The sequence below is a fragment of the Micropterus salmoides genome, unplaced genomic scaffold (genome assembly GCF_014851395.1).
Source record: "Micropterus salmoides isolate LMB-PRFRI ecotype aquatic unplaced genomic scaffold, ASM1485139v1 Ms_hic_scaffold_11, whole genome shotgun sequence".
In the NCBI taxonomy this organism is placed as follows: domain Eukaryota; kingdom Metazoa; phylum Chordata; class Actinopteri; order Centrarchiformes; family Centrarchidae; genus Micropterus; species Micropterus salmoides.
Window position 1 is genome coordinate 28,196,482 of NW_024040152.1, and position 144,179 is coordinate 28,340,660.

The 144,179-nt window shown below is 41.6% G+C and overlaps 5 protein-coding genes across 10 annotated transcripts; 3 read left to right on the forward strand and 2 right to left on the reverse strand.

Annotated features, from left to right (window-relative positions):
• Window positions 1-10,037: 10,037 nt before the first annotated feature.
• On the reverse strand, window positions 10,038-17,402 carry gdf6a (growth differentiation factor 6a). The gene is made up of 2 exons (XM_038712100.1): window positions 16,667-17,402; window positions 10,038-12,372 (listed from the first exon to the last, which is right to left on the reverse strand). The coding sequence occupies exons 1-2, from the start codon at window positions 17,025-17,027 to the stop codon at window positions 11,411-11,413; spliced, it is 1,323 nt and encodes a 440-aa protein (XP_038568028.1). The 5' UTR covers window positions 17,028-17,402; the 3' UTR covers window positions 10,038-11,410.
• A 2,439-nt stretch (window positions 17,403-19,841) lies between these two features.
• On the forward strand, window positions 19,842-32,233 carry sybu (syntabulin (syntaxin-interacting)). 3 transcript variants are annotated; one of them, XM_038712101.1, is made up of 8 exons: window positions 19,842-19,951; window positions 24,375-24,421; window positions 24,680-24,866; window positions 25,861-26,061; window positions 27,612-27,711; window positions 27,824-27,976; window positions 29,317-29,472; window positions 30,359-32,233. In XM_038712101.1, the coding sequence occupies exons 2-8, from the start codon at window positions 24,398-24,400 to the stop codon at window positions 31,557-31,559; spliced, it is 2,022 nt and encodes a 673-aa protein (XP_038568029.1). In that variant the 5' UTR covers window positions 19,842-19,951; window positions 24,375-24,397; the 3' UTR covers window positions 31,560-32,233. The 3 variants fall into 3 exon arrangements, with proteins under 3 accessions (XP_038568029.1, XP_038568030.1, XP_038568031.1); XM_038712102.1 differs by having other exon boundaries at window positions 25,915-26,061; XM_038712103.1 differs by lacking the exons at window positions 19,842-19,951; window positions 24,375-24,421; window positions 24,680-24,866; window positions 25,861-26,061 and adding an exon at window positions 26,586-26,736.
• A 1,291-nt stretch (window positions 32,234-33,524) lies between these two features.
• ebag9 (estrogen receptor binding site associated antigen 9) lies at window positions 33,525-41,388 on the reverse strand. 2 transcript variants are annotated; one of them, XM_038712105.1, is made up of 7 exons: window positions 41,080-41,388; window positions 40,465-40,554; window positions 39,883-39,964; window positions 39,558-39,713; window positions 37,755-37,865; window positions 37,215-37,306; window positions 33,525-35,402 (listed from the first exon to the last, which is right to left on the reverse strand). In XM_038712105.1, the coding sequence occupies exons 2-7, from the start codon at window positions 40,545-40,547 to the stop codon at window positions 35,285-35,287; spliced, it is 642 nt and encodes a 213-aa protein (XP_038568033.1). In that variant the 5' UTR covers window positions 40,548-40,554; window positions 41,080-41,388; the 3' UTR covers window positions 33,525-35,284. The 2 variants fall into 2 exon arrangements, with proteins under 2 accessions (XP_038568033.1, XP_038568032.1); XM_038712104.1 differs by having other exon boundaries at window positions 40,465-40,559; window positions 41,080-41,387.
• A 1,666-nt stretch (window positions 41,389-43,054) lies between these two features.
• ttk (ttk protein kinase) lies at window positions 43,055-52,959 on the forward strand. The gene is made up of 25 exons (XM_038712106.1): window positions 43,055-43,137; window positions 43,659-43,746; window positions 43,825-44,047; window positions 44,221-44,327; window positions 44,414-44,557; window positions 44,702-44,816; window positions 44,908-44,989; window positions 45,115-45,230; window positions 45,638-45,716; window positions 45,843-45,951; window positions 46,070-46,292; window positions 47,240-47,346; window positions 47,491-47,634; window positions 47,716-47,888; window positions 48,441-48,574; window positions 48,708-48,834; window positions 49,166-49,258; window positions 49,352-49,509; window positions 49,716-49,867; window positions 49,973-50,097; window positions 50,449-50,523; window positions 50,615-50,791; window positions 52,300-52,396; window positions 52,489-52,574; window positions 52,651-52,959. The coding sequence occupies exons 2-25, from the start codon at window positions 43,659-43,661 to the stop codon at window positions 52,717-52,719; spliced, it is 3,003 nt and encodes a 1,000-aa protein (XP_038568034.1). The 5' UTR covers window positions 43,055-43,137; the 3' UTR covers window positions 52,720-52,959.
• Window positions 52,960-56,508: 3,549 nt separating this feature from the next.
• bckdhb (branched chain keto acid dehydrogenase E1 subunit beta) lies at window positions 56,509-115,581 on the forward strand. Of its 3 annotated transcripts, XM_038712107.1 has the most exons (11): window positions 56,512-56,738; window positions 58,084-58,161; window positions 60,011-60,079; window positions 62,949-63,082; window positions 65,121-65,276; window positions 67,963-68,071; window positions 72,007-72,104; window positions 73,661-73,771; window positions 99,994-100,080; window positions 114,066-114,218; window positions 115,118-115,581. In XM_038712107.1, exons 1-10 carry the CDS (start codon window positions 56,543-56,545, stop codon window positions 114,204-114,206), a joined length of 1,179 nt encoding a protein of 392 aa, XP_038568035.1. In that variant the 5' UTR covers window positions 56,512-56,542; the 3' UTR covers window positions 114,207-114,218; window positions 115,118-115,581. The 3 variants fall into 3 exon arrangements, 2 of the variants coding, with proteins under 2 accessions (XP_038568036.1, XP_038568035.1); XR_005443471.1 differs by lacking the exons at window positions 99,994-100,080; window positions 114,066-114,218; window positions 115,118-115,581 and adding exons at window positions 77,947-78,143; window positions 78,319-80,659 and having other exon boundaries at window positions 56,509-56,738; XM_038712108.1 differs by lacking the exons at window positions 99,994-100,080; window positions 114,066-114,218; window positions 115,118-115,581 and adding an exon at window positions 77,947-78,185 and having other exon boundaries at window positions 56,509-56,738.
• The last annotated feature ends 28,598 nt before the right edge of the window (window positions 115,582-144,179 follow it).

Sequence of the window (144,179 nt, forward strand, 5' to 3'; positions counted from 1 at the left end):
CGCCTCCTTTTTTCCCTTCCTAATGGCTCATACCAAACTCACCAGGAGATCTGTGACCGCACCATCCTTAGACCATGAGAAGACTGCCACCAACTTCCCCAGGGGTGGAGGATTATGAGCGCACATGCTTTGCATCTGTGTGCTTCCTATCTGTGCATGCCAGAGTGCTATTTCTACATAAGCTAAATGTAATGTGAGGTGGTCTCATGTCCCCAGAGGGAGAAGTTTCATGTAGATGATACTTATAGATGTTATTCACATTTGAAATTACTTCTGGAGTTTTCATTCATAAACTATTGATTATAGACTGTAGGGAGACATTGTTGCAATTTAAATGCAGTCATAAGTGAATTGCTCTCTGTAATGAAACTGTATCCATCAATGCACATGCTTGTTAAGAGGTTTTATTAAAAAAATGCTGAAAAGATGTTTCACTACTGTGCTGGTATTTTTATTATTTTCTTTTTATGGGAACATATTTTTTTCCCTCCCTTTCCGTTTAGTTTCTTTGCCTCAGTTTACATTCTCTTTACTGCCTCTTCTCCAGAGTTCAGCTGGAAGTGGTCTGTTTTCTCCACAAGAATTTTATGACTCTCTAACAGAGTGTTGAGACACAAAACACTTAAGCAGCGCTGGAAGAGACGGTGGGACGGGACTGACAAACAGGGACACAAAGCCTTGGAGGAATGAGGAGGGAGATGGAGACAGACAGGAAGACAGAGAGAGAGAGAGTGTGTGTGTGTGTGTGTGTGTGTGTGTGTGTAGCCAACATATTTCAGCGTGATGACCAAGCAGTTTTACTTCTAATAGTAACTTCCAAATCTCACAGGAAGTGTGTATTTGGCTTCCAGAGGACATGTGGTGTTAAATATACCTGCTCTGTCCAGTTGTGCTCCGATTTGACGTTGATGAGCTACATCTCACATGCTTAATGGTTCACAGCAGCCCTGCAGCATCTGTTCAGTGTCTGTCTGAGGGTGGATATGCATTTTTAGGGCCAATAAGTGCACAAGTGACAGGGGTGGATGGAATAGTTCGCCCCAGATTAATCAGATTCAGTGCAATAACCCTGCAATCCTAGAAGTCTGAAGAGAAACCCCGGATCTTAATTCAGACTTGCATTTCAAACTCCTCTGAAGTAGACAAAGAGGTAATTTGCAAAAGCATCTGGATCCGGTGGCAAAGCAGGCTGAGCAGCGGAGTACATTCCCATCCAAAGCCCCTCTCCCAAAAACCCCCTCCACCCAACCCCCCTTTCCCCTCCAACCACCACCCTCGTCTGTTTATCATAGGATCTCCAACACACAATCAAACATGAAAGGATGAGTGCTTGCAAGAGCCTTTTTAGATTTTGTGGAAATGTGACATCTCTGGAAACATTTAGCCTGTCATAGCTGCTGCTGCTCTTCAAAGAGCGCCGAGAGGAATAGATTAATGTCGCTTCTGTAACAAACCTTCTTCCTGTCTGTCATCCTTTCCTACTAAACATGCCGGCTCCCTATATCTACTGTAACCATTCACAGAGATTACTGACTGTATGGTAATAAGGCAGCAAATCATTTTAATGTGTGTGTGTGTATGGGTGTAATAGTAAACTGCCATGATTTTAAACTGATTAGTTTTGGGCTATATCACAAAATATTTGCTTCTGTATCCCATTATTTAATCTAGATTTAAAGAATCTTTATATGTCTTTGAGTTATGCCAACTAAATATGAAAGGCATGTGAACACATACCAAGTCATAATACCAAGGCAAGGTACTTTGGGTGTTATACTATTTTCTGCATCAGCACAGGTCAATGGGAATTCTACAGAAATGAATGTGACTGCGTCAGTGTATCTCCTGAAACTAGGTAACTCACTGAACATACAAACTACAGGCCACACAAACGTTTCTCTAATCGTTAACTTTCATGTCAGGGTGTTGGAGTTATACTGGAGACACCATGCCAAATCCCGTGACAAGGTTTTCTTCATGTCCTATCTACAATGTAGCCTAAAAAGGGGTAGGGGAGACTGGGGATGGTTGTAACACGTCCAATTTCTCAAATCAGGAACAAGTTACGAATCACCTGATTCATGCTGCACACAGTTTAGTCCTTATTCCACATGGGAAAAGGCACAGCCCATTTTAGAGGGTAAAAAAACGTTTTGAGGTAAGAAAGGTTTTTATTAACTTAATTTATTTTTTTATAGCATTGCCTGCTTTGTAGTTAAACTCATCAAACTCAAATTGTGTTTTATTGTGTGTCTATGTAGATATCTTTCATGCATGTTGTTAGAGTTAATGTTTTAGAGGTAAGCTGTGTGGCAAGCTAGTTCATGGCCACAAGAGTAGGGGTTAGTTTTAACACATGACAATTAAAATGCTACAACTTACACCAAGAAAATATTTAGTATATTTAGTATTTATATGTTTTCTTTGAATTTCCTTATGTGTCTGACACACACATACACACTCACACAGTAATGTTTAATGGATTTATTATTATTATGTTCAAATGTTGTAACCTGTAGGTTTCTCTGAGAGCCCAAGAGGCCTGCACTCCTGGAGTGCCATATGTCTGTCGCCACTGTGATGGTGAAAGACAAACAAGCACAAACATTAGTACATTTTGGTAAATTGTATTGTTATGTTCACTACTATGCCACTACTATGACTGGCAGTATCTAAGATACTTGGATCACCCCAACCAAACACACGCACACACACTCACTCCAGTGGATGTCACAACTAACCCAGACTATGGAGTGAATTGTAGAGTTTTTCTCCATGTGTTTGATATTGAACCATGCATTTTCCGTCAGTGTTGCAGAGATGACAGCTACACCATTTAATAGCAGACACATATGATTAGTTTGTATCAAATTGAAATGCAGCAGCTTAAAAGAAGATCCAGATAGGAATGTCAAAAATGTTACAACCATCCCTGGTCTCCCCTACTTCAGCCATTTAGTGTTAAACTCCCATAAATTTTGGGGAAACACAGATTCAAAAGAACTGAACTGTCAAAGTCAATGTAGTAGAGATATTCTAAATTTTAAGGCGTGCTCAGACCGAATTTTAGACATGGCATAATTGCATACAATGAAAAGTAAATAAATAAACACATGCTGCACAAAGATCTGTGGAGAGACCATTTAAGTGCAGTGAAAGCTGAAGATGAACCCGTCAGATCTTAGCAGTTCAACTCCCTGCATCTGCAAAACTATCATCTAATTCTAATGTGTGACAGGTGCTGAAGTGTCTTTAAGCAAGACATTGAGTCCCTATCAGCTCCAGATCTGCTCTTCTGTAGCTGACCTTTGACCTCTAGAGAGGGTTACAATTAAGAGACGTCCTTATAGTAATCAAAGAAATTAAGGTATCACAATATTATTACTATGAATGGTGTTTTATACAGTTTTGGTAAGCACAGTGTTGGGGTTTCGGTGTACCTACCACTTTTCTCTTTGGTTTAATGATGTATTTCAAATGCATGGACAGAGATCACATCATGGACTGTATGTCATTGGCATTACTACTCTTTCACGAGGTTTGAGACTGCACAAGGTAACTCTGAATGTTGCAGACTCTAAATGGTAGCAGGAGGGAACTGATTCAAATGCTAATTCAACACAAATATTATGAGGTGTTTTATACTAAAGGATACAAGGCAGGCAGAACATATCTCGCTGAATCTAGCTAAGAGTGGCTCTAGTGGACACCAGACAGCAAATACAAACTGGGAGGTGAAGTGCTTTTGCTAATATAGACAGACTTTAAGAAAGATGAGAAAGAGGGACAAAAATAGGAGGCAGAGAGGGTCAGACAGAGAGAAAGGAATGTTGTTTGCTCATTGCACTCATCCATAAGAGGGCTCCATCTCAACAGTCAGTCAGCCGGACATTGCCTTGAGTTCAACACTACATTCAGCCAATATCCCCCCTTTCTTCTCCCCCAAACCCCCCAAAAACTAAACCGCCACCACTTTACCAACACAAAAAGATGCAGCACGGCACTTCACTTTCACCCTAGCATGCAACCCCCCCATCCCACCCCACCCAACACACACACACACACACACACACACACCCTGGCCTCCCCCTTTCCCACCTTTGTATCAGTTGAAAGGCATATGGTTACTGCCACCCGATTCCCCTCGGCTGAAAGTGCCTTTCACTTTACCGCAGTTCACAAAGAGGTCAGACTACAGCAAACAGAAATATTGTGTGAGAGCTCACTTTTTTGTGCCTGAGCTAAGAGATAGAGAGACACAAGAATAGCAGGAGAAAGAGAGTCCCTGATAAAGTTACATCTGGCCAAACAAACCTCACTCCATTCCTCATGCCAGAGCGGGAGAATTTATGCTGTAGTGAATAAAAGCGGTATTTGAGAGAATTGACAGAATCTAACCTCGTACATGGTCAGCCATACATCATTCATTCAACTCCACATCCATGCACTGAGATTTCCACCCAATTCGGATTTCCTGATGTAGTTCAAACAGCTGTAGTAGAAATGCACTGCCTGGAGCCACAACAGTGTGATTTCAAGTAAAGTCAAATGGAGACTGAGAAGACAAGGGCGTCTTACCATCACAATGAGAAAGTCAATCATCAATGAGCAGGTAGGGCCGATAGGAGTGAGGTGTCAGAAATATCACAGTGGCCAGTGTTTATAACGTGATGAGGCAGTGTTCCAGTCACAAACCCCTGGGTCTTCTGGGCTATCTAGTCTCTCCAACTCTCTTTGTGCTACTCTGGTGAATGATTAATAATGAGTGCTCCTCTGCTGACCTTGTTTGTTAAAAGACTTGTACCTGACAGATTTCCACAGTTTGTTCACGAAAGGAAAACTATTTCTGACTCAGACAGGGACCCACTCCTATTTCAGAATGTCTCTCTGTGCCGTTTAAACGAGTCACAGAAAAAGTTAAGCTCTTTGAAGCTTTGCGATCTCTACCCCAGTGTCCCTATTGTTAACCTTAATAATTGTAGCCATGAGTTGCAGGGTAAATTTTCAGACCACAGCCCTGTAATTAGACTGCCTATTCAGGCACCAATTTATGACCAATATTTTTCTTGGCATAAAAGCTACTGAGCTAAAGATTTGATTTCCAAACGGGAACTCTGGGGAACCACACCAAAACAGCCTCTGGAAAGAAACCACGCAACCAAAGAGTCTTCAGCACTTCAAAAACTTCACTGCAAGCTAAAAGAGATTAATTCTGAAAAGCTAACTGGTGTTTACTTTGCCCTTTTTGATGGTTCCTTTTAGTAGGCTAACATTTGGTGAGAAAGTGTCAGACTTGGTTTTATTTCGAGGCCTGCTGCTTCCCCACAGACCGGGGACTCTTCGAGGAGACCCCCCCCTTGCTGAACAGACTGATGACTGACCTGGAAGTGTGCCTTGTTCCATGGGGCCATCAAACATTTATTCATCTCATAAGCTGCTGCCAACAGCCTCACTCACAGCCGTGGGCACTGCAGTGAAGGGCGGCCAGGCTTACAGTTATGACTGTATGGTAATAAGTCATATAAAAGATAATTCTGTGAATTTATGTGCATTTCTGTTTCATTGTGTCAACAACACAAGCAAGCATGAAAGTGTGTGTGTGTGTGTGTGTGTGTGTGTGTGTGTGTGTGTGTGTGTGTGTGTGTGTGTGTGTGTGTGTACGTATTATGGAATGCAGTGGTGAGGAGTTTTTACTCCTGGATGGAAGACTGTCTTGCACCATAAATCTGCCACTCATTGGGAAGACAAAATGAGAATGGCCCCGTCATAAAACATCTGTAATAGCTCCATCCACCACCAACACATAATGGGGCAATTACCAAGAAGGGGGCTGGGACAGCATGAAGCCTTTAGCTCTCTTTGCTGCTCCACACAATGCTTTGGTGTATGTGTTTGTGTCTCATATGCTTATGTCTGTGTATTTGCATATGTTGTTGCTTCATTCCAGCTTAGGACCTCTATGCGAGGATCATAAAGAAGGCACAGAGCCAATCACATTGCAAAAACCTCTTCTTTTACCTGTTCATTGACCCCGGACCCTGTTCCCAGAGAAACCACTCTGTCCATTCTGCACAGTGACAAACAGGCACATCTAATCTGATATTGCATTATTGATGCCTGATCTTTCACGCGGCCCGGGCCGGGCCCTGTGTCTTCCACACCTCGTAATCAAGCATAATTGAGGTTAACTGTACGGCACGGCTGAAACGCTAGACAGGTAAGCCGCAGCCTCTCATGATTAATGTAGTGTGTTAGTGTTCTGGGCTCTGACCTTTTGAGATAGGCCAGGCACCATTTTTAAGTGAAAGCTCTGCCTCTGCCGAGTTGTGGAGTTGTCCATCAAGTCCTCCTCCACCCTCCACCCCGCCATCATCCCCCCTTCCAAAGTCAGATCCTTGTCTTGCTGCCTCATTGCCCCTGACCCATGTTTGTTTGCCTACATGTCTCGTTTTACAATGCAGAACCAAAACCTCTTTTTACCGGCCAGGTCCCTCTTTAGATTGGGATATGTTTTGGAGAGAAATTGTTAATGGGTATTGATCGAGCATGGCTCAGGAGAGAAAGAAGAGATTCCTGGTTTTTACTTGTTTTTGACCAATAAAGTGCTACTCTTTAGCTGCTTTGCTATATAATTCCTGTCTCCTGCTTAGACATTGCAAGTCAAACAATTTTTTTAAGGTCTAATTTGTCCATCCATGGGCTGTGTTCAGACCAGTGAAGGCCATTGTCCAGCCCCTGTTGGTCAACAACCTTGCCTCTCCTCTCCACAAGCCTCTGAGGATGGGAATTGGCAGCGAGGTCATGTCCTCGCCTTGCTCCCAAACATAAGCATTGTCAGAGTTAACTGAGCAAATTTACTTTTGACTCAAGCTCATTCAGACCCTCACACAAACACACAGAGGAAGAAAAAAAGATGAACTGTGAGCGTACAGAAAGACAGTCTTCCTTTCTGTAGGGTTTTGCAGGAGAATCAGAAGGTGTACTTCTTAATCAGGGATGGTGAGGACCCAGGTCACCGTCTGTAACATAGACCAGGGGCAGTAAATGGATGAGGAGGGGTGAAAGGGCACCCTCAGACATTCCTTTAGAAAATAAACAGAACAAAAGCAGGCTTCTCAGGTATTCCAATCTATCAAGTTGACTTTAGTTGTTGCTGTTTTCAGAGCTGATAAATGCATTTAATGCTAAGATTTGTCAAAGATACAGATACCATGAATACACATTAAAGTTTCTACTGCAGTTGAAATAATCGACAGGACAATGGTATCATTCTCACATTTCAAAAGCCCAGTTGAGAGTGAATTTAATGCAATTAGCAGGTTATCTGTGGTGAAGTGGAGGTGTCTCTCTTCCTGTTACCTTATGGTCTGACAGGAGGGAGGGATGACTTTCTGTAGGACCACAGAGGAGGAGACAGACAGATGCCCCGTTAGAGGGAGCATCCTGGTCTTTTGTTACACTATGGCTGGTTTGTTATCTGTCTCTGCTTAAACAGCAGCTGCTAAGTGCAACCAACCAAAAGACACATTTTTATTTATTTTCTTTACAGATTTAGTTCTTGTGTGCCAACTGATTTCAAACATTGTTACAAAACACAAAATTTTGTTTTTCCAAAATAAGTTTAATAAAACAGATCGCAGGACAAAAAAAAGCGGTGACCTCTAGCATTAAGGCACAAGCAAGTGTATTTAATGTTTGGGGCCTCCCCTGCCTTTGTGTTGAAGCCAGTGGTTCAATGAAAGGCGGCAGTAGGGGTCACTTCAGGCATCTGCTGCTCTCCTGCACCACTCATCTGTCCATCTGTGTACACCGCTGCCCTTCTGTCCACTCATGCACACTCACAGACACACAAATACATATAGAAAGAGACACTCCTTCACGTTGCGTGTAAATGCACATATATTGTAGACATGTTAGTCTGTCAAAGTGTTTTTATTCTACATCTGCTAAGTACAGAGAAGCGCCACCTTGCACTGGCCTATGTTCTTGGCTGGAGAAATGTGTCAAGCTTTATTATTGAGGGAACTACACTATCAGCAAACCATAGTCGTGGGAACTAGAAGAAACCAGAGAAGGAGAGACCCCTCTAGAGGCAAAAAAAGAGATTATGCTGTGAGGAGAGAAACAGTCACTGAAAAATAAATAAATTCTTGCTGGATTTCATCAGTAGCAGTTTAACAGTCTAGCAATGGCAACGTCCAATCTCCTCTTTTCTCTTCCTCTCTCTACATTAAAGTTGCATCCATTCAACAAATCAAAGCACAAGATCTGAGTCCTCACGATGAATTTTCTAATGCTCCTTAATGCCCGTTAAACAAATTTCTGCTTGCTGAGAGGTCCTCGCTCCTCGAAAGATCAGAGTGATTTATACCTTTCCTGTCGCTGATGAGGACATCACTGATAACGGAGAGGTTAAGTATGAGGAACATTTATGTCTCTATATGAGCCAAGATGTTTTTTTACATCTTGGAGAGGCTCCCGGGCTTTCCACTCAGAGCAACACCTAGTAGATCTTCACTTATGCAGCCTTACAGATCCCTAAAGAGGAGCCTGCACGCACAGATGTGGGGTGTCAAGACTATTTGTGTTTCTGATGAAAAGGACCCGTCTCTTTGCCGATTTCTTTTTGCTTAGACGAATATATTAGGACCGACTTTCAAATAAACACAACTCTCTCTGCCTCGGCGTGGAGTGGGGGGACAATAAGGCGGTTGTGATGAAGAACTTTATAGGAACATTTAACTTGAGAGTGAGGGATTGAAGCGGGTAAACAAAGCATTCCTTTCCCTTTCATCACCATTTAACTGTTCCCTTAACATTCAGCCTCACGTCCAGGCCAGTGCCCACCACACCGGGGAAGTTGTCAAATAAATATAAATCAAAAAGTTAAGGTTTATCCCAAAAGTTACCACGGCATTGCTTCAAATTGTGGACATTACAGTATCTAATCAGGAATCAGCTGCAAAGTCTCGTGGTGGTGCACATTACCTCCCATAGTGCACTTGTGAGCAGCAGGAATAGCATGGCTCCTAGCAGCACCCCGGCAATGGTGTACCAGACTTCTAGCCTGAAGGGCCATTTGGTTATACTCAGGGGAATGGTTGTTGTGTCAGTCATTTGCCGCGGCCACTAAAGAGTGCACTTAGCATCCTCTGTTTCCCCCTAGCAAACATGTGGGGAGTGACATGATACTGTACAAGAGCCTGGACAACATATAACATTTCAAAGCAATTTCCTAATTGTTTCCAGGCCAAGGTCGATAGCTTATATGGAAGCAATCCCTTCTTTCAAACTTTTTCATCCGCAGATTTCGAAACATTAAAGTGTTAAGTAAACTTGACCCAGGCAGGCTAATTCATTGGGAAATAGCTTGGGTTCCTACATTCTGTGCCATATCAGTGACAGTCAGTGAGTGGATTTCTGATGACTTGGATGGTCACCATATGTTTATATGGTTTTTGTGGCGCAATCCTGAGCCAGCCAGCCAGTGAATAATGACATTTGTTGTCTATAATGAGAGACTGTTTACAAAGGGGAGGAATTAGCTGGCATACCTGAAGGCAAAGGTAGATGTGCTCCATATGCACTGTGCACACTTATTGTGGGATTTCAGTGTTGATTGTTGCAAAAACCTAAGCTTAGAAAGTCTCTATATATGGAATAGTCTACAATTGCCATAATATTTGATCTTTTTTCTACTTTAAAGGTAATTTAGTATGATCTTAAACCAGGTGTAATTTGAGCATATTTAATCATCCAGGAAGAACAAAATATAATGATGCATGAGGAGACTATAGAAAGTAATTCAGGCCATCATCATTTAAAAAATACTATTAATGTAATGACTTTTTTCATGTAATGAATCCATTAATAAAAAGACAACATCTTGGCAATCTTATGCCCTCATAAGGAAATGCCCCACAATGGTCTTATTGGATTTCTGTGTTTTGGGGGGAAGTCAGACTCTCTTTAAAAACACATAAAATGAATGAAATGAATGCAAAAAAGGGTTGCATTAATCATCAGAAGTACCAGACTTTGTTTGGAATTTTATTTGTACAGTAATGGTGTGGAATATTATCCAGTAATATATGTATATAAATGATCTTATATATCATTGTAAAAGTTCTTTACACTCTAACTGAATGCACCTCAAAACTCAGATCCTATATGTAATTATGAGGTAGACATTAATAATGGTATTTTCCACCCTCTGCAAAAAAAATATTGAATACACCTTAAATTAATCTTATCAATGTAAGAAATATATGATTATCATGAAACTCTGTACATCACAAATAATAAAATAATTAGAATAGAAATTATACCGATTTGAGTGCATTTTGTATATTTACAAAGAAATGCCGTTTTGTCATTTCTTCATTCGTTGCACTTTGTAAAGTTTTCAACTGTACAAATATTTACAGCTCAAAAAAAATGAACAGCAGTGCATTCAAAGCTAATGTGCATTTAAATATCGTCTCCTTTGCGAGTCTTATTTTCATATATTTTCGTCATCAGAGAAGACAACTCTCTCGCTGACCGCATGTCCTTTGCGCATGTCAGTGGTGGAAGTGCATTTCGTAAAGATGCAGACTTTGAGCAAAAAGTTCGTGTGTGCTTTTTTTCTTTCTTTCTTTTTTTTTTTTTACAACAGGGCCCCAGTCTGGTTTTGTCTCCTTACTGTCCACATCTTCCAGTGCCTCTCAACTGGTCTCCAGTAAGGCAAAAATCTCTTGAAGGCATTGCCACCACCAAACTCCCTCTCCTCAGACCAGTCTGTGTGTGCGTGTGTGTGTGCGTGTGTGTGCGTGCGTGCGCGCGCGCGCGTGTGTGTCTGTGTGTGTGTGTCTGTGTTTGTTTGGTAGATTAGACATTCACCCCCTTTTTTGGAAAACAGGCACTTGCTCGGGCCTGTAATGACTCCAGCTGGACAGTGGCAATTACGGCCTGGATGCACATACCCAAAAGAGTCCGGCCTGGCTGGCAGGATCACACGGCAGAGCTGCAACAAAGCACTGACAGGCAAAGCCCACTGTCCTATGGTCTCGGCACGAACAGGTGCACAGTCGGACTCAATAGGCTCCCATCTCGCCTTGTACTCATTCCTTGTGCCATATGGACACTTCTCCCTCTCTGGGAAACAGAAGCCGGTTTGATGTGTGGTGACCTCTTGCATGGATGGGCATGAAGGCATAACACTTTAAGGCATAGAGTGTGAATAACTGTGACTGTACTGAGTCTGAATAAATAGCAGATTCTGCCTTTGTGTGCATCCCTTTTGAATAAAGACAAGGCGCGTCATGCGTCAAAGCATTCAGACCTGTGAGGACTTCAACCTGGGACCCATCAAGACTTATCTTTGATTTTTCTGTCTTTTAAAGTTTATTTTTTGTATGCATAAGGGCCGCTACCTGCACCCACACTGCTCCACCACCATGTCCTCGTACTGTTTGTACACCACGTTATTGCCTGAGTCTATGTACAGGATGCTGATGGGGCTGAGTTTGGTGGGGACGCAGCAGCTAGGCGGGGTGCTGTTTGGGTCCATAGAGTTCATGAGAGTCTGTATGATGGCGTGGTTGGTCGGCTCGAGGTGCGACCTCAGGGGGAAGTCACACACACCCTCGCAGTGGTACGCCTCGTAATCCAGGGGCGCGATGATCCAGTCGTCCCAACCCAGCTCTTTGAAATTCACATGCAGCGCCTTTTTGCTGCATCTGGATTTTGATTTCTTCCCGTGCCTCTTCCCGTGCCGGTTGCTCAGCGCGGTCCTCCGCCGCCGCCGAGGCCCCTCGCCTTTTACCCCCCTCAGCGAAACCCCCTCCTCCGTGGCTGCCTTCACCACCGCCTCCTCCTTCTCGCCAACCGACCTCCGCGACTTGATCTTCTCCTTCATCTCGTTGAACAGGTTCTCCCTTTTCTTGGAGCGGGTGTACGCCACCAGGATGGCCTTCTCCCGCTGGGACCGGCTGCTCCTGTCCAGCCCCAGCTGCCTCAGGTCCACTTCGGTGTCTGATTTGCCGAGAGTGACGCGGAGCTGGAGGCAGAGCTGGTTCCCCTGCTGATGGTGATGGTGGGGGTGATGGTAATGACGCTGGTGTGCTTTGAACATTTCCCACACGTCCAAAACCTCCCAGCCGCTCTTGGTGGAGTCCAGCGGGTCCAGAGACCTGGAGTCCAGCAGTTTGTCCGAGCGGCAGGGGTAGAGCTGGATATCGTACAGACCCGTCGTCTGCAGGGAAGTCTGCAAATCCCCGGGCGCTCTCCTAAATATCCTTAATTCTGCCCCGACCAGCTCCTCTTTGTCTGAAAGGGTTGAGACATCAAACAGATACCTTTGTCTTCGCAGAGGAGAGTGCAAAAGATCGTCTGCAAGGATAAAAGAAGAAAATAATTGCAGTCAGATTCACTTAGGGTGTACAGTGTTCAGAAGGATTGAGGGAGCGGGGGGGGGGGTTCACATTCTCCCACAGAGGCCCTCTCTCTCTCTCTCTCTCTCTCTCTCTCTCTCTCTCTCTCTCTCTCCCCCTTTCTTGTTTTTCAAATGTCCACCCTGAACCTGCCTGAAACAAAGTACAGCTGACAAGTCCTCAGTTTGGGTGAGAGTATATAAACTTACAGTTTATTATCGGTAAAAAAAAAACCCAAAAAAACAACTATGGTGGACTATGACTATGTCATATGTATAAAACCTCTAAGTTATTTTGATTTGATTCCATCCAAACACAGCTCTCCTGATAATAAAATCTGGTGTATCTTTCATAATGATAAAGACTGAATGGGGGTTAAGTTTGCAAACCCTGCTTTATGACTGCCTCCCTAAAATTGCGGTTCCTCGAGTTTCTTAATTTCATTTCATGCACATGAACAATTTGAAATGATATTGGGATGAAAAGCACACAAACTCCATTGCATATCCAGGAAGAAGCATCTAATCTCGCTTGCACCCCTCAAAACAAAATTGTTTTATGTATTAATTACTAATCACCCATCATCATAGGGCCAAATTTCGTTTCAGACATTGCAGTGACAATAATCCAATAAAAATCTGGCGAAAATGTAATGTCAGTCCACTTATAATCAAAGCCAGCATGTTTTTTAATGAAAATAGCTGCTGCTTTCATTTCACTTGATGACAGATTATTAATTTCCAGCTCCTTGACAGAGTGGAAGTAAACTTTTCCTTCTTTACAGTCTTAAAATTTCTTAAGTCTAAGCAGCAGTCAGAACATCAGAAGTGTGGTTAGTTTTCTTTTTTTCTGAACTCTTGCAGAGTTGTAAAGCAAAGACAGGAAGAAAAAAAACAACAACAAGGGGCCTAGTGATGTGAAGGCCCCTGGGTGCTGCCAGACACAACGGACCAAAGGCGACATACTGTACACTCAACTGAACAATGCACAATTAATGCATTATTCCCTGCTGGAGACCCAGGAGGCCTGCAAATATTCCATCTAGGCGAACCAATGAGACTGGAATACAACAATGCATGAAAAGCGTTAGAGTTTTTTTAAATGGTAAAAATATCTGCATTTAACAAAAAGGAATTCAGCCTGAGTGTTTTTTTTAATACATTTAGGATCGGAATTATTTCTGTTTAGCATAATTATCAGTTATTATCACGCACATACTTACAATTAAATCTTTCTTGGTTTTATTCTTTTTTTGTACCATTTTCCGTTTATATCTTTTGTTCTTATAAAAAGAGAAAACATTCCGCAAATAGGGGTGAACACGACATTACCACATTGACATTTTCCCTGCAGCCAAATGCAGAATACGGGCAGAAATGAGCAAGAAAATTACATTAAATCGAGAGAAGTCTTTAAACACATTGATTTACCATGGGGTGGGTGAGCAATGACTTTCTTTTTAAATGTCAAATGTGTCCACTTGTTTAGAAACTTTTGGTTTTAAACCTCAAAGCAGAATTAAATTTCTTGTTGAGATGGCTGATTTGTTGTCTCTTTAAAAAAAAAAAGAAAGAAATTAAAGCGTGTTGCGTCGGCTCCATTTCTGCCTGAGCGTGTTCTTTAAAAATAAAATTGACATGCCCACATCTAAACACTCCTGGGGTGTGATTTGTAAAACTCGTTCTAAAGAGATATTTGAATCTAGCTGTCACTCTTCCTCCGTGAACCCTGCCGAGTCAAACAATAAAAGCAGATTGAAACCTTGTGCTCCTTTCAGTGACTTTGCGCGTATGGTCTGCATTAGGATTCTTTTTTTTATAAGACCTCAAACAAATCGAATACAAGCTCACCAAATAATTAACAGTTCTGAATTCCCAACTTCCTCATTAAAGCACTTCCCCTCTTATATTTCATCCCATCCTGCCAACGACAACATTCCCCTTAAAACGTGCCTGCACGGGCTGACTGACTGACTGAACACACTGTTGGAATTATTGAGATATTCGTGTTGACAGTTAAAAAACGTAGAGACTTTTCTTAATTTCATTGTTATGTCAAAAGCCATTTTTTCCATTATGCGTAAGATGCTTGACGGTAGATAATTGGGGGAGAATGGGGCGGATTTTATTGCTTGGTTAAAACGGCATCCTGTGCACTTTTGTTTGACCTTGCTGCTTGTATTTGAACAAATGCAAAACATGTTTTTGTCATCTATGCCTCTGTTTAGAGAGAGAGATTGAGAGAGAGAGAGAGAGAGAGAGAGAGAGAGAGAGAGAGCTGCACCATCTGCGCTTTAATGAGTTACCCCAAGTGCCAAAAGTAATTTTCAGATTCGGGTTATTCTTTTCTGATCTTGCCTTTTCTGACCTCCAGGAAACACCCCGCCTGGTTTTATAAGCACATTTCATCTACCTACAAACGTGTGAACGCCAAAGAAGCCGTGGATCATAGGTGCACTCAGTAAAACCTGTCTCTGCATGGATGAATAATGCGTAAAAGACGCAAAACCTGTTAACTTTACGCGTCAAAAGCAAGCTGCCTCAGTGTGTATTTATTTCCTGACGGAGACGATTTGAATAACGAAAACTCCCAGCTGAGGTTCACTCTGCAGGTTAATGCAATGCAACACTTTGGAGATGCTGGGAGGAATCCCAAAAGAAACCAAAGGCGCTTGAGCTGAAAGAACGGGAAGAAAAATAATTTTCCGTAATTAAAGTGGCGGTCGCTAAGGGAGGTTCCGCAGTAAAAGAAATACGAACCACTTCACAGCCGAGGAAGTGCTCTTTCATTTTTTTTTTCCCTTCGTCGTTTTTTGGTGATGTGCCCATCGTGGCCGAGCTGGGTCATTATGGGAGAATAGACAGTGTTTGATATGTTATGACATGAACACTCAATTAGATCACCGAGTTCAAATACTCGAATCAGCCGTTCGATGCCAAGCAGCTCTCAGAGGGTCCAGCTCGGGGTCAGAGCCAGTGACACATCACATCAAAATCAAAGGAGAAACTGAGGCGGTTTTATATCAAATCAGTTCACACTGCAAGAAATTGCCACACGGACGAGCCTTTTAGCTTCAGATTCATCCTCTTTTGTCTAAAAGAGAGCAGTTGTGTGAGATAGCACCACGCATGTTCAATGCAGTTATTTTATTTTTTTTAGTAAAATTAACAAATACGTTTTTTTATTTACATTTTATTGAACATAAGTCTTTAAAAAGTTGATTTGCACTAGAAATACTTGAGGCTCAACAAGTAGGTAGATAATACTTTGATTTAAGCAGCCGACTCTGGACTAAATAACTCGTAATGATTGATATTTTTTGCAGCGCGCAGATGAGGCTCAGAGTGTTTCAGACAGGAGGGGAGCGCAAACAAAGATAGCTTTTATTTCTCCTGCAAAGATTAACTCGGCTTATGTCCCCTTGTGTGCGTTGGATGTGTTTGTGTTTATCAGAGTCTGTTTGTCCTCTCAGGCTGGTCAAATCACTTGGTTACACATGTTAACTGACCCAAACACCTGCTTCTCACACAGAGCCGCTCTGCCATGGCCCCCAGCTTCCTTTGTCAGCACAAGTTGGCCGAACTGGGCACGATAATGGCAACACATTTTTTATAACATGTGCCGGATTTCGCGGTTTAAACTTAGTTTGTGGTTTAAATCGTCAGTCTCTGCTTTAAATCGTCGGGCTTATTTAATATTGTTTGCGTTTGGAGATTAATAGGGAAAATCGAAAATGAACAACCGAGTGCTCTCATATAACTGAAAGAAAAGTTTCCTCTGTATTGAGAACTTTTTTTTGCTGCAACCTGCACTGCAGTGATTTACAGCCTTCATTTAGAGTGTTTTACTGTCCTGTTACCCAGAGGTTAATTTAAGTGTAATATAACTTAATACTCGAAAAAAGCACATGTTTCAGCGACTTTCCAGCAACTAGATCCGAATACAATCACTAAACTGTTCCTGAATAACATACAATCATGCAGCTTTCAACACTTATTCTTGTGATTCATTGATATTTTAAAATTTGCATTTGCACATATTTTTCCCCTGGTCTAAACTGTGCGTAAAAGTTGCTGCTGCGAGCTTGTTTTTCTGTAGTTTTCTTGATTTACTGTAGTCTTTAGCCACATTTCATTCAGATCTATACAAGAGGAGAATATTAGACCCGTCAGTTGAGGAAAAGCTGTGCCACAGAATTATGCAAGACTGAGCTGGAACTGAACTGGTGGAGCTGGCAGCGGACGTCAACCAACCTGTTCCCCTGTCCACAAAACTTGTTATTGTGTTGGCAGATTTAGAGGAGCGGAAAAAGCTAGCGTTTAGTCCGAGCTTCTCTGCAGTCGAGTATGTCCTGTATATAGAGAGCATGTAGTCATGCGGCACAATTGCGTCCTTTGGGTCTTCTTTATGATGGCCCACCATAGGATGCGAAGACGCAAAGATGTCTTTTAGGAATTTAGACGACCTTTGTCCGTCCTGATGAGAGACCCTGGCTCCCTTGTTTCTCCTCGGCGCAGAGGGAGAGATGATAGCAGCAGACTGGAAACACGGTATATTCCCAAGGAAAACAAGGAGCAGGCCCACATATAGCGTAACGAGTCGAGATGCGTCCATGGCTGGAAGAGTCACCGGGAGATGTTAAGAAGCTCTTTATTTCCCGCGCAGTGAAGTTGGATTCTGGGGGCCGCCGGGAGTCAGAGATGGTGTGCGCGTCAGGGTCGGAGGACTGCTACTTTTGCGCTCTCCGGTCGCACCAGAAGAAGTGCGTTTTGCGCTCTGGACTCGACACAAGAGCGGAGACTGTTGGGCCGAGAGAAACACGCCCACATGGTCGCTCAGTGCAGGGCTTCCCAAACAATTTTAATGTCACAGACCTCCAAACAGACGCGCAGTAGAGCCAACGGACCGCCACAAGATACAAACACGAGAGCCCATGTGTGGAAGCTTTTGTTGATGGTGATCCACAGTCCACAATGTCCATAGAGAATACTGGTTTACTTTATTAAGGAGGTCAATGACTTAAATTATGATATTAATGTGTTACTCAAATTGCAATAAATAACACTATTTTCTTTTTTGTCTATTTTGATCCTTTCTCAATGACTTATTTTAGACACAGGTTTAGACTCAAAGCACACATGTCTGAGCAGCAAAGATATGTCCGTCACCACCAAGTTTATAAAGGTGAAGAAAGTAGATGTAGGTCCACACAGTTTTCAGAGAAAAAAAAAAACTAAAACAGAGTTTTAGGGCTCTTTATCACAAAGTCTTTGGAGCTTCCAAGGACACGTCAGATCAGATCAGATTAGATTAGATTAGATTAAATTAGATTAGATTTTACGCACAGAGAGGCTAAAGACTGTGTGCACTGTGTGCACAAGGGGATCATAAAGCAGTGTCTTTTTTAAAAGAAACATCATGAATTTTGCAACTGTGTTTCACACGTTATTTACTGGAAGATGTTCTTAAATTATACGAAATGAATAATAAAACAAGGAAGGCGGAGTTTCAGTATTTGATTTTGTGTTGAGTGGGTGACATTTGAAGAGTAGCGAATCAACTCCCCAGAAACAGGCAAATGGTTAAATACGCTGAGGGCAGAGGTCTCGTGCATTTAAATGTAACCTAGAGGTGTGTGATCACAGTAAACCCAAAATATTCAGCCTTGGTGTGGAGTCGTTCAAACGCTTCAGACACATTTTAAACAACACCAGTGACCTCTAGTGGTCATTCCATTTTATTACAACCCGACGCTTCCCACATATAAAGAAACGAGGGCAAATGCTGCATTCACGTCATCTAGGAAACTCTGCTTGTATAACTTTGTGCTGCACATTGTAGGGCAGTGACCTACCGTTCAAGTGGTTTTTAAAATCTTAAAATCGTATATTAGTCCTGATCAGCTTTCACACATGGACTTAAACATCAGTTTTTTTGTTTGACGCCATCAGGGTTCATCGCAGAATTCAAAGGTTCAAATGCAGTAGCCAAAGACAGAATATTGTGTCTCCACGTTACCTGGATCACCAGAAAGATACAAATGCCACCATCAGAGCCAAACACGAGTTCACAGTTTACAGATGTGTAATTTATGTGTGCATCTAACCTCATTTAGTATTGGAGTCAGGAGGGATGTGTTTCCACATAGAAATACTGACTCTTTAAAGTAACTACACCTTCCTTGCCACATTAAATAATATTGTGCTGCCTACAGTCCTTTGCCATGTGTGCACATTATTTTGTCGGTTATTTTTTTTACATGGACAGCTTTTTGTCTGATCTCCTATTAACCTCAGGGCCAACATGTCAAACGGAATTGTCATGTTGTTGTGCACATTGAAATGTTTCAAGTTTGACTTATTATTGACTGCAAATGATAATACTCTCATGAACCTGAGAATTGTGTGATTGGTAGTGATTCAGGTCGTAGTGACGAGGAGTTAGGTTAACATGCAGCCCACTGTGTGGCATCATCTTGTTCCAGCAGAGGGCCTCATTGATAAGAAGACAGACTGCTGCTCATGGGTCACATGCTAACATTTGACTCAGCACCACTCAGTTGACACCGTCGTAATGATGAACACCTGTGTGTGTGTGTGTGTGTGTGTGTGCGTGTGTGCGTGCGTGTTGCCTGTGCACACCAGCATTACCGCATGGCCAACACGTTATTTCATAGAGATACGTGACACCGTTTGATTCATCTGGGCTACAACGAGTGTCAGCCGGGTTTCTGCACTAATTCCCCCACTTGATTCAGTGGCGCAGTTGCTCGGGCAAACATTATGGTGTTTTACATCACAGAATCTGCATATGAATGGATATAATTAGGAACAGGAGCCGCGCCTACCTCCCTCATTTCAGCACCATGGAGAGCAAACTCGCTCTTACTCTGACTGTATTGGGCATAATGCGCATAGTGCACAGAGACCTCCTGCGCGTGTTGAACATATGCAAGGCCTATATGTAATATAACGTGAGTCACTCAGACAGCAACATAGCCTTGAGGGAATATTACATTCCAAAACCATGTAAGAGCCTTCAAGCCTCATCAAAGGAGCAAATGTTTTAGATTCAGACAAATATTCTAAAATATTAAATTAACTTTATACTAGAATGTGCATTTATGAATAATGAATCGAGGCATGTGTCAGATGTAAAAAAAATAAATAAATAAAAAACTGCACTCTTAAAGGAAACATGGCAACAGACATCAAACGTCAGCACGCATAGCCTACATATTATACAGCAGTCTGCCAGAAGCTTATGGCTCTTTGTGATGGAGGGGAGTCAGTGGTTAAGTAATGCCTCACGCATTATGTAACTCACTTGGGATGGTAGTCATATTGTGCGTGCACCGTCAGTGGTTTCGCTTCTTGTCCAATCGTGTGTGTCCTCAGTCTGCACACAGCTCTCCTCCACCCGACACACGAACAGCAGAGCGGAGGCTGGCACCGCCGGAGCACCAGTAGCGGAACGACCCTTTGTGCTTCACCGCCTGACGCGCATCCTTCTGAGAGGAACCACCATCAGACATCCAGGCAAGCCTTTCATTTTATTTAATTTCACGAAACATCCATTTTAGACCAGCCCATTACTGCCATCAGCTTATAAAAAACAACAACAAATGAAAGTATTCACAGGATGGGGGCAGGTGGTGCTGAAGAGGAGCTGTTTACAAGTTCGGTGATGAGTCTTTTGTCAAGTCATCCAAATGTGCGTACACGTCATGCGTGTTTTGGGTGGTGCTGGGTGAAATGTGGACACGTTAGGTCCGAAGTTGGATGTTTACATCACTATTGCTTACACTCTATGTCGTACTTGGCGTATCTTTATTCTAGAGGCATCGAAAGAAGAAAAACAAAACATTCCCAGCAACTGAAGGGGCGCCAGATGAAACTAAATAAAATATAAATCAAGCCATTTGGAGGCGGTGCGAGAGAAAATGCTGTCATTATTAAGGGATATCAGGACACACAAAATCTCCTAAGCCTTTAGAAACAATGGAAATGGCTTTGAAGTGTGGTGTGGAAAACAAAGGGGGCATGTAAACATGAAAACACATGGGGGGGCATTTTCAAGGGCCACTTGGTTACAGCAGTTGTTCTGTTTGATGACTGATATTCTTAAAAATTGTTACATTTAGTTTATTATGAAAATTGTATGTATTTTTTGAAAGGGTACCATAAAGTCCTATGTGGAACCATATGGTGCAACAAAACAGAATGATTATTTTAGCAGGGCTTAACAGCCAGCTGTGATTTTCTACATGATACATGCCTAATAAACATCTTCTGTACCATCAACATTTTGTGAATTCTGGATTCATTACTGCTTGGCATAATAATAGTAAACTCCAGCGTTTGGACATAGATGTTCAGTTAAGCTCACACCTTTCAAAACTGTACAAAGGCTCATCAGTGTGCATCAAATGTCATCACTAATATTAAGTCCACACCTCATTAATATTCACATCAACAGAACAAATGGACAGAGTGCATCATGGGATAAATATGAAAATGGAATAAACAGCTTGACATTAGTCTAGGTGCACCATTAAAATCAGAACCATATAGACTTGGAGGGATTAAGGGAATTTATTATTCACGCCCATTCCATGCTGTTTTTCAAGTAGACCATCTGGATAAGGGAAATAGCTTCAGTGGAAGCTTAAAGACTTGTTTACCAGTCTTGTACACATTATCTCAGCATCCCACTGACAGCTTCCTGTAAGTCTTCCTTTCCCATCCACTTCATACATCCACTTCATAAATTAGGGCACTCTTTTGTTTGGATGAGTTTTTGGAATGATTGTGTGTCGCTTACGCAGGCAGTTTGGTTGTTCGCCACGCTTAAGAGGGCTGAAAATCCTGTGTTTGCATCTTAGATAATGCTTAGCCTGTCGCTCAGTAGGTAACCAATCAACATTGTCTGGAGTCAAGCAGCGGATCCGGGTGGAGGGACCGAATGTATAATCCTACAGGCAGCTATAGCTCAGGACAGGAACAAGAGAAAGCACTATGGACACAGGCAAAATGTCGACACAGTTGAGATCTAAAATCTAACTATGGCAGCAGAGCATCCATGGACAGGCGTCTGTGTCCATACACCTCGCAGGGTTTCAGGTTACAAGCTCTTGAGTGGTCATTAGTAAAGGAACAGAGTGCTGGAAAAAATAATATGATATGATTCTAAAACGGTTTAATGGTTTGTCTTCAGGATGCAAAAATCAGCTTATTTCTGACTCTTTATCGTTCATACCCTCCTGCATAATTCCTTCATATGGCTGCTTGTAGTTTGCATGAATTTATAAATGTCACTTCCTAAGCCAAAGACCTACGCACCTCTCTGCTCTCAACCATGTCCTGTTTATTGAATTATTTCCTATTCATTCGCTTCAGTGCTTATTTCTTTTCTAGCACTTTATTATTGTGCACAAGGAGGATTTTTTAAACATTCATAATCATGGCTTTATGGCTTATGCTCTTTTTGTCTATACCTTTACTTTGTTTTCTTTGTTTTAGATTGTAAACATTTGATCTATTGCACTCCTCATGAGCGGCAAGGTATATGTACACACGCACACGCTGGCTCCAGGACAGCATGTCCATTCAGTCTGAAGAGAACACAGCTGAATGGTGAACACCCCTACACACCACCTCGGCACACTCTAGATATTTTCTCTCAGTGAATGGCAGCATATCAGGATGAGCGGCAGAAGGCTACACTTTGTGAGATTTACACATAATTGGCCCCATCTAAGCTGGAGTCGTTCGAGCAGCTCTTTTCCCGTGGTTGCTAAGACTGTTGCTAGGGCACGGCTCTGGTCGCTCTGCCCTGCTCGGTGCCTATAATCCGATTTTGCTTTGCCAGTGTGCCAGGCAGCTGTGCATTGCTACAGTTGGATGATACTGTGGATGCCTGAAAATACAAGTGAGACTGTAGGTAAGGTTGCACTAGGCCACCCAGAACGCAATTCTATTTTTGAGTCTAATAAAAGGAGGTGGAGTTTGATTCCCTCGACTCTCTGCTCTATTTTTTAAATCCTCTTTGGGCCTCAGTGGTTCAAAGAAAGAGGTTTTTGCACACGTCTAAGCTGCTCATACAGGGAGGGTGGCTTATATTAGATCTAGCAAGATGTTTGAGGCAAGACTGACATCTCCTCCAGCCAAAGCTTTAAAAATAGTACCATCTGGATGAAGCGAGGAAAGACAGGTTCAGATTCACTGATGTGACAGCAGCACACATGCTTTGGGGTCAGTTATATCATTACCAGTGCAACAAAAAAGGGAAGGGAATAAAAAACATGTAGGCACTTACGCAACTGGCCTTGCAAAGATGCTGAGAGGAAATCAACAGGCGAGAAGGAGTGAAGTGATTGTATGAAGTTTATTCGAGCATGAGAGAAATTTTGCATTATTTAGCTTTAAAGCATCAATAAAATATGTGTCTTCCTTGTTTAAATTTGCATGTACAAAAGAAAAGTTCAGCATGACACAAGAGTTCATATCTACTTATATAAAAAGAGGATTTAATATCACTCCATCATCTATTATACCTCAACGATAGAAGCACTTTGGAGCCTTTGGCAGGCAGCCTCATCATTTTGGCTCAGAAGGCTGATAAGGAGAGTTGGTGTATTTTTGCTTAGCAGAGTGACTTACTGAAGTTGGACACATTTCATCTATTACTGTGCTTCGTCTGATCATCTTAATCTGGGATGACTTTGATGAAAAACCTGAATATGAATATAGTAGTACCAGTCTTTCTTCGTTATAGGTGTATCTGTGTAGACTCTGAACTCTGTACTCTTTTGAAACCACAAGCAGATGAGTAAATTGAGTTCTTTTAAATCTAAATTCATATATTTGTTTTTACTGTTTTTAGCCATGCCAGCTCTCTATGGGAACGTTGATCTGTTGGTTGGCCCGCCAATTTGGCCCTGACTGAAAAAATGTTGTATAGACATACATGTTCCCACGAGGATAAATCCTAATGACTGTGGTGACTTTTCCTCTAGCACAACTATCAGATTGACATTTGTGATTCAGAACCAAGTAGCTCGTCAACTCTTTTATAGACTGCTATAAAATTTGGTACAGATATTTCGGGTCCCTTGAGGATAAAATCTACTGACTTTGGTGATCCCCGGACTTTCCCTCCAGTGCCACCATAAAGTCAAAATTCTTGTTTTTAATTGAAATATCTCAACAACTATTGAATCTAGGGACAGCTTCAAGTAAAAATTTCTGTTGATCCAAAACTTAGGTTTATGACCAAATACTATCAGCCTCAGCTGTACTTGCTGATTCCCAGCTATGTATTAAACATAAACATGCTAAACATCAACATGCTAGCATTTACAATCTGTTGACTTATTGTAAAAAGCAATTAGACAAGGGTTTTATGGCTGTCTTGATTTATGTATTTCTATGCTTTTATGTATTTTTTGTCACTTAAATGTTAAACATTTTGCAATTTTTATGTGTGAAAGGTGCTATATAAATAAACTTTACTTACATTTTCACTGTGAGCATGCTGAAATTAACATTTAGCTGTGCTTAAGCCACTAGTAATGCCATAGACTCTTCTCTCATATTTTTAACTTTATTATTTGTTTCTGCTCTTAAATCCGTATTGCCTCGTTTTGATTGTTAAAGAACTTTACAAACTAAATTTAAAAAGGTACGTGGCTGTTTATTTTTAGAATTTGTTTCATAAGGTCATGCATTCAGTGTGTGTTGGTCACGGCTTGCTCTGGGATTGTTGTGCCATCTGTACCAGACAGGATGTGTATGTGTGTGTGTGTGTGTGTGTGTGTGTGGTGGGGGGGGGATTTAGTGGCGTAACAGAGTTCAGACAGAGGGCCCTTGTTTTAAAGGATTTGAGTGCCACGTCAAAATGCTGCCACATACACAGAAAGAACTGACTGACCTGATGTTTCCTCTCTTTTTTATTCATCAGGGGAAAACGCTACGTGAAGCACAATGGGACCATTCCAGGAATATGAGGTGAGTCTCATCACTGATGGTCTCTGGTGACAGATTTCTGCATGTTGGATTTGTTTTTTCAAAGCAATGTGATAAAGAAAAAGATGGGTAAGATGTGACCTTACAGTTACCAACATAAGGCAATCAACCAACAATATGAACAAAATAAAATCTTTTTATGAATTTAAAAACAATGTCATCCTGAAAAAGAAGGTACACTAAGTTAAGGTGCGTGGCTACATCCCTGCCTGCAGCTCTGACAGATGTTACTTTGAACAGGAAAAGAAGTCACCGGAGAAAGGAAGCCCCCGCAGCCGCATCCCACGCTTGGTCCTCCACCCCTTCCGACCAAAGGACAAAGGCTCACCTCTTTCTGATTCACCTTTCTCAGAGGAGGAGGGGAAGGAGTGTGACATCAGCTCACACCGCTCCAAAAGGACCATCAGCACCAACAGCTTTTGCTCTGGTAAGAAGTTCAGCTCCAGTCTGAGGACAGCTGAGTTCATACCTGAAAAAGACCTCAGATCACCATCTACAGGCTGTCAGGTGCAAGATTGTGTTGCAATGCAATGCTCTTGGTTGGTTGGGTTCATATAAAATCCTTACTGTATCCAAACCACAGTGTGAAAATACACCATTACAAGTAAACGTCCTGTATTAAAAATCCTACCAAGTAAAAGTGCAGAAGTATTATCAGAAAATGTAATTAAAGTATCAAAAGTACTCATTATGCTGAACAGCACTTCTGCACAATAAGTAATATTTACTAATAATCGTTAGTATGTTAGCTGATCAAGGTGAAGCTGATATAAGTATTTTACATGATGATCATATTGTGTTTGTTTCCTAAAATAAGTCTAAGACAGAATTTTTTAGAAATGAGAGTGAGAATCTTGAAAGAAGGGTTAGAATCAAAAAAATGCATTAAACTCTGTATTATCTACTTATCAAAGATTTTTACACTATGCTAAATATTTATCTACAACGAAACGCAAGCAATTAGATAAAAGTAGTGAATAACAAAGTACATTTCAGAGGGAAATATGGAGTGGAGTAGAAATATAAAGTAGCAGACAATATAAATACTCAAGTAAAGCAAAACAACCTCAAAAAAAGTACAGTGCTTGAGTAAATTTAGCCTACTTTGTACCTTTGAGTACAGCATGCTGGATTACACAACCTCAAACAAAAACATTCAGTTATTTTTATTTCATGTTTACCCAAATTAACAAATGAAAGACACAAATTACATTGCAAAAGGTGCCTGTGTATGGACAATAAGTGTGCAACAACCACTTGATAACTGCTTTATGAAAGTGAGGAGCCATTGTGAAAGGTGTCATGCTATCTGTCAGATAAAACCCAGGCTGAACCTTGAGCTTTGACTGACTGCCTTCTTCGCTGCCTGCCCTGCGCGGCCTGTTCTTGGCTATTACTGTCTGTGTGCCTGTTTACAATAGATGACACCGGCTGCCCCACTAGTCAGTCTGTGTCCCCCTCCAAAACCCCGTCAGGCTCAGAGCAGAGTGCCGACGGCTCGCCGATACTCCCCGAGCGCAAGACCAAAGTCAAGAGGGTGAGGGTGATGGCCGAGTGGAGCGGTGAACCACGGAGCGCGCAGAGGCACAAGAGGGAGCTGAGGTCGGCCATGAAAGCCAGAGGTAAAGAAGAATACAGAGATAAAGATAAAAAGATTTGTTTTAATGTGTTTTTTTCCAGACAAAGCAATATGAGGATCAACAATATTTGTAATCTTCAACTAAGGCCTGCATTACTATGAGCTGATCCTGCTGCATGAAAAGAATCTGATTTGTGTGTTGACTCTACCTTAAAAATGTACAGACTTATATACAGCACACTGCATATACAGTACATTTGTACATGCCAGTGGTTCCCCAAAGACCAAAGTACAATAATTGTATTTGTCACATGTCAGCAGCTAGCAGATTCCATGTTGACTTAAACAAACACTGGCTGGGAAGCAGCTGCTTGCCTAAAATGAGAATAATAATGAGGTGGACTGTCTTCTGTGTGTTGGTGCTCATATATTTTAGAAACACTGCAGTCCAGTCTTTATCCTGAAATTAAATGCCCTCTCTTTTAATATGGGGAAGTGAGAAATAAGGAAGAAAGCTGATTGGTTGAGGAAAAAGTTCAGGAGCTTACCCAATTAGGCTGATTAGCAGGAGGTTACTACACTCATTGAATGTGCACAGACCTTCAGTTGACTCACCAAGTGGTGGAGGATCACTAAAGTTTTGAAACAGTTTTATTTGTCACAGTCATCACTGGACACGTTAATATGGTTTTGTGTGATGGCAAACGATCCTATTCAGGTATGGCTTTGACATTTAATCCTTTATAATTTCAACACAATATTTAGTTTTTCTCTGCTTAAATAATAAATACATGATGTTCTAGGCTTCAGTATTATGCTGAGGCGTTAACTAAATACTGTGTCTGTCATTCAGTATTTGAGCAGAACAGATAGTGTTGCATTTATTGACCGGATGTTATTGGCTAATTCTGGAGTGTTAACTGCATTTGTAATCACAAAGTGGCTTATCTGTATGTCCAGCTCTTCAAACTTGCATTAATCTAACAAAGTGTATAGATTATGGTGAGAAGCTCATAGAAAAGCTTCTAAATGAGAGAACGTGTATTAAGCTGTGTTATCTGTTTGGTCCCTCTGTTAGGGAGACTTGATGCAATTCCTGCTTAAAGAAACTGTACCATAATAGTCCTGTTTAATTCTGCACTTGATCCTGAGTAGACAAGATGCTGGTATTTACAGACAGGGAAACCTGTGTATTGTGTTCATCTTAGGCTAAATGTTGAGCTTTGAAGTTTTAAAGGGATCATGTAGCTTTTTCTGAACAGCAACCACTGAGTGTGAGTGGAATGGGACCACAAGCAGGGAAACAACAAATGTGATTGCTGGTGAGGTAAAATGTGTTTACTTCTGGTTTTACACTTGGTGCAGAAACAGTGAAAGTGTGTGTGTGTGTGTGTGTGTTAGTGTCTGCTTAACTATACTGTGACATTACAACCAAGTATGTTAAAGTCAACAAACTCTCTCAACATCTGTCTCAGGTTGCAGCAAAAACCCTGAGTGTTGAATTGAACAAGAGTGTTTTCTGTTACATCTCCTCTTAAAATGTCTCGCTCTGAGTCTGCTGGCATGCTAATGCATTGATGCTCCTCCCTGCAGGTAGTGAGGCAGACTTCAGCTCTTCCAGCAGCACAGGCAGCCTGAAGACCAGGGGGAGCCTCACTTTCAGTTCAGCTGGAAAGAAAGCTCCATCACGCAGGTATGCGGTTCATATGTTTGTATCATCAGTATGGTCTGCTGATTAACAGGGCTGTTTAATCATGCATTAAAAGTGTCATTTATTCTACCCCCTTATGCTTGCTTTTATCAAGTCGCAGCAGCCACATCAGACCGCTCCCAGTGTTCAAACCAGCCGGGAGCCCTACAGCCAACCGCGACGCAGAGCTCTATGCTCCCTACAGGACTCCGCCCAGAGCTGCCTCCTCAACCAACAGCAGCAGCTGCAACTCCAGCCCCACCTCCAGGTACCAAGCGTGGCTTTAAAACCTTGCATTATTGATTATCACAGAACAAAGATTCTGGTTTTAAAATTGAGGGAGAAAAGGTTGGTAATCAGTTGTGTGGCCTCCTGGTCACGTTTAATGTTTCCACATTTCTCCATCTGGATTCATTACAAAACCAACCTTCCCTGCTTGAGGGAGAAGCAAGTAGAATTTTGAGAAGAGAGATTTTTGGATTGCAGCTCAGGCAATGTGCAGCATAACGATGAGTGAGTGGGTGGCTGGATTAAGCTCAGACTGTTAGATAGATCTTTTTATATCATTTCCTCTCTTGCACCCGTCTGGGATTATATCGGTCATGATTTGGCTATGGTTGGAATTGAGGATTTTAATATAGCAAATGTCTGAATATGGTACCCACGCAGTGACCCTTCTGACTGCAGCCAACTCGTAACTGGATTAGAGTGGATGCACCTTGGTTTGGAGGAGAGATCAGGGTCATGCATAGTTCAGAATGGCTGAATTGATTTTGTAAACTATAGCCTGAAGCTCTAAAGTGTTTGGGACTACCATGAATTTCTGACATGGTGCTCCAGGCTCTGAATTACTTGGAAGGTTTACTATTTTGGCTTATGTTTATGGTTGAACCAAAAAAAATCCTCACTTTTTATACAGTAGCAGAATCTGCCCTCTATCTCACGTTTAGAGCTTCCATAAATGCATTACAACTCTCCACTCTTGTCACTTTAAGACATTTGCTTTGCCTGGCTAAGTGTCATGTGACACTTTTCCTCTCTCATGCTACCTTCTCCTAGGCTGTTTTCTATTTCTGGCAGGGATGCAGAGCACTGGCATCAAAGTCTCCACTATCCTAGGTTGCTAGGATATTGTGCTAGTGGGAGAGAGGGGCTTGCACGCTTCTTTGCATATTATCCAAATCCACCCACTCATCCTCTACAGGGGAAAAATACATGAATCCTTTTTCAGTTCTCTTTTGAACAAGATAAAACACTGATAATGGGACATGCAAAGGGCATTTGAATGCTAATGCAATTAACTTCTAGATCAAGTTGTTTTTTTTTGTTTTTTTTTCTTCCAGTAAATTCCTTGCTGTATTTAGATAAACCAGCATTTTAGGGTATTTTGCCTCAAGTCTACATGCCAGTAATCCTGTGTCAGACAGTAATTCCAGGCTTCAGAGAGCATCTGCCCTGACAGCACTCTCTCAGACAAATTACCGTCTACATTTAAGCGGCAAATTGGTTTGTTTTCTGCTGTTGACTCAAAATGTCTAGTTGGGAACTGAAGGATATTCAAAGGGGTAAACATGGCATTTAACCAACATACCCCTCTCTGGCCAACAGAAGAGCGAGCCTGGGCCGCTACCACTCCTGTGGAGACAACCATGGCATCAGACCCCCGAACCCTGAGCAGTATCTTACCCCTCTACAGCAGAAGGAAGTGGCCATCAGACACCTGAAGACCAAACTGATGGAGTCTGAGAACAGAGTCCATGACAGGTTAGTTAAGAGTAGCACCTGTACTTGTATTTATAGCTTTTTATGGTTTTAAGGCAGAATGACAGTGGTTGTATCGGGGGGTGCACGCGGTGCGGCAAGTGACTGCAGCTATACTGTTAAAATCCTGTAGGTGTGAACCCACTGGGAAATTCCAAAAAAACCCTGCATGATGCTGCTAGTTATATCTTGCCTGAAATATGCACTATATGTAACATGAACAAGGCAACTTATTTAAATGAATGCTTTATGATTCATCTGCTCTTTGCATAGGCTATTTAAAGTAATAGAATATAAATAGTTTAAGCTTTTATATTTATACAATTATTTGCTTCTTGCAGAGTTAGATTGGAAGATTTGATACCACACACAAATGCCATGCTCGGGGTGCAAAATTGACCTTTTTCTCCGCCGGCCTAATGGCTAGTCAATGTCTTTTGCTAACCACCACACACAAATCCAAAATCTGCCTGCAGACACAACATGCTGTGTTTTAACCTTCACTGTTGGTACGCATTTAACTAATAACTTGAGCTTTGGAGGCACAGTTGGACAGGATTATTTGTGGCAAGGGTTGTAAGCATGCAGTGCAGGAGCTACCATGGTTAGCCGGCTAACAGCATCCCACAAGTTGTAAAAGGGGGGGGGGAGCTTCATATCTAACCTTTCTTGTCATATCCTTGCATTCACTACAGCCAAGGAGCATCACTGCTCCCCTGCAACTTGTATTATTATGCTATGTTAATTGGCAGCTGGCTGTAGTTTCATGTTTAGCACGGGGAAATGAGGGTGCCAATCGATTTTTCTCATCTCTCTGCAAAAAAGGGAATTAACACATTTTCCAAAATGTCAAACTTAAGTAACTCTGGATGTTTTCATCCCTTATCAGAGAAACTGAGATTGAGGAGCTTAAGGCCCAGCTCAGCAGAATGAGGGAAGACTGGATTGAAGAGGAGTGTCACCGGGTGGAGGCTCAGCTGTCCCTCAAAGAGGCTCGCAAAGAGATCAAGCAGCTGCGTCAGGTGGTGGAAACAATGAAGAGCAGCCTGATGGAGAAGGATAAGGGAATACAGAAGTATTTCATCGACATAAACATCCAAAACAGGAAGTTGGAGTCCCTGCTGCAAAGCATGGAGCTTGCCCAGAGTGGCGCCAACCTCCAGGATGAAAACACCTTGGATTTCATCTGTGACAGCCCCGATAGAGGTGGGAAGAAGACTGTGGGGGAGGAAGAGGTTGGGATGGAGCTGGGAGACCAAGGGGCGGAGGCGATGGCAGACAGCGGGCTGCTGGTAAATGATGAGATGGCTAACAGAGCGGACATTTTGGAGCAGGTCTTGATGTCCACTGCGATGGACTTCAGTCAGGACTCTAGCGGTAAGCTAAGGGCAGCGACCGAGTGTGAGCCTGGGTTGTCGGCGCTGTCAGAAGAGGGACAGCTGACTGATGAATCTACTGCACCCCCACCAGCTCTACCAAATGCATTTTCCAACACGGTCACAATCTCCTCAAGCACGACTTCCCAGCAGAACATAGAAGATAAAGAAATCCAGACCGACACAATGCCCATGTCTCCAGACCTGCAGGCTCTGCTCCTCCAGCTGCTAAAGATCCATGGGGCAACAGCAGGGGACACGGCTCTGTCAGCCACTGGCAGCCTTCTGGGCTTCTCAAACCTACCCACCTCTACTTCCACAACTGCCAGTGTCCCTGACTGGACACCTCCCCTACCCAGCATACCCAGTCCTGCTCCCGCTGAGAGCCCAGACATCTCCACTGATTCCGGCATGAGCTGCTCGGAACATGCAGAGAGTCGCCGGTTCATGGAGGAGCTGGACTTTGTTGTCGGTGAGGAAGAACCTTGTCTGTCCCCGGGGCTGGATGTGGTCGGCAAGCGTTACTGGAGCAACAGCTTCCTGGTGGATCTGGTCGCAGTGGCAGCCCCTGTGCTTCCCACGGTGGCCTGGCTGTACTCACGGCACGGTGTGGACGGAAGCGCTCCGGTGTACAATATTGCTGCTCTTATCAGGGGCTGTTGCATCATGGGATTGCACTCTCTTCGTCACGTTGCTCACAGGCCGGATGCATAAAAGCTTCCACCCTGCATGCACACACCTAACCTTGAACTAAAAAGCACTTAAGCATCTTTTCAAGAGTATTTGTGGGGTTTGTTGCATTTTTGGTAAACACTTTATATCAATGCAGTTATTTTGGTTCCTTACACTGTTACTTTGCACTGTGCAGTTACCATGAGTGGAAGCAATGAAAGGGATGGTGACATGAAAGGGATTTATTTTTAACGAGGATTATTTATATATTTATTTATCATTTACATGTATAAGCTGATCATCTGGGTAGATGGTTATGTTATCATTGTCCGGTGGTGTCCCCAGCTGTCCTTGTGTTTTGAAAAAAGTTCTTTATGTTGGGATGAGACTTTTAGGAGGTGAAATATTGAATGTTTCTGTTTGATGGGTTCTGGAAACTGTTACTGTTCAAAAAATAACCTTAAACTTTAAACCTTCAGCCAAAGCTTTATTGTGAGTTCACTGTTATTGTTTTATGAAGTGTTTTTGGTTTTGTTTTTTTTTCCCCCTCCTCCTGGGAGTAGAGCTTTATTCGGTACAGCCTGTGTATTGTTCATAGAAATAAGTTGACGCTTCAAAGCAACTGACACTTGTTATGTGCCTGAGCTATGTGCAATACTAGTGGTTTACATCAAATGTCCTTGTATCTTTATTATTAAAGCATGATAAATTCAGGCCATGTGTTTAACGCGTGACTTTATTAAATCTGGTTCGTTGTGACGGAGGAAATGACTGAACAGGAACAATTAAGTGTTAAAGTTTGGCTTATGTAAGACTTGTTAACAATTCAAGCAAACACAAGGGGAGCCCACGTTTCCTCATTTGCACAAGATGTTCACATAAATGAATAAAAGGGAAAATGAGTTTGAACCCAAGTGCAACCAAGCGGCGTTCTCATGACACTATATCTTACGTAAAGGCTTTGCCAGCCTGTATTTTCAGACATCCCTTGGGTTACTGAGCTGACAATGTAAACTGCATTAGATACACTTTAGTGCAATCTCTCAGAAGCTATAAAATGTCTGTGCCCTTGTACCAGTAAAAACTGGGTCATTGCTAGAGCACATGCAAAAAAACTACCAATGCTTTCTTTAGTCATTACATAACATCTATTACAAATGAAAGGAAAAAGCTGATTAAGTCTAAATGAACTAACACTTTGCCATGATTACTCCATTTCCCCTTCTGCCATATAGTGATTTATCTTATATTACATAACAATGACCCCTCAGTTCATAAGGCATCAGACAAATGAGTCATCAAATGCTGTAATTCCCACACTAGTCTGGATGCTAGATTAAAAATGAGTGGGCTGCAATGGTTAAGTGAAACCAGCTGAGAACACACCAGTCTTGTAAAAATGTAGTGTATTTGATTTTCAAGCCTTTTGGGACAATTGTTCCAAATTCATCCAAATAGCCTGTTACTTTTCTGAAGACTGATGACGTGCATATTCCCATTTTTGAAAGTGGGTCAATCTCTGAGAGGCTTTGACAGACAGGCGCTGTCCCCAGACAGATGGGACTGACATCACTGTGATGGCGGGGGTGTCAGATGAGTGATCACAACAGTCTGTCAAGCCAGATTAAATTAACATTATAATGTTGTGAGATATATGTTGTGAAATATTTACTAATTACCACTAAACATTATAGCTGAGGTTAATGGGAATGTCATAGGTTTGCAGGTGGTTGGTCGTGAAGTTTTAAATATTACCCAATGATGACGCTAGAGGAAAAGTCAGGATCCCAAAGTAATTACAATTCATTCTGAGGGAACCACAAATGTGTGTACCAATTCAGTGGCCTTTGCCCTCTCTAGAAGCACACCGCTAGCACAGCTAACAAACAGTCCAAACCCATCTGTTGTGCCCATAGAAAGACTTAGTAATCATTATGTCATCTATTTGTAATGATGTCACTTCAGATAATGTTTCCCAAGTTACACATCAGGCAGCAGACTCATGAGTGAAGTTATTCACCTCTAGAAGTATGAATCAAATCATTTTATTAAAAACCTGTATAGGACTAATACAGCAGGAATACAACCTGCCAAACCCTCCGGACTGATTGAACTTGTGGACTCGTTTGTGCTCAGCCATAACAGCTATAATATTGTGAAGTCGTACACATCAATGAGAAGAAGAAAGAAAAATGGGTGACAGACAAGGAGTTCTCGGTGATTCATTTTTGGAAAACTTAAATGTGCAAAATGACAAAACAGAACAACATGCAGCTTTTTCTGAATGAAAAGGAAAGGTGGGCAAAGAGCATTTCCAAAGAAAGCACAAATCCACAGTTTGCTGCATTCCCTTAAAATAAACACCTGCTTTGAATTAAACTCTTCAACCTGATCATGCACTAATTAGTCATTTTATCATTTAAGTTTGAACAGAATCACCACCACAGAGTGTTGATAAATCATATTGACCTGGTATTTCTTTAGAAGCATCACATAGCTTACAAAGCTTTTCCAAATGTAACATTCAGTATAGAAATTTGCTGCACTCACCTCCACCCAAGTCATTGACCAGAAACATATTGTATCATGTCTGAACATTTTGACTTATAAAAGGGCTTTTTTCCTCCACCTGCCAATGTTTCCATGACAACCGCTTGCCTATTGGCACAGGCACCAATTTTTCCAACACTGACTGGTAATTTCATTATGACGACGCATAACAGGATGTTCAGAAGTCAAACAGTTTCTTTCAACTGTGAAGCCTTACATTTTCATATGAGAAAAGAAGCAAGAATGTATTTTTAATTTTCTTATAAGGTAACCGGCCTGAGATTACACTGACGGTGATCCATGTTTTACAGCGTCTGTGCAGTGAGCGTATCAACTATTTAAGAGCAAAATTAAAATAAACTAAAATATCAAGGCCGTGATCACTGGATATTTTTCTTCAATATCAAACTCTGGGGAGGAGAATGAATGGCAGATCAGTAGCCATGAGATTACCATAGGAACCCACAGCTAACATTTATAGTTGGCTACAGTAGGCTAGATTCTAGTCTATGGTCATTTATCCATACTCGTATTGAAAATCTTCAGCCTTCACTTTAATGCAGATTTCCAGTGTAGTAAGGGCTGCACAGCACAGGGAGATAATGTGAAATATCGAGAAATATTCATTAGAAAACAAATCTGTTTTCAGACAATGAAAGACATAAATATAAAAACACTAATCAAGCAAACCAAGGGATGTCTCTGGTGCACACTTAAAATTAATTACACTCTTTTGTCCATCGAGGTTATAAATAAGACAAAGAAAAGGAACTGTACTCCCTATTTGAGTTTCAAAAGGTAGCACAGGTACCTGTTTATTTACAAATGTTCCTGGGAAAAAACAAAATTGAACATTTTTCTACGCTAGCTGACAGAGTTGATCTGAATCTAAATGGCGCCTTCTGATGCAGACTCTAACCTTTAACCTATGATGAACTGGATCGTATAAGCTTTCCCTTGAAGACCAGAATGACTTGAGCACACCAGGTGAGTTTTCTGCCCTCAAGAATGATGCATTTTACACTGCTGCAACTGGAAAACAGACTAAAATGGCTGCTGGTGGAAACACAGTGGAGAGGGAGGACAGTTTGCTAACAGATAAATAGTGCAGGGCGATAATCCTCGTCCATTTGATGACTTTAAAGACCGTAACGAATGATTTAGTGTCTTTGCCCCCCCCCAATCCCTTTGGCTCAAAATTGAGCATTTCTAAAATGTTACGAGAGCTTGACGGCAATCTTCTGCTCCTTCTTCATCATCCTCTGAGCCTCTTTCTCCATCTTCTTCCTCTGCTGCTCCATGGACCGCTTTTCTCTCTCAGCCATCTTCTGTTGTCTGTTAAAGGCAAAAACAAACATAGGATTTTTTCAAGCAATGTCATTACAGCACACAAGCTAGCTGGGACTGGGAAAAACAAAATCTTGTTTCTTGTTCTTATGTGTTGTAATGATGGCATACACTGTCACCTGCTGGCCATCGTGAGAATATACACCCCTCAGGTAGCAAAAAATGAAAGTGAGCTTATGTCATTGTCATCATTAGTAAGGTGACCTGGAAGTCTATTTTAAACGTTCTTTGCATCTTCCTTTCAACAAAATCTTTCCATGAGGAGAAGTCCTGGGTGTTACAATCATCTTACACCGATACTAATACAGTATGTCTGCAGACAGATGAGAGAATCCTCTACAGTTAAAAGGCATCTTTAAGCTTAATAGGTTTCATTTCCTGCTTTGTCTTACATACAAAACACACAACTCACTGTTCCTGTAACTGTTTTATAACTGGCTGGTGCACCTGTGAAGGAATTTAGGGGTACTATGACACAGGTTTCCCTACTTAGAGTCAATTGCTGGACTAAAGTATGCCAAAGGTGACAGCCAGTGACTCTCCAAAACACTAGGTCCAACTCTGTCTCTGCTCTCTGCCCGCTTGATCGACTGAATGACGCAGCTATCGGGACAATGATGCACCGTTATCCGTTTGTTCCGTGACCCAAGGTCGAGATTATCTTTATTTTGTTTCATTACAGCCAGAATGACTGGCTCTATGTAGGAAGTGTTGCATGTGACTTGAACGATGAACAACGGGACTTTAGGTTAACTTAGGTAAGCATAGTGTCTTGATTTGAACTAATATCTAACAGACTCTTTACACATGTACAGAGGGGTAAATAATAACCTTATTTGGACACTTAGTGAATCTTTGTCGGTCTATAAAGGATAAACATCCCCAGAGAGGAAGTATTCTTCAGATTTGGTGTTGGCATTCAATGTGTTCACAAGCTGTACGCTAGCAATCGGCAGGGCTCAATAAACGATGCTGTGTAAGTCTTCATCAGTCTCTGAAACGTCTTCATTACCCCTGAACCTGGCTCAGTTTATTTTCATAACAGCAATTTATGATGAAATGAAAAATCCTGACAAGTGGGTAATAAGGGCACATGTATCTATACCGCTTATAGTGGGGCCCTATGAAATCCCTTTTTTTACCCCTTCAAAAATAAAATGTAATCAATAATAATTAATTTAATGTATAATGCAAATATGCACATAGAAATATTCAAATGTACGTGCAATTATTTATTGGGACAATCAGAAGATAGTACACTGTGGTCATAAAGGGATGGACATGGTCAGCAACAATACTCAGGTAGGCTGACGTTTCTTGGCCCAAAGTGTAGCAAGAAAATATCCCCCACACCATTACACCACCACTAGAAGCCTGAACCGTGGATACAAGGCAGGCTGGAGCCATCCTTTCATGTTTTTTTACACCAAATTCTGACCCTACCATCTGAATGTCGCAGCTAAAATCAAGACTCATCAGACCAGGCAATGTTTTTCCAATCTTCTATTGTCCAGTTTTGGTGAGCCTGTGGGAATTGTAGCCTCAGTTTCCTGTTCTTAGCTGACAGGAGTGGCACCCGGTGTGGTCTTCTGCTGCTGTAGCCCATCTGCTTCAAGGTAATCAAGGTAAAACCCTGATTTTCATAAAATGTATCCACATTTTTGCAGATTCCATGATATTCCGCATTTTACAGTTGACTAGATTTTTATTATCCAATTCCGCGATTCCGACTGTGTTTTTTCTGCATCGTGGAAATGAGAGGGCCCTAATATAGGCGCAGAAGCATTCTTGAAAGATTACCTGAGCACCTCCTCTGCCTCCCAGGCAGCTTCAGACTCGTCCTCCCAGGCATTTGCATCTCCCTGCCAGTTGTCCATTTCACCCAATTCACCCTGTATAAAAAGGAGTTTACAATTATATCCATGCGGATGCTAACTGTGATTACAGCATTGTAAGAGCTATTATTTCTTAGGCCACAACATATTTTACATTATGCTACCTCTTCGCTAGATAATTGTTTTGAATGTTTAGCTTTACCAGAGTTGAACTCTACGAAGGACAATTCATATTTCTTGCATCCCTACTGGTCTCAATTCAATGTCGTGAATTACCCCTTAACTGCAATGGTTGCAATGACAACACAATCTAACGTGCTAGTTAGTGATTCACATTCTACTGTTAAACTGTGTCTATCAACTTCCAAAAAAAGGCTTGATTTACCTGTAAAAACAGTAAAAACTCTGCTTAGTCCTACAATTTTTTTTAAATAACAAAGCTCCTAGATGCGTGAACAACAGAAAATCTGCCAGACGCTTCAGATGATATAAAACTGTAACTCACCGACGGTGGACTGAAGGTCATCATATCCTGAGAGGCTGCCAGTCTGCTGGAGAAACCAGCTGAGCCATCAGGCACCGGGTAGTTCAAAGGCTCCCTTTTCTTCAGCAATATCTGCAACATAGAAACCAGACAGACAGGAGCTGAAGCAACATTACAGGCATAGATTTACTAGTTTTTATATTAAAGTTTGACTACATTCAAGCAAATTTTAATGACATTAAAATTATTACGTTATTAACTATTCAGATGATTTTTCATGTATTGGTTTAACCTGATATTTCAATCAAGGTCTGCAAGTTAATTGTATTATGGTCACACCCATATATTATATAGCAGTGTTTCCCACACATAGGCTTTACTTGGGCGGGCCACCCTGGTAGATTAACAGCCGCCCAAGTAAATTTGCCGACCCATATTAAAATCGTTTTTGATTGCAGCACAGCAAAGCGCCTATTCGCTCCGCACATCTCTCTCTCTCTCGCAAACACAGACAACAGACCCGTCTGTTAATTGAATGGTTGGTATCATAAACACCCTGCACAAATCTGTCCAACACAACGCTGTCAATGTCAGAGACCCATCTTCAAAACGGTTATTAGCAAACATGTAAGCCATTGTGCCGAATTCTGCATGCCTGCCATGAATTGCATACACCTCGCGGAGGTAACGCTCTGTTATACTGAGAAAAGAGGTGGATGCAAATTTCGGCAGGTAGCCTACAACATCCATTTTGCCGAATTATGCATCCACTTATTAAGGTCCTTTTCAGACACTTTGACACACATCTCAAGTAGCCTACTTTTACTAAGTGTAAGAATATGTTAACGATTCTTAACGTTCATAAAATATATGCTGATCATTTATCACTATTGATGAACCCCACAAATAATAGTATAGCATTTAAAAGCATAACTTTAATGCATTTTCATGCAATTCTCAGCAGGCATACAAAATTCGGCATCCCCCCCCCCCTTTTTTAAAGTATGACCATCATTTTAAGAAACTCAGTTTATTCACCTGCTATCAAGTGGTGCATGTGTGGTTTGAAAATTTTTTTATCTTTGTGTTTCCACAGCAGAGATAGAGCAGAGGTGTGCTTTGTCCAGTTTTCCACAAATGCTGAAAGCATGAGGACATTGCTGCTCAAAGTCAGTCAAGACGCTTTCCACCAACTTATTTACACATTGCTGTGTGTGTGTGTGTGTGCGTGTGTATTTAGTGTTACATGTCCCGAAATAGAGCACACGACGCTGCAGTATCTCAGAGGTTATGTCCTCTGGGTTAACTTCCTGGCTTTGAACACTTTCTTAATCCTACAGAAAGCCTATCTGACTCTTTGATTTGCTGGTGAGCTAACAAGATACAAAGATTGCATTAGAGTCGCAGTGTTTTAAAAGATGAGGCAGGTGAATTAACCTGAAACAAAGACCAACTCCGCTAAGATAATATAGGATATAACTTTATTAATCCCCTGTAGGGGACATTTCGTATAACAAATGCATATTTAATGTGGCTATTGTTTGTGCTCTCACCTAAATTGATCACAAGATGTGTCAAAATCTGGGTGGCTTACCCCCTTGGCTAAAGAATTTCCTGGGAGAAACCCTGCATTCCTACAAAGAATAACCCTATTTCTGGTCTTTGTGATAAACTAGGGTAAACACATGAAGAAGTAGTGTCTCTACTGAATATGCAGAAATGAAACAAATACATTTCCCAAAATCTCAGCGCAGTCCTTTATTAAACAAACAACTTTAGACCAGCTTGGTAACACTGGATCAGCTGCAATGTCTGTGGACATACCTTCTGCGTTTTCCTGATGGTGGGAGCCATGTCTTTGAAGTAGTCGGGCTCTTCGTCTAACTCATTGGGTGTAGGGGAAACGTTTCCATTGCCACCTTCAATCTTAATACTCGTAGGGGCCTCTTCATCCCAAGAGCTCCATTCTTCAATCTCTGGCTGTGCAGACAAGACAATAAAATACTATTTGAAGTCAAATTTATGTGTGGAATTCAAGAGCTTAGGTTTGTCAGTTTATTGGTAGAAAATTTTGTGCAATGATTAGTTCTGTAATTTGCTTTGCCAAGCGCTGAACGCCAGGCGTGCAGTTAATGGACGCAATACTGACCTGTTTTGGTACTGATGATGAAAAATCCACTGTTGTCGGGAGCGTTATTTGATCACCACTGAGCTTGCGGCCCCTTCCACTCCTACAGAGCAATACGAGAAAATAACCAGTCAAAGGGAATTCATTAAATGTTGTGAATAGCTGAAACTGATAGAACATCGCTATCAAACACAAATGTCAGATATATTTGGTGTAGAGAGATTGACGTGCTGACAGGGAGTTAAACTCTATCAATGTATTTTACCTCTGGCATAGATGCACATGCCTTAGAACAAGAACAGAAGCACTTCCTGAATCGCTGGATTCCAGTGGTAAATCAGCTAGTTTGTCTTTCACCAAAATATACCACAGTGGGTGGAAGTGGGTATGATGAACAAGCAGTAGAAATCAAATTAATTTAAAAGAAACTGCTATTCAAGTTGTGGACCAGATATGTACAAAAACTAGTATATTCTGTCAATTTCTCCAAGATATGGAGGATTGGCAATAAGGTAAGTAGTGTTGCACTGACAAGCTCTTCATGCAAGAGAATAGTTTGTATATTGGACACTGCATTTGTCTCAAGTGTTCACTTGTGCTCACCTGCATATCAACTTTTTAAAGAAAGAAAGTAAGCTGGCTAGACATGTGCAGATCTTGAAAAGGCGGAACTGAGTGATGGCCATGATGAATCTGAGCTGGTGGGAAAGAAAAGAGAAAATATTAGCATTTACAATGATGGACATGTGTCTTGTTTTGCTCAATAGCACGGGGATGTATAGTGAAGTCTCCAGTAGTCCAATATTTATGCATGAAATTGAGAATAGCTGGCCAAGAGTCAGTCCTCAACAAGAAAAGTGCCATTACTTGCCATCAACTACTCGCATTATTCATAATCTGGAGAGCCATGACACTAGCCTCTTATTTAAATGCTAACGTTAATCTGCTTGTGGGTAAACAGATACACTAGCTAATAGATTGTATGCACATTTTAACAATAAATGCTTTTATAATAATACAATATATTATATAATAATAATGCTTTTGTTAAATGCGCAATTTTCACTACAGAGCATAAAGGATCGAGCTAACTTTAACGATAGATATAAATATTATTACAATTCATGTTCAATCAATATTTATGGTAAATTAACGCTACTAAATTGTTTTCAAGTTAGAATTTTGGACGTCTTAGCTATCATACAAATAGTAACTCACCTTGCAAGTTGTCAATAGACCGTCTGCAGAGCAGCTGCTTTCTTCTCGTATGGCAGAAGGGACAAGTTCATTTATTTGCTAACCGTTGCTTGCTAGCTTAGCCCACAGGAAAACATGATCTTTCTGAATCATTTAATTGTCTTCGTGAGACCACGCGCTGGCAGTGACAAATTATATCGCTGTCATGTCAGAAACACGCATGTAACACTTGTACAGCCCAATGCAGTTTCATGACAAAACTCCTAAATTTGTGTCGTCTCTCATCTCTGTCCCATGGCTGCCATCTTTGAGCTGGGAGGAGCAGGAACAGGGAAGTAACTTACAGCGTGGCCCTGCTGCCTTCAGGTACTGTCGGAATTTGTGGAAACAGCAAAACAGTTTATGGTTATTCCCATAGTAGAGTAATTCCTTGTTGTAAACGTTTGTACATTTTTTATACATATGTATTTATATACCATGTATGGTCTGAGGTAACCTTTCCAACAGGTGAGAAGGTGCGTCAAAACAACCGAGGAACAGATTTGCATTTGCATGGTCACCTCCATGGATGTATTTTCTCCCAGCATTATTCTTTTTTTCAGCAGTACTAATTTTTCTATTGGCGGAATTGACTTCCCCTAAAACATATTGCCATGTCATCACACACATCTGTCAACTGACTGAACAGATGGTAAATTTACTTCTTGGATATAAGAGGTGCAGTGAGGAGAGGACGGGGTGTTGTGTCTGGAGGATGAGATAAGAATAGCTCTAATAAATTAAGAAACACTGGCACCAGTATTTTTTTTTTTTAAGATTGACAAAGCATATATGTTTTCAGTTTATCAGAAGAAGCACTATTCAGGTTCAAATAGGGTCAGAATGATCAAATAATGTTGTAGAATAGGGGAGTGTGGTAGGCCTACTTTACTTTCTTTTATGATAAATTATATATTTGTAAATGGATAGGGAAGATCACTGCAGATGATGGGGCTTTGTGGAAAAGAGAATCATTTTGATTATTTGAATGTACATACTGTTGAACTGTTTGCAAGGCTAACGGCGTTAGAATGGGCTGAATAGGGGAGTTCAACCAAAATACTCATACGCATAGTGACTAGTCAGTACTCACAATTAAAGCAGGTACAGACAGTAATCATCAGGATCTTGTTTACCAATTCAAGAATAGTAAGTCAAAGGGATAAATATCACCTTCTTGTGAGTCCCAGCCCATTCAGGTAGCCCTGGCAACAAAAAAGCAGACATATTGGCAAAGAAGCATTCAAAAAAGAAATTGTTGAAATTAAAAAGCAGAGGGTAAAAGCTACTGATCCCATGGGATAACTCAACAAAAGGACAGAACAAGTAATAAGCTGAGACACAACAACCTTAACAATAGGCTACACTTTTCATTATGGGAACATATTCATCAGGCCAGATGGAAGAAGATTTACTTTGCTGATTTTAGTAGATTTTTTTTATTATTGCAAAACTGCGAAGTTACAAACAATAATAGGCATATACCAGTGGTTAAGGAGTAGGCCTACATACAAGAAAATAAATAAATTAAAGGTTCAGCAGTTCATGCAGTTATACATTGTTTTACCTGTTGCATTTCATTTATATAAAATAAGATAATAAAAATGTGTTATAATATAATCCAAAAGCTAACCGGACAGGACAGCTGCAAAACAAGTGTAAGGTTGTGGAGCTGTTTTCGCATTCATGTCCTTCATGCGAATCATGGCTCCTAGCTATCATCTGTCCATGGAAAATGAATTGTGGTGATACATAATGTCACGCTTAATATCAAAAATGCATAATGGTGAATTTCACTGTAAACGATTTTTGCACATTTCATTGACATGTCTGTGTCGGGCTTTAAGGAGCTACGCAGGGCCGTTAAAATAAGATAATATGGGTTGTCTGGTTTGTAAACCCACCTAACTCTGTCGTCACCACAAACTATCCAATCAACACACGACTTGAACGGAAGTGGCATATTTGAAAACTGGCAGTTGAAGTCGAGCCTTTATTCTGGCCCATAAGTGAAAGGGGATTAATAACAACACAAACACGGTGAGATATATTTGAATTGCAATATTTACTTTTAATGTTATTGAAGATACGTGTTTTAACTTCAACTTAGTTTGCGTGAACTGCGGTGGAAGCAGTTCGCTAACCTAGTATCGTTAACAACACCGTTAAGAATATGTTAGCTAACGTTAGCTGCTAAGTTAGCTAACTGAGCCAACCCATGTCGTAAACACGAAAGAGTAAATTATTTTTAGAAAGAAAGAACAGTGTTCAATAATCTGACCCGAGTATGTCTAAAACTCTTTCTTGCTTCGCATCATGTACACATACAAGGAAGTTTAATATTTTATTTCGTTAACATTTCATCGTCGAAAGGCGAACGAACGCAGGACGCAAATGTGGTAAATTAACGTTAACAGTTGTTGGAGTTGTCTTAACGTTATTTCTTTCATCATGTCCTTGTTAGTATTTTACATGTCACTTTTACATGTCACTTATAACGTTACCGGTTATACCGGTAACCATATCTGGGCTAGTGTAATTGATCTACCCCTCAATTACAGATGGAGGAAGAGGAGCATACAGACAGAAAGCAGCAGCTTGCCATGCTTTATCAAAAACTCAACAACATCAAGAAGTATCTCAATGAAGGTAATGGAATGCCCAGTAGTCCTGTCACTGTAACATCTATATTCATATAGTCATCATCACATCTTGCTCTTGTTACAGATGACACGGACAATATTAACCAGGTTATTGGTTCAAACTCACCTGAATCATGCCTCTCATATTTAACGGACCTGGAGAAAAAAGGGGACCCTCACCTGGATCGTAACCACCTCACCAGACTTGTTGACTTTTACACCAGAGTATTCTCCAATATGCCACTGGGGAAACACTGTCAGAATGAGAGCTATGCCAGGATGTTGGTCAGATTTGCAGAGCTAAAAGCGTGAGTAACCAACGTTATTACAGCTATTGCAGAGGCCTTTGCCCTTATTCTAGTTTTAATTCATTGCTCATAATAAGATTGAGTAGGCCAGATTAAAAACACCATTTTCACATGCTTTTCAAAAAACAGTATGCTGGGCATTAAGTCTCTTTGTCATGTTTTTCTTTTATTAGAATTCAAGACGTCAATGAGGCAGAAGCCAACTTCAATGTGGCGAGATCTCACTGCCAGAACTTTGCATTTGTCCATATTGCACATGCGCATTTTGAGCATTCTCATGGTAGAGAGATTTTCAGTATGTTCTTGTCCATACATACACATGAATTGTTATCTGTGGTAATTCAGTGTCTGCTCATCTTCCACCAGGCAACACAAAGAAAAGCCTTAACATACTGCAGAATGCGTTTGAACTTGGCGCCAAACCAAAGGAGCTGCTGGAGGCTGCCTTGCAAAGCATGCAGATTGGGAAAACACTACACATCTGTCCAGAGGATAAGGAAAATTTACCACGTGAGTATTTATTCATATTATGTGCCATGGTATTTTTTTGATAGATTACTGTTGTTCACCTGTTAACTGTTACAATGCAATACTATTACATGATGGGCTTTCATTGTCTGATTTCCACATTTTGCTGTGTTTTCCTTCTGCCAGTATTGTCGAACAATGACGTACATGATTCTGTCAAAAAAGGCTCAGTATTCCAGAAAGTAAGCAGAATATCAGACGGGACAGGAGAATTGCAGCTCTCCAGTATTTTTGGCCCAGGGTAAGAATAAAATGACCTTGCCGTCAATGTTTAATAAGGCAGTTGTTTGATTCAGGGAATGTAACATATCAAGTTGATCTCTGGCCCGCAGGGCAGAGCCCCTCAGTGGCTCATCAGATGACCAGCTATCAGGCTGGAGATCTGGATCCCAACGCAAGAGAGTAGTTGGCATTGTGAGTTACATTTATTCTTGTGTTGTGCATTTTTTTACAAATCACTTTCGCATGCTTTTTTTTTTTTTCTTTCCAGAGATTGCATAACAAGAATGACCAAATTGTTCTGACCGTTTCTGTTCCAGCCAGGGAGAGTTCCCATAGTACCTTTCTCTATCCCAGAGAAGGAGGATGACAATGATCATTCCATTAATTGGAAGCTGTCAAAGAGAAGTGATTCAGTTCACACCAATTTGTCCAGGTATTTTTTGTTTTTTTTGTTTTTTCCAGATGTGTTTAATTTTGATTATGTCTTGAGGAATGCTATATGAAAAGAGTTTTGTTGCCAAAATAAATGACATTGCACATAGTATTGAAAATAGTGTCTTGTATTAATGATAGGTTACCTTGGGTGTTCCAAGCAGGATGTAATGTGAACACCCAAGGTCCCTTGCAAGGACAGCAGGGGTTCTCTAAATGTCACTTTAGAAAACAGTGATGGAGACACAAATGGTTAGCATTATTTTTTATAAGCTCACACATTCCACAGAAAAATGTATTGAATCATGACACCAGTGTAATGTAAGAATTATTACAAATTCTTGTATATTTCATTAAAATATGTAATAATTTACTTCAAGTGTTGTTAACACTTTACTTTTGTCTCAGGCAAACATCTTGTTCAAACATGTACCCAGTTTCTGGGCTCTCATCCGCAAAGAAAAATGCTGTTAATGGAGTCGTTCAAGTGAGTATAAACATGATACAGTAGTCTGGGTCTAGCAATGGCCGGATCAGTGCTCTGCTAAGTAAAGATGTTCAGCATTGGCTGAAAAAAGTGTTATATCTTTCTCTTACATTGCTGTGTTCTCAGCCACCAGCTGTCAGCCCAGAGCATTGCCCTTGGTTAGACCAGGCAGCTGCAGACTCCACCACCACACTCCTTCACACACATGACACAAGGGACACCTCGAGAATGGAAGGTACTATATAACCTTGACAACATGCTACACTGCCCTGTTGTTAGTTGAGTAGTCAATAAGCCTTTTAAAGCTGTGTGAACAATGTTTTCACTGTTTCGATGATGTTTTCCCCTGGCAGATGTAACATACAACTTCGACCAGGTCATCAATACAAATTCCCCTGAGTCGTGTTGGACGTATCTGATGAACCTGGAGAAAAGAGGAAATCCTCACACAGACGTCAACCTTCTTAATAAGCTCAAGGACTGTTATTCTAAAATCTTTTCCAGGCTGCCAATTAGACAGTTCAGCAAAAACATCAGCTATGCCAGAATACTGGTCAGATATGCAGAACTCAAGGGGTGAGTGTGGATGAGAATACTGTATTTGAATTACAGTCTTGGGAATTTATGGTGTGTATTAGGTCAAGGTCAAAGGTTTTTTTTTTTTATATAGCACATTTACAAACAGTCACTACTGCCCCAAAGTGCTGTACAGATACAGAGAACAGCATAAGATAAAAAGCATAATAAATAGCCGAATAAAACCCTTCTAAAACAGAATATGCCAAAACAATAAAAACAGGAAACAGATAAAAACTATACTTAAAACACTAACAACAATAAAATGTCACAGCTCAGCATGTGTCAGCTCTCAATAGAGGTAGCTGCTCTAATGTTGAGAGGAAGAGAGTTCCAGAGCTTAAGACCTGTTACTGAAAAAGTTCTGTCCCCTCTGGTTTTCAGTCTGGACCTTGGACAGTCTAAAAGCAGCTAAGTGCTCTGACTGGAGTGTGCAAAATCAGCATATCAGAGTAATATGATGGGGGGGGGGGTATTAGGGAGTATTTAACTGCAGGTGTGATTACTGTTGACCTTGGCAGGAAGAAATTAACGGTAAAATGTTTATCCTATAAAGTTGAATGATTTTTGCAGGGTTTTTTGTAGTGGACGCTCAGCTTATAATTCTTATGTATGTAAAATGGCACACCGTGAAAGATTTTTAACCTTTTTATTTTTATAATTCAGACATTACACTATGTGAACTCGTATATTTTGATTGGAATTTTGTCACTAAATTATATTGAGAGCAGCAATACAGTATTATGGAATTATTGCCCAGCCCAAGGCATGGTGTGGTGTTTGTGATATAGAGTGACCGAGTTGGTGCCTCTGTATGATAAATGTTAAGGCAAAGGCAATTGTTGTCTGAATGTTGAGTCTTAATCTTTGAATTTTAACTTCAAAGCTTTGTAAGGTGCTTTTCAAGCGTATCCTAATTTATTTATTTTTTCTTCTTTCTTTTGAAGGATTGAAGACCCAGATGAAGGCAAAGACCACTTTATAGTTGCAAGATCCAACTGTAAAGGCTTTGCCTTTGTCCACATAGCACATGCCCAGTTTGAGGTTTCTCAAGGTACAGTGGTTAGTCTCTAAAAGTCTGATACATGGAATCTGTGGACAAACAGCAAGATGTTATTACAGATGTGCCAGTGTTCTTATACTCTTACAACATTATACTTTGTTTAGTCTAATCAGCCTGTCTCTGTCTTCTTTTAAGGTAATGTCATGAAAGCATCTTCCATTCTGCAAAAAGCCCAGGCGTTAAATGCCAGGCCAGCAGAGCTCCTGGAGATGGCAATACGTAACCTGAAAGCTGGGGAGAAACAGCTTGTGCCCACCAGAGAGGAGGAACACCCCACAGGTAGGGATTCATTGTTCAGGTTAAAGCGTTAAGTTGGACATGGTTTATAATAAATGTTTCTAATCTGTTTTTTTCTTGTAGATTTGCAAACAGGTGTTGAAGTAAGTGTGTCTACTTCAGGGATAAACCAGGAACTTCAGGTTCCTGCTCGGGTCCCTGTGAACCGGTCAGTGGAAAAGCCTAAACCTGCCAGCAGAGAGACCTTATCCGAGTGGAAGATGCCATCTCTCGTCAACTGGCATGTTTCTCCAGAGGTCTGATGTCATTCTTTATCTTCTTTTCTTTTACTACCACTATTATCTGTGCAAATGTTTAAAATGTTTCATTAAAAAATATTTTAAAGTTCTTATACTCTCAATTTAGCACTTTGGTCAGCTTTTGTAGAGTATCTGCTATGGTCTGTCATCCTGTTAAGTTTTTTTGTTTGCCCTTCCTTGCTGGCAGATTTAGGCACTAATAACTATAGCCTGACCGATAAATCTAATATCAGCTAACTGCAGATAAATCTGTATCTGTGTTTATAATAGTCAGTAAATGACAATTAAAAAAGAAACCGAGAGATGGATCCTTCAATCATGTTATGAGTGTTGTCGTTGCATAGTTTGTCCACCAGAGGGCACTCTGCAACTCCCCTGTTTTGTTCTGTTCCCCTGCCATGTGAAGAAATCAAATTTCCGCTGGTTCCATTTTGCTTCAATAGCACAATATTGATGTTGTTTATGACCACTTCAAATCATTTATTACCTGACTCTTTTAGTCTTAAAAACATATTCTGATCAAATCATTCCAAATAATTTTCTTCCTAGGATAAACGCACAACACCTCCTGACCCCAGACCTGTTCCTCATGTGTTTGAGTCACGCCCTACTCCGTCCCTCCAATCTCTGTCCAGACTGAACCCACCAACACCAGACATCTTCAGAAACCCCCCTGCCAACAGGTATTATCTTTACTTTGGTGCCTTCTGGTCTGCAACAAAACCTGTACCCCTTAATTTGCTTTTAAGGAAGATGAAATATTCTTCCATCATAAAACTTGCCCAGTCACTCCTGCTCCATCTCTCTCCCTCTCAGCTTTATTACTCCTGTTGTAAAGAGAGGCCCTGAAGTGTCTTCCTCTGCCATGGCAGCACACAGAGCTGGTCCTGTTCAGCAGCCATGCACACCAGTAAACAAAGCTGCCTGTTTCCAGACTCCACAGGTACAGCATGCTCCTCCCCTGCCTTTACTTTTATCTGACGTACTACATACATTTTTTAAAAACGCCGATGATATGTGTCCATAAACACATCTTTACATAACACCAAACACCTGTCTGATGTCACATGATATGATATCTGGACTACAGCATGGATGAATAAAATGATTAAGCAGAGATGTTATGAGTTATATATCTGGACATGTAGAGAGCAATGCAGCTTGTCTTGCAGTATAAAATACAGAAAGGCCCTTTCCTGTTTTGAAATGACCTACACAAGGACTTATCTTAAACTGTAATGACATGAGATACTTTTGTTTGAATCTCATTTTAGGCTTCCTTCACTACCTTGTCAAATGAATCCATTACCATTAAGGGCAAGCAATTCTTTGTACTCAAGGTTATTGGACGTGGTGGATCCAGCAAGGTAAAACATTAATAAGGAATTCGTATCATGTTCTAGCATTCATACACTGTTGTTTGCAAGTATAGTTAATGAACATTGATTTGTTTCTTTCAGGTGTACCAGGTCCTCGATCACAAAAGGCAGCTGTTTGCTGTGAAATACGTCGACCTTGAGGAGGCTGATGCTCAGACAGTTGAAAGTTACAAAAATGAGATTGAACATCTGAACCACTTGCAGCAGTATAGCGATCAAATCATCAAACTCTATGACTAGTGAGTACATGGCCCGTCCAAAAACAATATATCAATGCATTGCATGGGTATCACCTTAAAACATTTTTGTCCTTTAAAAAAAACATTTTAAAGTGAAATTTGTACATTAAAAAGAAATACAATAGTTCATTTAAAAGCTCTTGAAGTCTGCTTGTAAATAATGATTTTTGTGACAAATGCCATGATGGTTGTATATGTGTTTGCAGTGAAATTACCAGCAGCTACATCTACATGCTGATGGAGTGTGGAAACTTGGATCTGAACACTTGGTTGCGAAACCGCAAAGCTGTGAATCCGCTGGAGAGGAAGTTCTACTGGAAGAACATGCTGGAGGCCGTCCACACCATCCACAAACATGGTTCTCTTTCTTTATAGCCCTCACTACTGTTCCCTCATCGATTCTCAGTGTTGTTTACTAAAATAGTCTTTATTTCTAACCATTCCAAATATGTCTTCTATACAGGAATTGTCCACAGTGACTTGAAGCCAGCTAATTTTGTCATAGTGAATGCTTCGCTGAAGTTGATTGACTTTGGCATCGCAAACAGAATCCAGCCAGATGTAACAAGCATTATGAAGGATTCACAAGTAAGATTTATGTTTTTCACAAACACACGGTCTCTTTCATGTAGTGTTGACATGCATCCCTGGTGCTTGGATTTTAACTGAAGTACAAATGAAATCCAGGCACTCAAGATACACTGGTAACCCAATCATCTACACTAACTGCAACAATGTAAGTTGTTAAAGCTGTATACTGTGCCTGCAACGTTTATTATCATGGAAGTACAACAGCTAAAATAGATATTGTTAAATATATCAAATTCTGTAAAAAAGTAAAAACAGATTTTACTGTAAACATAATTAAGCTGCATCAGAGCTGCACTCCAGGTGGAAAGGGCTCCACCCATTTAATACATGGTTGTTTGTCAAACACAGGTTGGGACCTTGAACTATATGCCCCCCGAAGCCATCAAAGACACTTCATCCCAGCCAGGAAAAGCCCGCTCAAAGGTACTCCTACTAAGTCAATTAAAAAATCTAAGCAATGCTTTTTGATTGCAGCGGTGAAAAACATTTTCTTTATTTATTGGTTCCCCTAAAGATCAGCCCCAAAGGTGATGTGTGGTCCCTTGGATGTATCCTGTACTGCATGACTTATGGGAAAACTCCATTCCAAAGCATCACCAATCAGATTGCCAAACTGCACGCCATCATCGATCCTTCCCATAAGATTGAATTTCCTGACATCTCTGAGAAGGATTTACTGGATGTGTTGAAGGTGAGGGGCCACAGCTAAACTATGTCAGTGTGCTGTGAACACACAACATACATGCCAGTCTTACAATTTTTGATGGTTAACTAGTTCCTTCTGACCATTAAACTTTAGTGGTGGGCAGTATAGTGCACAGACGCTGTATACAATACAGGGAATTGAATTGTTTCTTGATTTTAGATTTTATTAAATAAAATTTCAAATACTTTTTCTGTTGATCAGTGCCAAAAAATCCCAGTTACACGCTCTGTGTTTGAGTGTTGTAAAACTATTAAAAAAAAAAAGGGTGCGGTAAATACTTTTTAGACGCTTTATACAGTACATATACTTAAATAATTATCATTTTAAATGGGGATCGTTAATTTTTACCATTATTGAGACTGCTCAACAATCAGATTCTTTAGCAATACCGCTATCGATACTTTACTATTATTTGGTGACGGTTATTTGTTAAGACCAAACCCAACGGGCATCAAGTAGGCCTGCACAGTATGAGGTAAATATTCAATGTGCGATAACATTGTTATATTTTGAGATGACCTATCACTTGCAAAAAATAAACAAATATTGAAGTGTGCATATTAACTGTTTTTTCTTAAAGTAATTATAGATGTAATTAGAATTTAATATTTTAAATACAGCTAAATGTTGTTTCTAGAGCAGCAACATTAATGTTTACAACAGTAACCTCACTATATAAAGAGGAGCGGCTGGTTTGTCTCGGCCAGCAGCTGAGTTTTTAACTATGTGCCAAATTTTAAGACTACAGACAAGTCTATGCTCCAGACAGCTAGCTTTCAATTTAGGTTGTTTGTAACATTTGGCTAACTGCCAAGCTAACGGTAGCTGTGCATACAGGATGAGAGACTGAGGACAGAGCAGTTTAAATGAACCCTTTCTACATGTTTACCTTAAAGACAGGTGTATTGCTAAAGTGTTGTGTTTTTACTTGCGAAGGTTTTATTGCACGTACTTACAGTAACGAGCAAGGCTGTCGGCAACTCGAGTAGTTTGGAACTAACTTAACTTCACCGTCTCCACCACGAGCGGCCTCTTGCTCGGCTGGCTGGCGTGCGTGCGTGCGTGTGTGTTTATGTAGGAGCCGACAGAGCAGAGAGGCGGCAGCCTGATGATAAACCGTCCCGGGCCCATTTAATACGGCGTTTCGGTGCCCTCAATAAATAAACATTAGTTTTCTTATTCATCGTTTCAAGTTAAACCAGATTTTAACGCTCCAGACATGACTGGAAACTGGAATACGCTGCCACTTTTGGCACCCAGCTGTAAACGGATAAAGAAAAGTACTTCCAATAATTTTTGTATCCGTGTTTACATTTAAATTAAACATACCCTGAGACCTTTTTCTGTTCTACAGATGAATCCTCTATGTTACGGGTTTAACTAAAATATTGATGCTTATTTTAACCATGATTCCGAAGATTAAAATGTTAGCTAACTCAGAAGTGTTGTTGAAGTGACAAATAAGCTGGGGTTTTTTTGTCTGGTCGTTCCAGAGGTGCTTGGTACGAAACCCTAGAGAGCGAATCTCGATTGCAGAGCTGCTGGAGCATCCATACCTGCAGCTGAAGCCACAAGCATCACCTGAACCAGGTACACACGTGCGCACGCGCACACAAGCACACTGTACAAGTCTGTGTACTGGGAAGCCAACTGTGTGACTGACTTCTGCTCACCTGTTTCAGAACGTCCATGTAACAGTGAGCTCAGGAAGATCCTAACGGACCTTGCAGCCCTCCAGTCTCCAAACAGCATCATCCGAGCGGCTAACGTAAGACTTATTTTGTAAAACTTTTAACTTTCTCACCAACGTTGTGTTTCTTAAATATGAACTCTGCTTTTCACAGAATCTGGCCAAAATGTGCAGCAGCGGCAGGAAGTTGGATGTTGCAGAGTGTGCAAAGTCATCAACCTAACTCTCCTGGAAAATGTGACGTGGATATTTCTTCTTTTTTAAACTTTTTTGTACCCCACTAAACCACTTCAGTACCGAAACAATATCTTCTGTTGTAAGATGTAGAACTAACAAATCTATATTTGATATTTGTATGTTTTGTTTCCTTGAAACAATCATCATATTGCTTCATTTTTACATATGTCTTCTGATAATAAATGTAGGCATACAGTAGTCAAATAAAACATACTGTATCATTGTATCCAGTTGTTGGATTATTTGTCTCAGCTGATATTAAGGATGAGGAACTGACATGGTACACCTTTTTTAAGACGTTTCTTCGTGAGAGGAGAAATATTATATTAATATAATTATTGGGAACCTGTGATGACTTGCATTCGCGGGTTCCCAGCCCACTCGGGCTTGGACCCATAATAATAATAATAATAATAATACTATCTGCATCTGAAATGTTCAGATGCAGACATGATTGTTCAAAATCACAGCTGTACTTCTTGCTGCACTTCAACAAGGTGTCTGGAGACAGTCTAACAGTGTTTAAGTAGTAGAGTCATTAATTAGAGGAACATTTACAGTGACTTTTAATTAGCAAGCAACATGTGAGTATTGCTTTGAGACAGACTTGACAGAATTATTATATAAAATTTCATCCAGTCTCTGGTTTTTCCAGAGCTGAAGGGGGGAACAACCATAGTGACCTAGCAACTGAGTGTGAGCATGTGTAGACAGTGTTTGTGTAATTAGTCTCACTGCCAGAAGGAGGTGACAAAAGTAGCACTGCAGGTTGAACTTTGACACAGGCCCACAACATAAGGTAATAAATAAAACTACGCTAAAAGAATGAACATTTGCCCACATTGCTCCACTGGTCATCCAGCCGTTATATGAAATTTTTTATCTAAGTTTATCTAAAAATACAGTGATCGCCCTGCCTATAATTTGTGAAATAATAGTCTTATCAATAATAAATCTGTCACTACTCTAATAAATGACATTGTCGGGATCAATAAAGCAGGTGTGTGTTGTACATGTTTCATGTAATGAAACCTGTAACACAGGAAATCAGAGACTGTTGTGCCCACATCTTTACAGAGACCTGCTCCATCAACATGCTGGATGAAGCGCTTGCCAGGCAGCCTTTGTTCACAGCTGACAGAGCACAAGACTCCAGCCAAGTGTGAGAAGGTTTAAACACAGTCAAAGTGGATGGACACTGTTTCCCAAAATGTCAGACTTTCTAAGTGAAGATAAAAACCATATAATCTTCACTATGTTTTTATCTGTTTCAACTGTTTTTCTTGTATGTATGTGTAGTATGACGTTAATGCAGCCAGTAATAGAAAACTATATTCTGTACAGGTCATGTGGTGACACTAAGAGAAACACATTGACCATGTTTCTTTTCATATTACAACTGGAACATATAGTTAAACCACTGTCAACACAAGACTGCCTGCAATAACACTGAAAGCAATACATGCTTTTCCTATTTATATTTTTTTCTAATGCTAATATTTAGATGTATTATTGTGCATATATCCTAATTTTTACTTTGAATTGAGTATTATTTTATTGTGGTTCTGATCATTGAAATATAGTTTTCCCCCCATTATTGTTCTGAGATGAGGTGAAGTACAGCTCAAGAATGAGAAGCGAGATGAGACAGAAACAAAAGAACAGGTCCAGGAAACAACCCACAGCAGGGTGGGGAAAAAAGATAAGGGAGCAGCACTACGAAGAGGAAAAAAAGATGAACAATACCAGGATGAGAACAGAGATGAGTGAAGCAATTTCTTTATACTGGATGTGGAAGAGAGTGGTAAGGCACAACTGTAATCTAATTGGATTTCAGTGTTTTGTGGGTAAATTGAGTCAGAGAAAATGCAATTATTTATCTCAGAATCAATTTATCTTTAATAGACCCCAAAAGACCTCAGGAGGCCAAGGATGAGAAATGAGCAGAGCAGAGTAGGGGAGTTGAGAGAAATATTTGAGAAGTAGTACAGGAATGGAAAAATAAAATAAGAACAGCATCAGAACTCCAAAGTAAACGAATGACAGAAGAGAAATAAGATAAGGAAAGCAACACTTCCATTGTGAACATGGAAGAGAAAGATTATTTATTATTATAGAAATGTCTACAGTATAACCACAAATTGTAAAAATGGCACTGTGGATGTATCTTTGAATATATTATTGTCTGAGGCAAAATTCATTCACTGACATCAAAACAAAATGTTCCTGTTATCTGATGACACTTTCAGGTACTTTATTACACACAGAGAGCTGCAAAGAAGATGCTCTCATCCTGATACGTTTTCCAACATCAGATCTGATCATGAAATGCTCTGAACGACTGGTTCTGGCCCACATAAAGGACACTGTGTCAGCTGTCATACACTCTGCTCTCTCCCACCTAGAGAGCAGGGATTCCTACGTCAGGCTGCTTTTCCTGGACTTTTCATCTGCCTTTAACACCATCATTCAACAAACTGCTGCTGCTGCTGGGACTAAGACCATCTCTCTGGGCTGAGGTGGCGTGGTCTATTGCAGAGCAAACAACCTCTGCATCAGTGTGGGAAAAACTAAGGAGATGGTTGTGGACTTTAGGAGGAGAGGTCATACCTCCTCCCCTCTTCATTGATGGAGTAACTGTGGAGACGGTGTCCACCTTTAAAATCTGGGCCTGTACATCTCCATTGACCTCACATGGGCCACCAACACAGCCAGCATTATTAAGAAGGCCCACCAACGCCTGGACTTTTTGAGGAGGCACAAATTGTTTATCACCCTCCCCTCTCCCAGAAGGTTGCGCAGTCTAAAAGCAAGAACAATAAGGCTAACGTGCTAAGAGGCTGTGAGGTTTATGAACTCCTTGGCTTGGAGCTCCTCCTGCCCTTTGCTCTCACATTGCTGCTACTGCACTAGGCACTTTAATGATGCCATATGGTTTTAACTATGGTTGTAAATATTGTGTTTATTAAGGTAAGGATTATCTAAATGGTTTTATATAAGTATATCTTAATTTGTTGAAAATAAAGAACTGAATCTGAATGTAGTGCAGGCAACACCATGCTGTGCACCAAGTAAGCAGAAGGTCAAATGTAGGTGTAGGTCATGTCTAAGTTGATGTTTTTCTCATCTTCGGAAACTTTAAACACCTTTTGATTTTGGCCAAGCTTGTTAAAGGTAACTGTTAAATTGTGGCACTTTGATATACACGTGTACATATATCAGGTAGGCCTAGCTCCATATCTATCACTGATTTTTAAACACAATTAGTGTGCGCATTGACCATATCCAAAATCTCCACCACGCACACCGCCCTCCTGTTTGTCCAATCACAACCTTTATCTGATCGTGGAGGCTGGCACGGAGAAGAAAGAACACGAGCTCTCACTCCGCCGCTATTCCGGCGTACCACAGAGAGCCGACGTCCCCTTTCCCTTTCTTATAACGTTACTACTCTAAAATAAAGGGCCTTTTCTCGCCATATTCTGAACTAATTGGCTATCTACTGTAACAACTCTTAAATATTTAACACAAAGATATAAGCGAATATATTGTTCGTAACCCGGCGGGATATTACTGTTGCTAGATCATTTTGACCCGGCCTGAATTATAATTAGCCCATACAGTAGTGAATTTAATTTAGGGTACTGATAGAAACCCTCAGTATCAGCTTAAAGTAGTAACGTTAGTAGTAGTAGACCAATAGTATCAACATCCAGTTTCTCTCCACTGAGTGATGCGTTCTTCGCTTTATTAGACGATCTTCACACTTTGAGTCATCTTGCCCTTCCTGGTCGGCCATAACAACAACGATGGCGGCTGCTGCACGGTTCTTCATCCGAGGTGCACACTCGAGGCTTTCCATCTCCGGTGTTGGCACCGGGGTGCAGAGCTGCTTTGGCGCCACTCTGCTGAAACTGTCGCCGAGCTGCAGCTCCCGGACAAAAGCACAACGAAGACATGCCACGCACTTTACCTTCCAGCCTGACCCCGTCTCGACACAATATGGTGAGTGGCTGGCTAGCCGGCTAACGTTAGCCGTGTTGACACTGACAGGAGAGACTTGAATGGCAGTGGACTGTGTCCATAATTCAGCCCCTGAGCTAAAATGACAAGCGACTTACCAGCATTGACACTTTCTGGTTAAGAGATGTGGAAGCGTTGTATTTGCGCTATATTTGCCCAATGTCATTGAACCGCACAGTCTGTTACAGGTTGACAGGTGTAACTTTACTTAAATATTTAAAGAGCCCCTTAAAGACACAGCATAAGTGTCTGATAGGCAATTAAACTATTAGTGGAAAAAAACATAACGTTAGTTGAACATTCATTAATTTACATCTAACGTTACTCCTTCTCCCTCACTGAAAACCAGATTTTAAACATGCACAATGTGGTTCATTTCAAAATTTTTACTATGACACAAGATCTTATCTACTTCACTGAAAGACAGTTGTAAGTGCTTGTCCATTGGAAGTTTCAGGTTTCCACATCACTCTTGTGTATAGTTGCATAGTGGACCATGATTGGCGCCAAACTAGAAAATCATCTTGTGCATAAGTGGGTCAAACTGAGGTTTAAGGTGAGCTCAGAGAAACTTCCACCCTTCAACAGCCTTCTGGTGTCAAAGTCTGCACGTACATCACTCTTCACAAACAGCCAGGTCAAGTAAGAATAAGCGAAACACATTTTTGACTGGAGGGGGACTTATCACACGAGAGCGGAGTCTAGATCTATAGTAGGATCGAGTGGGATCTCATAGCGTGAGCCAGTCCCAAACAGTGCATGAGCTCACTGGACCAGGATGTTGGTATGCAAAAATACATGAACATATACTCAATATTTGTACTGGATCCTGAAAGACAACCTATTGTCATTTGTTCCTTTTCTGTAACAAAGATGTTTGTGTCCCAAAGTGAATCATTTCTTTCCTGCAATAACTGGTTTGATTATTTATAGTTGTGGTCAGCAGTGTAAATGGTCTGATCGCCATTCTAGTCTTTTCAACCGCTCAAAGCGCTTTACATTACATTCACCCGATTCACACACTGATGAGCAGAGGCTAAAGTGCCAACTACCCACCAGAAACAGAAGTGAACTCAATCATACACATTCACACACCGGTGGTAGAGCCATCGGGAGCGATTTGGCAATTTCAGTGTCTTGCCCAAGGAAAAGTCGACATGCAGACTGGGGCAGCTGGGGATAAAACCACTGACCTTCTCATAAGTGGACAACCGCTCTACCCCCTGAGCCACAGTCACCAGTGTACTGTTTGTCAAATCCAAATGCACAACAATTAATTGTTTATTTAAAATCTTTATTTATTTATTTATTTTTTTAAATCTTACAGGACCCACCCAGAAGATGAACTTGTTCCAGTCAATTACAAGTGCCTTGGACAACACTCTCGCCAGTGATCCAACAGCAGGTGATGCCAAAACAGGAAATGGAATTTTATATCTGTTTAGATTAGATAACAATCTGTTAAAAGTCTACCCTTTTACATCATTTATCATCAAACACTGGCTTTTAAATCATTTTCATAACCTTGTAAGACTAGGTGTGAGCTGTGCAAAATGTTGGACAATTGGATGATGTCCAGGAACATCATGATGTAGAATTGGAAATCTTGTGTTAGTTTGTTACTGCATTTCAACAACGACAAGGTGAATATATCGTAAGATTACAGTATAATGGAAATTGATTTAGCCGGTGGTGGGGTCATGTTCTTTAACAAAGTGTTCAAATCTTAAGTTGCATCCTCAGTCCTTGGTGTGCTTGTTAAGTTTCTAATAAAGCGTAGAAATGTTGCTTGATCAGTGATCTCTGAGCCAAAAACTATCAAGCCCCAAACAGGGAGCTGTAGGTGGTGCTAATGTTAATAGATTATATTTATCAATGAACAAAATGCGAAGTGAGTGGACAGAAGAAAAATCTAAATCAGAATTTGCTTTGATCTTCCTTTGCCTTTAAAACAGCATCACTTATTCTAGGTACACTTGCACATATTTTTTTAAGGAACTCGGCAGGACGGCTACCCAAAGGTCTTCTGTGGATTTAATTAGCCTCAGTTGCTTCTCTCACTTCATGTAATCCCAGACCGACTCGATGATGTTGATATCAGGGCTCTGTGGGGGCCATACCATCACTTCTAGGACTCCTTGTTCTTCTTTATCCTGACGATAGTTCTTAATTACTTTCACTATTTGTTTGGGGTCGTTATCATGCTGCAGAATAAATTTGGGACCAATCCGATGCCTCCCTGATAGTATAGCATGTATCTCCCTGTACTTCTCAGCATTAAGAAGACCGTTCATTTTGACCAAATCTGCAACTCCATTTCCAGAAATGCAGCCCCAAACTTGCAAGGAACCCCCCCCCCCATGCTTCACTGTTTCCTGCAGACACTCATTCTTGTAGGGCTCTTTGGCGAACAAACCGCCTTCTGCTACAGCCAAATATTTCATATTTTGACTCTTCAGTCCACAGCACCTGCTGCCCTTTTTCTGCCCCCCAGTTCCTGTGTTTTTGTGCACAGTTGTGTCACTTGGCCTTCTTGGCCAAGTCTTTCACTAAGGCCATTTTTGACCAGACTTCTCCAGACAATGGATGGGTGTACCAGGGTCCCACTGTTTTCTGCTAGCTCTGAGCTGACGACACTGCTGGACATTTTCAGATTGTGAAGGGAAGTAAGCATGATGTATCTTTCATCTGCTGCAGTAAATTTCTTTGGCCGACCACTGAGTCTACGGTCCTCAACATTGCCTGTTTATTTGTGCTTCTTCAAAAAAGCTTGGACAGCGCATCTGGAAACCCCTGTCTGCCTTGAAATGTCTGTGTGGGAGAGACCTTGCTGATGCATTATAACTACCTTGTGTCTAGTTGTTGTGCTCAGTGTTGCCATGCTGTATGACTTTTGACAGTAAACTGTATTCAGCAGCCTCACCTTGTTTGCTGAGTCTGGCTTTTCCTCACCCAGTTGTATTCCTCTTACACAGCTGTTTCTGTTTCAGTTAATGATTGTGTTTGAATCTACATATTGATTTGGTGGTCATTAGCACCTGTTTGGTGTAATTGTTTTTATCATACCCAGAAAAACTGATGCTGTGTGGAAGGCAAAGGGAGGTCACACCAAATTTTGATTTAGATTTTTCTTCTGTTCACTCACTTTGCATTTTGTTAATTGCTAAACATAATCTATTAACATGTATAATTTTGAAAGCATTCTTACTTTACAGCATTCTTTTTTCCACTGACTGTTTTGTGTTTATCTGCAGTCATCTTTGGGGAAGATGTTGCCTTTGGTGGAGTATTCCGATGCACAGTGGGTCTGAGAGACAAATATGGTGAGATGCTTCATTCCCATTCTCCCAATTCAAAAGCTTCCACTACTGAGTTTGTGAGATCTGCCTGCAACCTGTTCTTTTGTCTGCTATACGCGATTATACCACTAGGTGGCAGCAGAAGACTGTCTCATGGTTCACTTATAAGAGGACCAGAAGGACCTGTTTGCATTTATGCGTCCATTGTAGCAGGGTAGCCTTACAAACCTGAGACAGTGAACTGATGTAGCATGTCAGTGTTCACTGCTGTGAGTACATTCACATTTATTTTATTAATTCAGTCTTCAGGTTGATCGTATAGCTACAGTAACAGCAGGCAGACAGACATTTTGTCACGTCATAGCAGGAGAATCACAGGTGTAATTAATAACATAATAAGAGTCTGCATTAGCTTGACCTTTTTTCCCTCTTTTGTATTGTGCAAACACACATGTCTTACTGGGCCACTTAAATATAGAAGAGCCATTGTTAATGTAATTAGTAACACGTGTGCTTTCCCTGCAATGACCAGTAGAAATGTGTGCTGTGATAAAGGCATATAGCCTTCTTCGTGATGTTTATGTTCACTTGTTGTTGAATGTGTGAGAGAGATGAGGAACCAACATTTTGTTGTAAATAGTATTTTAGGGCCATTGAATTGGTTTGCATTATTATGTTAGGTTCATGGCAGATATCACAGCTAGATATTCAGCTGTGTTAAGATGTGGTGACTGTAAAAGCAAGTAGCATTTTATTCACATCCTTTTCATACTCACTAACCATTCAGTGAGCCCTGGCGGGCCTGGTAAGCTGTAGTCACAGCAGATTTTTTCTGTCATTTGATATTACTGAGACCTTCTTCACTGCAGACATTTTGACATGTCAAAGTGGGAAAAGCACAGGTGTTACTAATAACTATAATGATTGCTCAGTTTTATTCAAGCATCCCAGTAAGCCATGACAGTGTGACAGCGAGCCAGCATGCACAATAGCAGGACCCTTAAACTGAATCAGCTAAATGGGATTCAGCCATCATTCATTTTGTTATTAAAACATCTGCATCATTTCCTACTGTAACGTGTAAAAATGCCTTCTGTGAAAAGGGTCTAATGGGATGTAGCTTCTACTGCAACTTGCTCTGAAGTTTGAACCCACAGACAGAACTTCATCTGCAGTTTATTACGTTAGTAATTTATGTTTTTACCCAGTATTATTCAGTGAGGATTTGTCCTTCAAAAGAAGCTGGCAGTTCCAGATTGATTCTGTTGTTGACAGACAATAAACATAAATCTCAATGGGGACAGAAATAACCAAAGACATGGCAATAGCATTAAGCTATTTTCTATCTCTCTGTTCTAGAATAGGCTATAGGCACGGCCAAGATGGATGCTGAGTAGAGGAACATTTAGTGGTTGTAACCAATCCCCCCTAGATTTACTGAAAAATAAACAACAATTTGATCAAATGTTAGTTTTTTTTCCCCAGTAATTTCTGGGAACAACCAATTTGCAAGCTCCCCCCCCCCTTTGAATTAAGCATCCTGATATGTCTTCAGCTAAATCCAGGTCCACTGAAAGTGCTTGACTAAACAGAGTACAGAAACTATGCAATGACAGTAATTGTTTTTCCTGTTCATCATGGTATAAAAGCAGTATGAAATAATTAAATGTCAGTAGATTGCCTTTCTTGTTTTGAGTTCATTTTCAGTTTATTTTATACGTTTGTTTTTAATAGCGAGGAGACTCAAATCCACCCTACAGTAGCTGGCTTTGCCTTTTTGTTTTCATTGACGTCAGAAGTGTTGACCTTTTGGACAGGGATCATTTTTTTCCATCTCATCCTTGTGTACAATGATGAGCACAAAGCTGTTTTTATCCCTCTCACTACTGAAAGGGATGGTGCACACCTCCGCCGCTCACAACCATTATACAGAACAGAGGTTAATGCAGGGCAGACTCTATATGAATGGCTTTTTACAAGGCAGATGCGTTCACCTCGGTGATCCAGCTCTCCCGCCGATGGCTACTGGCTACTCCTGGGGTTGTTTCTCTGAAAACAGCACATATTGACCCTCTGACTAGCTCTTCCTCTCACTGATGTGTAGCCTTTTTCACTAAAAGCAGCATTGGTGACAGACAGCAGCACTGATGATGTTACCCAGACACTTTGTATATTTATTCTGGACTCGTGTGAACAATCTTTGCACACATTGTGTTATTGTAATGTCACTTGGTTGTTCTTTGCCTTGATGACACACAGGAGCACACGCACATGTGTTTGTTTGTCACATATGTCACTTTCACATGAAGCTGCATATGAGGTTGGCTTCAGTCAGTGGCAAGGCAGTACATTTTGATCGCTTAATTGTTCATTCCTCTAAGGGGTTGCGGTGCCGTGGTTGCTAAATGAACTTTGAATTGAACTAGCACAGAGCAAGGCACACAAGAGTTTCACTGCTGAGATTCCAAGCAAAACAAGAAAAGTCTGAATTGGCAAATACACAAAGATGAGAGCAAAAATAACACCCTTGACCCAAATTTAGATTTATTATTTTTTTCTTCAGATTATAGGGTGCAGAATGGAAAATGGTTTGTTTTCTTCTGTTTTTACTCCATGGGGGTTATGTGTGTATCACAGGCTTGGTTAGCTACAGCTGAGGAGACAACCGTAGACACAATCTACAATTGTGGTCCCAAATAAATAATGAAATACAATGGGCTGTTCAGTGATCCATGCGTCGATAGTGGCCTCCATACTTTCAACCTAAAACCTCCTTCGGTGGAAGTTGATATAACCGTTAGCTCCCTTACCCAGTAGCCACTTAGTGCGGTCCTCTGCTTGTACTTTAGCATCATTCCCCCCTCCCTTCTCCCCTCTTCTTCTGTCTCCCCAGGTAAGGACAGAGTTTTTAACACTCCCCTTTGTGAGCAGGGGATTGTGGGATTTGGTATTGGTGTAGCTGTTGCTGGTGCCACAGCCATTGCTGAGATCCAGTTTGCTGACTACATCTTTCCTGCTTTTGACCAGGTAAGTAAGGCTGCAAGCAATGACTACTGTCGTTATGAATTCAGGGTAAAAGGTTTTTTTTGGACAATATCAGAAAACTTATTTCTTAGAGCTCAAGGTTACTTCTTAAAATGTCTCATTTTGTCCAATCAACATGTAAAATCCAAAGATATTCAGTTTAGTTTTAAGCATTACAGAAGATTTTCTTCATTTGGGAAGCTAGATGCAGCTATGACAGACTAACACAGTGTTTATAGTTATAGAGACAAGAAGTCCTTAAATAATTTTACGCTTTGCAAAGTAACACTTGAAAATCAAAATGCCATTTGCAGGCATTTTATGCTTGATCCAGGACGAACCTCTCTCTCAGCAGCCGACAACATTCCCTGGCACTTTGCAGGTGTCTGGAATGAGGGAAAGTATGTTGATGTAACTCCTCAAACCTGCCTTTTGCATCAAAAATCCAGTGTCATATCTCTCCGTCTTAACTCATGAAAACCAGAATGCGCAGGCGTCATACAGTTAATGCTGGAAACAGCAAAGCAAACTCCTTCCAGGGATAGAAATTTTTCTGATATCTTCCTGGCAGCTCAAAGAAGAAATTCTATTTAAAGGAGCTCCCAATAACTTCAGATTCGGCCTCGCTGTTGTTTCTTCTGTATCAATAGAGATGCTCGGATGAGTCCTCGGGCTATCTCGCTGACTCTCTGACAAAAAGTACAAGGAATGAGAAAAATTGTATTTTTATGCTAATGTATTTTATGTCAATGCTGAAATATATCCCATCTCCATGGTTTTTAGATGTAGTACCACTCACATGCTAAATGAGGGCATGTCTGAGTGGCCTAACTATTCCTGAAAATAACAGTGTATGGCTAGCCAAGACACTGAGTGACTACGCCATAGGCCTGAGCAAATACAGCCTTTAATCTATGTGAACTCGTGTGTGAACTTAGTGACCATAGTTTGAAACCACTATGCTACTTGCTACTTTGCTGTGAGAATGTAAAGATTGTAGGTTGTACTGTTTTACCAGCGCACACCATGTTTCACTTTTGCAGGGCTCTGGCTTGTAGTCAGCTGGGAGTGCATCCCACCATTGCTGCACACAAACAAACAAACAAACGTATAATCAGTGAACCGGGACATCATGATCCAAGTCAGAAAAATGATTAATCAGTCTTATCAGAAGAGACTATCATTAAGTAATATCTTTGGTTTGCATCCCTGTGACCTTCCTAGTTCTATAAATCTGGTAACCTTCTATGCATATACAGTTTTATTTGCGCAGAAGTGATGAGGCCTCTGAGCAAAATATCCAAAATCTTCGTCTTGTATAGCTTATTCTTTGTTGCATGCAGATGTTTGATAAACGGACCTCATACGTGTATTGTTTCATATTCCATAATCAAGCTTGGAAAAAAGAAGCCCTTTTCAATTTTTCCCTGGAAGATTAATGTAGCACTAACAAGCTGAGCAGGACAGCGGACAGCGCTGCTGTTTTACCATGCATACATGTCGACACTGGTGTATTCTCACCCTCTACAAGATGAATGTGACTCCCTGCTGTGCCAAGGCAACTTAAACCAGAGTACGTGATAGTGGCTCCAGCAGCGGTGCAGAGTAACAGTAGATTAAATCTGGTGTGTCAGATGTTGAGTGGGCTCCTTCTTTCCTTCTGCACTCTCACTTAAAATGGTGCAGTCCAGACTGACCTTAGAGAGACATAAAAGCTGAATTAACAGCCCACCTGAGTTTCAGGAAAGAAAACTTGGGACACCTTTTTGGAGGAAGCTCAGGATCAGAAACTGTAGTAGGTAAAAGAAACCAGACACTTTAGGTGATTTTGCTCGTTAAAAATAAAATAGGGTTTTTAAAAGCTTTAAGAGGAATAGCAGAGAGACTGGCTCGGCACATGAAGCCTAAATCAAGTGTCCACTGGTGTGGTCCTTATTCATAAAAACAAAAGAGAGCGCGCTCTTTTCTACGGTGCTTTTTGCTAAATGTTATCATCTTAAGTCAACTAATGTGTGGTTGTGTCATATTGGTCTCTTTCCAGATAGTCAATGAAGCAGCCAAGTATCGCTACCGCTCTGGCAACTTGTTCGACTGCGGCAACCTCACCATTCGGGCTCCGTGGGGGTGTGTCGGCCACGGATCACTTTACCACTCTCAAAGCCCTGAGTCCTTCTTCGCCCACTGCCCTGGCATCAAGGTCAGCCATGTAGTTTATTACAGATTCTGGCTTGTATTTGTTTCTCTGTCATGTCTTACCCCAAAACATATTCAAAAGTGTTCTGGCAGAACATCAGGGTGTGTAGACTGGTCTGTTACGATTACATTAGTGATCACAACAGTCCACATTTTAGTCATTAGTTACAATCATAATACTGAAAGTAAATCTAGAAAGAGAAAATACAGAATGGGTGAAATAAGTACCATAAATATAAATGATTTTGAAGGTCAAGTATAGAATGTCTTCAGGATGAAACAACAAAATCCTGGTTCCTCATATCTTTTAAGTATCATATAGTTGGCACACAAAGTTGGGGAACCGTGCTGAAAAGTAGTCAACTGGCTATTTCAACTTTTTGTCATGGTTTTATTCATTCACAGCTGGCCTAGGCATATTTTTAAAGCTATTTTTATTCCCCTGCAACGTTATCCACAAAACCATGTAGGTTAATAAGCTTTACAAGTCTGTTGTTTCAAGAAAGGACAACAGTAAAACCAGGGCTACTTAAAGCCTCTTAAATAGAACCTGCATAAACCATAAAATAGAAAGATACCACAGGTTGGAGAAATTTGCAACTTACTCGGCGAGGAATTGTGTACCGCTGGAGGAGAAGAGAAACGGTGGGGGGGATAAAAAGGGAGTTAGTTAGAGGGGAAACCAAGAAACTACGTTCTAATCTTGCCTCACATCGAGTTCTCTTGTTCTGTGTGAACAGAAAACCAGCATTTCTGACTTTGTTGGCTGACATTGTTGTGGCTCTTCTCTACCCCACAGAACACCCTGGTGTGTATACAGTACCCTGGTTTATATACTTCAAAAAGAAAGGCTTCATCAGCTTTTGCTGAGGGATCTGAACTGTAGACTAGAGCCCAACCGATAAATCGGCATGCCGATATTAAGTGCAGATATGAGCTGATTGCAGATAACTTGGTATCTGGCTTGATAACAGCCGATAAATGGGGGGGAGAAAAAAAAGAGGCCACTCTGCAACTCCCCTGTTGGCAACACACGTGTTTGTAGGCCACATATCTATAGCAACAGTGTGGGGCAAGGAAACTGTACGGTTTCCTTGCCCCATACAACCGCTGGACGGTTGTTACTGAAGACTGTAACAACCGTCTGTGACATTAGTTTGGCTGTTGTTTGTGCAGAAATTACTAGTACAGAAACGTGTTCCTCGTGTTGATAATCCTAATATATTGTGCGAACAGACAAGAACATTGTTGGTTCTCTGACTAAAATACTCCCATACCTGAGATGGTTGTACTTAAGTGTGGACGGTATTAAGGTGTTACGGAATACCAGTATATTTAGAAACCCCGACAGACCTTCAATACCATCAAAAATACAGCTGCTCCACTTTCTATTAAACTGAGGGAGATTCTATATTGAGGTGATGTTGATGTATTGTAGTGGATGCCCTCAACTAAGGCAGGTGATTGCACATGTAACCGCCTGACGTCATAACTCTGTTCACTTTTCCAGCAGTTGGTGAACACACAACAGGAGCTTTAGCTGCAGCTGTTATTTGCTGACAAACTGTAACCGACAGTGTACATTTACTGCTAAACTTCAGTTTTCCTCTGCTCCGCTGTATTCACCTGCCGCTCGCTCGCTCTCAACCACACACACACACACTCACTGGCTTCATTCTCCGTTCAGTATGATAGAACTTTAACAAGCTGTGGGTACTTGATTAAGAAAACGGATGTGTAGAAACGGATCACTCAGGGAAATGTATGACTCTGTTGTGCGCGAGTGTAGTGGCAAGTGGAGAAAATAACTGTCCAGTCATATAAACATTAAACAATATACACACTATGAACTTCATTCTCAAAGCTAAACACGCCTGCTTGCTTCAGGCTTGTAAAAAGGCAAGTATGAGCCTGCTAAGTTTGTATGTGTGAACAGGGCCTGAGGAGGAAAGTGATTCTCTCCGACAGTGTCACTGTGATGGAATTAGCAGCATGTGCTCAAAGTAAAGACGTCTTTGTGAAAATGTCAAGATACAACACCCCTCCCTGCTTTTTTCTTTTTTACTGAATATATATATATATATCTCATCATCAAAGTTCCTCATACACCACAGACAGGGAATGACTCTGGTTTACAGCTACACTACATCCACTGTGAGCAACCATGGCTGGGAGCATTAAACATGTTTTCTCCCAGCAAAGGTCAGGCTGATAAATGTTAATCTTTGTACGTACTATCAGCACTGTTGGCTCGATCTGAGGGTCAGTCCCACCGTACAGCCTGACAGCCTTGATTCAGCTTTGTTCCAGGGTTGTTATGAGACTCCAATCCATTTAATATCTGACACAAATACAATGCCAGAGAGAAGACGCAAAGAGAAATATCAATACAGTAGAATTAACAGGTTGAAATAAAGAGTTTCTAATAATTGTTGTGGGTTTTGTGTCAGTCTTAGTCCACTCTGTAGATTGAATAGTTCTGTATCGTAGTCCTAACAGTGGATGCAGTTCAAAGCATGTTGGCCTGTTTTCTCTGGAGCCATTCTACATTACACACCTTGAAAAAAGAGGTGAGCCAAAGTTAAAATATAAAACTTTGAATTGGATATTTTCCAGTACTAACGTACTAGTGAAAGTTCTGTTGTCTTAACATCATTACCGGGCCTAATAAAGTGTCATGTGTTCCTCAGGTTGTGATACCTCGTGGTCCAGTGCAGGCCAAAGGGCTGCTCCTCTCCTGCATTGCTGACCAGAACCCCTGCATATTCTTTGAGCCCAAGATTCTGTACAGAGCAGCAGGTAAGCTGGATTGTATGTAAATATATAACTTGTTAGTTTTGCCCCCCCCCCCCCCTATTTTTTATTTTTTTTAGAAAACAGTTCTCCCTTTTTAGAGGTTTGAGGCGAGACAAACAAACAATATGCCATATTGCAAACAATGTGACATCATTAGGACCACAAGTGTGAAGCAGACCGACTAAATGGGTGGTGAAGTGTTTACAGTGCCGAGCTGAATCCCTCGCTCCATCCTCTCCCTGTGAGGAGGGAAACTGTAGTGTGCAGGGAATCATGGTGAAACTAAAGGCCAGCATGGCTTTGGGCAGGCAGCCGTGCGAAAAGGTGTCCAGAAAAGTTGTGATAATCTGTTAACAGTTGTTGGCAGCTGTTACGAAACAGTGCTGTCTTGGCTACATGATGAGAATTTGATATCCATGATTAAGACGGCACTGGAGGCTTGAAGATGATGTTTAAGCTCATTATAGTAATGAAAGACAGAACCGGAACAGATTGGTACCACCAGCCTCTGATTTTCACAGGTTTTGCCATTTTACTGCTTTGATCAGAGCCAGATGAGATTGTGAAATAGTACAGCCGACTGCTGAGATTATTTTAATTATGGCACTAGGTTGGTGATCGTTGTCCAAAACCTTTCGCTTGTTACAGTGCCAGCAGATCTTAATGTTACTCATCTGCACAAATGGAGTGACTGCATTCATCACATCTCCCTCATGTTTACATTAAAGACTAACAAAATGTATAAAATTTCCAGGGCCAGTCACAGTGAAGTTGATTTGCACATCATTGTAAAAAAAGATATTTGGTTGTAGAAGCGTGATTACTCAAATGTAAAATAAAACTACTGTAGCTCATGTGCTAGCCGAGCGCTATTCACAATAGCTTCTCAAGCTTATTTCTATTTTCTCTGCTGTGCTCTTTACTCCCCTTGGCAATCTGTTTCCAGGACTGTACATCATTCAATGAAGAGTGTTATATAAAGAGGGAAAAATTTGCTCACCACTTGATATCACTCATAAGTTCTCATAGTTCAGTATATAAAATATGTATTTGCACTTAGGGCTGAACAATTTTGGAAAATCTAATTGCAATTTTCTTTCTTTCTTTTTTTTTTTTTTTTTAACTAATATTGCAATTTAATATGCGATTCATTTTAAAGCTCTTTACCTTCTTTATTAGTCAAAATGGACAAGCAGTAAATCAGTCTATAGTATGACCAATACAATATTAGATAGAACAACACTGTTCTTTCTTGTGGGTCAGGCCTGTGTTATGATGAATTAGGTAGAATTATTATTATGAGCAATGGTGGTGAACATGTATCAAATTATAATAATATGAGAAAGATAATTTGAGTCAAGTCATGGCATTAAATAATATGATATAATATCATCAGTTCAACCCAGTTCAACCACCAATTAATGAGTCCTTATCTCAGTTCAAATCTCCTGGGAGTCCATCTTTCTGTATCCCATCAAGCAAATAAAAAAATACTCAGTTTGAGGTTTAATTCAAAAGTTGGCCAACGAAAATAAAACCAAGTGATGCCTCTCATGTTTAATAGACAAGTTTAGTAATTCTCCGACAACACTGGAGTTCCCCCGCAGCCTACGATGCTGGTAAGCAGCGCACTGGCTGTAAGCGGGCAGTAACTCAGGACAGACTGGGCCTCTTTCGGACTTGTGAGTTTGGTTTGAAACGCCATTCACAGATATTTCCTGAGCTGACTGGTGGCTGTGTGTTTTCTCTTGGGTGTCGTGACCAGAGTGTAATCGCAGCCTTTGCGATTAGAAAATCTTGTTTTATTACATCGCGATAATATCGCAAATGCAGTTAATCTTTCAGCCCTAATTTTCACCATTTACCGCTGTATCATAGCTATCTGTAAGCCATTGCTCTTTTGTCGAGCAGTCTATACTCCACCAGAGAAGGTTACTTAAAACATGATGCAACAGAGATAAAAACCTATGATAGCTTCCGCCTTTTTATGTTGAGATAAGTCTTTATTGATCCAGAGGGGAAATAAATAAGTCCAGTTCTCCACATCCTCAGAGGTCAGTACTGTCAAGACAGCTTGCTTTTGGTCCACAGTGCAAATTTTTGGGTTTTACTCAGTGGCTGTGAAAGAATTAACTGACATTTGATTGGTCAAATTGTAATCATGTGTGTTGGAAAATGTATAGTGCTGTCACAGCAAGTCTTTGGGAATGATAATATAATACAACAATGAACTCTCAGATTGATGTGGCAGGAGTTTTTGGCAGTGTTTTTGTTGTAGAATTGTTGCTCAGTTGATATGGATCTCGGTTTATTAGCGTCTTGGGAAGTGATGAGATAGTACATCAGTAATGTGCTGTTTGTGAGGTCTTGTTTGCCATGTTATCTCTTGCAGTATTTCCAGATGGGCTAGTGGGACCAATATAATAGAAACATTTTTAAAAGTCTGTGATATGGGTCAGTCAATCACGTCACCAAAATTGTTGAGACATGTTTATAAGAGAATGTGCTTGCTAACCAGCTGTCTTAGATAAATCCACATTGAAAATGCGTGGTCCTCCTTTTTGTTTCTAGTTCATTTTTAAATATTTTGTATGTTTTAAAAGTTGTATGACAAATTACTAATTCGTCTCACACAGTGGGGTTAGCACTGGTAGCATTTCAGGATTAATTTTGATGTCCAAAAGGAGCAGAGTGAGCCAGCTCTCATGCCAGGTCCCCATGCCCCTAATGATCTCTGACTGGATTATGATGTCATGTTTTTAATTGCTGCAGCCTCGCTTAAGATAAAAACCACACATTTGTCTCAACGAGGCCATACTGTTTTGTGGGACCTGAGATTCCACTTATTAAACCATAACCCAGTTTTCATAATTCAATTTTAACATTCTGCAAAATGCTATTATTCCACTCAGCCTATTTTCTGTCTTGTCTGGATATGATTCACCCAAGCCATTTATGTTGTAACATGTTGAGTCGTCGGGATGGGCAATTTTTCTTTCCTTGACGGCTTCCCGAAGGCTTTAAAGGATCATGGAAGTCATTCAAGGTTTCCAGAAAGGTCTCAAACCCAGCGTCTCCCCAGAGTATTATTACTCAGCCTATTTGTAATTTTGACTTCATGCATTGCCATGTAGGAATGCTTTTAGCAGTTTGGTTCCCCCAAAATTCACTCACACTTTTTCTGTGCTTTGTGTGTTTTGCAGCCAAAGCCATAATGGTGAATGAGGTTCAGAGATAGTTAAAAGACTACATTGGGTGATTATATGTTGTGTCTGGGCAGTATAAATATTGCTAATAAGCTGCATTTTTAAAAGTGATGGCAGTTTGAGTTTATGATAAGTTTTTGCATTGTAATGATTTCCATGGCCGTGCTTCAGTTTTCCAAGACGTTATGAACTATTATTCAAACCATATACTTGCATGCACTTTGTGTTGGAGTTTGGTTCAAAGAGAGGCGGGCTGCGAGGCTCCCCTTTTTGGACTGATGTCCCGTTTATGTGGTCCCTTTTCTGATTGATATCCCAACCCACCAGTGTTTTGTTGTCAAGATTAATTAGGGTTATGGGATTGTAGCTGGCAGCAGATATCATTAGGTCATGCATTAGATTATGCTGATAAAAGCACACTCAGTCTCAGTGAGAGACAAGCTTCTGGAAAAAAACATGAAGAAGCGTTTAAAATGGGCCAGATAAAATGTTTTAGAGTAGGAAATTGTGTTATTTCACGGTCTGTCATTTCACGAGCTTGTCATCTAGTGTATCATTTAGAGGACCGGTCAGTTGGTGATCTAAGTATTTTACATGAAAACCTCAGGGTACATAGTAAAATGATTAATCACTGTTCAGAATAGACTCTTGTTTATTTTGCGCATGTAATGTATACGTAAGCACTGAGGGAATATTAATCTGTTATTGAATGTGTGTGTGTGTTTCACTTAGTGGAGCAGGTTCCTGTGGAGCCCTACACCATCCCACTTTCGCAGGCAGAGATCCTACAGGAAGGAAGTGATGTCACTCTTGTTGCCTGGGGGACACAGGTAGGCGATCCCGTACATCATCGACAGACCGTCAGTGGGTGACTTTAAGTTGTCATCTATCTTTGGATCATTTTCCATGGCCACAGGCACAAAGAAGCCCAATCTCGTCTCCATTAAATGATGTTTAAAGCCACAGAGGCAAGCAGAGGATTAACTTTTAAGTCTATCACAAGCCCCCTTTGTACCAGCAGGGTCTCTCAGCCGGCAGCCTGCGGCTGTATCTACCCAGACATCTCCACAAGGCTGTTCTTGGCTCTCCATGTGTTAACACTTCATGTCTGCTGCACACTTTCCATTGTTGCATTTCTTTTCATTAGAGAGATTTTATTTTCTGCAGCTCGGTATCAAGGTGCCTGAAACTCACCAGGAGTCATCTCTGACTTGGATTGTACCCAGCCACTTGAACGGGCTTATCCGGGCCGTAATGCACCTGGAGCATTGATGGGGGGGGGGGGGCGTTGACGTATGAAAGCTCTTCTTTTTGAAATGGCTCCTTTCCTGTCTCATTACCAGTGCTGCACGATATGAGTAAAATCTGCCATGTGCAATAACACTGTTCAATATTGCAATCATACGATACAGCAAATAAAATAAAAATATTGAAATGTGCATATGTGTGCCAATACAGAGAGCAGGGCAGAGACTGCAGTGTGATAATTAATACTAAGGTTACCCGTTTAATACTGAGTTTCGGTAACTATTAAATGATTATTTTTATTCATTACATATTAGGCAGTCTTTTGCGATGTGTTAAGCCTATTCATATCGCCAACGATGAAAATACGATTTCAGCACTACACATTGCCTGTGCAGATGACAGTAAAGAAGACTGTTTGCACTGTGGAGTGAAAGGACGAGGGCCCAATCCTAAGTTTCTGTACAAGATCCACTTTGCTAAAATTAATTATTCCTTCATAAATTCTTTGTTATTGAGGTTATTTGTTAGCTTGAGGCCAGGGCCTGTATCTTTTCAAACTGGCTTGACTGTTGACAACTCTTCTAGTTGTGATGATTCAGATTTATCAAAGCAATTCTTTTTCAGCCAACAATGCCTGCCAGTAATCATGGACTCAATGAACTTAAGTACTTTATTACACAAATGATGAATTAATGGGAATAACATGCCTACCATGTTTTAAATAGTTGTTTTTAACTTTCTGCTCTATAGGCAAAGTAGTAAGTTAAAAAATACTGGTTTGAACAGTAAGTTTAGATTTATCTACACTTTCTTTACATTTAAAACTATGCGTTTATGTTTTATATAAAGGTGGAATAAGCATTTATTTTGTTGAAACCTCAAATCCAAAGCAAACATGTGTCAGGCAATTTTTTTTTTGTTTGTTTGTTTTTTAGGGGGGCAATTGCAACAGCTTCAATATTATATTGTGTGTATATATGGTAACGTGAAAACACATTTATTGTCACTCACCTTATATTTTTTATTGTCAGCCAATTTGAATTGAAAAATTTCTAATTCGCAACAAATGTGGGACAGAGAGGAATATCCAAACTGCATTAGATTTAAAGGTATTCCTTCCTTTTCTTTTTCCATTTAGATCCATGTGATGAGGGAGGTGGCCAATATGGCGCAAGAGAAACTGGGAGTGTCGTGCGAGCTCATCGATCTACAGACCATCCTGCCCTGGGATGTTGAAGCAGTTTGTAAGGTAACAGAGAGACACGCGCGCACACACAGCAGCCTGAGCAAAAATTCATCTTTAAACTGTGAACAACATCAAGTAACCAAAAATTCTCAAGCTCATTTTCTGTTGAGAAACAATTTCACTTATTTTTCAGAGCTTCCTTCTTGAGCCTATTAACCTGTATTCTAAAATTACTTTTGTAACATAGTCTGTTTATAGCGTTACTTTCATCTTTGGTCACAGACTGTGTAGCATTCCCAAATGATTACACTTCCTTAGATCATTTAGATGATCATTCAGCAATAAATAATATTGTCATTGAAAAGCTTCTGTTCACTGGAATCATCCCCCTACTTTTGTTGTGGCTCTGAGACAATGTTCCTCTGGACAGTGTGGTTCTCTTTGGTGCTTGATAAACAGTATTCCTTCCACAGCTCGTAAGACTATTAGTTGATTTTGCCTCAGCCTTACGTAAGCTATGGCCAAAACAAATTATTTGGGAGAGCTTTGAGAAAGTAGTTGCTTTCCAGTGGGTATTCCATGTTAATTTTGTTTTGAAATCAGGGAAGGAGCATGACACAAGACAGTTTTTGGGAATAGTGGCATAGACAGATTCTTTCCCAGTCGCCATTGGTGAGTGTCTAAACCAGCAGGAGAGTCTAATGTTTGAAAAGCTCTTTAGAATCAATACCAAGGTATTCACAGTGTTATATGCATCCTCTCCACCCTCAGGACACGGCTTTTCCTGTGTCATATGCTGTCTTCTTGTGTCAACACGGCCTCTTTTTGGTTTTTGCCGCTGAATCACCAGATACTTTTTAATTTTGCATATTTATTGTCCAATTTCCATGCTCCCCTGGTGAAACATACAGCTTTGTCAGTAAGCACCATGCTGCTCCTGCTGCCAAGCAAATCATATAACCAACAGTTGAGGCTCAGGCTGAAATTGCGGTAGGAGGGTAGTAATTTAATAGGGAGTAAATTGGGACTGATGGCAGAGACTGTAGTATTGTGCAGGCGCTGAAGAACTTGCAACTCAAAGTGAGCAGTAGTCAGTTACACATTGTTTGTTCGAAGAGGGGACCTCAAGTGAATGTGGTAAATTTTTTTTATTTTGAAGTAGTGTCCCATTAAAACAACTGCCATGAAATTGAATAAAGTGTTTATGTGCTGCTTAGTGTGCCTCATGCCAGGCCTGCCACCTCAGGCTTGTCAACAACATCTCTCCTTGTCATTTCCTCCAACCAAATGCCCTCATGAATGTCTGTCGATAATAAAAACCCATAATCCAATTTCCCCACAGCAGTGTTGTGGGGGGTGTGTGTGTGTGTGTGTGTGTGTGTGTGTGTGTGTGTGTGCGCGCAACACACACACAGATCCTGTTGCCTCTTCCATATTTGGCAGTTAAGTCATTGTTTCATTACATGGATACACTGGTATCCCTAGAGTGTTTTTTTTTTCCTCTCTTCATTGAGACCCAATTTTTCTGCCGTGTTGTACTGGCTGAGCACAGAAGGAGCCTTTTTAATCAAGCAGAATTAATTCCATGCTGAATCATAATTCTTATCACCCAGACATAGGAATACACATTAAGGCCTTTTATTTTATCTTTTAATTAATCTGAAGCACATAGGCAAATATCCAGATGTGCATTAGAAAACAAAGGAGTGCTATGGTGCTGTTTAAATCAACAGAAATAAAAGGTGGTGGAATCAGCACAGCTTTGAAGGCATCAATGCAATATCTTGTTCTGTTCCTTTGATGCATAAAAGGTGCTGAAGGCATAACGCTGAGATTTACCTCTGGTGTCCAAAGGTAGACATGTCTGCTATTGTTTATTTGCAGCGCTTGGCATCACCTTTGCCTCTTTGTGTATGTTTATTTTCGACTATTTTATGACAATTTAGAGATCAAACAATCGATTTAATGGTGAAAATAATTGTCAGATAAAATAATTGTCAGTTGCAGCCCTGCAATTAGTTCAACCAGCTTCTTCCCTACTGTAATTATTATTATTAATAATAACAATAATAATAATAATAATAATAACCCCTTTCTCAAGAAATTTCTTCAAAATAGACACGGGCAGTGAAAGCACACGTTCTGTCATACTAGTGTACATTGAGTATCTGTATAGGTGCACAGTCACTTGCAGCCGTGCACATGCCTAAAGTATAATTTGGGCTCTCCCAGAAATAGAAATGTCCTGTACACCCTGAATGGTGACGTTTCTGCAACAATTGAAAGAATGGACACAAATGCATAAAATGAGAAACCCTGCCCTTCATGTCCTCAGTAACCTCGCACTGTGGTGCCGTAACTACAGCTTGCAGTGCAGCTGCTCTGCGCTGGCATGACATCTAAATGGTTCTGTGGGCGCAGATATTAAGAGCTTCATCACGCAGCAAACCACCCATGCAGAAGTAGTTTAAGTGGAATATCTATATAAAGAACCATTTCAGGGCTGCAAGTAATCATCATTTTCATTGCAGGTTAATCTGTAATTTGAATAATGAACTGATAAATTGTTTACTTAGGTAAATTAGGTTACTTATTGTTTTCAGATTGCTTGTTTTGTCTGACAAGCAGTTCAGAATCAAGAGATTTTTAATTTACAGTGATATAAAACAAAGAAAAGTAAGCAAATCCTCACAGAAGCAGGAAAAAGTGAATGTTAGGCATGTTGATTCTCCCAGACTATAATATGTAAATGTAAAAGATGAAATAATACCATTAAATCACATTTATGTTGCTTAACTATCACTCACATACTCAGTCTCCTGTCAGGCTCTTGGAAAAAGTCAAATTTTTTTCCCCCAGCATTTGGGTAACTTTTTGCTGTTTGACAGATTATTCTTATCCATCCCTTGTGAATGTTCAGTATTTGTCCTCGGGAAATTGCTGCAGTGATTTATCTGTAACCAAAATTATTGACAATTAATTTTCTGTTGACTATAGCCCACCAGAGTTTACACATTCTGGCATCAGCTTTTTTATGTTCGGAGACATGTTGTAGTTCAGCATGTGTCATGCCTTTTCTGATAACTGATGATACCAGACCATAATAACAAAGTATTGGCAGGGGCCTAGATTGTATTTTCAAAACTGCAGATGATATTGTGTACTCCTGAGGCCTCTTATAGTGTTACAGCCTAGTTGACATGTTTTTTTGACTTAGTAAATAAATGGTTAAGAGTTTGTGGAGCCTTTTTGTAAAGGCTGTTATCCTTTGATGAATAGATCCTTGGGACCAATGCTATTCTTAGCTTTAGAGAGGGAGTATCCAAGACATTGTGTCAACTTCTTAATTCAAAAGATTGTACACCTGGTGTCCAGCTTTTCCGGTATGCACACATCTTTGTAAAGCAGGCTTTTTGCAGCGCTTATTAACTGGCCGTCAGATGCGGTGAGGGTGCAGACAGTAAGATAGGCCGCAGACACACATCCGGCTCCTGACAGCCAATTAAAATTTCCTGTGAGTCACATTTACCTCGCATATCTCGCAGTCAAGGATGTGTGCACATGTCTGTGTTGTGCGGTGAGCTGATTTATATGTAGCCTGTGTGTTGTTTTTGAACGTGGATGTATAAAATAAATTATGTGTCTTTCAGCATGAGAGATCATTAAGGCAGCACTCTGAAGGAACATGCCATCTATCTGTTTCCTGAGGGATCCATTCTGGCAGCCATCAACTATACTTGGATCTAAATATATTCAACCATCTCGTTGACAAAGGGACTCATGGGCAGAAATTGCTGTAAACGTAGAGAAAAAAATGTGTATTTTATTTTGTCCTGCTATCTAGAGCGGCCCAGTAAATGTAATAGTTGTTCTTTAAGGGATAAACAAAATGGCCGGTTTAGCTTTGCCAGACCAATGGCTCAGATGATATGCTGCGGAAAGTCTCCCTGGCTTGCTTGGTCAGAGGACATGTGGAGATGTAGTTGTGTAAAGATGCTCATGTTAGGAGCACATGCTGCATGAAAGCTTTTTGTCTCCGCACTGAGCAGTCTGCTTCACTCTCTATTTTTTATTGGCTTTTATTGTTGTGCAGATGGCCAGTTATCCAGCTTTTCCGTCCGTTCTTACATAAATCTACATTTGTTTGACTTGGCTTTGAGTAGGTCAGTCAGCAGTATTAAAAAATCTGCTCCCATTATTGCATTAGTCCATCGTTGATGATTCAGCCTCATTCTCAGGTTTTCCAGACTCCACATCCGGCCAGTGAGGAATTAGAGGCTCGGCAGGGCCTGTCCGTAATACAGTCATTGGTTCTTTAACCACGATTGGACACAGTACTCCCACAGCACCACATACAAGTCCTGCTGGGCAACAGCTCATCCACCCAGGAAACCTTATGGACCCCCCCCTTCCCCTCAAGGATTTTCTACTTACTGTAAGTTCTTAACTGTGTAACTGCTCTGTCCTCCATCAAGCACATCTGCCGTTCTAAACAGGTCTGTCCAAGACTATCCCACTGCCATCAATTGGCTGATGTGGCCAAGATGGCTACAAAGTCTTCATTTGTTTGTCACCCATAAAAGTAAAAGTCATGTTTTCTATTTTACCAGAACTGGATCTTTGCCCACCTTTATCCCTCCTTGGCTGTCACTTTGGATCAAGTCAAGTTGGAGCAAAAGGAACATGTGATCTGAATTATTTCACATGTAACCCATATATGGTAACTTGCGCAGTGGCCGTTGGATTGCTTGGTTCCTGGTATTGCTGCTTGCAGTGTTGTCGGGGGGAGTGCCAGTTCTGAGCGAGCCGATTGCTTGAACATGGAACTGCTGCTTGTAGCATTGTCGAGGACCGCGATATGGCTGCCCGCTCCTGTCGACTTCACACTCAACACGGCACTCCAATGGGTCTTCAGCAATCCACCCACCAAGTGGAGTCAATCAGATGAACTCAAGATATGCACATACACATACATATAAACGGACAGATTCTTTCCTTTATAGACTTATAATGCTGATAGAGTGCCACTTATTTGGCCAAATGGACATATCTACACATGTCTACTAAATGTGGTTGCAATGGTACAGAGCTTTTAGGAGATATGACATTTTTTTGTAATATAAGCAATTTTAAATTCAAAATCTGGTGACGATGGCTCAAAATTACAGTAGCGAAAAAACTGCAAATTATTGGCACACAATCAACATACATGCAAATGGGCTGAACGATGTGCAAAAAATTATAATTTTGCATTATCTTGACAGATATTGCTATGGTGATATAAATCACAATTTTAGTGGCAATGGTAATATTTGCAAAAATGAAAAACAATGATGTGGTGATTTTTTTTATTTTTTTTATTTTTTTTGCTATGGTCTGTACCAAACTACGTAGCATGTTCCCATGTCTGGTGAAGACGATTTTTAAGCCCTGACATCTCTGTAGTGCCATAAGGCTTCATTTATATAATGGTATGTTGTGACACATTTAAGTTATTTCAAAAATCGCTGCTCCTACGATTTGGAAATTGCTCTTGGCAGTGTTTCGATTTCCATTAATTGTTCAGCCCTAATGGGCGTAGCTTATATGGATCGAATTGTCCACAGAATCCAGGAAAGACTTATTATACCACTACCATCTGGTCAAATTGCACCAAATTTGACACTCCCCTGGGTCCTCAGCACCATACCAAGTGTGAAGTGGCCTGGATGAACAGTTGCCGAGAAAATAGAAGGATGTACGGACGGAGATTCCTTATCCTTATTTTTAGATGCTTTTTTGTGAAAAGTCAGATGAGGTTGTACCATTGACGTTGTTCCATTTGTTTCTGGTGCCTCCGCTGCCAGACTTGGGTAAAAAAGCCTGCAGGTGAGTCGGCAGATTAGTTGAGTATCACTCTTGATCAGCATTTTCCTGTGCTGAAAGCGAGCTGTGCATTATTGCACACCATTCCCACAACTGACCAGAGCTGAAAGCATACTTTCCTTCTTTTTCTGATGAATGTATTCAACTAGTCCACTTTACATAACTAATACTTTTTGACATCAAGATGTAGTAGGCCAACAGTCTGTCACTGTAAGGAGTGGTCACATCTTGTGGGGGGATAAAGCTGTTTTTATTTATTGGTATCTCTTTGTTACTCGCGGCGCTCAAAGCTGGGTCTGTTCCTAATATCTTTGCCATTCTCACTCTCTAAGTGTTGTTGGACACATCCTACAGATGTTTGTTCATTTCAACCACTGGGAGTAAGTAAGTCTTTGCACATCCTTTTTAGCAAGTCTGTGCTAGCCTGTGAGTTTGCAAGTCCCATCTGATCCTATAAAAGACCTGAAGTCATACTCCATCCAAAATCTGTCTTATGAGTATTAAACACTCTCTCAGCCTCTGTGGGCTTTAAAGGTGGATGTAAAATGTTTTAGTTTGCTCCTTCTCGAACATTGGCTGTGGCTGGGTTGAATTCTTGTTTGTCCATGTCTATCATAATTCATATCTCTGCTGTCCTCCTGTATAATTAGACTGTGACCTTGTTTACTCAGCATGCAAGGGTCTGGCAGGGTAAAAGTAGTCAGGAAGACCCCCTGTGTGGAATTCTGTGAGGTATCTAGACCTTTGATGAAGACTTCATGCAGAGAAGATGGATTGAAAAATGAGAATTCATGTGTTAAAATGGCTGTATGAATGGATCCATTTTCAATTACATACTATTGGTGACAACAGCTTTGTGTTAGGAACACTGTGGCTGCGTGACTTCTGTCGTGTATCCCTACACAACACCACAGCAATGAACATGTGGCCTGCAAACACAAAGAGGGCAGTAACTTTGAATTTGCAAGATCAGATGCAGAAGCATCATATTATTCACACTGTATTAAAATGGTGTGTGTGTATGTTTTTGATTTCCATGAGCTGAAAGCCATAATCAATATTAAAACAAAAAATGTTTCAAATATTTCATTTTGTGTAATGAATCGTGTGTGTGTGTGTGTGTGTCCAAAGACTTTAACAGACATTACAAAGCCTAATGTTTTAAACAATAGCTGCTTTCCCTCTAACCTGTAGCAAACCTGTCAGAATAATGACATGTCAAAGCAGTTTCTTTATTTATTTTTTATCTCATCAAACGTGGTGAAAAATGGCCAGTGGCATTAAAATGTTTCCAGTTTTCCGTTCATCCGTCAGGTGAACGCCTGGAAGAAATTTCTTTAAGTTTTGCACAGACATCCACCTGGACACAAGAATGATTAGATGTTTGGCCAAAACTCAAGAATTAATGACCATTTTTCACAGTTCCAGGTCAGACACTGAATAGGTGACACTTTAGATGTAAAAGTCATTGATACCTCAAAATAGGTTTCTTGGCCATAATTTAAGAATGAACTGGGGGGTTCCAGATTTCACACACATGTTGACTGGGACAATGAGTAAACAATATTTAATATAGTACGGGTCCTTCCTCCATCTCGTCCGGTCTGCCTTTCGCTTCCTGCCTCATTCTGAATTTTGAACATCATCAGAATCACGTGACTGCAAACAACGTATTGAAGAGCGCCTAGCTAATTGTGATCTTGTGAATGAGTTTCACCTACAGCTCATAGAGAGGCTTTGCATCTAAAAATGCCAGGAGAAAACAAAATCACCATTTTGTGTAGCTATACTCACGTCACATCAATATAGTAATAACATCCATTTAGCCTAAATTTACACATACCTTTTTTTTTTTTTTCCATTCAATTCCTTTCAAGTAATCACTACACACTGTATATTATGAGTCTGGACAGCCATGAATGTAAACTACCACTTGACAAGTTGGCAGAGGCATACAGCTGCAGGGCGGTAATTCTAGCTGATAATGTGACATCTTGATTTGCAAAACCATCTACCGAGTATGAATATTTGGCAATACCAATGCTACGCTCTCAGGACTTGAGATGGCCTGTAGGTCCCTGGTATGCCTGCTAACAGTTTTCTGCAGCTCATTGTCTTCTCTTAAATGTGTGTGAACTTCCTGCCTCAATAGATGTGTCTCTTGGCCTGCGCTCCAGCTAAGGTCCCTGTGATTGCAGCGCTGCCTGGATCTCAGCCCTCTTAGTGATGCAACCAATTTGGCTGAACCTGTTAAACCCTCAAAAACACATGCAGGAGGAGTCATTTAAGGACTTACAGTGCACAAGTGCGGGTGCTTAGGAGGAATGTGCAGCAGATCTGCTTTGATTCTTGGAAGTGATGCAGGTTGCAGTGTCTGCGTGTTATGAGTGCTCTGTTGACTCACTGTAAGACCTCTTTATCAAGGCTGTGCTTACCCTCTCACCCTCTCTTAATGGTTTCAAGCTGTAAAGTGCATCCTGACCCAAAGACGGAAGGTAAATGCTGTGTATGGAAGCTGGCATGAGTCAGGCAGGACGCGGTATGCTCAGACATGTTTGTTTGTCATCCACTGAGGTGGAAAAAGACATGAAAGCAAATGGAGTGGGGCAACCACCAGTGTTTTCTGCTCAATGTCAGGTTTAACATGTTGTTCATGTCTTGATGGCTGTGGCTGTTATTGTTTTTAATACCACCTACTATAATTATATGGGTGAATGATCTGCCATTCTAAGTGGCCATGAAGAGACTTTAGCAGTGCAGTGCAACATGGGCTGATGGAAAATATTCCAAAAGTGTTACCACATATTAATGTGGGACATAATCATTAAAACGTTGATACTTTAAAACATTTGACTGTCTGTATTTATGCAAAACTGATCCCGGCTTCTTCAGATGGAAACAATTTTTTGATAATGAATTAAAAAAAAAAAAACTGAAGCCATTTCTTTACTTACTTTTACTTTAAACCTCAACTTTAATATTTATGACTAAAAAGTAGCCTGGCTGTTGCTTTCAGTGGGAAAACCAAACAAGCAACATCAATGCACTGAGTTTTACCCCAAACCTCACTCTTCTCAGCCTCTTCTGAACATGTTTTGGAAAATTTGATCTAATATGAAAATGTTTGAGCGTCAAAGTGATTGTGGTTAAGTGAGCTTTCAGTTTGATGATCAGTTTTCCTTATGACAAGAATCTGCCAGGGGTTTTTCACGTTTCCCTCTGCCACATCTGGCAGTAGTGCTTTTAATAACTCTATAATAAAGCATTTTGCTCCATTCAAAAGTAAATGATGATGATGTCAGCTTATTAATGATCGACAAGTTGAAGCATTTATTTTTGTCAGGTGGTCAGTGGAAAAAAATTAAATGATTCCCACCACTTAAGAAGTCTGCTTTGACATCTACCACTCATAGCTAGCAGCCTCATTATCCTTGTGTTCCAGCCACTATCATGTTGAGTTATGAAAATGTGTGGAGCCCGTCCAGTGGAGCCAGGTTTCTGAATGGCCACATGGAAATTTGTTAAAACAAGTCTGCTGTCAAATACTGGTTCAGATGCACACATGCACGCTTGATGCTGTTTGCTGCATGTGTACATGGCACACCACATGATGTCGCCCACCGGTAGAGATACACCCCTCCTCTTTATTTGAGATAGGACAGCATCTCATTACATAATCTGAACACATCACTTCTCATCCATGTTCTAGTGAAAAAGTACAGTAAAAGTGATAGCTAATTCTTTTTTTTCTTTTTTTTTATTGCCAACCAGAAAGCTGAACCTTGAGCTTGTCATTATGATAATGTAGAACAGCACATCATGATGGCCTTCAGCTGATGGCCCAGGACCTGCCTGTTTCTGCTGTGTTTAGGACACACAGTTATCATGAAGGGCTTGTTTTCACTGTATTTTAGAGTAGTGTTATTTAAATAAGCTACAATTTTAAAAATAAAATAAAAAATTACAGCAAAACTGCAATGGATAGAAAACTTTTTTTAATGTTACATTTGAATCCATAATATGAATAAAGTCATAAGTCAGTAAGGACATAATTCATAATTTAGCTGTTTTTTCTCTTGGCTTTTAATGTTTTTTTTCCTCTTGTTGCCCATAGTAATGGCTTCAAACTTAGCTTGTATATTTTTTTTCTTTTTTTTAACCTTCTGTATTTGTTGCAGAAAGAAATGAATTAATATTAAGACTACTATTAACACTCCACTACTAGGTTTCTGTAACAGTTGCTCTGAAATTACAGAGGTGATTGATAGAAGATCAAGATGGCGATTTACAACCAGGTGTACTTTGTAGTTGTAGGGAGTATGAAGAAATAATTTTAGTGTCTCAGGGAATTCTAATTTGGTAAAAAGAAATGTATATCTGGTGTAAGGCTGATTTTCACAATCATTGTATTGTCACTACCAGCCATGACAGGCTCTCAACAACTTAACACCACATGCTGTGATTGGGAGTATTCAACTAGTCAGCAAGTGAGCCAGAGTAATGGAGAAATTGTTTTGAAGTAAGTCCAGGCTACTCCTCCTGTAGTGTAACTGTCGGTAAGCAGTCTGTGGAAATACGCACTCACTGTCGGTTTATGTTTTTAATACATCCGTGGTCTACCCTCTGTCCTTGTGATAATGGCAGCTAAAGTTACTAGAGTTATAGTTTGGTATTTGTTTGCATAATGTTAACTAAATGTTTATTGTTGTAACTAAACTGCTTAAGTGCAGAAGTGGTCCTCCTTCTGTCGTTTTTGGCAGTTACCAAACAGCTTCAGGTGCAGTAACACTCCTTCTAGACTGGAGGAGGGCCAACCCCGATTTGCATGTAATCCGATTTGTGATGGGGCCAACAGACCTCCATATATAAATTTAAATTAAAGTGTCTTTAATCTCATAATCTGGATATGAGACTTTTTAAATGACAAGTGATACTAATTATAACAAATAGTTGGATACAAGCATTGTATAATTCATCATGCCTTTTCTAATGCAGTGATGTTTTTCTTCTGAATAGGTATATTATTGTTCCAGTGTCTAAAGAAGCAGTATGTGAATACCATGTGTAGAAATGTGTAATTTTAAGTTAATAAAAGACTGAGAGAAAGGAAAAAAATAAGTAATGTAGTGTTATTAAGTTGAGCACTAACCATCCGCAAACACGCTCATGTGTTTGTCTAAGATGTCATGTCACCCATTAGTTATTTGCTATTATGTGTCATCATCTAACGAGCACACAAAATTTCACATTATTAGTCTGCATGATGTTGGAAATGTGCTGGAAATTCTTTTTTCAAAGGATCAAAGTGAGTCTGCGGTGTGCCAGAGGATTGTTACCTGAAAAACACACCAGGCACTGTCTATTGGGAAAAACTTTGAACATTCAATCAGTATATCAAATGGGAGTTTTGTTCACAAAAAATGTTGTGGAATATTATTGTGAGCCCACATTATTTAATTTCGCAGTGTAGATTTTGCCCTTGTCTTTGTGAAACCTGGCCACAATTTTCACCCAGCGCACTGGTGAGCAGACCCCTCCTTTATCTGAATCTGTGGTCTGGAGCCCGGCCAAGGAAGGGGCCAGGCAGGCAGCCTGCTAGCGATTAGACGGGCCGTGCTCACGCCTGTGTTTCCCTTTCAGTTGAGGGGTCTCAGCCAGTATCTGCTCACTGGCCCACGACAACACTCCTAATATCTTTGGCTCACTGTCACACACACACACTGGAAACAATCAAAGTAGAAGAAAATGGCACAGGAAGAAAGTGGCCAGAGGTTTGGGCCCCACTCCCTGCATTCGTATTATTGTAGCCCACGTTTGTAATTACAATGTTAACATTGAATCGTGGACTGAACCAGCAGGACTTTGTGGAGAGAGACAGAAAACATGTGGGGCAGGAGAGAGCCAGTTAAGGGGGGGGGGGGGATTTGGGGTAAGGGGGGGTCATACGGCTGATTGGCTGATGTGTGTGTCATAACTCTGTCATGTGTGCTGCTGCAACAGTGTCTCGGTGGTTATATCAGTGGAAAATTACTCATGGTTGTTTTTCGGTGATGGGTCCAGCTCCTCATTCTCTCCCCTGGTGTCGCTGGTAAAAAGTATGGCATAATGCAACACTGCAAAAAGAATAAACCCTTAACCACCACTTTACAGCATATGGGTAATTTATCTATATTAGATGTGTACATCACAAAATTTGTAGTTAATGAACGCAATTTGTGGTCCACCAAAAATGTTTAAGATGTAGTAGTCTGCTACTGACTACTTTTCCATTCCTCTGCCTGGCCATAGCTGATGCTCACATTCCACAGCTAGGCACTGGAGATTTCTCAAATTTTTCCCAGTGTCACTCACTGGAGAAATATGTCCAAATCCACAAATTGTATAGGTTCGTAGTTCTGTTAGACATTGAGAAGAAACTTTCGTGGTTGTTGGCTGTTGTTTTTAAGAGGCAGGCTAGCTAGTGATTACCACAGATCAGTCACCCACCCCAGACTGTCTCCCATACAGATCAAACAGATAAGAATAATTACCAGAGACTGTTGAAAATGGGCGCAAAAATCAAAATGAGATGGGGAAATCACACTTTTGTGTTTCAGCTCTCTCATGCAGTGATTGTTGGATAAACACTGTTACCATACTATATGATAATGACAATAATTTTGTTATGAAACAATCCCTCTAAAAGTAAAAGGCACTTAAGATTGGACCAGTTGTGGCTTGTTTGGGCCAGGTCGTCAGTTTTCCACTGCAGAGGACGATTTAGTTAGGGAGCCTTGGCCAGAGGTGTGGGCAGATTGAGATCATCGAGGGCAGTCTGTAGGCCGATAGCAGGTCTGAGTGGAAAAGGAAGAGTTTTTGAAGTCACATGGAGACACAGACATCCAAGAGGTCCGCTCGGATACAACGCACACCACCAGACCAGGTCCTTTTTAAAAGTCATGTATAAATCATGAAATTAGTTCCAGAAACTGAAACCAAACCAAAAAGTAATATAAAAAAATCATCAATCATTTTTATGTTTTTCTTTTCAGAACAGCTCTTACAATTAATAGAAAACACATTTACTAATGTGTTATGCAGTTCTTTCTTGCAATATTTTGAAATTCCCTTTCAAACATGATTGGGATTTATTAACAATTAGTTAAACTCTTAATTATGTTCATGTTTTACTGTCCATTTATTGTCTTTAAACTGTCATTGGCTTTTGACAACGTTTTGACTACACTTCAGAGTTTCCAGTTTGGCCAGCACTTCTTTTAAAATGAAGTTTCTGAAGTTAGAGTTTTCCTAAAGTTAAAGCACATTTTTCGGTTTTCAAAAAGAAAAGAAATTAAAGCTGCAAGCAGCATTCGGCGGGCCCTCGCACGTGTAGCGCGTTGAGGTGTGAGGCGGCCGCGTTGCAGATTTAGTTAGTTAAAGTATGGAGTGTGTGGTTTTTAAAAAAAAAAATATATATATATATATATATATACAGTGGGTAAGGAAAGTATTCAGACCCCTTTAAATTTTTCACTCTTTGTTTCATTGCAGCCATTTTCCAAAAATCAAAAAAGTTCATTTTATTTCTCAGTAATGTACACTCAGCACCCTATCTTGACAGAAAAAAACAGAAATGTAGAAATTTTTGCAAATTCATTAAAAAAGAAAAACTGAAATATCACATGGTCATAAGTATTCAGACCCTTTGCCGTGACACTCATATTGAACTCAGGTGCTGTCTATTTCTTCTGATCATCCTTGAGATGGTTCTACACCTTCATTTGAGTCCAGCTGTGTTTGATTATACTGATTGGACTTGATTAGGAAAGCCACACACCTGTCTATATAAGACCTTACAGCTCACAGTTCATGTCAGAGCAAATGAGAATCATGAGGTCAAAGGAACTGCCTGAAGAGCTCAGAGACGGAATTGTGGCAAGGCACAGATCTGGCCAAGGTTACAAAAAAATTTCTGCTGCACTTAAGGTTCCTAAGAGCACAGTGACCTCCATAATCCTCAAATGGAAGACGTTTGGGACGACCAGAACCCTTCCTAGAGCTGGCCGTCCGGCCAAACTGAGCTATCGGGGGAGAAGAGCCTTGGTGAGAGAGGTAAAGAAGAACCCAAAGGTCACTGTGGCTGAGCTCCAGAGATGCAGTCGGGAGATGGGAGAAAGTTGTAGTAAGTCAACCATCACTGCAGCAATCCACCAGTCGGGGCTTTATGGCAGAGTGGCCCGACGGAAGCCTCTCCTCAGTGCAAGACACATGAAAGCCCGCATGGAGTTTGCTAAAAAACACCTGAAGGACTCCAAGATGGTGATAAATAAGATCCTCTGGTCTGATGAGACCAAGATAGAACTTTTTGGCCTTAATTCTAAGCGGTATGTGTGGAGAAAACCAGGCACTGCTCATCACCTGTCCAATACAGTCTCAACAGTGAAGCATGGTGGTGGCAGCATCATGCTGTGGGGGTGTTTTTCAGCTGCAGGGACAGGACGACTGGTTGCAATCGAGGGAAAGATGAATGCGGCCAAGTACAGGGATATCCTGGACGAAAACCTTTTCCAGAGTGCTCTGGACCTCAGACTGGGCTGAAGGTTTACCTTCCAACAAGACAATGACCCTAAGCACACCGCTAAAATAACGAAGGAGTGGCTTCACAACAACTCCGTGGCTGTTCTTGAATGGCCCAGCCAGAGCCCTGACTTAAACCCAATTGAGCATCTCTGGAGAGACCTGAAAATGGCTGTCCACCAACGTTTACCATCCAACCTGACAGAACTGGAGAGGATCTGCAAGGAGGAATGGCAGAGGATACCCAAATCCAGATGTGAAAAACTTGTTGCATCTTTCCCAAAACGACTCATGGCTGTATTAGATCAAAAGGGTGCTTCTACTAAATACTGAGCAAAGGGTCTGAATACTTATGACCATGTGATATTTCGGTTTTTCTTTTTTAATAAATTTGCAAAAATTTCTACATTTCTGTTTTTTTTTTCTGTCAAGATGGGGTGCTGAGTGTACATTACTGAGAAATAAAATGAACTTTTTTGATTTTTGGAAAATGGCTGCAATGAAACAAAGAGTGAAAAATTTAAAGGCGTCTGAATACTTTCCGTACCCACTGTGTGTGTGTGTGTGTGTGTGTGTGTATGTATGTATGTATATATATATATGTGTGTATGTATGTGTGTATATATATATATATATATATATATATATATATATATATATATATATATATATATATATATATATATATATATATATATATATATATATATATATATATATATATATATATATATATATATATATATATATATAATCTCCCCTAAAAGAACCATAAAATTCAACATGGCCTGTTGTGTTTAGGGCATCGCTCCAAGAGGCTTTTTTGTACATATTAACATGATACATGTGCCACAAATTTCATACATGTAGGTAAAATGTGCCGCGGGGGCTGCTTTGTTGAAGATCACTTCCTGTTGCCAGTAGGTGGCGCGCTGATTATGGGTGAATGTTGTCTTGTACATGTGTTTAGGGCAGGACTCTTTTCAAACGTGTAAAATCTGGTACAGATGTGAGCATGTACCGTCAAGTTACAACAACTTCCTGTGTCATGCGGAAGAGTTCAACTTTGCAACCACGCCACTGCAAAGTCACGAGTTATACAACATGGCTTCATCAATGTGTTATGGGTTTTCTGGGACAGTTTTGAAGTTGATACGTCCAACCTGCTAGGAGTTGTACATTACAGCATAAAATGTGTCATTTCCTGTTGCCAGCAGGTGGCGCAATGACTTTGAGTGAATATTGGCACGTGGATGTTTTCAGAGCAGGACTTTTGTTATACTAAATTTGGTGCAGATGTGATCATGTGTACTGTAGTTATAACATCTTCCTGTTTCATGGCGAATCACCAATTTTCAATGACACGCCACAGACAAACTGGTTGACTTGTTATAACCGTTGGAATAACTTTTAATCGTCAGTGGGTTTAGAGTGCACAACGAAAATTTGAAGTTGATCAGACTAAATCCGTAGGACGAGTTTGTTAAAGTGAGAGTGTGTAAATCGCCAAAAATGACCATTAAATCCAAAATGGCCAACTTACTGTTGGGTGTCTGGCATCGCTCCAAGAGGCTTTTTTGGATGTCTGGACATGATACATTTGCCACAGAAATTTCGTACACGTAGGTGAAACTTTTTCCGGGGGCTGCTCTGTAGGGGGCGCTAGCGAGCCATTTTACCACACCCATGCGCAAAACCCATAAAATAGGAAAATTTTCGCTGTCTGAATTATGTGCAAAGTTTGGTGAGTTCTTGAGTATGTTTTGCGCCCCCAAAATTGAGGTTACTTTACAGAAAAGAAAAAAATCCCTTTCAGTTTCAAAAAATTTAAGAACCACTGGTTTACACTAATGTCCAAAAATAATATTTAGGGCCCGAGAACAAACTGTGCGCCCCTTCAGCAGCCAAAAAATGTTATATAAACTTATGTTCTTATCAATCATAAACAATATTGGTGGAGTGACAAATGAAAAGGGAGCCCAGATGAGTTCGATTGACGTAAAAGAAACGATTCAGGTGACCACTATAGCATCCGCTATTTTTTTTTTTTTTTTTCCGTACATAAATCATGTTTATTCAACTTAACTTGACTCCATATTGCACCCCCCCCCCCACCCCCCCCAATTGATTGGCCTAAGAAAGCTCTGACTCATCTGTATGTCCCTGCCAGTCTTTGCTGTAATAGGGCTGTACATGAAATGGTTGTTGAAATAAGTCACTACTTTTTGCCCTTACACTCAGGATTTGTCACCAAGTAGTAGAAAAACAAAACTTACGTGTGTTCATAACATACTGTATGTGCACAACAACCTATTTTTGTTTTTTGTTAATCTGGCACATAAACAAGGAACTGTCACTGTTTTTAAAAGAGACAATAGATTTGGGACATGGATGATTTTTCAAAGTATTTATGGGAACCAGATGCAGTCGCCTCTGTGATGTCCCTATGCTCCTGTAGGAATGTCACGGGGTACTGGGATGCATTAAACAAGCTTCCTGTTGTGGAGGTTTGTGAAGTGCTGCAGCAGGGGGTTTGTGTTAGTTTTCTTCTTCATAATGTACCTCATTTATTATATCTTGTGGTGACCTTTTTAAGGTGGTTTAATGAAATTGTGGAGTTGTCTTGTGATGCTACTGCCCCCATAAAGCACTACTCTTTCATTGTATTTTCTTTTGATTATTGTCCATAAAAGGTGAACACATGGAAATAACCTTTCACTGTTATGATTATGTGGGTGGACACTGAGACATTTGTTTCCTCATCTTAGTTGCTAGGAAGGTTTGACTCTTATATGTTGAACATTCCTATCAGCAATGCTTTAACACAATGTAACAATGTAAACAGTTGTTTATTTTGTCTGACCAATGGTACAAAACCCCGAAAAGCAACGTATCTCCATATTGAAGAAACAGGAGAATCAGAGAATGTTTGTCATTTTTTCTCATATTGTAAAAAAAAATTACTGCAAAAATTAATTATCTAAACAGATGCCAATGAACTTCGATTCAGCTGACTGTTTAATTGACTAGTGTTTTCAACATAAGTAGAGGAAAAACACTGTCACATGACTTTGACAAAACTCAGTGCTATAAACTTCACAATGGTAGTTTTTATTGAATGGCAATGGATTACATCCTACACAGGGATAGAAAAAGGGATATTTACCACACTTTGACCACCTGTATAAACCTGTGTTCACATACAACACAAACTTAATCCTCGCTTGGGTTTTGTTGTTGGACAACTTACAAGTGTTCACACTCAACGCATTAACGCGAATAAACATAACCTGAGAATACTACAACTGTATGAACCCAAAGTAAACATTTTGTCGTGATTTAATTGCATGAAACGGATCAAACTGTTGCCGAAATAACTACAAGTTGAAAAATTTTAAATCGATTCAACTGTAAAATGCAGAATACCGTGGAATCTTTCCCTAGCATTATAAGTGTTTTTGTTTTGTTTTTTTACAGCATTTGAACAAAAAAATACTATGTTGCTGTGTTTTGGTGTCATTTACAGGCAGGGCTCAGCGCCTACACACACAAACAGCCATATCGAAGAGAGTCAAGGTCATCAGCAAACTCTGTAAAGTGGCAGATGCAAGACACAATCTTGTTGAAGACGTTGCTTCTGTCTGTTTATTCTGTTACGTCTGTTTTTCTAAATGTTGAAATTTGATTCATCACCCACATGATTACACACTCTTTCTGATGAGTAATTGTTAAACACAGAATTCAGAAATCAGAAAACAAAATGTAACTGATTTCATAAAGCCCTAAGAGTAGGATGGTGCTTTTACAGTGATTTACTTACTGTTTAACATGGTAGGTCAAATACCCCAGTCTGTTTACTTAAAATACTATATAATTTCACTTGTTACACGTTATCCTACTGAGTAAAAATCCCCCTTACGAGAAATAGTTAGGATGTTACATTCATAGAAACCACCCCTTTTTTTACTGTTATACACCATTTTATAGGGCTTTTAAAAGTCATTGATTGTGAGGCTGCTGCATATATAAAAATCAAAGAGCTGTAATTAAGTTGGAGTGGGTACAGTAGTAGTGTGTCTGTTTGTACACACTATGTACACAGTGGTTGCAGGGCAGAAAGGTAGGATTTTGTGTGTGTGTTTGTCAGGGAGTAATTGAGATGAATTGGTTTTAATGGATCTTTATGAGATGTTTGCAGTTATTTCTGTCTGAGGTCTCCTCTGGCTCCTCTGGAGGATGGCTTGGCTCTCCGCCCAGCGCAGAGGCTGTTCTACACGTTCTCCTCTGATCTTTCATTCTTGTGCTCTCTCGCCCTCTCTCTCTCTGGTTCTCACTTTCCCTCTGTCTGTCGTGAGAGACGCCGAATGATTGTATGGCACAGAAAGAGTGTTTGTGTTTCCTCCCGCCCCGCTTCCCTCTCGGAGCTGTGATTTAACGGGGCCTCCGGTTCGCCGAGCACTCACCCCTCTCCGCTAATCGCAGAGTGCCACTTTAAAGGCCAGTGAGTAGTCGAGCTTCGTCCCGACTCTCATTTGTCACGGAGATCACATGGTGGCGCATGAGTTAGGACCCTGTGGTGACCGCGCAATTACAGGGTCTGTGGAAGGGCGCTAAGCCAGCGAAGCCAGCGGATCCAGCGGCAAGGACGACTCCTCAGTGGCGGCACAGAACTAAACTTTCTCTTCCTGTCACATTTTGATGGACGGCCTGAGGGAAGAGGAGGCATACTATATGGGAAGGCGGGGGAGTCACTTACAGTCTCGTGTGTGTGTGTGTGTGTGTGTGTGTGTGTGTACATACAGTACAAGCACAGCAGATTTTGTTTTTGTCATCACCACTATTTTTAAAGTATTCTTGACCAATTTAGTGGCGTAAAAATACAGATCCAACAAATAAGTGTTGGCAGCCTCTTTTACAAAGGCTCTTGCATGTGTTTTGAAAACTCTGAAAGTACATTATGTGATTCTGCACCAGACAAACCACAGCCCAGTTTAGCTCCAAGTATGGACTGGTTTTATTCACTTCTCATCCCCATAGTCTGTACACTGTCCTTTTTAGAATGAGTTAGTGCTCTGTGATAACTATATGCTGTAAAAAAATGCCACTGTTTTTCTAGATATCTTTTTTCCCCATAAGCATGTGTCTCCTTTCCACTAAGATGACACTTGAATGCCAAAATACCACAACATCAGCAGCAGCAGGAGGCAACCTGTGAAAGTAACTAGCTGTCACTGCCAGAAGATGTTAATCAATTAATCCTGAATAAGCAACGTATGACAAGTTGTGTGTCTGCGTACCTGCACACACTAAATATGTGTAAGTGCGCCATGGGAGAGTGACAGCTCTGACCTTAGTCCCCGAGGCCATGCCAGGTCATTGGCCGCCAGCCTCTGAGTGGTGAGGCCACATAGTGGGAAGCACTGTGACTGAGAGTAGGCTTCATGAAAGCAGAGTAGGATAAATGGTTGGTTTGAGGGATGGATGGAGGGAGGAAAAGAGAAAGAAATGGGTGATGAGGGTGAGATGAACCACAGCATGGAGGAATGATGGAGGCAGGAAGAACAGGAAGTAAGGAGCCTGGGGAAAGAAGAGATGGAGCGAATGCAGGAGGACGAGCGCCATGCTGCTCATTAGGTTTGGGTGTGTATGGGAATGGCAGTAAACATGACATTTCCTCTGCAGCCAGCGGAACGACTCCGGAATCTAATGACAGCCCTGCAGCACAGTGAGTAGTAAAGCTGCAGCCACCAGAGCTGTCGCCCAGCCCAACTACCACCAGCTGCCACCAACCTGGAGCCCTCGTTTTGACTCGGAGCCAGGACCAAGGCAGGGAGGAGGATGTACCAAGCCAGAAAATAAATAATTATTAAATACAGAACTGGAATCGACCTCAAATATTAACACCAACTAGAAAAGGGCTACACTCTAATGTTAGTGTGAATGCCATCCAACTTCATAAGTATGGACCCATTTTCTATTACTAGATTGAATCTCTAACTTGAGTAACATTCAGGTGTTTTTAGATAGATGTTGCACGAAGCAAATACAAGTTTGTCTACTCAGACTTAAGTTGGCAAGCCTTCACCCTCCATTGAAATGAATCTGGTGTCATTGAGGTGATGCCACAGTGTCCTAGCTGGCACTTATATCGAGCACGGCTCCGGGTGTGTATCCTTGTTTTGGCATGTAATTATTGTCTGGGAAAATTTTTGTCGTAAATGATAAGTTGACTAATTTATAGCCTGACTTCCTTGGAGATTGTTTGCTTTTCTCAGAAGCTAGACAGTGTTAGGAAACATTTCAAATGTATGCTTGACTTAGTCCAAGAATATTTCGCAGTACAGCAGTGGAAACGCAGAGCAAATCAAAATGTGAAAAAAGTATGTCATGAAAATAGAATTTAAAAAAACATATGAATACATTGAATTGAATGAATACATTGTTACATCACAAATCACTTCAATTGCACAATACAGCTACTCCACCACTTTCTCATTTGCTCTCTTCACTTATTTCATCAGTTTGGTGCATCGATCAGTAAAGATTCTCTTTGGCTGTGGTTAGTCTTTGAAAGAACACTTCTTTACTGGCAGGACAGGGTCTGTTTCTTGCTGCTCCCACATTCAGGACCTGTTCAGCCTCACACTCAGAGATGGAGGCTGGAACTGGCTAAGTCATCTTTGTTTTTCGATCTCTTTTCAGATTGTCTATCCTTTTCCAATGTCACTGTTTACTTTAGAGCCCGAGCATGAAACATGACACGTCCCTATTGGAACTGAAAGAATTTTTACAGAGCAGCCCCCGGAAGTTTTACCTACTTATACGAAATTTCTGTGGTACGTGTATCATGTCCAGATGTACAAAAAAAGCCTCTTTGAGCGATGCCCAACTCCTCCTAGAGATTTAGTCCAGCTTCAAACTTTCGCTGTGCAGTCTAAACCCATTGACGATTAAAAGTTATTCAAAGAGTGAGTTTTCATGGAATGGCGTGCCTGTGCTGCGGTGTCCAAAATCAATGATTCGCCGTGAAAGAGGAAGTTGTTATAACCTCAGTGTACATGCTCATATCTGCACCAAACTTTACATGCTTGACAGTCATGCCATGAACACATCTACATGCCAATATTCACTTATAGTCGTAGGGCTAAGTGCTATGTAGCGCCACACAGGAAGTGATGATTTACACCTTTGTGCACCGTCCAAAGCACGTGGCAAATTCACAGCCACACCAGCAGAGCTCCAGAATCTGCAACGCAGCCCCCTCACACCTTGACGCGCTACACGTGCGAGGGCCCGCCCAATGCTGCTTGCAGCTTTAATTAGTCTGATATTTCCTACTCTTATTTTGGAAAGTGATGCTTTTTGATTCACAGGACATGAGCCACTTAGTAATACTCATCAGGCACGAGTCCATGGTGTAAAACCATTAAAGATCCTCCTGCCAGCATGTCTTCCTGAGGTTGTATAGAAAGTGATGTGATTTCACCCCTTGGATGCATCTTATCCTCTTCTTACAGTGTCCGATGTACTTCCCGTGGCTCCACCGCTGTCACTGTTTTAAAAGCAATGCCTTCGCCCCCGTTCAGAGTCTCAATTAAAAACATGAACACTGGCTGTCGTAGGCAAATAAGAGGACTGGATAATTGTTGAAAAAAGGTTCAACCTGCACGATGAGAGTGAATGGTCCTGCCTCCAAAAAAACCAAAAAACCAAAAAACCTCCAGCAACCGGAAGCAACTGGGTTAAAGGCTACAACCACAATTACTATGTAGAAGTTAGAGTGCTGTCACAGTCCTGTCAGCGATGTAAAAACGACTTTGTGTGTGTGGTTTCTTTTTGTCTCTTGGAACTGTGTGTAATTGAACCTTAGGCAGTGAGGTGAGTTGAATGAGTTGGACAGTTGAGGTGTAAGGTCAGCCTCGACTAGGTTGCAATCTGACAACAGAGGCCATTACACTTGCCTGTTTGTAAAGACTGTGAATAGATTGAAGAAGACAGAGGAATTAGTACCCAAAAAATTATTATGGAGACAAATGCAAAATTGCGTGTGCTTTTTGTCTCATGAATGATTTTTTTTATTTTTTAGCCATGCTAGCTGCGTGGCTTAAAGAGTGGTGGGCGGGGGGGTGTTACACACGGTAGTTCAGCTTTAATCTTGAATAGCCAAAATGGTATGATCCTTCTTTCATAATGCCACTGCGAAGATTCGAATGTGAGATTGGCAGTCGAATCAGCCTCAGCCCATTGAAGTATCGAATCTTCAACTATTCAGGGTCAGCCCTAATTGGCATACAGTTTTTTTTATTTTAATTGAAGACAACATAAAGTGCTGTGATCTTGTCCTTTTCAGTAAAAGACATTTAGCATAACTATCTCCACGATAAACCTTCTGGTCACCGCAATCATCACTCTTTCACTATGATCAAAACAACTTTAATATAACTGCACAGAATTGTCTTTTATTCAAGGCAGGCCTTGCCACCAACACATGCATCAATAAGTCAATACTCATTATGTACAACACAGATGTCTTATGTTGTGGTGGAGCTATCGACAGGTTAAATAAAAACTCTTAGAAACGGCTATAAATCAAAACCCATGCCATAGTCCAGCATGGGCAACTGTTATATTAAAATATGCAGGAATTTAACCATATCTCTCTGGATATATACCCTGCTAAGTTCATAAGCCAAGATGTAATATGTTCACTGAGGAAAATGTGTTTTTCTTTCTTTGTCCTATGTGACTGAAATGCAGTGACTCGTCATATGAACTGCATTACCTACTGTACTAGTGCACCCGGTGCCATTTTCCTGTCCCAAACATTACCACTGTTTGCCATTTTTATTTTAACATATTGTCGTATTATGCACTGGCATGCAGCACTACTTTTAGAATAGCCTACTGAACTACTTTATGCCAGCTAGTGGACACTTTTCCATTTAATGTCACTTGTTGTTTAGTCAGCAGGGTTGTGGGACAAGTGTATTAACTGGGTCACGAGTTTTCCACAGGCCTCAGAGTCAGAGAAATTCTCTCCCACGACATTGTAAAAACAGTGGCAGGCTCCTTTTGTGTCAAGCATCTGAAGAATGCACTCACTAAGAGTACTCAATGACTAATGAATGGTATCTTGTCAGGGAGATGCTGGTGTCGCAGTGTAAATTGGAAGTTGTTTGTAAAATGAGGAATGGGTTCAGCATCAGGGTGGGGTAGAATATTGGGCAGCGCCGCACCTGCATGAGTCATGCTGAGGCGAACTCAACAGCAACATGTTATATCAAGACATCACCCTAGTCTCAACCCTTCGCTTGATTCCTCGTCACTGTGCAGATTGCCAGCTGTGGTTATTGTCTTCCAGCATTATTAACTTCTACATTTCCAAAGATGGTGTCATAAAATCAGTGATTTTTTGCACACTGACATCATTCAACTCAACTACTTAAATATGTTAACAGAAACAATTTTAAGAATCTTTGCATTCCTGCTTCTAAATAGCTCAGCAAACAATACACAAGGTCTTCCTATTTGCCCCACCAGGAAGAGGCATGTTGGCATCGCATCAAGTATTTCTATCCTAGAGTTGCATAGTACTGACTCATTTTGCCCCCAATACTAGTGTGTGTGATAGTGGTACAGTTGGCCACAGTCATTTAATGCTTCAAAGCCAAACCCGGGACCTCAGCAATGTAAACATTTGCCTTTTTAGCATCAGCATGAGGCCCCAGAATGCCCCTGTGTTTGATACTATGCGGTCATGTTGGAGGGAAAGAATGTCAGGCCTAATTTACAGTGCCATATGGATATGTGATGCTTATTTTCACCGGGTTATTTAGTTACTGTGGCTGTTCAATTTGTAGTTTGAGGGCAAGGTATCTGATATTTACCCCCTATGTTTTAAATGAAGTGTGCACTGTGGTGTTACTTCAAGTGGAAACTCAACATACGCTATATTGCCAAAAGTTTAAGGATGCCTGTCTTTACATGTACATGAAGGTTAATGACCTCTCACTCTTAATCTTTAGGGTTTAATATGGAGTTGGCCCACCCTTTGCAGCTATAACAGCTTCAAGTCTTCTGGGAAGGCTGTCTACGAGGTGTAGGTGTGTGTTCATGGGAATGTTTTGACCATTCTTCCATAAGCGCATTTGTGAGGTCAGGCACAGATGTTGGACATGAAGGCCTGACTCACAGTCTCCGTTCTAATTCATCCCAAAGGTGTTCTATCGGGTTGGAGTCAGAACTCTGTGCACGCCAGTCAAGTTCTCCCCACCAAACTTGCTCATCCATGTCTTTATGGACCTTGCTTTGTGCACTGGTGCGCAGTCATGATGGAACAGGAAGGGGCTATCCCCAAACTATTTCCACAAAGTTGGAAGCATGAAATTGTCCAAAATACAGTTCCAAAACAGTTCCTTTCACTGGAACTAAGGGGCCAAGCCCAACCCCTGAAAAACAACCCCGCACCATAATCCCCCCTCCACCAAACTTTACACTTGGCACAATGCAGTCATGCAAGTACCATTCTCCTGGCAACTGCCAAACCCGGACTTGTCCATCAGATTGCCAGACATAGAAGCGTCACGATTCGTCACTCCAGAGGACACATCTTCACTGCTCTAGTGTCCAGTGGTGGCGGATTTACATCACTGCATCCGACGCTTTCCATTGCACTTGGTGATGTCAAGCTTGGTTGCAGCTGCTTGGCCATCAAAACCCATTCTATGAAGCTCTCTGCATGCTGTTCTTGAGCTAATCCGAAGGCCACATGACTTTTGGAGGTCTGTAGCTATTGACTCGCACTATGCACCACAGCATGCGCTGACCCCGCTCTGTGATTTTTATGGGGCCTACCACTTCGTGGCTGAGTTTCTGTTTTCCCAATCACTTCCACTTTGTTATAATACCACTAACCGTGGAATATGTAGTAGTGAGGAAATTTTACGAATTTCACAGGTGGAAACCTATCACGGTACCACACTTGAATTCACTGAGCTCCTGAGAGTGACCCATTCTTTCACAAATGTTTGTAGAAGCAGTCTGATGATTTTATAAACCTGTGGCTATGGAAGTGAATGGAAAACCTGAATTCAAAGATTCGGAAGGCTGTCCTAAAACTTTTGGTGATATAGTGTATATTCCTTAGCATGGACCAGGCGATACCACACATACATTAGTCTCTACATGAGTCCTATTGAAATTCTCCAAATAATGTAGACGACAACATGCACATCACTGCTAGTAGTAATTCTGTGCCTCGGAGGTGTACCAAATTTATTACTGGAAACAGACAGAAATACAGCAATTGGGTAGAGGTAAGGAAAGGTTTGCTGAAGTTGCAGAGAACAGACATAGCTTTGGTCTGGACCAGTGGCAAGTGGATGAGATTATAGTATAGTATTGGTTTTATGCTGTGGTAGATAACGGGTGGAGCAGAGGCATCTTTCTGCAGTAATGTCAGGTTACAGAAAACCCAAATCCAAATGCCTAGCAGTCCGAGACCTCTAATGTCCATGATTGTCCCGTTGGCCCTGTGTACCAGCCTAAATCAGCCCTCCAGCTCATACTATTGTGTCATATCCATTTTATCCATGCAGCAACACAGCCAGACACACATGCAGCCTGGGGGTAGTAAGCAGATACAGCATACCACAGCAGGCACTATGTGAACCAATCTTACTTAGTAACACCCGTTCCACATACAGCCTCTTACTTCTGCAATGTGAATGTGTGCATCCACAAAGCACCGAAACTCACACAGAATTTTGTATGGAACACACATGTCAAAAGCTCACAGTGAAATCTTTTCGGTACGCTGAACCTTCTGTGTTCTGTCATCACCTTTGTGTTTCTTTATTTTTCAGTCAGTGGTGAAAACCGGACGTCTGCTCATCAGTCACGAGGCACCAGTAACTGGAGGCTTTGCTGCTGAAATCAGCGCTGCAGTACAGGTGAGTGTGTGCCATATGAGAACATACTGTATTTGAGGTTTTATTGGGATCTGTAACTGCCGGGGGTAAGAAGTGGTCTTCAAAGGTATTGGTCTTAATAGGTTGCAATGGTTTTGTCGATAAACGTCCCACTTTGTAATGAAGCCAAAATAGCCTTTCACAGCCAGTGGTTTTAAAACTGTGAGGTTCCCCTCCCACAGGGGGCAGAGTTGAAGTTCTACAAAGGAGCAGCCTCATTCTCAACAGTTGTATCTGTAGCTGTAAAGCTACAAGATTCTGTTACTCATCTGAGATTGTTGATACAGTGGGTCTATCTAACCATATAAGGTTTACAAAATAATGCTTGTTGCTGGCAATACAAAAGGCCTGGACACTGTAACCAAGGCATGCCAGAGACAGCTGATGACAAATTCTAAGCTAAGTGTGATGCATGACTAAATGAAAAGTCTTCCCCTTACCATCATCCAAATTACATCTATTTGTGCGTGGTGAGATAATTATCTTCAGTATGTGTGGTGCTTTCTCCCTGTGAGGCTCTTAGCAGCGAGTTACCACTCTGCTCTCAATGAGCAATTTGTTTCAACAACGATGACCCTTTTATACCCGCCTCCTCAAATGTCATTGGACTAATCGTATGCACAACACTGTATGTGTTCCTTGTTAATGTGCATGAACGCAGTAAAATCAGTCGATTTTTCTCCTCATTTGCTGTCGGTCACGTGTTGCTCTCTCCCCCCTGTTAGTGAGGGCTTAAATGGCCAGTGAGTCATCCCCCTCATTTCCATGTTTCCGTGTTTTTACATTGTGTACGGGTGATGTAAGTTGTTGATGTGTTCACTGATTGCATTGATCTGCAGTTTTCACATGGCCTGAAGCAATTTGGATACACTCGCTGGAAAGAACCTTGGACTGGTTGATACTTTTATTTTAAAACCTACAGGCCCCTGTCATTCATATATATATATATATATATATATATATATATATATATATATATATATATCTCTTCTTAAAAGAAAAGTGATATGCTTGTTTTGGCTTTCTCACAGATAAGTTATGATGACCCATTGTAGTCTGCAATTGCCAATAAGCCATTCCTCTTCAGCAGTGCGTTCATTATTTGAATGTACATTGCTGGAGAGGGTAGTAAGTGAGGACTCAAACAGTTGAGTGTTTGGTATATTACAAGCGCATGGATGCACAGAAGAGAAGTGGATTATGCTGATTGAGTGGTTTGAGAGGATTTAGTTTTTCCTTCACCATGAAACTGGGTCACCATTGGAATCTATTGTAACCATCCAAGCTGACTACAGCCACCGCTGTCTGCAAAGTACCATGCTAAATCAAGCACTTAAAAAAAACAACATCTTTCACATCAGGCGGTGAGTGGTTGATACAGATTTTGGGTGGAGCGTTGTTTTAACTCTTTCCAGATAGAGTGAGGTCACAACCGCAGTGACTCACAATAAAATAACTGGCATGTGGGGTAGGTTGCGCTTTAGAGCTGCACATTTTGGGTAAAAAATGGGAATTGTGAGTTTCTCTCACAATTCTTGAGGAAGAAATCAATAAATGAAAACATTATTGGTTTATCTCTTGTCTTGATATCGATAGAAGCACAACAAACAATATGATTTTGTACGCCACCATTTTAATGCGGTAACAATATATAAATAACATTTTTAATAACCAATTCAATACAACACTACCACAAACCTCAAACTTTACCACAGAGATGAATCAACTAGGGCTGCTGAGGACTTTATCGAGTAATCAATTGATCATTTGGTCTGTAAATGTCAGGAAATACTGAAAAATTCCCATCGCAGTTTCACGCAGCCCAAGTTGGCATTTTTAGCTTTTTTTGTCCTAGTCAATCCCAAACCCAAAGATATTCAGCTTTAGATCACATAAGGAAAGGAAAAGCTGCAAATACCAGCAATTTCCCGAAATCCCCAAAGATTTATCAAGGGAACGTTTGCCATATTTGCTCAAAAAATGACTTGAACAATCAGTCGATTATCAAGTATAGTTGCCAGTTAATTTTCTGTCTATAGACTAATTGATTGCAGACTGTCAACAAAAGCAGAATATGACGAGCTTTAGAAATGTATTATATGTTGTATGACTGCTTTCAGTATTGGCACCACTTTGTACATTTACATAACTGCCATATTGCACATATTCTTTATTCTTTTATATTTCTATATCGTCAATTTCATATTTTTATAGTTATATATATTTTTATATATACTCTAAATATTTGATTGTGCAGTCGTACCTAGCTTTAATAATAGGATGGGATGCTAATACCAATACAAATCTTAGTGATTCTGAGTCACAGGTCCTCATCAACTACAGTAACATCCTGGGTTACATGATCATGGAGTCAGACTAATACAGATCAACAGCAGTGTGGATGCTAAAGGTCCTTACTTGTACCACACCTCCTTGTTTACTAGTGTGGCCTTGTACTCCTCCCAAGCTCCAAACTGAGACAGAAGGATAAACTGGCTGTCGGTGTCAGTATAGTCTAGGCACTAGAAGCTTCAACTACTACCTATCCACCTCAGGCCCTTCCATAAAGATTGGATTTGATTCTCATGTGTATGAAGAGCGGAGGGGAGTTTGGTAGGGCTTGGTTTCAGACCTTGGGATTTTAATGTGTCATCTGCTGGCCCTTTCCTGAGTGTTTGGCTGATGACTGGATAGGACAGTAGGTCAGAATGAGATGTGGCTAAAGATGATGCTTTCATGGACCTCAGGGATGCACAGAGAGAAATGGTGAATCACCCTCTTTCCCTTAACTCTCTAAACCACGACAGACTTGACTTTAGTTGATTCAGATTTCAGAAAGTACACACTTTCGCTCATTTGGTTTCAGGAAAAAAAAATTCCATTGGTTATCAAATAAATAATGAAATGCAGTATAATTGTGAAAACGTATGTATTATAATAACTGTTAGAGCTGCTTAGAGCATAAAAGAACATACCACATGTACAATACAGTATTAAAGATGGTAGTTTTATAGCTAAGTTGTCCTGACTACAGTTTCTTCTTCACACAACCATGTACAGTGAGGAAAATAAGTATTTGAACACCCTGCTATTTTGCAAGTTCTCCCACTTAGAAATCATGGAGGGGTCTGAAATTGTCATGGTAGGTGCATGTCCACTGTGAGAGACATACTCTAAAAAAGAAAATGTATGATTTTATGACTATTTATTTGTATGATACAGCTGCAAATAAGTATTTGAACACCTGAGAAAATCAATGTAAATATTTGGTACAGTAGCCTTTGTTTGCAATTACAGAGGTCAAACGTTTCCTGTAGTTTTTCACCAGGTTTGCACACACTGCAGGAGGAATTTTGGCCCACTCCTCCACACAGATCTTCTCTAGATCTGTCAGGTTTCTGGGCTGTTGCTGAGAAACACGGAGTTTGAGCTCCCTCTAAAGATTCTCTATTGGGTTTAGGTCTGGAGACTGGCTAGGCCACGCCAGAACCTTGATAAGATTCTTACAGAGCCACTCCTTGGTTATCCTGGCTGTGTGCTTCGGGTCATTGTCATGTTGGAAGACCCGGCCTCGACCCATCTTCAATGCTCTAACTGAGGGAAGGAGGTTGTTCCCCAAAATCTCGCAATACATGGCCCCGGTCATCCTCTCCTTAATACAGTGCAGTCGCCCTGTCCCATGTGCAGAAAAACACCCCCAAAGCATGATGCTACCACCCCCATGCTTCACAGTAGGGATGGTGTTCTTGGGATGGTACTCATCATTCTTCTTCCTCCAAACACGGTTAGTGGAATTATGACCAAAAACTTCTATTTTGGTCTCATCTGACCACATGACTTTCTCCCATGACTCCTCTGGATCATCCAAATGGTCATTGGCAAACTGAAGACGGGCCTTGACATGCGCTGGTTTAAGCAGGGGAACCTTCCGTGCCATGCGTGATTTCAAACCATGACGTCTTAGTGTATTACCAACAGTAACCTTGGAAACGGTGGTCCCAGCTCTTTTCAGGTCATTGACCAGCTCCTCCCGTGTAGTTCTGGGCTGATTTCTCACCTTTCTTAGGATCATTGAGACCCCACGAGGTGAGATCTTGCATGGAGCCCCAGTCCGAGGGAGATTGACAGTCATGTTTAGCTTCTTCCATTTTCTAATGATTGCTCCAACAGTGGACCTTTTTTCACCAAGCTGCTTGGCAATTTCCCCGTAGCCCTTTCCAGCCTTGTGGAGGTGTACAATTTTGTCTCTAGTGTCTTTGGACAGCTCTTTGGTCTTGGCCATGTTAGTAGTTGGATTCTGACTGATTGTATGGGGTGGACAGGTGTCTTTATGCAGCTAACGACCTCAAACAGGTGCATCTAATTTAGGATAATAAATGGAGTGCAGGTGGACATTTTGAAGGCAGACTAACAGGTCTTTGAGAGTCAGAATTCTAGCTGATAGACAGGTGTTCAAATACTTATTTGCAGCTGTATCATACAAATAAATAGTTAAAAAATCATACATTGTGATTTCTGGATTTTTTTTTTTAGATTAAGTCTCTCACAGTGGACATGCACCTACGATGACAATTTCAGACCCTCCACGATTTCTAAGTGGGAGAACTTGCAAAATAGCAGGGTGTTCAAATACTTATTTTCCTCACTGTATCAAACTGCATTGTCACTTGTGGGGTAATCTGTGGGGCTTAGGGCTGCAACTAATGATTATTTTCGTAGTCGACTAATCTGTTAATTATTTATTCAATCAGTCGCGATTATTTTTGTCACACCCTAATCCTAATTAAACCATTTCACTAATTAAATAACTTTCAAGTGAATTACTGATCTCCAACACACAGCCTAACTAGCTAACGTTACCATTAAGAGAACGAGGTTTACTATTCAGAATGAACACCAGTATCAACGCCAGGGGGAAACTAGGGAAGAAGACAAGACAGATTTGTGCTGCGATGTTTGAGAGAGAGCGAGAGAGACGAGTGAGAGGATGTGCTGCTCGAATGCGCCAGGGTGCTGATCTGCAATCAAATAAGATTTTAAATGGGCCAAAAAAAAAGAAAATCAGTATGTGGCAGTCAGCGTTGATATTGTGGCAGGCCGCCACGAATAAATTAACATACAGGAAACATTGCCTTTCCTCTGTCTCTGGAGCTCTGTTGTTGCTGCTGCAGTGTTCTGAGTAACTGGGACCAGGGCGTTCTGTGGGCGTGACTGCCACTGGCCGGCTGTCACCGTTAACCCCGCGGGCACTTGTGGAGCTTCTCAACCCCGAAAACGTTTGAACACATTTTCGATTCACCATCAACTTTGGTAAAACTGCCAATATTCACATTCTACACAGTTAATTTCTCGCTTCAGAACCGCTCAAAAGTGTATTTAGTGATTAAATAGCATACAAAACTCTTCGCCTCTTTCTCCTTTACTTTCCGCTTCTCGCATGAATGCTTCTTCTACGTGAGTAGTCTAACAGTCAAGCACTGTTTCCTGTAGTGCATTGCGGTTAGAAATAAACAACCAGAAATGTTCCTAATATGAAGATTGCTATCTCTCCCTTAACTGGCATCTGTGTAACAATGCGTCGACAATGAAATTTCACCTCAACGTTGACTAATCATTGCAGCCCTACTTGGGTTGCCTGGTTCTAGTTCCAGTGGTGGTGCTTTCCATTATTTGTGTGTAATTTAAACCAACCTCCAACATTTAACCCAGTAAGTCCCACTGAAGTGTTGCCTGTTGCCTGTCAGGCTTGTCTAAATGAGAAGCAGAGTAGGCCTGGGGCAACTGGCCCCCCACCCCCATGTCGTTCTCCATCAGGCTGTACACTGAACTGCCTTCAAAGGACGGTGTTTCTACAAGGGGGCTCATTTTAATATACTTGAGAATTGGATACAGGTTCCACCACTTTTGGTAAGAGGGTTATGGAGGTTATATAACGGTGGTCTGCTGCTGCTCAAAACTGCAGCTCTCACACTTTTGTTCTCTTCGCTCTTTAATATTATTATTATTTATTCCGCCGTTTTTTGGCATCTAACTAGTCCTGTACCGTTTGTCCTAGAAACTTGGTTCCAACTTCAAATTGTACATCTTCTTCATGAGATGGGTGCTATCACCTGTGTTGCTGATATCTGTAATGGTTGATTTTATATTAATATTTTTATGCATTTTAAAATGAATGGGTTCCTATGGGAGCAGGGACTCCACTCTTCCAACTTTAAGAGCTTAGTGCTCCGGCATATGTGCAGCTAGAGAGCTAGAAAAGATGTTGATCTTTCAAAGTTGTATTTGGTGTTTGCTAAAAGAATGAGCTATGCGCTTCCAAAGTGAAGGGTTTTACAGCTTTTAGCAGACTTTACCAGTGTGTCATGTGATCAGAGTGGAGACTGGAGGATTTTTGTAAACTGCTGCTAGTCGCGTATATTTATCTCCATAAGCACAAAAAAGGCGCCAAAATGTAGCCACATGCCTTTTCTCCCTCAAAATTTCAAAATGCTGCTCAGTGGACGTTTAGTTTTTTAACTCTGATCCTTAATTGATTGGAAAGTCTCAGTCGTCTCCCATTCACTCCCTGTTGTAGCTGCAGGCTGAGGTCTCCCCCTGTCACTAATTCTTTAACTTGCTGTATCTTCCTCCCTGTTTGGAGTTTGGACTCAAGAGGTATATTTTTATGCTCAGCTACTCAAGCACTAACTAACAACTTTAAAGTCCCAAATGTTAGCTGTAAAGTTTTTTTTATTAAGCAAATACACTTTTTACGTCCAGGCTGGTTGGTGGTTAGTTAGTGGTCAGTCTCTGGAGCTGCACCTCCATTCCAATCGTGGATTCGAATCCTGCAGCTGGCACCAGTGTTAACTGGTTTCAGCTTTAAACACCTGAGCCTATGGTGTTTGAACTTACTCTCCTTTACCGTTTGTCCTATAAACTTGGTTTCAACTTCAAATTGTACATCATCTTCATGAGATGGGTGCAATTACCTGTGTTGCTGATATCTGTAATGGTTGATTTTATAATAATATTTTGATGCATTTTAAAATGACTGTGTTCCCATGAAGGGAAGGCTTTCAAGTTTCTTTGTCAATCATGTCTTATTCTGACAAAAAAATGGCTCCTAAGCACCAAAAGAAGGCATGTTTTGCTCTGTGATGGCTACTCTGCTGTTGAAGAATAAAATAAATGAACAGCCAAAGAATTGTGCTGTGAAAGACTTAATAGCTTGATAACTCAATAGCTGTGATGGCGCAATGGATAAGATGCCTGCCTTTGGTGTGAGAAGCCCGGGTTCAATCCTCCACTGTGACCCATCCACCATTGTGTCCCTGAGCAAGACACTTGCTCCAGACGTTGCTCCAGAGGCGTGCGAACTCTGACATGTTTAGCAATTGTAAGTCGCTTTGGATAAAAGTGTCAGATAAATGTATGTTCATTTATTTTATTCTTCAACAGCGTAGTAGCCATCACAGAAAATATGTTTATGAGCAAAACATGCCTTCTATTTCTTGTCAGAATAAGACATGATTGACAAAGAAACTTGATAGCCTTCCCTTCAGTGTATCTGAGTGATCCGGTGGTGGAGGTCTTGCTCCGGATCCAGAGATTGATGGATAAAACCCTGCTCACAGCATGTTAACGAAAAGGGGGCCAAACTTAACACATATGTTTGCTGAACAAGTGCGCAGCACATCATTGAGTCTCTTAGCTGATTGAGCCGCACATTGCACCAACAGCGGTAGCAATCGCAAAAAAATAGCTGGCAGCTCTCACACACATTTTCTTAAGGAAATGCCCATTCTAGTTCCCATCTGTTGTACAATACCCTAAAGCCTGATTCACTCATTAGCAATTCCTTAACTTCATATAACTGCTGGGTGTGCTGATGAGCCATTTCTCAACTTCTAAAGTTATAATCCTTATAATCCTTTTCAAGAAATCAACCCCATGGCAACCCCAAACATTATTTGTGGTTGGCATTTGTTCTGCAATAGCTATTTAATTTATTTACATTCTGTAACTCAATCAATCAAAGTTTAGTTGTCACATGTTAATCATATGAGGAACAATCTCAGTGAAATGTGATCTGCCAGTTCCTTGAATTTGTGCATTAAAACACATAGGAATAGTACAAAATATCTGTGTATGATTGCAGCCTGAGGGTAGAAGGTCTTCGTGAGCCTCAAAGTGCTGCTACTATCTCTCTATATAGTATTTTACATTGATAGTGGCAGACTCCGCCATTACTGCGCATGATCTAAATAGCCCTCATGCACTAAGGATTCACAAGAAGCAATGCACCTGTGTAATCTGTAAGCCACCTTCGTTTTAATGTGTAAATCAAAATTAATTCAGCCGTAATTTAAAATTGACAGAATAGGATACCATAAACATACAGGGGATGTTTTGATGGTATCGACTGTAGATTTCACTGTCCATTATACAGTCATTTTTAGGACATTGAAGATTCAGCTTGTCTGGGTTAGCTCTATATGGTGAGCCTCGGCTGTACATTGTCAGACTTGACTCAGCTAACAAAGATGAGCCATCTAAGCTGCACTTTGTCAGCGTCAGCTGTACTGAAGCTCAGCTGTGCTTTGAGCTGAATGCAAACATTAAACTGACACATAGCAGATTAAAATGCATGCATTTGCCATAGTAAGTTTTTCTTATGAAGATAAGGGGGGATGTATTTTCTGACCCTTCCCATAGGCTTTACAATGCCGGCCTCGGTGATGAGTGCCGTTGGATCATAATATAATTTAAAGAGATTTTGAAACATGTTGAAGAATTAAAACTAGTTTCAGCCTGTTCTCAGTTGAGAGCAAGCTGGTTCAGAGGGCTGGCATCGTCTTAGCTGATATAGCAAAGTGATATTGGCACTTTCCTGCCCCCGTCTGACCGCAACCACCAATCTATGGGTGTTTCTGACAAATTCTTGATTTTTGTGTGACAGGAAACACAATATCGTCACTGCAACTCCAAGCCACCGCTGTGAAGTCCTGCACCACTGCTGGATGCAAGTGTTTTGGCACTGCCATATTGACATATTTTTATTCTGACATTTAAGTATTTTACATATAATGATGCACTGCCCAGAAGATAAACACCGATTTGAATGAAACCTGAGTTGTGTGGCCATTCTCCGTCCCGCTGTGGTGGCAGGCAGTCAGACTACTGTACTTTTCTCCCCCTTTCAGTAAATGTATTTAGAGGAGATTACAGATGTGATCCAGACAAAAGAGCAAACTCCCTGGTACTGTCTGACTGGTTGTCTGTAGTTGGGCAGAGAATAGATCCTGAGGTTTTAATGTCAACGGACACAGATAATCACATTGTTGCTTTCATCAATACATTGGGATGAAACAAAAGCAAAAGTGCGTGTGGTGTTATTTTGGGTCTCTGGTCCCCCTTTTCCTCTTCATTCTCCTGCAGACATGTTCACCATTTTATAAATACCTTGGGCAAAAGTTCATTCAATGCATGTCATGCAGTCAAATGAAAGGCTTTTCAGCTTGAAGATGTTTTCAGTCTAGCCTGCACAGAAGCACATTTGTGTAAAGAATGTGATTGTGTGTTTATGTAGACCCGAAAAGACAAAACCCTCTTATGAGTGTAATGTTGTGTGGGCCTCCCACCTACCTTTCAATTCAAAGAGGATGATATCCATAATCCAGCTTTGCTCCAGTCTATTCAAGTACACTCATGTTCAACTTTGACATTCCCAAGTTTGTATGTTTCCAGTGAATAAGACACCATTTACCTTTACACTAGGTGCCAGTTATGGCATGCATTAATGATCTTTAAATTATCTTTAAAACAAGACTGAACTGTTAGGCTATGTGGGCTTAAACACAGAACATACCTGCAGTCTGCAGCATACTGTAGCACCACTCTTCAGTGAGAGCCCTGCCTTTTCAAAGAATGAGCTTTTAGCTTTTTTTTTTTTTCCTCTACTTGCATACACTTTTTTTAATACACAACTAACTTTGAATGTGCTTTGTAGATAAGGCCATGGACATTTATCAGTACATGAAAGCAATGTGCTCAAGCAAACGTAAAGCAGAGAAAATTGGAAAGACACGGAGGTCCTGTTAACAAAAAATTGAATATTAGGATTTCTCGTCGCGAGTAGTTCAGTGTTTGTTGTCAGGATCTGCTGCCTGTTGGAAAGAATCAGTCTCGGGTTGTTCTGAAGTCCACAAAGGAGGAGGAAACGGAGCAGTGAGAGGAAAGGAGGGTTTGTTGTACGAGTTGTCTTCATTCAGTGTACATTCATTAAAACTAATTACAGTTAATTAGCCGGGTGGAGCAGACTGCAAGTTCTAATGCAGGAGTCCAGCTGCCAGGCAGATAGCAGTGGCAGCTGCACAGAGCCCTGCACAGCAGATCCGGTGCAGTTGCCCCTGGTTTGGGGGTTTCATTCTTACTGGAACCAAAATGAGAGACCTTGTGGCTACTGGGCTGGCCTCTCTTCACTGGCTTTTTGTCAAAGAATCGATTTGAAGATCTTACTGTCGACTTGACTCATTTTAATACAATAATGGTTGGTTACTTCACGAAGTGTCCTGCAGATCTCTTAGGTCAACTGATCTAAACCCGCTCATGTGTTTTATCCTTCTTTTAGGATTCAGGACATTGTTTGGTTTGTATTAGCTTCAATAATGACAGTTTGAGCACCCTGTTAGAGATACATCATCTCCACAGCCACCCCACCTTTGGGCATATTCCCCTAAAATCTCAATCTGAGATACAGTGCCTTGTGAAAGTATTCGGCCCCCTTGAACTTTTCGACCTTTTGCCACATTTCAGGCTTCAAACAAAGATATAAAACTGTCATTTTTTGTGAAGAATCAACAACAAGTGGGACACAATCATGAAGTGGAACGAAATTTATTGGATATTTCAAACCTTTTTAACAAATAAAAAGCTGAAAAATTGGGCGTGCAAAATTATTCAGCCCCTTTACTTTCAGTGCAGCAAACTCTCTCCAGAAGTTCAGTGAGGATCTCTGAATGATCCAATGTTGACCTAAATGACTAATGATGATAAATAGAATCCACCTGTGTGAAATCAAGTCTCCGTATAAATGCACCTGCTCTGTGATAGTCTCAGAGGTCCGTTTAAAGTGCAGAGAGCATCATGAAGAACAAGGAACACACCAGGCAGGTCCGAGATACTGTTGTGGAGAAGATTAAAGCCGGATTTGGATACAAAAAGATTTCCCAAGCTTTAAACATCCCAAGGAGCACTGTGCAAGCGATAATATTGAAATGGAGGGGGTATCAGACCACTGCAAATCTACGAAGACCCGGCCGTCCCTCTAAACTTTCAGCTCATACAAGGAGAAGACTGATCAGAGATGCAGCCAAGAGGCCCATGATCACTCTGGATGAACTGCAGAGATCTACAGCTGAGGTGGGAGACTCTGTCCATAGGACAACAATCAGTTGTATACTGCACAAATCTGGCCTTTATGGAAGAGTGGCAAGAAGAAAGCCATTTCTTAAAGATATCCATAAAAAGTCTCGTTTAAAGTTTGCTACAAGCCACCTGGGAGACACACCAAACATGTGGAAGAAGGTGCTCTGGTCAGATGAAACCAAAATTGAACTTTTTGGCAACAATGCAAAACGTTATGTTTGGCGTAAAAGCAACACATCACCCTGAACACACCATCCCCACTGTCAAACATGGTGGTGGCAACATCATGGTTTGGGCCTGCTTTTCTTCAGCAGGGACAGCGAAGATGGTTAAAATTGATGGGAAGATGAATGGAGCCAAATACAGGACCATTCTGGAAGAAAACCTGATGGAGTCTGCAAAAGACCTGAGACTGGGACGGAGATTTGTCTTCCAACAAGACAATGATCCAAAACATAAAGCAAAATCTACACTGGAATGGTTCACAAATAAACATATCCAGGTGTTAGAATGGCCAAGTCAAAGTCCAGACCTGAATCCAATCGAGAATCTGTAGAAAGAACTGAAAACTGCTGTTCACAAACGCTCTCCATCCAACCTCACTGAGCTCGAGCTGTTTTGCAAGGAGGAATGGGCAAAAATTTCAGTCTCTCGATGTGCAAAACTGATAGAGACGTACCCCAAGCGACTTACAGCTGTAATCGCAGCAAAAGGTGGCGCTACAAAGTATTAACTTAAGGGGGCTGAATAATTTTGCACGCCCAATTTTTCAGTTTTTTATTTGTTAAAAAAGTTTGAAATATCAAATAAATTTCGTTCCACTTCATGATTGTGTCCCACTTGTTGTTGGTTCTTCACAAAAAATTTTGCTACAGTTTTATATCTTTGTTTGAACCCTGCAATGTGGCAAAAGGTCAAAGTTCAAGGGGGCCGAATACTTTCGCAAGGCACTGTATATATGCTTGATATTTTAGCCATGCTAACGGCATGTCTCTATGAATGGCAATGTCGTTTGGTATCTCAGTTCACCACTTTGGTGCAGACAGAAATGGGTGCATTCCCCTAAAATTTCATTGATTAATTCATGATTCATTCATGATTAATCTTTTGTTGATCCCTGAACTTTTTATTTAGCGCCATCATCAGGGAGAAAATTGTATTTGTCCAATACTTTTGATATATGAGGACAAAACATAAGCATTTTTAGTGTCATCATTTTGAGCATATTATTATGCTGGCGTTCATTTATTTTAGTTTTACGGACCAAGACCTGTCGCCCCGGCAGGAAAGCTCACACTGTAACAAATCCCATGGGAACACAGAGCGTCAAACGTATGCTGCAGTCTCTGTCTTTCTCTTGCTGAGTTGTATTTTTACAGGCTGTAAAAAAATAAAAAAAAATAATAGAAAGTGCCAAAGGGCTCGTCGTCAAAACTCTGACATTCCCCTCAACTCTGCCAGATGTTTTATAAGAAATGAAAAACATAGTGTCAAACAACATAGGTTCCTGCCCTGCCAAACGACAAACTGATCCATGGCAGCCAATTGGTAGGTTTGTAATGTGGGATTACATGGATGGTGATGCTGTCGGTGTGACGAGAAACGGGTCAAAATCAGTTCCGTCTCTCTTTCTGACACAGTCTGCATGTACAAACAGGCAATACGCAAAGAGGGTGCCGTGCAATTTCCTCTTGAGTTAACTTGTATGCTTTTGTTTTGGTTGCATGAGTTGTCTGCAGGTCAATTTAGTCTGAAAGAGGGTACTTCAGGTCTGTTCCCGCAAATGTGAGTGCACGCATCCAAGTGTGCTCATTTAACTCATCAGGGGGTTTGTCCCATTTGGAGTGTTTTGGCCAACTTCATTCGGCTTTGTCTCCATGGGAAGAGGTCAAAAGCCAAAATAGAGACACGAGTCATGGCTTGTTTTGCACTCTGGCCAAATTGCCTGAGCACTGGCCTGCTCTGAGGAACCTAAATGAACCATTATGGCTTGTAGCATATAAATCAGTTATGGAAATAAAAAGGAAAATTAAATAAATTAATAATAAGTAAGTAATAATAATAAGGGCACGTAGCTCCACTATAAAGATAAAATACATGAGGACATTGCAAGATACAAAATACAAATGGGAAAAAAAATGGAAATTACAAGTAGGTAAAACAGATTTTCTATAAACAAGAGACTAGAATAAATAGCAACTTTATATGACTAAAATAAATGCCGTAAGATAAAACAGGCAACTGAGATAAAATCAGGAAATGCCTCCTGATAAAAGTGAGATTTAAATGAACACCTTACTTCCTTACTTAAGCAGGAGCCAAGCCATGGCGAGCCTTAAAAATAATCAATAAAATTTTAAAATCAATCCTAAAACAAAGAGGGAGCCAATGTAAAGAGGCTAAAACGGGTGTGATGTGATCGTACCTTTTGGTTCTAGTTAATGGCCAAACATAGTTGATACTGTTAGAAACTGGGAATAAATGAATGACATTTGAGCACTGACAGCAACAACCAATAATCTGTTCTCATTTGGCTGCTTTTTTTTTCTTACTTACAGGAGGAGTGCTTCCTTAACCTGGAGGCTCCCATCAGTAGGGTCTGTGGTTACGACACCCCCTTCCCTCATATCTTTGAACCCTTCTACATCCCAGACAAGTGGAAGTGCTTTGAAGCAATCAAGAGGATGATCAACTACTGAGCCCCCTGTCAGGTAGGAAAGATCCAACGGCTTCCTGTTGAAGGGACATTATCCTCTTACTGTATATTAAGGCCTGTCAACAACTTTCGAAGTTCCCTATAATCTGCATAGTTTATTCCAGTAATGTAGTTAAACTAAATGTGTAACATAACTGTTTATTATAATAGTTTATTCTTATTCTTATAGACTAATGCACATTCCAGGGCCCTGTTCAGACATAGTATCATGTACATCTGAACTGCAGCTCTAGTAACCAGCTGGGATTTTATTTTCTTTCTTTTCTATGATAGTAAACTGCTGGTTGGGGGGAAAAAAAAAAAAAAAGAAGCAGTTTAAATATGTCAACTTAGGCTCTGAAAAATTATAGTGAAGCCTTAGCAAAAATTTGACATTGCACAACCCCACAAGGCCTTTAGTGTGCTCAAGAATCTACTTGTGTTTACATATGTACATCATGCTAAAGCTAATGTGAAGCGTGAGTGTTTACAGGATTCCAAAGCATGTCTTTTAGGTGGATCCAAGTGTTAACAGGATCGGCCTACATGTCATTGATATGCCCCATTTAGTTGTGTAACCTCATATTGCTATCTCATCGTGTAGGCATGTTATTGTCTTTCATTGGTTGCAGAAGTTGAATAATCCTTTGAGATGGGACAGTCAGTCTGCCAGACTCTTTCATAATCCCTTTTTAATTGTCAGTGTCATCTTGAGTTACAGCCATTCAACTGTCTGCCTCTATTAATAAGGTGGAAGGAGCCGTTAATAAAATATATATTTGAATCCAACATGTCACCTCTCATCCTCAGTGCTCACCATCTCCATCCAGCTCTGCTTTTCTTCCTCATCTGCCATCTACTACGAATTGCCAAGATATTCCCTTTAACTTATTGAATCTCTCTCCTCTTCCGCAGCCAACTTTTGGTAGCCCTGAACTCCATGCTCTCTCCTTTTCCTCTTTATTCGTCCTATCAGTGGAGAGCAGCCAGGAAAAGACACTTTGTTGACCATCCAATCAGGAAGCAGCATCCAGATGGGCTCCATGTCAGTCTATCTCCTCCAGCTAAAAGACTGTTACAGTGCCTCTGGATCAGGGGGCTTCATACTGTTGCGGGGAAATGACTGCATACACTCTTTATGGTTAAACTCTACTTTAGCATAAACACAATCATCATTTCATTAACTCTTAAATAAGAGTTGGATACTGTGAGGAAATAATGAAAATGGATTTGTGACTCTCCCACTACTTCATTTGGTTGAATGTGTTCAACTCTGCTCTAATCTTTATTTAGTTTGACATGAACTAACCGTTATTGTACTGACATAATGGATCTGTAGTTTTTAAGGAAAATAAAGTTATTGAGAATTGGTGAAAACATTCGGTGTGGTGTTTTGCATTTCTTCAAATGTGTTGGGGTGGCCCCTGTTATTGGGTTTTAAGAGAAATCCTGTATGTACCAGAATGGCAAGGTCTCCAAATTTGATAAATGTAGTCCTAATGAAGTTTGTCAGTATCCAACTTGGTGAACACACATACTACATTTGATTTAGATATAACGGAAGGTATAGTAGCACTTTGTTTTAAAGAGATAAAATTGAGAAACTCTGGAAAATCATCGAATTTTACATCATGGCTACTTTGTGAACTTTTTTCCTGCAGTAAAGTTTTAAGACATTTCCATTGTATCTGTGGTTCCCTTGTTAAACTTGATGATCTATTGCCTTCTAAACTTTAGGCGTTGTTGGAATCCTGTGTCCTTCTACTGCATGTTTCTAAAAAATCTTGAATCATAGGTAAACTATTGCCTAAACGACAATGAAAACTGCCTGTCAGGAGTTGGAGTCTGCAAGGATGGTCACGGGGAATGAAATGAAAACCGTGCCTTCTGAGTTGTCAAAAAAAAAAAAGCTCTTGGCTTTTGTGCTGGACACATGCAACACACCTGAGAAGACTGAAGAGGGCCTTTTGTGGCAGGTCTGTTTTTGACTGGAAGAATCTCTTACAGTAGCGTTGTTATAACCTCAACTAGCTTATATGGCGATATGTCAAGCTTGGGACTGTTGATTAGGCTGATAAGAATCCAGACATTCAAAAGGAATCTTCCTCTAAAGACTATTTTCCGTAAGCCTGTAAGATTAGACAATTTCTTGTGTACTAGCGGATGGTTTGATCTAAGTGCGATCCAAAATGTGAAATTGGGTGAAACCGGGTGATTAGAGTTTATCTTCTGGGTTCCATGAATACAAATTGTAACTAAACTATATATATTGTGTACAAATTTTACAATTTCACCTGAAGGTGGTGCTATCAAAAAGCTCAAAACAGTGATCAAAAACAGGCAAAAAGTTCTGTAGAACGGTGTTTTATTTCAAATTTCTCATTGGATTCCGTGTTAATATGAAGAAGATTGCTTAAAGCAGTATGATTTTATTACACTGATCAACCATAACATTATAACTACCTGCCTAATATTGTGTAGGTCCCCCTTTTGCTACCAAAACAGCCCTGATCTGTCAAAGCATGGACTCCACTAGACCTCTAAAGGTGAACTGTGGTATCTGGCACCAAGACGCAGCAGATCCTTCCTGTCTTGTAAATTGCAAAGGAGGCTTCCGTGGATCTGACTTGTTTGTCCAGCTCATGCCATAGATGCTCAATTGGATTGAGATCTGGGGAATTTGGAGGCCAATTCAACAATTTGAACTTGTTGGGTTGCTGAAACCATTCCTGAGGCATTTCTGTTTTGTGGCAGGGCACATTATCCTGCTGAAAGAGGCCACTGCCATCAGGGAACACTGTTTCCATTGAAGAGTGTATCGTCTGGAACAATGCTTAGGTAGGTGGGACTTGTCAGAGTAACATCCACATGAATGGCAGGACCCAAGGTTTCTTAGTAGAACATTGCCCAAAGCATCACACTGCCTGTGCCAGCTTGCCTTCTCACCATAGACTGTATGCTTCTCACACACACCCGGCCATCCATGTGATGTAAAAGAAAACATATTTCATCAGACTAGGCCACTTTCTTCCATTGCTCCGTGGTCCGTTTCTGAGGCACATGTGCCCATTGTAGGCACTTTTGGCACTGGATAGGGGTCAGCATGGGCACCCTGACTGGTCTGCTGCTACGCAGACCCATACACAACAAACTGCGATGCTCTGTGTGTTCAGACACCTTTCGATCAGAATCAGCATCAACTTTTTCAGCAAGTTGACCTTCAGTAGCTCGTCTGTTGGATCGGACTACGCGGGCCAGCCTTTGAGCCCACATGCATCAGTGAGCCTTGGACCGCGGTGAAGTTAGTTTTAAGTTGGATATTCCACAGACATCCACCCAGGATCTGGTGATGGCTTCTTACTCAGTTCACCCAGTGTCGGCAGTATAAATGCGGTTAGCTCACCTCCGATAGCTCGCTTTTAACCACAGGGGGTCAGCTTAGGGACCAAAAATAAATTACAATTGTTAAAATAGTGTTATGGGAAAATCATAATTTATTTCAATAGCTTCCATGTCATGTGATCCAAAGACATCAAACCAATGCCGAACTGTAGAGCTACACTGTGCAAATCGGACACACCTCTTCATTTTAGATTTGAGTTCATATTTTATTTTATATGAATATTTATTAATATTTTATGATACACCTACAAATCAGAAAATCTTCAGATACCTCAGTGGTGGCCATTGTGTCCTAAGCTCAAACTGAAACTGCTTAAAGTTGGTTCTTTATTTTGTCATAGCATTTTATAAATTAGCGTACTTTAACACCTTTTGTCGGACTCTCCCTAGCAGAAAAACCTTCAGGTATTTACTGACACTTCAGGCCACTCCCAGGCAACTCTTCTTTTAATTATTATTCCTGCCTGTTAATTTTATTTGAAGAGCATGTTTAGACACAGCACCTCTACCCACGTTAACACTGCAGCTATCTCTCCTGCACATTGTCAAGCACACACTGACTGCATACAAGAGAACATAAATAAGTGGAAACTGATATTTTGTGAAATGTAAACTAGAAGGACTCATTTATTCTTTATTGTGGTATTGCATATTTTATAAGTTCCATTTTTTTCTCCATATGTTCAGTTTACAATCCACAAACAAACATACTAGTGGTTGACAGCTCTCTCATTGCCTGTTCTTACTGTGTACAGTATTGCTGCCTTATTGTCATTTGCTCCTCATGCAGTTTTAAGCCTGTGGGGAAAGAATGATCTTGCTAATGAAACATTTACAGTGAAGGCATAAGACAGACCAGCTTGACCAGATGGTGCCTCGAGGTCTTTGCTTTTAATTTGTGTCTTGAGTGCTGAACTCAACCCATCAATGGAGTTTAGGAGAAAGGTGAGAATGACTTCAAAATGTGACTAATAAATGAACAGAGCAATGTTTTTCCCCGTGGCATTGACTGGGCTTTTTAAAGTAGGTGAGTATAGTGCAAACGTCTTGAAAGGATGGCTTCAATTCAAATCGAAAGACCAGAGGGACTCCCCTTGGTTTGGTCCCATGTAACACAGCCATCTGGAAAATCTTCTGATAAAATCATGATCATTACTCACTTTGTACTTTTGGCTATTACTTGTGTGGTATTTGGAAATATTGTAGTGTAGAGAGCAAGATGTGTGCTGCACGGCACTCAGCTTACCCATTTTTTTTGGTGCAACTGCTTTCAATATGTCACTTCGTAAACAATTTGTGAAAGTGGTAGGAACGGCTTTGTGTGCAGTAAAAGAAAACTGCATCACTGATGGCTTTTTTGGGGTATCCAAGTAATACATTCTGCTGCTAAGTAAAACCATTTGGCAACATGTATTTTGAATTGTGGCTTGTAAAAATAAATACATTTGTAACGGTTGTGATAGAACTGAACTGTTCACAGTAACAATGACCAGACCTTTTCTGCAGTACATTCATGGCCCGTCACCATCTGAACCTTTGAAGGGAGACATTTGTAAATGTCTTCGTGGACTGGCTCAAAACTTGAATGTAGCGGATATAGTACTTCTGTGCCAATTGCTCACTCCCTGTTTCTCATAATCGTGGGGCTATGCTGGACCTTGCCAGTGTGAAGCCTATTGTAATGTTGCGCACCTGGAATTGGGGCAGTCACAGGTGAAAAAGGGCAAAGATTCAGAGGGTTTACCCAATGTAAAGAAATTTTAAACAATTCCACTAATCATCAAGTCTCAGATAGGATTCTCAGCACTCTCCACCACAAACGCTGGTCAAATGTAAAGATAAAATCACATCTGTCATTTTGGTCTGGGTGAAAGCAGGGCTTTTGACCACGGCGGTGAGGCGGCCCGTCTTTAGGGCGGGGTGGCAAAGATGACCTCTGCTTGGTTGGAAGGCTATAATAGCATCTGTGCTCTGACAGTGTGTCATTACACACTATATTTACATGAAACGCAAAAACCAGGGGTGGTAGGTCAAGACGTGAAGTTACGGGGGGTGAAGTTGCTCTGGTGCATGTCGAACCATACAACCATAGATTACTGAAGATTATAGAACCGCTTGGCCTGTAATGTGGCCTTTTGTGCATTTTAATGGTTGTTGGGGCATGTTTTACAGCATCATTACACATTCATGGGATTGCTATGATTGTATTTATCCAACATCCATTGGATTCTTTATTTTGATAGTTAATTATAATAGGTACAGCCTGGGATAGTTGGTCCTGTGGGTAAAGTGGAAAATTATAATGATAGTAAATTTTGTGTGGTGGATAGAAAAATGCTAGTTTGATACTGAATCAGTTCATTTCAGTTCAGCATCACTCAGGGTTGTTTGCCCTTTTCTTACATTGTTGCAATAATTGAATTAGGAACTCATTCATGAATAACATGTTCATTTTCACAGATAAGAAAAACACTAAATGAGCAGTACACTGTATCACACCCGCAGCTTTGGACAGTTCAGATTTATATTACCAAATGTGTGTTCAACATACCTGCAGTAATGACTGCTGGCAGGGGCTTTGTCAGTCATTTCAAAGTCACCTTGCTTTTAGCCTTGCAGACAATTCCTCCAAAGTATTCCTCACAAGCTGCACCAGCTAAGTTGAGATGCATCACTAAATTAAAACCAGTTGCACCTTACAAAGTTGTTCCTATGTAGAGCGTTGTTACTAAGCGGGAAGCTTCCGGTCTACAATATGAAGCTGATTCGGAAGTTCCTGAAACCTGCATTCTAATGAAAATCCAGCAGGGGCCGACCGTTCTGGTTGCAAAAAGAAGTCCGGCTCCATTAGAAATAATGGTGAAATGAGGCTACTTTTCAGCTGAATAATTACCCCAGTAAACACTTTCCTGATGAGTTTCTGGTCTCAGTCGCTAGTTTCAAGTCTTCGTCAATACAAAATGATGTTCATTTAGTAAATTATGGTCCCATTTATTTTGAAATGGACCACAAAGCAGAGAATGTTTCCAGATTATCTATGATTGACAAGTCATTACCATGGTGACCTGTCAATCAGGCTAGAGCCGACTCGTACCCACGGCACTGTGTAAATTTAACCAGCACCACTGAAAAAGCTTATTAGGAGTTGGCTGTTCACTTTCTATGGTGAGTACATTTAGTTTTAAGACTGTTGTTCGCTAGACAAAGTTATCAGCCCAGTTAAAATGACAGTTAACATGAGTTGCACCTAGCTAAGCTAGCTACCTACGCACACGGCCGTTAGCCCTAGTCACTTCCGGGCACTGGTTGCAAAAACTCGACATGGCGGAGACCTATCGGCCAAACTCGAGGCTTCAAAACGGCAGTCCACAAACCAACGGGTGACGTCACGATGACTACGTCCATTTCTTATATACAGTCTATGGTTGTCACTGAATGTTTACACATTAAGTGCCAGGTTTAAATATTGCGAAGCTAACTGTACCAACTGACAAAAGTTATGTTAGGTTGTTAATTAATATATGACCAGTTTTAGAGTGACACGAAAAAGAGATAGTATGCTATATGGTAGAAGCAGCTGACCCAACACTTGACAAAATGCTATTTAATATTGATGCTGGGAAGATTTTTTACATACCTCAAATTACAAAACACTTTGCTGAATTATGATAACATTAGCTAGGTTAGCATAATCGGGTATTTCCAACTCATTCAAAACCGCATTGTTACTAACTCTGAAACACACAAAAACAGTCATATATATTTACAAAGGATTAGAAGTGAAGTTTAATGTAAAGGCATTTGAGTTCAGTTCCTTGTATTATGGTCACTTCTTGACATTGTGTTTAATAGAAAAGAAGATTAAGATGTGTTACTGTTACAAATCTTACTCTTAGGGGTAAGATTGAAACTTCTCCCAACTTCCAAAGATAATATCATGTTGAATATTCAGGAATACCTTCAATTTTCTATAAACTTCTGCTCTTATATGATATGTGTATTTGCCTTTGCATCACAGACTTCAGTGTTATACTACAGTCACAAGGGGCGGATGGAGAACACCGGCTGTTTGTTCCATTTATCCAAAGCTTCATTACCCCATCAAACATTTACCTGCAAGCACTGTCCTTTCACTAGTTCACGCACACACATACACACACTTAAAGTATGCACTGTACATTAGTTCACTGACGCCATAAGATAAAAAGACTGCACAGCACACTGTTTAGGTTACCAAGCTGTGGTCCACTGACTCTTCAAGCCCAAACAAAGTGCTCACAACAGCGCTAAAACATAAAACACATGTACATCTGCCTGTCTGACTATTAGACCTTTCCCCTCTCACACAAATGAGCAGGATTTTATGAATTTCTCTTCCTTCATAATCAGCATCCATAAATAAATAAAGGTCTGACTGTTGGGGCTGACAAATGGTTGCTAAGGTGAAAGGGTGGGGGGAGAGACAAAAACACCCTTGGTCCAACGGAGGTAATTTTGCCTCGCTGTCGGCTTGACGGAGTGTTTGTGTAGCAATGACATCCTGTTAGACACAGAGGGTAGTTCAGTCTCATCTGACGTAAGCGGTGCTAGTTTGTGTGGCAACCAAATCATTTCCAGCCCTAATTGAAGGAGCGTTGCATGTCAGGCTCACCCACTTTTACCCTCCATGGCAAACAGGGAGTCTGTTTCTAAGTCAGGAATGATACTTTGTTCCCAATAAAACAAGGGCAGCATTTCTATTCTCCAACTTGGTTGAAGCGACACGTTATTGTCTGTGAAAGTTGATACTACCCAAATGCGTACCATCTGTGCAAGTCTGACTGTGGAGGGAACATGATGTTTGTAAAGCTCCAGCTCGCAGTTGACTTTTGTAGACCCAAAAGGCTTTTGTTGAAGGAAACATCATAGTTATTGGTAAGATCATGTCATCATTGGTTGCAATAGAAACAGATTTGGTTCTATTTTTGGGACAGATAATTAAAATCCCTGATAGATGATTTGCCAGAAACGCCTTGTGTACTGTACCTAGAAAGGAAAATATACAGAGCCTCTGACTGCTTGAAGCCACCTTTTCAAGCAAAGTTTCTTAAACTTTTCAACTTTATTATAATTTCCTTTCCCCAGTGTTTTCATTTTATCCATCTTTTAAATGCACTCATGGGTGAGTGAAGAAAATGGAAATCAGTATTCTTGAGTGTGTGTCATCACAACGTTGGAAAGATGAGAAATGTTAAACAAGATGGTAGATGTCTAAATCAGCATTAAAGCTTTGGTTTGGGTTCAAAGTTGGGTTTAGGTCAATGAGTCTTTCCACACCGAGCAGAGTTTGCCAAATATAGTTTGTGAGGGGGAAAAAGCACCACTCTGTAACATCAGTATAGGACAACTAGCGGCACGTGTTTGTTGAGTCCAGCAAGATCAACAAAGTAATGAGTCGTCTCGACTGAAATAATCTTGCTGATCCCAATTTAGCTTATAGCATATCAGTCTTTTAAGCATGTCAACGTAACAGTTCTGAATCAGGACCTCCAGTATTTGGTAGCTAGTAGTTCATACCTATTTTTTCAATTGGGGTTTTAGCCAGGGGTTGTGAACATTATCCCTGAAAACTACAGCGCCGTCTCTGAACAAAAGGTGATTACAGATCCAAATTGGATTTTTTGGATTTGGATTGGATTTCATATTTATAAACGTAGTTAATTGCAAACTAAACCTTAATATATCTGATAAGGGATTGGAAGGGATTCTGATTGGCCGATAAGCAGATTTGAAACTAGATTTCTACCATGTTGCCTGTGGAAGTTCAGTCATGCTGTTTATGTCGCTATGTGTAGAAATTTTATAAGATTTTAGCATCTTTCAAAATATGTTCATGGCTTTTGGTTTGTAGAAAAGATTTGATATATTGGTACAGTCTACTGTATGAGTTAGTTTCAGCACATTCAAGTTCGTTTAAGGCACTACCACTGGCTAGAGCCAGAGTTTGACTTTTTCAAATTTTACCCATAGCTTTAAATATGAAATTGTCACAATGAATTTCCCCACATTTTCTTTTCCTTCCTTCTGGCTGCTTCTACAGTTTTTATTAGACACATGATGGATCCACCAGAACATACAGTGCAGACATTTACACCATTTCAGCTTTGGGTGATTGATAAATGGACCATGGTGAAATGACAAAGTGGGGGTATTCCATGCGAGATCCTAAACTGTATTGTATGAGAATGAATGTGGTATATGTGAATGAAGCACTGCCATGTTTTAAGTATATTATCTTTTATTTGTGTATATAGCCCCACTCTGTATACTACCTGCTGTGTGTGGTCAGCTGGTGCCGACTCTGCTCTGCAGCTGGTCGGAATGAAGTCCAAGATAGGTAAGAGTGTGGATGCGCTCAATCAACTGGAGGCCTTACGCTTCATCTCCATCCAACACTTTGATGTCCATCTGTGGCAATGCTCAGAACTGAATAGGACAAGTCGTGTCATTCTTCACAAGTGCTGTTTTGATTTCATTTGTATGTCCAAGATTTATGTCTTTGCATGAACAAAGCTGCATATTTTTTTCTGGAGCATTCCAGGACATACAGAGCTTCATCAGGGAAAATGTCTCATTCGGGGTGGTGCCATTAATCAGTTATGACATTATCTACATAAGGGGAAAAGGAGGAGTGGGAAAGTTTACATCAGGATTCAAATCATCCATCTTATTTTATATTATCTTCTGTAATTTATGTGCAGCTGTAGTTGCTCCAGATTACAGTGCTCTCAGAATATAGATTTTTTTATGAGTAATTTTAACAATGCCCAGCACTCGTCAGTACAGAGCATGTATTATAACAACAGTTTGTTATAATTTTAGTCAATCAGTAGCTTGCAATGGCAGGATTACCAAACCATTAACACAGCTTGATATCAAAACTTGACTCTTGGTTTGCCTTTCGAGTCAAGCTCATTAATATGCTGTTATGCTTTTGCTGGTCACATATTTCCACAGTTTGAACATGCCAGTCGGGGCTTGTGGCAGGGCTTCCATTCTTCAGCCCTTGACACGCTCTTATTTTTCAGAAACACTTGTAGACACAGAGAACTTAATCCACGTTTGGTTCCCAGATGTGTCAGATGCGCCGTTGAGCGGCGGTGCTGAAGGATCTCAAGGAACGCTATTTTGCAGGGAGGGAAGAGAGGAGTCATTTGAGGTCAGCGAGGGGGAAATGTGTGAACAGTAAAACATTTCACCTTCCTGGAGGCTGAGTCAGAGCACTCTGAGCTGGGAGCAAGGAAGGAGTGAGGGAGAATGGTGAAATGATGACTATAAACTGACCTGTGACACATCTGAGATTACTGTATAGATCCCACTGGAGGACTAAATAAGATTATTACCCTTCTGCTACAACTCACAGAAAGAAATGTGAAAAAGATTCTCTAGAAATAAAACTGGAGACTTCATCCCTTCACTGTCTGAGATGTCAGGATCATTGCTTTTGATTTTAAGTGTAGTAGGGAAACCCATATATAGCTGTTGTTTGGGTGAGAAGACATCCAAATGTCTGGAATGATGATTTAATTAGAAATTAGAAGCTTTCCCAAGGTTTAAACTTTGACTTGAATAATTTGTTAGTTCAGAAATTCAGTTTAGCAGAACAAAATTTCCGACTCCAGACATACTTTGGTTTGCTCCTGCTAAGAATTTCTCTATCATGCAGCGCCAAGTTTCCTCAGAGGCATGTCATATGAATTTGAATCTGGCAGGGATACATCCAGTATAAAGGAATTTCACAGACACACTTTACTTCATAATTAAGTTATGTAATGTCTCATAATACATGATGGCATAAGAAAATATGGAGCTTAAACTAATTGCATTTTAGATTTGAACTTGTTTAGAGCTGCACTGATCAATACTTTTGTAGTAACAATGGATCAAGTGACTATGTATAATGTGAAAGGTGTTGCTCATAGTGATGAACCCACAGATAGTTGTCACCCAACTCTGCAGGTCCCCTCAGCTTTACAGAGAGTCTAAAACTGGCCCGACTAAATTGAGCCATTTTAAAACCAGAGGAATGACTGTTTGTTGTGTCTACTTTCTCTAAACTGCTTCATCGGCTTCACTGATAGTGTCACCTTTCCTGCCTTTAAAATCCCTAATATCTTCACAGTCACATTCTCAAAGCTTGTGACCAAACCACACTCAGTCTCACAGCTGTGCTCCTCCTTCAACAAAACAAATGCACACAAAAAAGTCACCTTTCCAGTTATATTTGCATTTTTCACCCCACAACTACTGTCTAAATGTTTATAATTTTCAGTTTGGAAGCTTTGTTTTTGTTTTGGTATATTTAGCCATTCCTCGTCCTGGGCTCCGTGCCCGCTTGACAGACAGTCTCTAATTAGCACAGCAGAAATACATATTTAGAGCTGTGCGGCTTTGGAGACTCTTTATTTAAGTCACCAGGGAGAACAATGGAAGAAACAATGGCTGCCTGCTGTAGGCAAGGTCTTAACAGCACTGACTCAGTGCAGATCTTTTCAATATGACTGTCCAGTTCAAATTGAGATACTGTAAAACAACCAACCATTGCAGGGGCTAAAAACTAGTTTATTTTCTTCAGTGACAGGGAGTTGATTGTTGTGCTGCTGGGTTTTACACACAATATGAATAGCTGTGGTACCATGTCTGGTAAGGATTTAGTTTAAGCAAATGTTTTGCACATTCGTTGCATAAATAATAATGAATCATAGCTTAAATGATGAATATTGTTGCTGCTTGTAATTAAGACAAGTGTTTGTTCCCCCTAATCATCGGTGACATGGGTGATTTAAGGCATAATAATAGACATTTTTAGGAACAAACTATTTTAATCTCTCTGTGGCAGCGTTGATAAGAGGAAGCTGTGTCTTAATACTGATAGCTGTTTTGGGTTTGTGTCCTCTATTAAGGCATGCTTGTGCAGGAAGTGTGGGTGCGGCCTCGAGACATTTTCATTGGCTCCCCACTTTAAAAGTGAAACTTGAATCAAAGCCTCTACACATTCACTTGTCTGCGGTTCACAAATGAGTAAGCAGTAGGGGACTCCACTTCTACTGCACTATAATTTGGGCAATTAATTCACATACACTTTAATTTTCATGAAAACTGGATGACAGCTCTGCAATAAACGCTACCCTAAGTAAGAGCTTAGATTTTTACGCAGAAATAAAGGGGTGTCAAAATAACAATGCAATGTGTAGATGGCTGTATGACAACACATATCTTCATTGAGCAGTTTCACATGAGTTTCCACCAGCTTTGGCTTATGACACCATCCATGTATCACCGTATATCACTCATCAGTCTTTTTTGTGTCATTATGTATGTCATGTGCTCTTGCTCATTCAAAGCTCATGGAATTCAAGTAATATGCATGAGATACTATTTGTCAGGGAGTTAAAATGGATTGGTCCCTTATAACTTAATAAAAGAATTTTATCAGGTTTCCTCAGATTTTCCTGTATTGCTAAATTTAATGTAAAACAATGGGTTGCAATGGGTTGCAATCATTGCTTTATTCCTACTTTGTAAGTAACTGGAAAGGTAAAGACAGCTAGTTTGTGGTTGAGCTCTTCCCCGAAAATGGACCTTTGGAAAGGCTACCAGAACCCAGGTATATAGTCATAAAGTACTGGACCTGATGATGGCGCTAAATAAAAAGTTAAGGTATCACCAAAGTGATTCCAATTCATGAGGGAGGACATGAATGTCTAAACCAAATCTCACGAAAGTCCAGCTGGTAGTTGTTGAGATATTTCAGCCTGGACCAAAGTGGGGGGCCAGATGACTGACAGACTGACATTGTCATCCAGAGAGGACTGCTGCTAACATGGCTAACAAGAGACCCCAAGAGAGCACACAAACAATGGTAGCAGAAGGATGGCCCCTCAATTCATTAGCAGTTAAGTATTGACACAGAAACTCTGCGTGATCAACCAAACTGGATTTAATGAATGCAATTTGTACCCGGCCCCAGTCAAGTCCCGTGTCAAATCTTCTGTACTAGAAACCTAAGACCTCGAGCTGGTGCAACACTTGCCCTTGCTGGTATAAGACTACTGCTGGTTACGAGCAGACATACCGATATATACATATATTGTAACAAACCATTTTAGTTTAAATATGTGTGTCTGTGGAATGATGTCAGCAACTTTAAAAATCTTCAAGGGAATTCACTCCTGTATAATGGATTCAAAGAAGGGGTTAAATTCTCACCTAAAGAGAGTCAACTTTCCTGAACATTTCATCTGCGCAGGGATGGATTGAATTGTTTGGACCATTCATCTTCCGTTCCAAGGCAACTGAACAGCACACTTTATTCCAAGTAATGTATCTTTAAATAGCTTCATTGTTACCATTTGTATCGCCTGACTCTAAGCCTCTTGATCTACATGTGTTTTCAACCCTGACTGAATGAATTTGTCCATGTTGACCCACTCCCATATTCTTCCATGTACCTGTCAGTTAGCAGACGGCGGCGCGGCCCAGATGTGTAGGTGTAAACACACTGGTAATTAGGCCAGAACTTTCTCTGATCTCCTTTCAAAGGCACTGACTCGCTACAGACACACTCTCTCTCTCCATAACACCAAAACCCAGCCACTACAGCCCTACACCCAAGGCAAATATTTGGGGAAATAGCAATGAACCCTGTGTTATAAACACACATACACACATGCGTTTGTATTGCTACACTTCAGAGAACCTTCTACTGATCATTCCTTCATCCCAAACACTAATGTTATTCTAACTATAACCCCAATACCCCAGCAAGTCCAGCAGTTATAAGAGCCATTATATTATTACGATAAAGAAACTGTGTGGTGAAAATGAAAAAAAAGGAATGACTTTGAGAAAGCTGTGTGTGTATCTCACAAAAGTAAGTACACCCCTCACATTTATGTAAACATTTGATTATATCTTTTCATGTGATAACACTAAAGAAATGACACTTTGCTACAATGTAAAGTAGTGAGTGTACAGCTTGTATAACTGTGTAAATTTGCTGTCCCCTCAAAATAACACATCACACAGCCATTAATGTCTAAACCACTGGCAACAAAAGTGAGTACTCCACTAAGTGAAAATGTCCAAATTGGCCCAATTAGCCATTTTCCTCCCCGGTGTCATGTGACTCGTTAGTGTTACAAGGTCTCAGATGTGAGCAGGTGTGTTAAATTTGGTGTTATCGCTCTCACACTCCCTCATACTGGTCACTGGAAGTTCAACACGGCACCTCATGGTAAAGAACTCTGTGAGTATCTAAAAAAAAGAATGGTTGCTCTACATAAAGACCCAGAAACTAAGCTGCAGCACCGTGGCCAAGACCATACAGCTGTTTAACAGGACAGGTTCCAGTCAGAACAGGCTTCGCCATGGTCGACCAAAGAAATTGAATGCACGTGTTCAGCGCCATATCCAGAGGTTGTCTTTGGGAAATAGACGTATGAGTGCTGCCAGCATTGCTGCGGAGGTTGAAGGGGTGGGGGGTTAGCCTGTCAGTGCTCAGACCATACGCCACACACTGCATCCCAGAAGGATGAGACTTAGATAAACTTATTTGGTTCAGATGGTATCAAGCTTGTGTGCTGGCAACCAGGTGAGGAGTATAAAGACAAGTGTGTCTTGCCTACAGTCAAGCATGGTGGTGGGAGTGTCATGGTCTGGGGCTGCTTGATTGCTGATACTGGGGAGCTACAGTTCATTGAGGGAACCATGAATGCCAACATGTACTGTGACATACTGAAGCAGACAGTTATCCTCTCCCTTCGGACACTGCGCCGCAGGGCAGTATTCCAACATGACAACGACCCCAAACACACCTCCAAGACGACCACTGCCTTGCTAAAGATGCTGAGGGTAAAGGTGATGGACTGGCCAAGCATGTCTCCAGACCTAAACCCTTTTGAGCATCTGTGGGGTATCCTCAAACGGAAGGTGGAGGAACGCAAGGTCTCTAACATCCACCAGCTCCGTGATGTCATGGAGGAGTGGAAGAGGAATCCAGTGGCAACCTGTAAAGGTCTGGTGAACTCCATGCCCCCAAGAGGGTTAAGGCAGTGCTGGAAAATAATGGTGGCCACACAAAATATTGACACTTTGAGCCCAATTTGGACATTTTCACTTAGGGATGTACTCACTTTTGTTGCCAACGTTTTAGACATTAATGGCTGTGTGCTGAGTTATTTTGAGGGGACAGCAAATTTACACTGTTATACAAGCTGTACGCTCACTGGTTTACATTGTAGCAAAGTGTCAATTGTTCATTGTTGTCACATGAAAAGATATAATCAAATATTTTTTTTAAAATGTGAGGGTGTCTCACTTTTGCGTGATACTGTATATAATTGGATTATGATGCTGCCCATATAGCAGTAAGCTGAAGACAGTATGTGGGAGTTCTTCTCATTGTTTTCAAGTTGCACATACTGTACCTACAAGAAAGCCCTTACAACCAGGTCCTCACTATCGGGAATAGTTCATGGAATTCACTGAAGCCTCACGTTCTCCCCCGCCCCAACAAAGACGCCACGGAAGGCTAAGTTCAGTGTCTCTGGAGATGCTTGCCAGTTGGACTGATTGGTATTAATACCACTTGAATGAGAACAGTTTGTTTGGGATCCTACAAGGAAGATGAGATCTTGGCTGAACTGTTGAACAGTTCAGAGCTCTAGGTGCTGAAAAATTGAAAATAGAAGCAGATGAGATTTTTGTTGAATTTTAAAGCCTAACAGAGACGGGGCTCTGCTAATTAGTTTTAGCTAGATGCCACATTGCAATGTGGTTATAATGTGCTTATAAAGCCTCATGAGCACTGCTGTGTCCCTGCTGACAGGGAATCCTGATCTGACGGGGGAATGGGCACACACACACACACACACACACACACACACACACACACACACTCTTTAGTTTGTCATGACATCACCGATTTCAAATTGTCAGGTTGTCAGCATTTGGAAGGAGCTGGTAGTGTTGACAAGTTTTGGCTGGAGTGAATGAGATGATAGGAATTACATTATTTTAATTGTGTGTCAGGGAGAAGTTCAGCTGGGACATCTCGTCGTCGATTCTGTTTCTTTAAAGTAATGATGTGTGACATTTTCATATAAATAAATATCCATTTTGCCTTTGCCATAACACAGATGTATACTGGTTTGAAATGCTGAATTTAGTCCCCAGTGTGCAGACTCTAATGTGTATTTCATTATCTAGTGCATTATTTATATATTACCAATCAATATAACATAGCTAGTTAACTTGCTCTTCTAAACACTCGGCATTGGTATCTTTCCAGGACAATAATCAACTTGTGCGCTGGAATTGTTGTTTACAGGAACCAAACTTTTTCTGTTATGCTTTCTTTTTGAAGCCAAAAAAACAATTCTTGGTGAGGAAGGAATCCGATGCAGCAGAAGAAAAGGTGGAACTAATAACACTAATAATAGCTCAGTTCTGGCAATTACCACAGTGCAATGCAGCAATTTATTTTTAACGTTATTTCACTCAGGAGACACTGATTGAAAGAAGGAGAGTAATTACATGAATTTATTTGGCATATTGTGCGTAGCAGGAAAAGTTGGAATGACATCAACATTTTACGGGGGGAGTCGCACAGGAATGTCCCTCTGATGGATTCTGGTGGAGCAGCGTTTAGCTGTTTCAGTTTCAGGGTCTTGGTATTATGCATGCTGTCTAACCAAGGGTGTAGGTTTGGTTTAAGAGGTGGGAGGGACACAGGAAGTTATTCATCCAAAATAAAATAAAATGAAAACCTGATACGGTATCAATGCTGTTTCCCCTGTTTCTAGATTAATATAGATCCAACAAAAACTCATATTTGTGAACTGGTTGTTGGACTTCATTAATGGTATTCTAGAAATAATACAGTGTGTAATTTGTGGTATTAATACACTAAAACCAGACCATAAACTCTATAAATATTGTGTTTGCATCTTTACCAAGTGCTATGTCTTTGATTTATTATTTTTTTCTTAACTGACAGCTTAACTGACAAATGTGCAGAGGAGTTTAAAGATGTTTTGCAGCCCTGAGTAGTCTGCAGGTGTACTTTTGGGCTGCATACAACCTCCACCAACCAGAGGTTATGTTACCTGACAGGCAAAAACAGGCTTAATTTCTGTGAGTGAATGGCAAAAACTGAAAGCAACCTAGATGAACATTATCAACACATTTGATCAACTCCTCTCTTCACTCATTAGGATTGTGGCAGTTGTGCAGTCACAGGACACTGTTTACAAAGATTTTAGTGAGGACATTAAAAGGATTGGTGTTGTTACTTCTTGTTCATCATCATTTTGTTCTTTAAGTCCCCTTGGCCTAATATGGTTTGTCTAAAGTGGTGCCACTATGTTTTTTCACAGTAATTAAGGGTTTTATATACATATATATATATATAAAACCCTTAATAATACTAAAAATACTCTGTTTACTATGTGTACATGAACACACCGTTGATTTCTTTTTCTTTTCCCAACTCCAGCCTTTCCCCTCTGTCTGACTTTCAATGTATTCATGTTTATCTTTGTGTTTGTGTGTTTATCCACCCGTTTATCAGGGTCACTTGCACTGAAGGCTGTTTCTCATCTCCACATATCCTGTTTGACACATGGCTAAATACAGAGGAGCCATTACATAGAAATGCAAGTTGTTTTGAGCTCACACCGAATGCTCTGCAGGTTTCTTTTCATTCTTAAATGCTGTGATTGTTTTCATACATTTGTCCTCTCTAACTTCACATTTTCAACACAGTTCACACACAGGCCTAAACTGAAAGTTACAACCTGTGGTCAAATTAATATATTCTTTCAATCAATCATTACACTAATGGACAACAAAATACAATCATCATTATGAACCAGTTCAACCTTAAAGAGGTGGTATTATGCTCATTTTCAGGTTCGAAATCTTAATTAGGGGTTTAATTTTCAAAAAACACCATATTATTCTCATACTGCACATTGCTGCAGCTCTTCTTTTCACCCTATGTGTTGTACGCTCCGCTCTTGAGCTACAGAGTGATGCATCTTACTTGTACAAAATCTTTGTTAGGAGTTGCACATGCGCAGTTCCCAGGTAAGGACTACTAGCCAGTCAGAAACAGAAAAGGGCGGGTCGTAAGAAACAAGGTAGTGTGATCCAAATCAAAGCCGCTTCAGACTGCGACCGTAACCTAACAGATGGTATAAGTTACTCACAAGTCCACAACCACACAACATCATTGTTCCACATCTTACCATAAACCACTACAAAAATCACCATATTTCAACTAAATTTTACATAAAAATTGGCCAAACAATTTGAATGTTTGCTCAGTAGCTTTCACATCGGGTGTAACATTAGCATTATAGTTATAACTTTAGCTGTGTTAGCCAACGTTTGCAACAGCTCCACACTTGAACAGTCTGTGGAATATAATTCACAACCAATAAAGCATACTTACAGGTTGTGATTGTGAATTTCCAGGCCCAAACAGAGTCGGAGTTGCATCGTCTTTTAGGACTAAACGTTGAACTGTTGCCGGTGTTCTGACGATCTATGCTGCCTTCCCGAAAAATGCTACCATAGCGCAAATCGATAGACTCGACTCTACTCGGCCCTGCTCTGTTTTCCATTGCAGATAGTACCCAGAGATAGTACGTAGCTTGTCGTCATAGCGAAGCCACACACAACTGCCGCGACGTAATGTTCAATGCGACACACACACCAGCGATCCACACAGCTTTCTCTTTTTTAAGTTAAAATGTTTCAACATTACTCAGAATGTAAAGACAGATAATCGGTATGAAAACCTTCCAGCTGTGTTTTCCTCTGCCGTTGTTGCTGTAGCGGTCTGTGTGACGGCGGGAGCAGAGGGCTCTGTGAGCGGGTGGCTGGCCGGCCTCACGCTCTTCCCGCGGGTTGGCACAGGCTTCCCCTGCAGCCACTTGCGGAGCTCCTCAACTCCTCAACAAGCACATTTTTGTTCCGCCATCACTTCTTGTAAAACTGTCAATATTCAAAATCTACACAGTTGATTTCTCACCTCAAAACTTCTCAGAAGTGGATTTAATGATGAAATTCCATACGAAAACTGTAAAATATAAAACTTTCTGGTGCTGGCCTCTGTCTGGCACACGCAATGATGATGCAGTGAATAGTGAATATTCTCTCTGACCAATCAGCAGCCTGTTGTGTTTTCACATTACAGTTTAGTATCCCTCAGCTTGCTTGGAACCTCAATGGTGATACGAAAAAAAGTACCTGGAAGCAGGTACAGGTACAACATTTCTACAAAGGAAAACCAAACAAAGGCGAGTCGAGCCAAAGGGCCTCCGCTCAGACTAGCTTGGTTTGAGGGCGTGCCTGACCCCGCTAGCCGCTTGGCAAGCTTTATGACGCGTCTTCATTGTGACGTCACAAGTAAAGGAAGTTAAGGGCTGGACTACAAACGAGCTGTTTTCAAGCGGTTCAGAGCAGAGCTTTCTGTGTGAGATGGGAACTCCCTTTGGGCTGGACTTTGGGCTTTTTCACTTTGCAAACCTGTTACATGCACAAAAAAGAGATATAACTCAGTAAAGGAGAGGGAAAAGCCAAAAAGCATAATACCACCTCTTTAATTTGTGCTATATGCCTGTGCTATTTGTTGATACTTTACATAGTTATAGTATGTGCCAAAAAAATGGCAAGTTAGCATATCACAGCAGGAATTGTATTATTTTCTCCAAAGATGATTTTACTCGGGATAACAAACCCTGCTGCACTCTGCACCTGTACTTTTTACACTTTTTAAAGATGTCTTGTTGAAATACTGTGAAAAGCATGTCAAAATTGTGATTGTCACATAAGTGGGACTGATGAAATAACTGCATTACTGTAGACACAGCCAAAAAGGGCAATACAGTAAAGCTGAAATACACAGTGGTATACAGTAAAAGTACAGTAATAGATGGCACAGTGCTAAAGAACAAGTCATGATTGATGGCATGGTCAGTAATTGTTGCCCGAATTTAATTTGAAACTTGAGCTCTATTTTCTCTTCTTACTGCGACAACTTCACCACACATGCAAACTCCTCTTCCTCGGGCCTGTCTGGCATGGCTTCTTACTCTCCATACGGCCTTTGACCTCTTTGATCCATGCTTGCACACAGAAACACAGAATTGGCGACTTTTAGAGTTTCACACAGGTGCATTAGAGATTAAAAATTATGCAAGTATTTTCCATCAGCTGTGAACAGATGTTTTCCTTTTGTTCAACACAGTCAATCCAATAGAGTTTGGGGTCTTTCCATGAAATGTGTTAAACAAATGAAAAAGAGTTAACACATTTGCAAGTGAAGAATTCTGCTGTTCTAAGACGGTGATGGTGAAGATCAAGTGGATCCTGGTTTTATTAAACCTGTCTTAGCAATCAAGAAACTGTAAAATTAGTTGCTCCTTAAAGTGTGATGCACGATAATGATTACATCAGGACACACTTTTGAGATCTCTTCCAGCTCTCTCTCTCACACACAAGCACACACACACACACACACACACACACACACACACACACACACACACACACACACACACACACACACACACACACACATATCTTAAAATAATTTCTTCATTAAAGCACTGACAGAAAAATACAGCTTTCAGATTCTCAGAGCTTCGTCTTTACCACCAACTGAGAGGATAATGTGAAAAGATTCTCAAAATACTGCATGATTTAGTTTTATGGTTTTTTTCCTCCTTGACATTCCCAGAGATTTGTGTGTGCCTCCCTTGCCGAAAACTCTCCCAAGTTTCCCTTAATTGATTCTCACCACATTCCAGCGAGCTGCGTGCCAAGCAGCTGGTCTGATTAAGAGTACAGGTACGATCCAGAAAATAATCCAGCGCTATAGGTTTGTGAGAATTTGTAGCGAAGATTTGCGTCTGTACATTGATCCTTTCAGCTGGAGCAGCAGAGGGTCATACAGTATCAGCTGAAGATAAACTCGCCCACAACAACAGTTCAACATCAAATCTTGGCAAGATGATTAACCTGTGATGTCACATATTAAAGACAGCAACAGAGGAATATTTGAAACCACAGATGCAAAACTCCTGACTAATGAAATGCCTCGCTTCGGCCCCTAAATTGCAGCTTGATTTGTTACTATCAGATTAGTATCATTATATTCACAAACTGGCAATCCCTTGAGTCAGATCATTTGACTGCAGTGTCTTATGATGGCCACGTTTTTTAAAATTAAACCATTTTTTAAAAAATCCTGAGGTCCTAAGAGTAGTGAGGGAATTAACAGAGTAACATGAGGCGAATACAGTTGCTGCAGGTACCCTGACTCACTCTGTATCACTCATTTCTATTCCTCACCAGACAGCTTACGAGGCACACCGTCTTCTTCCACCTCCCACAGGAAGTGTTTTTCCCAAAGATCAATTGAAGAAAGATATGAAGACAGTATTTCATTTAGCTGTTATTTTACTGGATGTTGCGCTTTAGCACCCGGTTGTTAATTCACAGATGTTCGGAGATGAACACCAGCCATTACTAGCACATTGTTTGTCCCTGTGGACTGTTATATGAATGTGTTTCCCGTTATGAGACACTGAACAGCAACATGCTGTGCTAGTACTTGTAAGCTATATAGTGCATGTCCTTATGTGACCTCAGCAGTACCGGCGATATGGCTTCAAAGGACATAGCACTGATTTAATTACACATCTGTTGTCTTTTTATCCTCCTTTCATCCTTAATTCCCATTTTTGCCATGTAAAATATTTAGTCAGGTCAGTCATAATCACAGTGTCACTGGTGTGGACACTGGCCTACACACAGCTTACTATGTTTCCAGAGTTCAGCATATTATTTTGTAGTAAAGATACATCTGTGTGTCATCTTTGGCTTATCAGAATGTCATGATGTTTGCATGGGTGGAAACTGCACGACGCTATGTCATGTGAAGTTTTAGTGTCATCTTCCCTCCTTTAAACAGAAGTGCACCCTATCATTTAACCCCATTCCCCAGATCCCCAAGATTAAATCATTTGAAACTGTATATAGCTCTCTTTCCTGTTTTGCATTGTACTATATGCAACAACTATGTGCTACATCCTCTGTATATTATACTTGTGTTATGAGGCATGCAGGTCCAAACAAGAAGCAAATCCTTGTTCTACCGTAAAAACCTGCCTTAAATGGACCTAGCTCAGTAGTAGCTTTTCCCACACACAGTGTTCAAAATGGACCTTGAAGTGCTCAGCCCTCCGGCACAATCAAGTATGCAGGCAGTAGCCCAAGACAACGCTATAACGAAACCTCAAGTGCCATACCTCCCTGTGTGTTCCTCGTTCCATCCATGTCGTACCATCTGAACCAGAATGACAGCTGCGCCTTTACTTTCTTTGGGATTTCAACCTCAGAATTCGACCAAAAAATGGGTTCCCATGTGGAGGAAAACGACATCCACCCCATGCTGATGTAACCCCTAATTACAATTGATGTTTTTCCATGGATTCTGACCAAAATGTTGCACTGCAGACTTTACAGATGGACAGCATGTGGTAGGCAATGACAATCTGCATCGCCACAAATGTATTCCAATCTTCTAATGGGATTTCAAGACAAATGCAGTCCCAGGAGATGATACGATTCTGACTGCTTGTAATTGTCTATGGTGTTGTACCAGACTTGATTTTAATCTTAACCTGCATCCTTCTCACCAGCCTGTATTATCAGTCTCTGTATTATCTTCCTCAGCACTGTGTTTGTTCCCAAAAACCGAGACGTTACAAAGTCATCAAAGTTTTCAATATGAAAAACATTCTGAATGTGTTTTCTTTGATATTCTGTATATTTTAATTATTAGTAATTCAGCATTTATCTTCATGTTACATTTTTAAATTTTTTTTTAAATATCCTCACTAATAACATTTTAAAATATGCAATTAATCAAATTAGTATGTGTTATGTGAAAGAGAATTACAACAATCCTGTTTCCTGTCATAGCAGACAGCTGATTTTAGAAAAATATCTGATAAATCTACTGCATGCCACTTCCCCAGCAAACAACAGAAAAACAAAGTTAGCAACTAGCTGGTGAACATAGTGGAGCAATATATATTTCGGCTTTGTTGGGGACTAAAACAGAGCTGACAGGTGAATAAATATTGGATTTACATTCAATGGAAGATCAGAAACACAACTCTAAATATATGCAAATGCTGCTCTGTATCTACTGGAAACTGGCAACTGTTTGCTAACATTTGCTTTAACAATTTTATAAGCTTACAATATGTAAATTATGTGTTTACATTTGTTTCTACTGCTCCCAAGTGGCCAAAAAAACTCTTATGCTGTTTTATGCCAATTCATTGACAACTGTTATGGAAATCTGTAGTAAAGATAAAAAAAAACATTAATTTATTTCACATTTACAAATGGGCTCAAGGTTTACAGAGATCAAGAGTCTCCACAGCCAAAGAGCAAACACCTCCTTCATGTGCATACTATTATACACCAAGCGAGAGGGGAAGACTGTCACATAAAAGTCACACACATAGTTCAGTTCTTAACCGCAGGTTCCCGCTTTCTCTGAAGCCCTGCACCCCAGCCTCCCTATTCTGAGTACACTCTCGGACCCTAAAGCAGGGAGTAAAAGAACCAAACTAGTCAAAGCATTTATCCCTTGTCTAGCACTTAGGCCTCCCAGGCAGACCTTCTTTGGCCATGCTCCTCCTACATTCTTGGTCTGGATTTTCACCAGATCCCAACACCCAGTGCCTTTAACCTACTGTAACATACAGCTTAAATCGTTCGATTGGTTGAGCTTGTTTGGAGTGGTACATAGCCGGAGGGAAACTCCCAGCAGATAGTGAATACATTGGGACAAAGCTCAATGTACCAGTGTTCATTTTTTTCTGTCTCATCCCATCACAGTTTCTTATTGCACCTTTAATTACCCTAAAAATTGTAAAAGCTTTGGCTCTTTCACAAACATATTGAAATGACTGATCTGTACCCAGAGTTCAAGAGAATTTCACTCTCCAGCGAGCAGACTTTCTAGTGTATGATATGCCTATGTGCTATGATTCATTCCCATACAAGGACGTCATAAGGGCTGATCTTTGGCTGACGGTGTCAAGCCATGGCTGGCATGTCTTTGACACAAGCCAGCACTTATTAATTCCTCTACCTTGACCTTTGGCTACCAGAGTGACGTCTTGTGTCGCCAGCAGTGCTTGTGTGTTGACTCATGTCGTCAACTGCATGAATTTGTGACCATGTGAGTCACAGCAGCCGGGGACATTTAGCCCCTTGTGACATGCAAAGTCGAGCACACTCTGGTTTTAGTGATTATCAAATGCTGTCATGTTGAAAGCAAAGAGAAGGATCATTCATTATTCATATAATAATTAAGATGATTTTGAGGTTAAAATGTGTGCCTGGCAAAATTATTCATGCATTAATTTCTGTTTTATGTTAAAGAGGAAAACAAATTGCCTTATCTTTTCTTTTTATCTATTTCCAGTCGTTTAATTTTTCTACATGTAATCTCTTCACTATTAATATAAATAATTAAAAATAAAATTTTCTTTGATGAAAATGGTATATTAGCACATTGTTTGACTGAGGAAACAACATCCATCTGCTTTCACATGGTCTTGGTTTTGCCCACAAGGACACTCTAAGCTGCATCCGTAGTGTTCTTTCTTTATGTCTTCAAGGTAAACCAGTGTCGCCTGCTCTTTGATATTTCATGTGAATTGAATAGTGATGCTCCCACTGTGTGATGATATTGAGTTCTGTTTTTTCAAACTCTTCAGTGTGATGTCCGATGACGTGTTACGGGGTGTGGTGTGTGGACAGAGAGGACCCAAATGCAGCACTCAGAAGGAAGGAGGTTTATTGGAGGAAAAAGGGGTGAGAGGGACTGGAGGGAGAGGAGGACGTCGGGGAAGAACAGGCACAGGGAACCAAGGAGACAGGGGGCCAGAGAGCAGGGGAACACAGGGGCCGAGGAAGCGTGGAGAGGCGGGGGAACAGGGAGGACGCCGTGAGGGAAGTCCAAAGAGGAGTGGGCCAGTGGGTGAGCCCAGCCGAACGGAGGACGAGGGTGAGTGTACCTGGGAGGAAAACAGACAAGGGACAAGGTTAGGGAAGACAGCAACAAGGTACAGGGTAAACGTGAAAAAACAGGAACATGAAAGCCTGAACGTGGGGATGGCACCGGGTATGGAGCAACGACGATCAAGCAAGGATGGTGTGGAGAACCGGGGTTGAAATACAGGCTGGGATGAGGTTGATTACTGGCAGGTGTGGCAGGCTGACGAGGTGGATGATGGGTTGCAGGTGCAGGTAGTTGGCTGGGCTCAGGAGCAGAGGGAGAGAGAGCACACGGGGGAGAAAACACAGAGAGGCGGGCAGAGAACAGGAAACCAAGGGAAAAAGCAGAAAACTGATAAAAAGGAGGAAAAACCAGGACACTCACCGTCAGCCGGGCTGCCACCACAACAGGGCCCCCTCCTCAATGGACGCCTCCCGGCGGCCTTCCTGTAGGACAGGGGGTTCGGCAGGCGAACACGGGGGGGAAGATGTCGTACTGGGGTCCGGCTGATGGGGGTCCAGGGTCCAAAACCAAACTGGGAATACAGGGAGGGCTTCAGGACAGGGAAGAGTTAGGGGAACAGGCAGGGCAGAACTGGAAGCTCAGGGCTAGACAGGGTGCCAGAGGGTAGCGCTGGGGGACCAGGGAGTTCGGGCGGACGTCCCGAGGGCGGAACAGAGGGACCAAGGGGTTCGGGCGGACGTCCCGAGGGCGGGACAGGGGGACCAAGGGGTTCGGGCGGACGTCCCGGGGGCGGAGCAGAGGGACCAAGGGGTTCGGGCGGACGTCCCGGGGGCGGAGCAGAGGGACCAAGGGGTTCGGGCGGACGTCCCGGGGGCGGAGCAGAGGGACCAAGGGGTTCGGGCGGACGTCCCGGGGGCGGAGCAGAGGGACCAAGGGGTTCAGGGGGGCCAGGTTGGTCCGACGGGCAGCCTGAGGGCGGACAGGGGGAGCCAGGAAGTTCAGGGGGGCAGGTTGAATGCAGAGCAGGAGAGCCAGGGAGATCCGGCGGGCAGGCCGAGGGCGGAACAGGGGAGCCATGAGGGTCCGGTGGGACAGGGGAGCCCGAGGGCGGACAGGGGGAGCCAGGAGGGTCCGGCGGGACAGGGGAGCCCGAGGGCGGACAGGGGGAGCCAGGAGGGTCCGGCGGGACAGGGGAGCCCGAGGGCGGACAGGGGGAGCCAGGAGGGTCCGGCGGGACAGGGGAGCCCGAGGGCAGACCAGGGGAGTCAGGAGGGTCCGGCGGGACAGGGGAGCCCGAGGGCAGACCAGGGGAGCCAGGAGGGTCCGGCGGGCAGCCCGAGGGCGGACCAGGGGAGCCAGAGGGCGGACCAGGAGAGTCCTGCGGGCGGCCCGAGGGCGGACCAGGGGGCGGACCAGGAGAGTCCGGCGGGCGGCCCGAGGGCGGACCAGGGGAGCCAGGAGGGTCTGGCAGACCAGGGGAGCCCGGCGGGCGGCCCGAGGGTGGACCAGGGGAGCCCGGAGGGCGGCCCGAGGGCTGGGCTAGGGGGCGAGACGACCTCTCCAGAGGCCGGGGAGCCGGGCAGGGAGCCGGGCGTGGCGACCTCACCAGGGGCCGGGGGCCGGGCGTGGCGACCGGGGAGCCGGGCGTGGCGGCCTCTCCAGAGGCCGGGGAGCAAGGCGAGACAAGCCAGAGAGTTCGGGCGGGCGGCCCGAGGGACGGGCTAGGGGGCGAGACGACCTCTCCTGAGGCCGGGGAGCCGGGCGTGGCGGCCGGGGAGCCGGGCATGGCGGCCTCTCCAGAGGCCGGGGAGCAAGGCGAGACAAGCCAGAGAGTTCGGGCGGGCGGCCCGAGGGACGGGCTAGGGGGCGAGACGACCTCTCCTGAGGCCGGGGAGCCGGGCGTGGCGGCCGGGGAGCCGGGCGTGGCGGCCTCTCCAGAGGTCGGGGAGCAAGGCGGGACAGGCCAGAGAGTTCGGGCGGGCGGCCCGAGGGACGGGCTAGGGGGCGAGACGACCTCTCCTGAGGCCGGGGAGCCGGGCGTGGCGGCCGGGGAGCCGGGCGTGGCGGCCTCTCCAGAGGTCGGGGAGCAAGGCGGGACAGGCCAGAGAGTTCGGGCGGGCGGCCCGAGGGACGGGCTAGGGGGCGAGACGACCTCTCCTGAGGCCGGGGAGCCGGGCGTGGCGGCCGGGGAGCCGGGCGTGGTGGCCTCTCCAGAGGCCGGGGAGCCGGGCGTGGGGCTGGCAGCGCGACAGCAGCGGGGGGAGTCAGGGATGAGGCTGCTGGGCTGAGGGCCTCGGTGCGAGGAACAGGGGTCGGCCGGACCACCGTTGGGGCTGAAGCCGGTCCGTCCGCCAACAGAACACGAGGAACAGGGGTCGGCCGGACCACCGGCGGGGCTGAAGCCGGTCCGTCCGCCAACAGAACACGAGGAGCAGGGGTCGGCCGGACCACCGGCGGGGCTGAAGCCGGTCCGTCCGCCAACAGAACACGAGGAGCAGGGGTCGGCCGGACCACCGGCGGGGCTGAAGCCGGTCCGTCCGCCAACAGAACACGAGGAGCAGGGGTCGGCCGGACCACCGGCGGGGCTGAAGCCGGTGCGTCCGCCAACAGAACACGAGGAGCAGGGGTCGGCCGGACGACCGGCGGGGCTGAAGCCGGTGCGTCCGCCAACAGAACACGAGGAGCAGGGGTCGGCCGGACGACCGGCGGGGCTGAAGCCGGTCCGTCCGCCAACAGAACACGAGGAGCAGGGGTCGGCCGGACCACCGGCGGGGCTGAAGCCGGTCGGTCCACCGACGCAGCACGAGGAACAGGAAGAGTCGGCTGGGCCACCAACGGAGCTGGTGCTGGTCGGACCACCGACGTCCTTGCTCCTCGACGGCGGGGTCCACGTCGCCCTCCAGCTGGCCTTACTGGAGGTGGAGCAGACGTGGAGCCAGGGGGGAAACTAGCCTCCACACTAGTAGGCCGCAGACTGGCTGCCCGTGCTTCTTCTGACTCCCTGGCCTTCATAGCAAAGAAGGCCAGGAGAGTCATAGTCCCAGAGTCTTTGTTGGGGGGGTCACGCGGGCAGATGGGCCGGCCAGGCTGGGGGCTGGCCACTGGAGGGCTAGCGGCCCGGGGATCAGGGCCAGGCTGGGGGCTAACTGGCCGGGGACCAGGGCCAGGCTGGGGGCCAGCGGCGCTAGCAGGCTGAGGGACTGGGCCAGGCTGGGGGCCAGCGGCGCTAGCAGGCTGAGGGACTGGGCCAGACTGGGGGCCAGCGGCGCTAGCAGGCTGAGGGACTGGGCCAGGCTGGGGGCTAACTGGCTGGGGATCAAGAGAGAGTGGTACTAATTGGCGGGAGCCGCGATGGTCACGTCTCCTCCGAAGGCCACCACGGCCCCCAGAGAAGATGGCCAGGCGGGTTCCCTCGAACTGAAGGCGGGGGTCAAGCATGGTGTCGGGCGAACATGGGGAACAGGCAGGCCGGGGAATGCTCGGGACAGGCTGGTGGCTAGTAAGCTGGGGATCTGGACCAAACTGGGGGCTAACTAGCTGGGGGTCAGGGCCTGGCTGGGGGCTAGCGGCGCTAGCGGGCCGAGGAACAGGCTGGGGGCTGGCGGCTGAGGTCTGGCTACACAGGGAAATGCTTCCCAGCCTGCAACTAGCGGGTTGGATACGAGACCACCGAGGGCTGGCGGGGAGATGGAAAAATCTGGCCAGCCTCTCCGGGACAGCGTCTCTCAGCCAAGGCCTCTGAGAAACCTTTACCTGGCCAAAGGTCAAAAGCGCCAGCTTGTAGCCCGTGTGGGTCGAGCCCCTCCACTTCTCCTCCAACTCCAACAGCTCCTTGCATAGCTGACTAGCTTCCTCCTGATGGGCGGTTGCTGGGTCCATAGTTGGCTTGATCGTTCTGTTACGGGGTGTGGTGTGTGGACAGAGAGGACCCAAATGCAGCACTCAGAAGGAAGGAGGTTTATTGGAGGAAAAAGGGGTGAGAGGGACTGGAGGGAGAGGAGGACGTCGGGGAAGAACAGGCACGGGGAACCAAGGAGACAGGGGGCCAGAGAGCAGGGGAACACAGGGGCCGAGGAAGCGTGGAGAGGCGGGGGAACAGGGAGGACGCCGTGAGGGAAGTCCAAAGAGGAGTGGGCCAGTGGGTGAGCCCAGCCGAACGGAGGACGAGGGTGAGTGTACCTGGGAGGAAAACAGACAAGGGACAAGGTTAGGGAAGACAGCAACAAGGTACAGGGTAAACGTGAAAAAACAGGAACATGAAAGCCTGAACGTGGGGATGGCACCGGGTATGGAGCAACGACGATCAAGCAAGGATGGTGTGGAGAACCGGGGTTGAAATACAGGCTGGGATGAGGTTGATTACTGGCAGGTGTGGCAGGCTGACGAGGTGGATGATGGGTTGCAGGTGCAGGTAGTTGGCTGGGCTCAGGAGCAGAGGGAGAGAGAGCACACGGGGGAGAAAACACAGAGAGGCGG

Coding starts and splice junctions, on each gene's coding strand:
- gdf6a (XM_038712100.1), bottom strand. CDS start 17,027: ATGGACGCATCTCGACTCGTTACGCTATATGTGGGCCTGCTCCTTGTT. Junction 12,373..16,666: donor TTTTGTGGACAGGGGAACAG/GTTGGTTGACGT, acceptor TTATCCTTGCAG/ACGATCTTTTGCACTCTCCT.
- sybu (XM_038712101.1), top strand. CDS start 24,398: ATGGGACCATTCCAGGAATATGAG. Junction 24,867..25,860: donor CACCAACAGCTTTTGCTCTG/GTAAGAAGTTCA, acceptor TGTTTACAATAG/ATGACACCGGCTGCCCCACT. Junction 29,473..30,358: donor GAGAACAGAGTCCATGACAG/GTTAGTTAAGAG, acceptor ATCCCTTATCAG/AGAAACTGAGATTGAGGAGC.
- ebag9 (XM_038712105.1), bottom strand. CDS start 40,547: ATGGCCATCACTCAGTTCCGCCTTTTCAAGATCTGCACATGTCTAGCC. Junction 37,866..39,557: donor CCATCAGGAAAACGCAGAAG/GTATGTCCACAG, acceptor TCTATGTTGCAG/ATATTGCTGAAGAAAAGGGA. Junction 35,403..37,214: donor GAGGCAGAGGAGGTGCTCAG/GTAATCTTTCAA, acceptor TGCCTTTAACAG/ACAACAGAAGATGGCTGAGA.
- ttk (XM_038712106.1), top strand. CDS start 43,659: ATGGAGGAAGAGGAGCATACAGACAGAAAGCAGCAGCTTGCCATGCTT. Junction 44,558..44,701: donor GGATAAGGAAAATTTACCAC/GTGAGTATTTAT, acceptor TCCTTCTGCCAG/TATTGTCGAACAATGACGTA. Junction 50,524..50,614: donor CAGGAAAAGCCCGCTCAAAG/GTACTCCTACTA, acceptor GTTCCCCTAAAG/ATCAGCCCCAAAGGTGATGT.
- bckdhb (XM_038712107.1), top strand. CDS start 56,543: ATGGCGGCTGCTGCACGGTTCTTCATCCGAGGTGCACACTCGAGGCTT. Junction 56,739..58,083: donor CCCCGTCTCGACACAATATG/GTGAGTGGCTGG, acceptor TAAATCTTACAG/GACCCACCCAGAAGATGAAC. Junction 72,105..73,660: donor TTGTTGCCTGGGGGACACAG/GTAGGCGATCCC, acceptor TTTTCCATTTAG/ATCCATGTGATGAGGGAGGT.